Source organism: Chlamydotis macqueenii, chromosome 9, assembly GCF_036417535.1.
Source record: "Chlamydotis macqueenii isolate bChlMac1 chromosome 9, bChlMac1.mat, whole genome shotgun sequence".
Lineage (NCBI taxonomy): Eukaryota > Metazoa > Chordata > Aves > Otidiformes > Otididae > Chlamydotis > Chlamydotis macqueenii.
In genome coordinates this window covers 14,072,035-14,213,982 of record NC_141564.1, presented here as the reverse complement: position 1 = coordinate 14,213,982, position 141,948 = coordinate 14,072,035, and the positions used below count along the sequence as shown (strand labels likewise).

Genomic DNA, 141,948 nt, shown 5'->3' with positions numbered 1-141,948 from the left:
TAAAGACGAGGCATGCGGATCCCCCGCCTGCCCCTTGTGCTGCCTACCACCCCACGGGCACGGGGGAGAGGAGGCTCCCCCGCGGCGTGCCTGGCTGGCAGGGACAGGCATCCCTGCCAGAGCTGGCTGGAACGGGGAGGAGGGATGGAGAGGAGAACCACAGACAGAGAAACGTGGGTTAATCACAGAGCTGGTGAAAGGATGGGTGCTGCTGGGTGTCTGGTACTGGGGTTGGTACCACATGGCTGAGGGAAGGATGCCACGGCGTTTCATCGCTTGTTTGTCATTCACCAGGGCCTCCAACCTGTGGAAATGTCATTTTTGCCTCCCCAGGTACTTCTTTTCAAGTTAAAAATGAAGTCTCCCAGCAGTGTAAAAGGAAATGTTTGTTGTTGCTCCCCATTTAGCTTGGTGGAGACAGTAACAAGGATGGGAGACAAGTAACAAGTAATCAAGGGAGGGATGATCATGGCACCCTCACTTCCCAGGGAAAATAAAAGCTACTCCACTTCCCTGCCACCAGCATGGCCTGGGCACAGATACTTAAAAAAAAAAAAAAAAAAAAAGAAGAAAAGAAAGCCCCCTTTTCCGCTCTTCAAGGCAAGATCTCCTCGGCGAGCGCTGGCAAAGAAAGGCATCTTGTTCAGGGGCTCTGAAAGGCAAGATGAAAGGGGAAACCTACATTTTTTAGCCCAGCCTGTTTCTGACATGGGAAAATAGCGCAGACAAGAATAGATAGCTTGTTGGCTCATTTTTTCCTTGACAGATTATCTGTGTGAATGCACCGTATTAAGCCGGGAGTAAGACGCCAGAATCCCCCCGCCCTCCCTCTCCCCCTTCCCCAGCTACCTTGAGAGCAGCCAGGAGTGAGGAGCTGTGATTTGCGAGCATGCAGGGCGCTGGGGGTGCACAGGGCAGCCATCCATCACCAGCCACCTCTTTTTGCCACCTCTTCTGTGCTCAGAAGCCGTCTGCCCCCGCACTCAGGCTCCTGCATGCCCTAAAAATGCAACCATAACCGTGCCGAAAGCTTAGGTCAGGTTAGGAAGGGCTGTGCTGAGATTAACTTAGTGACGCTCCCCGCAAAACATGTCCCAGCAGCACAGGTGGGTGGTGGCGTCGGAGCGGGACATGCTGTCGTGATGGGATGGGAGAGGGTAATCGTGGCTGTCAGCAGACCACAGGGGCTCAGGCTGGTGCCAGGGCTGCTCCTGAGTGGCAGTTGGCTGTGTTTTGGCTCCAGCTGCTGCTGCCATTGTGATTCCCTCCCACAGTGGCTTTTGCTGTGCTTTCGGTAGCTCAGCAGCCATCATTTCTATCCCGGTGCCGCTCGGAGCGCGGGTCATTACCTGTGGCTGGCTGTGTGACCCACCAGCGCTGTCACCCGTGACGGCTGCTCTCCGCTGCCTGCTGCGGATCGCCAGGCACCAGGTTATTAAAACAAATGTGCAGGTGCCACACTTCAAGCTTGAGGGAGGCTCACGCCAGCCTCCTGCTGCCTGCGCCCTGGCTGGATCAGGTTTTCACACTGCAAAGAAAGGAAAAATGGCCCAAATGAGGGCTCTTTGGCTCCCGGGGGGAGGCTGGCACTGCTCCTGTGGGCAGCAGGGACGTGGCACCATCAGTCCCGCTGCACCCATCAGTAGGGTCACGCTCTTTGCTTCTGTTGAGAAATGAATCCCTGTCAGAGAGCAGAATTTGTGGCTGCATTGCCCAGCCCCGGGCACGTGCACCAAAAAGCTTCACTTAGGCCAAAATCAGCACGCTAGCTTAAAAAAATGCAACACAAAGCCCAATGCTGTTTGGATTGACTTTGTCCCCTTCTGAGCCATTTGGGTCCTGTAGCCTGGTTTTATCCCACAGTCAGAAGACAGAACTAGCGAAAGTGCTTAACTGACGACTTTCCCCTCCTCGCAGGGCTCCAGCAGGGTCTGCAAGCCACCACCCCCCAGCTGCGACAGGAACCGGGCACCGGCAGCACCAAAATGCAGCCACTGAGGCACGACGGGACAGTTAGGGAACCTGGCCAGACAGACCATGGGTCACCGGGAAGATCCCTCCTCCTCCAGCACCTAGGGTGCTCGCCGGGCTGAGCAAAGCCCATCCTGCGTCCCCCTGCGTCCGTCTGCATCCCACCACCCCCGCATCCCCCAGTAACGCGATGCTGAGCCCCGCCAGCTGTGTGCACGCGTGGGCGTGCGCGCGTGGGTCTGCCCGGGCGCGCTGCAAGGTGCTGCACCCTGCCCGGGAAGCGTGTGCGTGTGCGTGTACCGGGAGGCCTGTTTGCATATGAAAGTGGCCGTGTGCTCGGGAGAGCTGTATCATTTATTGTATGATCTTATCTGGCGCGTGCCTCAGCCGCCCTTTCCCACACTCTGCATGCTCCGCTGCCAAGGCCCCGGGCTTAGCCTGTCAGCATTACCCGGGCTCAGCAGGCAGGCAGTAATTCCCTGAATAAAGAAAACATTTTAAGGTTTGACAAGTCCAGCATTTGCATGTCTGTTTTCAGAGAAATAACCATCTCAGGGGATTAAGCCCTTTTTTTTTCCCATCCAGCCCAAAGTATGAAAACATTCTTGACATAGTTGCCTGAAAAAAGGATTTCTATAGAGTAAAATACCTTGCGTCCTGTGTGAGTCCAGTGATTTGCTTTGGGGGGGAAGGAAAAAAAAAAAGTAGAAAGGAAAAAAAGAAAGAAAAGAGCCGCTCCAGTCCAATAGGTTGTTGGTTTTAAAGTGGGCGAAATGCGCCAGCAAGGGCTGCGGATCCCAGGCGACGCACACACCGGGAAGGATTTGCATCCTTCCGTCACTGCCCACCTCTTTGTGCCGCGCCAGCAAAGCCTGTCGGCTGGGCTCCCCGTGGGGCTCGGCCGCGCTGGCTTACAGCATCGCTTCTGAGCTGAATGAATCCTCCCCGGCTCAGCAGCCCCGGAGAGGGAGGCAGCTGCCTGGGGAGGAGGGCTGGGGGCTCCGGGGGTGCTCCTGGGGGCTCCGAGGCTCAGCTTGCTTGAGATGTGCCCTGACACAGAGGTTTTGGCCACTCACTCCAAACACATCCCAGGGGAGCACTCACTTGCTGTACAGCTGAGCCGGGGGACGTGCTGCCGCAGGAAAGCACCCCAGCCCCGTGAGGACTGGCAGCAGGTTGTGGCAGAGGAGCGCAGCCAGGTTTAGGGTGTTAAACACTTATTTTATGTCCTTGGAATAAATCAGATTTACAAAGGGCTAGTGACCCTCTGACTCCAAGGAGGAGGTCGCACTTTGGCAAATTCAGGTTTCCCGGGATTTGGCCCTCAGGTGCACTACTGGGTGGAACTGGGAGAGACCAGCCTTTGCCCCAGTACCACCTGGCAGCTCCTGTGCTGGCAGCTGCCCTTGGAGCCTTCCAGCAAGAAGGTGCACGTGGGAATTACACAGGCATGCCGGCCCCGCTAACGACAAGCATCCTTCGCTCCTCTGGGCTGCGAGCTGCAGTGCTGCTCAGCGCACCCAGGGATGCTCCCAGCCGCGCCGGCCGCTGGCTCCCATCCCACCACGGCTGGCGGCGGAGCCTGGCGCGGCTGTTTGTAATTTGTCAGGGTGCTTTGCCTTCCTTCCCCTGGCCTCCCCCCGCCAGTACACTGGTTTTCTTCACAGCTAAATGAGGCTTTAAACCGGGGGATAATACAGCTTTAACACGGAGAGGCTTAAAAAGCAAAAGTGAATCATTTCTCAGTTCTCCTTCCCGTAATCTCTCCCGGTAACATTAATTATGAGTTTGCGCAGAGTGCCCCAAGGCAAGTGCTGCTTTCCCAGGACAATTAAAGTTACTTAATTATTAAAAACCGTGTGTGCTGTTCCTGTGCGTTCCCCAAAGCACCGTGAGGGAGGCGGGCCGCCTCGGCTCACACACTTTCTCAGAGCGGCGATTGAAGCGTCTGTGGGAAAGTCTGCTCCTTTGTAATTCCTCCAGCATAATCTCCGCAAATCCCACCCCCAGCCCACACCCCAAAGGGTGAGCGATGCCAGCGGCCGGGCCTCTGCCCCTGGCCCTCGCGTGCGGGACAGCGGCGGGGGCAGCAGCCAGGGTGGGTGGTGGGGTGCCAGGCACGGGTGCTGGCCAGGCTACCAGGATGTTGGGCATTTTGGGAGTCGGATGGTGGCGTGGAGCTGTGGAGGATGCTGAGCTCTCCTGATGGTGCTCCAGGTTCAGAGCAGGGCTGGCCAGCCTTATGGGGAGCAAATGGCTTTACACCAGAAAAAAAACAGCTCGCCAAAAGCCACGTGCCCAGCAGTTCACTTTGCTGGGACAGCCGAGCCCAGCTGCCCCACAGCCCCGCTCCGCTTGCAGCTGCACCAGGCTGTGCATCCAGCACCCACAGCCCAGGCGCCCGGGACAGCCCTAGCGTGGCGCAGAGGTAGATTCAGCTTCTTTTTCTTCCTGACTCAAGATATTTTTCAATCTGACAGAGAAAATCTTGGTCAATTCTTGCTCATAAAAGCCAGTGAGGGGCAAAGGCGCTGTGCAGCGGAGGAGGCAGTGGCAGGCAGGGGAGGATTTCTGCCCAGCACCTCAGAGCCAGAGCACATGGGAAGCAAAGCACTGGGCACAGCCCCTTGTCCAATTCTTTGCATCCCAAAAGGTGCCTCTGTGCGCTCAGCTTGGCCCTGTGGTCTTGTATTCTAGCTCCTTCACCCCTTTCCCAGCCTGAATATCCCCAGCTTACAGCGCACCATGAGTGTGAGAGATCTCCATGCAGTCGGCACATCAGGCTGAGCGAGAGCATCGGTGGGCACAGCTTTCCCCACCCCGTGTGCTTTTGGCTGCCGTGACAGCCCGTGGCAGAGGGTTTCACAGCTGAGCAGTGCCTGGCGAAGGCAAGGGCTTCCTGCTCTTTATTTTGGCCTTGTTCTCACCATGATTTCACTGTTTCCAGTTTGATGCCCGCTCTTCCTCCACCTGCCACTCTGGCTCCTGGGACCTCCATCATCTCTCCTTTGGCTTTTCCATGCTTATGTGACCTGGACATCTGATCTTTCCTCACCATGTGTCTGAACTCTACTCCCAAGCATCCTTAAGGCCTTTCTTCGTGCTCCTTCGTTCCCATTACCTCCTTTTTGAGAAAAAAGAGCTGCACATAATACTCAAGAGGAAGATCCGTTTCGTTGCTCACTCTTTCTGTCCTAACCACACAACACACTTGCTATCCTGACTTTCACCCAGCGTTGCTGAACAGAAGGCCAGCTTTTTGCATGGCTAGTTAGGGCTGCTTTTCTGCGGGTTGCTGCTTTGCCTGTATCAATACCAAATTTAATCTGCCAGTTTAACAGACTCTTTAATACTGTGAGCTCCTGCTTAGCAGTCAGCTTTACATTTGGTGAACCCAAGTCTTTTAACCAGTTGTTTTCTCCCTGCAAGGAGAATGTTCCTGAGGCAAAACCATTTTGGAAGTGCTGCTGGGCCATGACCGGCACGTGGCTCTGCTCCCCATGCTTGATGACCTGGCCTGTCTGCAAGTCATGGCTTCCTCCTGTAAGGTGGTGTTGACTCTTCTCCAAGCCCTATATCCACCCAGACTGTTAGAGAGGACTTCTCCCAGATTGCCCATGACATCCCCTGAGCCCCTCTGGCCCCAGCTTCCCCAGTCTCTGCCCCAGTCTGGCAGGAGGGGCCGGATACCGACCCTGGCTGGGCTGGCATCACCTCGTTGCAGACACGCAGCACTCCACAGCTCCTCACTTTGCTGGAAGATGTCTCTGGCAGCCCTTTGCTGTGAGACAGGTCCCCTAGCACAGCCCTCCAGGGTGGCTGCTGCAGCGGCACCGCCTGAGCATCCTCCCCAATCTCCAAACCACCCCTCAGTTTTTCTGCTGAGGCTTTGCCTTCCCTGGGTGCTCTGTTTGCACCTCCATCATCCCCAACCTGCGCTTTCTGGCTGGCTTCCTGCCCCTGGCACATAGGCAAACATGCTTATTTTCAGCTTTTAACACCTTTAGCAACTTTTAACACCTTCCACAAACTTGTTAATCACCTTTATTGTAACTTCACTTTTAACTGGCCAGGGTTTTGCTCCTTTCTGTTTCTCACAGGACAGCACCACATCCACTTTCGAAGGCTTTCTCCGCCGCTAAGGGCCTTGTCAGCTTCTCCCTACAGTCGCTGGGCTGCTTTCAGGCCCTTCCCGAGTCTCCGAGAGGGCTGGGGGCTGCACCAGCCCCAACTGCAGCTCAGAGTCGCATTGGCAGAACAGGGCAGCTGGCCCCGGGGGAGCTTTCCTCCCCCCCACACACACTCGGCTACCCCCTGACTTTTGCCCCGCGTACAGTACAGGCTCTTTCATCCCCCGCTACATGTTCAGGCGCTTCTTTCCTTCCTGTGACAAAGCTGAACCCGAAACAAAGATTTTTTCTGGCACTGCCGGCAGCTGGTTTGACTCCTTGAAGTAATCGCTGTAATTGACCCTTGCAGGCGTTGAGCGCCGAGGGAGCCAGGCTGTTCCTCAGGCTGACGGGGTGTGAAAAACATCAACTCTTTGGCTGGGCTGGCTCCAGGCCCCGTCAGGCTGTGCCGGGCTGCCGGCGAGCCCTGCAGCCGTCCTCACCCCGCGACCCCTACTCCCGGTTCAGTGAGGGGAGCTGGAAGGGTCCCTCAGGGGAGCAGAGCTGGAGGAACTTCATAAATAGCCTGCTTTCAGCCAAAAACCTGCCATGTTTGGGTCAGCAGCTTCCTGGACCCCCAGGACGTGGGGATGGACCTGGCTGAGCGCTGTGGCTCGGCACTACAGGCAGCACCACGGCATGGCTGGCATCACTGTGCACCATCCCTTCGACACAATCCACGTCCGGATCCAGGGTCGCTGCCGATCACCATCCAGGGTATGCAACCTGGAAGTGGCTTTTCCTTAGGCAAGGGACATCTTCAAGGCACAAAGCTGATGTCAGAGGTGAGAAGCGCAACCCATATCCCGGTGATAAACCCCGCAGGGCTGGCTGCTCCTCACCTCTGCCTCCCGCGCCTCCTCTGCGGGCTCATGGTGAGGAGCAAGCTTGTGCTTCTGCGCGAGCAGTGGTGAACGAGGCTGTGGAGATGCGGTGCAGGGGATGCCCGTCCCTCACCAGCCCACGCCAGCTCATCCCTCTCACGCGTAGTTCAGGCTCCAGCGAGCAATAAGGTTAGTTTCTGGCTGCTGCCGCTCCTGCCAGGAGCTGCTCCAGACTCTCGGTCCCAGTGATCATTTCAGCCTCATTTGTCTTCCCGGCAGTTTTGTCGTTCCCTTCTACAGTTTTTTTTCCTTTTACTCTGCTGCACGCATGTAGCAAGCTCATCCTCCCTCGTCCTACTGCCTGCCCTTGCAGGCAGCCCTGGGGGACCGCACAGCGGCTCCTGGCCCCATGCTGGCCTCCACATCTCACTTTCCCAGCTGGAGAAACACATTTTGCAAGCAAACACTCTCTTTTTGTGTCCAGGTCACAGGTGAAAGAAGACCAGAGCCATCAGTGTCCTCCCACAGCCCTGTACACTCTCTCCAAACAAAACTGGCTGCTGTCCCTCACTTCTGTCCCTCCTGTGCTGCAGCTCCTGGGTGAATTCTCATCCCTCCTTCTCAAAGAGCATCTTGTCACGGTGCAGCCAGCACTTCTGTGCATCACAGTGGGCAGCATTCAACTAGCAGGTCTAAAACAGTGTCTTAAAAAAGCAGCTCTCAGGTTAGCAGGATGGAACTCCCTAGTCCTGTCTGCCCTTAAGTCCCATTTTCCATTTACATCTCCTCTTTAACCACCTTCCTTGCAAAACGCATTGAACATGTAGCACATGAGTGAGATTAATTTAAAGGACTGGCACACTGTTGGCCGGGAGTTGATGGGATTGTGGCTTCCCTTCTCCCTCTGTCTCCCAGAGACAGAAGATTTGGGATTCCTGGCTGCTGCGTGGCTGTGGGAAGGCAGGGGGAGGACGGCTCTGGGTGGATCTGCCCTGGCTGTCCTGCGAGTGCGTCTCCTCCCAGGGCAGCACCAGTTAGCGGTGCCAGCTTGGGGACTTTCGTGCCTGTTTTCCCCTGCTGCAAGCAGCCTCTGCTCAAGGCCGTGAGTCTTGTGCAGGTGTCCAAGGCGGAGCTCATGGACCTCTGTGAACCTTTGCATGTCCCAGATTCCCATGTCGGCAGCAGCCAGCCGCGGTGCCGTGTTTGGTACTCAGCATCCAAAGGCAGACGTGTGCGCGCTTCGCCTGGCAGCCAGCCGCTGGGGAGAGGCTGTTGTGTGCCAAGGGTGCCAGGCCGGTCCCTGGCTGTGACCTCAGGACAGATCTGCTCTTCCCATCCTCCAGAGGCCGTTTGCTTTACGATCTGTGAACATCAGGAAGAAATGAAATAGCAATGGAGAATTCCCCTCAGTGACGCTTTGATGGTGAAAAATGTGCTGTTGGGTTGTCTGTTCCTCAGAATTCAGAAGAAAAAAAAAAAAAGACGAGGAAAAGAAGGAGGAAGGAAACAGAGAAACCATCTGCTTTTTTCAGAGGTTTCTCACCCACACACTCCACTGCCGCTGCTTGGAAAGGCCTTTTCTCCTCTCCCCTCCTCTCCTGTGCAATCAGATAGTCCCCAAACTTTCCCTGGATTAATTGAAACCAGAAGCTGCTGCCACTTCCAAGTGTTATGAGCACAGGGACCATGAGGAGCTCAGGTGTTTTGGAAAGGATGATGTCAGTGGGGTCTGCGATGACAGGCGCGATGACAGCCTGCAAGGCGATGCCACAGGAACTGCCGCAGGCAGGGGCTCAGCCCCTCCATGGGTACCACCGGCTCCGCTCCATCAGCCCCGCGCTGCCAGGTGCTGTGACCAGGGCCACCCCATGCCACCAGCCACCCCGTGGCAGCCACGGCAAGGCTGGACATGAGCTCAGGGGCTTTGCCTCATCCACTCTCTGTGCTCAACCCCATGCTGTTATTTTTAGGGCAAAAATAGCTAGATTTTTGTAAAGAAAAAAGCCCAGGGAGAAAAGAGGCTCTGGAGCCCTTCCTGGCAGGGGACAGCCAGTGATGGTGTGTGCCCGGCCTCCCTTCAAAGTGCGAGTGCTAATCTTGTTTCAATAAAACCAGCATCATGTCAGGGTAATCAGTAGATGTCAACACTTTAATGGCACTGGCAGAGCCCCAGCGAGGTCCAGCAGTTATCCTGGCTGCATCATATTCCCATGGGAAAGGTAGATAGCAAGCTCCCTCCTTCAGGTACACATCTGATGGCTGTCAGGTGCCGTGGGGCACGCTGAGCACTGTCGGCACATCCGCTGCAGCTCCATCTGGGTTATGGCTCTCTGCCGCCTGCAGTCATCCCTCCTGGGGATCCCGCCTGCCCGCCCCCGGATGGGACAAGATGGAACAGGACAGGACGGAAAGCCTCGCTCGCCAGCGGGCAGCATAAATCTCAGCTTCTCAGCCCTGTAAACCGCAGCAGCTTCAGCGCCAGGTTTATACGCTCGCATTTACAACAGGCAAGTTGACAGAGGATGCTGTGTACACAGATTGTGTAAACTGCTGTCAGGTGCTGCTCCGTGCCCCTCGCCAGGCGCCGGCGGGTGCCCGAGCCTCTCCGCAGGAACGGGAGGGGGCCGGGGGGGGGACCTGCCAGTGACACAGCTCACGGCGAGCCCGGCGTGCTCCCACGTACCCGTCCCCTCGGCCTCAAGGGCAGGCCTGGAGGAGAGCGAGCTGGGGGACATGTTGATTTAAGATGTGAGAAGGTCAAAAGTTTTCTCGACCGGAGTTGCTATCACAACGCCGAACACTTCATCCCCCTTTTTATCTGCCCCAGTATTTATTGTCCATGAGCAAATACTTGTGTTTTTATAAATTCCTTTAGAGTGAATCACCCTTCTCCTGTTTAAACCAGCAAAGACCACATCAAACAGTATCACTCCATCTAGAATTAATCATTAATTTGAAGTATTTGACAATATTTTGCCAGCATTATTTCTTCCTCTCCCCAATTAATAAAAGTTAAGCCTTAGTACCGGCACTTTTGCAGGATACTTGGTGCACAGCGGTGTCGCTGGAAGCTCACCGGCCACAAACCTGCCCTGGGCAGCGCAGGGACAGAGGTGCAGGTCCGGATCTGGGAATCCCAGAAAGGCTGGTCTGGTCTAGAGGATTGTAAAAGGAAATGGAGCCTTCCTCTGCCTGCTCTCATTGAGCCTCTGCAAGCACAGTTTCAAATCAGGCCAAGATCCGATCTCAGATGGATGCATGTGGCTTCTATTCACTTGAGTCAGAATCCAGCCTTTAAACGCCACATTTTGTACTTTGGTTTTGTTTTATGTCTCAGACACATGTTTTGCTAGGACACTGCATTTCATTTAAAAATTATTTTTGACACGGCCTTATGGTTCATGAATTCCTGCACGCCACGTCCTGCAACACACATCCCAGATCTGCTGGCCTCTTCTGAGGCACCGTGTCGGGGTGGTTGGGCTTCCCGCTCACAATCAAGCCATCAAACAGCCTTGATTTTTCCAGCGTCTTTGTGGCAGGGCATTTTCTCAACACTTTTCTGCCAATCTATTGCAGCCTTTGGAGGGTTTGCAATCTAGCTTGCTTGGATGCTTTGCTATTTAGAGAGCGTGGCTGGTTGCTTAAGTCATGTGGCATCGCTTCTTGCTTTCGAACAGATGGATAAAATGTATAAACACACAATGGCACATGATGAAGGCAGAATATAGCCTGCTGTCCACAAATAACACACCGGAGATGGAAAGATCAGGCATGGTAAGCTGTCCATGTCAACACCACACAGGCAAGCTGAATGAACTCCAGGTCTTTGGCATTTCATGAGCACATTTGTCTATTAATCTGGTACTTAAGGGAGTTAAATAGGGGCAGGCTTGGGACCTTTTGGCACAGTTTCCACATTGCAACACTCCACAAGGTCCCCTCCAACTTCCCTTGCTGAAACAAACTGTTCTCCAGGTGCCTACAGCAGACACGCTCTAAATCCACGGGTGCCTTCGGCTCCGAGGAGCAGGGACAAGCTTCTGAGCGTGCAGCAGAGGCAGCCTCTTCTAGCTCTTTCCTCATCCTCTGCTGCCTGTGGCATGCAGGACGCTCGTGTCACTGGGGACGGGGAATTCACCACCGTGTGCTGCTCAGGAGTGTGATGGAGATGGTGCCAGCCAAGGCATGAGCGTTATTTTCTTGCCCCTCTCCAGCAGCGGGATTGCAAAGGCTGGTTCGCCTATCGTAAAGCCAGGGTCACTGCTTGCCTCGGAGGAAATCACCTGCCAAACTCTCCCCAGATTCACACATAAGAACTCCATTTCATTGCGGGGCAGTAGCACAGAGCAGGACAAAGCGCTCCGTAACAATGGACTGGGCCACTGTAACATCCCTGCAGCGAGCGTCTCTGCCCGCTCTGGCTGCTGGCGTTTCTCCATCGGGTTTATCACTGTATCAGCCACGTGAATACACCTTTTTTATGGCATGAGCCTTTCAGTGGACTTTCTGAAAGACAATGATGTGCCTTTGAAGGTTTGGCTGATCTTGTTTCCTGTACGCTCCTGAGCCTTGTATACATTTGAATTTGACTTGTTAACTTTATAAGGATACTTCAGACTTGTATTGTACTGAAATTGGCTGGGATCTCAGTATCTCCCTTATTCCCACGTACTTTTTTCTTAGAAATGCTTTGTAGTCACGTTATTGCTGTTGGGAGGTTTGGCTTTAACAGCCTCCAATAAAGATATGAGCCTGCGAAAGGGCACCAGTAGCCCAAGATTGTTCAATGGGAGCAACCAAAGTGCAGGTGCCTGCTGTTTGCAGGGACTCTCATTTGGGGCAGCAGCAGCCGGCCCCGGCTCTGGCAGCCAGGGCTTCTCACGCCTCGCTGTTTGGGACCTGCTGGCCATGGGCACGAAGTCCCACAGCCTCCAAAGTCCCGCAGCTTCCTGCCTCCCCCCCCCCCCGTGCTCCCAGGCAGGCTGCACGCATTGCTAAGGAGGCTGATGAAAACACTGCCCTTCGCTGCAGGGGAGGAAGGACAAGGCCCTTGAAATCTCCCTTCAGGACATTTCATCGTTGGGATTACAAGTGAAAATAAATGTCATTTCATGCGCCATTCCAGATTACTTATCAAATACTGATCTGCCTCTCAATGCCTAGGCTACTGGAATCTGCGCAAATTAAATGTTGCACTTGCAAATGTATCTATTCATTATGCTTAGCAATTAACACACAATTTAAGTAATTGAGCTGTAAATTATCCCCTTGTTTATAAAATAACAGGATCCTCTGAGGGATAATATTTTCTATTACAGCAATTAGTAATACATCAATTCTTGACTAGCGTGTGAAGGATCTCCACCTTTTCTTCGCTCTTTTTAGCCCAGTACCAGGGCACGCACACAGCTCTGGACTGGCACATGTGCGGCCATGCGTAACCAAAGCAAATGGTGAATGCACGGGAGTTTTCAAAAAATCCCAGCCCTTGCTAATACATGTCAGTGGCCAAGGGGCTAATGGAGGGGCTTGGCTGCAAATCAGCAAGAGGAGGAAGGAAAGTAAGGGAGAAAACCACTGCATCGTAGCACACACCCTGCTCTTCTGTCAAAATGTGTTAACTGAGGATCCTAAATCACCACCTCCCATGTCAGGTCTGACCGCCCTGGGCAGAAAAATAAGCAAAAATCCACCGTCCCTGTGTCCCCCTGGCACACGGCCCCAGATCGCCTCACCTGCCGCCGCAGCTTAACCCTGGTGTAATTCAGGTGGCTCAGCGGGACTGCCGCAGGCAGGAGGCAGGGCAGGATGGGGCCCCCTGGAGAGGCGGCAAGGACGACGTTGAGGGTGCTCTGCCACGCTGCTCAGCGCTGTGCCCTGCTGCCCTGCCTCGAGTATGGAGACGTGCGTCTTCGTGAGGTCACTGATCCTAATGACATATGATCATCCTGATATTCTGGATATCATTAAAGGATTAATTTTAGCTCTGTTATCACCTTGAATAATGAATATTGATTTTGGGAATGCAGCATTCAAATTATGTATACATTAAAATATTAGTGAGATAGGCTAATTCTCTCCATAATGCCGCCAAGCTAAAACAAAACTGAAAACACAGGGGAGATCAGGCGCCAAGCGCAAATGATTCATCGTACCCTGGATTTATCAGCGTCCATCTCCTCACCACTTCAAGAAGGATGCTGGCTGTGCAAAGGCTCTATTCTGCAGTAGCAAAGCACTGTACCCTGAAATACCCTGTGTTTTCTTGAATAAATGGATATGGGAATAATGAAAATGGGAGGGCTAGCAAGCTGTGACCGATCCCATTTGTCAAGGGGAAATGCCTGGTGTCCCAAGGGCTCTGGGACCAGCTCAGACCAGGGGACTGACCCTCAGTGGGACTGACAGCCCCTGTGCTGGCCGTCCCACCCGCCTGCCCACACTGCCTGCAGCGTGAATCAGGGCTGCCTGTTGCAGCACCTCCCAAAGATCCCAAATATTTTCTTGCTGCATCGCCGTGGTTGCCAGGGTTTTGAGGATAACACATAGTTTACACACCGCTCTCCCCGCTGCCGATTCGTGGCACCAGGAATAAGAGATGGTGATCAGCTGATGAATTTAACAGAAAGCGCTGGAGCAGTGATCAGTCCAGGCTGCTTTCTTGGACTGATTAATGCCAAGGAGAAGGAATTGTGTTGGAAAATGTGATTGATCACTCTGCAGAGGAGCACAGACGCTGCGGTCAAGGGCTGGCCCCATGGGATTTATGAGCCTGCAGTCGGTGAAGGTTGAGTCTCGAGGGAGCCGTGTCCCGTGGCTCCCACCTGCCCTTGGCTGTGTGTGCCAGCAGGGCCAGGGGGAAGAGGGCAGAGGGGGCACAGAAGGGCTCTTGTGCCGAGACTTTGGGGGCACGCTGACGCACCCAGGCACAGTTTCCCTGTGCCGAGGACGGCTGGCGAGGCTCCCACTTCGCCACGCTCCCGCCTGCATCTTCCCGTCCCCCATCCACGCCGATCCAGCTGTGCACAGCTGGGCTGCAAACCGCACTGTTGGTCTGATCCAACTTAAAAGCCGTGTTCTGGAAAAGCCTGTGGGGCTTCCTGCAGCCACAGCATGCCAGGGATCACATAAGGCTCAGCACACGAGTGCCGCAGCAACGCGGCGGGGGGCTGGACTCAGTGGATGTGGAGCTGATGCACATCCACCTTTGCCTGGAAGCTCTCAAGAGGGTGCCTTCTGCTCAGTACTTGGAACAGGGACATTCTCAGTGCCAATGAGCCCTGTGTGCCTCCTCCAGCCCCACCAGTGCCAAAGTCACGGTATTTTCCTATATGTACCCAGACTCCATGGCTCGCAGGATCTCCCTGTGCTCTGCAAGCATGTAGGCAGCACAGCTCCAGCACAGACAGCAGCCTCAGGCAGCAACACAAGTGGGATCTTAATAAATAACTAACTCGGCTCTCGCTGCCAACACCTCCCACCACACAGGGAGAAGATGACAGCCGAGAGACGCTCCTTCTCCTCTCCAGAGCACAGCAGTGACTGCACATTTATTTCTGGTTCTCAGAGGGACGCAGGCTCAGCTGTATGCCACTCTGCCTGGAGCTGCTGCATCTTGCAAAACACTGGCTGTTGTGCTGGAGCGGGACTGCCCTGCCACGGCCACCAGACTGCAAGTTTGTGGTCAGTGAACTCTGGTCATGTCGCATGGCAAGAGCATCCCAAAGAGAAGGGTATAAGGCAGCTCCCAGCCTCCAACTGGCAGTGGCAGTGGTAGATACAGGTCCAAACTCTGCAAACAATTTGGGGATGTTCCCACTGCTTGTTCCCAGCTGCGGCGCCTTCCAGCACGCAGCCCTCGCTGCCAGGGGAGGACAAAGCTGGAGCTGGGGGCTCTGCAAGGGTGCAAAGGGGAAAACTGGGGCCGCACCATCTCGTGCCCATTAGCACATGCGGCCACTCCAGCCCAACTAGCAATCTCTGAAGTAACACCGTGGGTATCAGGGCAGGAAGGGAATTCCAATCCACATGGGTGGCATTTCACTGCTGCCAAAATGCCCTCCCCGCCAGCTCCCCGGCAGCCTTTCCCTGGTTCAGCAGGATAGGAGCCTGCCAAGAGGAATCAGCTTAGCAAAGGGATCCAGGTACCCTGGCTCTTTTCCCAGAGCCCTCCTCGGTGCAGAGCTGTGCTCCAGCCTGTGCTGGGATGGACAGGGAGATGAAAATGATTCTTCAATGCCTGTCCTTAGCGATGCCGGAGTTTCTCGGAGTGGTACTTTGCTACTCCAGCAAAACCTTGGCCGCTTCATCCCACAACTTCCTGCACCATTCTGGGGGATGCCTGCCTGGCCATGTGACCAACAGAAGGAAGGGTACCAATTCCTGGAGCCCACAGATGCTCCCCCAAAGCAGAGGGTGTTGCTGCAGAACGGCCAGAGCTCCCCGACACCCAGTCTGACTCACACAGCAAGGAGTAAAATAAAGAAACACTGCAGCCTCTCCTCTGCAGTGGCAGCCAGGGAACAGCTGAAAGAGCCCATCTCCTGCAAGGCACGTGCTGGCCGGCGGAGCAGCCACCACACGAGCCCCCGAGGCTCATCTGCCAGCGCCGGGATCCTGGGTCTCAGCAGACCCTTGGGAAATGGGTCCCCAGTGGCAAGGAGAGGGTAGGATCTGCTGCAAAACAGGGCTGCTGTCCCACCCAGTGAGCTGCCCCTGCGGTTGGGAGGGCTGGGCAGCGACGCTGCTGCGTGAAAGCTGTTCTGCTCTCTCCACCACAGGACCTGGTGTGTAGGGGAGTAACATCTATGGAAGCTTTGGTTTGTCTAGGGAGCTTTGTCAGGAAGTCCATTTGAAAGTGACCTTGTCCCAAAGATCTGGCAAACATTTATGGAGGGGAAATAAACCCTGAAACCTGCACCCAGAGCTCCTGAGATCACACCTCCCAGGGGAGCCGGTTGGGTATCGATTGCACAACAGCTTCTGGGCTTGGAACCACAAGTGGAGGCATGCATGCGGGACTGTCCAGAGGAGACAACTGCGCCGGGGACATGTCCCTGAGAGGCAGCACTTGTTTTCCAGCCTTCAGGGCGGTGATGACTTTGAGCTGCGGCCAGGCTAGGATTTCAGACGGTGACCCAAAGAGGAAAGGCTTGGTGTGCCATTCCTGGGCTCCAGCTTGTACCCCACCTCTTACAAGAAACTTGGTTTCTATTTTCTGTATTTCCTAGGATCCTGCAGGCTTTGGATATTAAGGCTTTTAGATCTCTAGAAGCACATTTTGCTCATCTTGGCTGCTTCCTAAATGACCGGAGAGCAAGCACAGCCAGCTCTGCCACCTCCTCACCTCCTGCGTGCTGCACCAGTGGCAGCATCCTATTTTATTCCACCTTCCCACTCCTGGGCCCGTGCCCAGGACTAGTCTAAATTTTCTTGCCAACACATTTTTCTTCCAAGATGTTCTGCCAGTCAGTAATGCCCTAATGCACTGTCTAAAGGTTCTTCCCAAATCTGTTTTGGACAATTCCCAATTTGTAACCCAAGATTACTGCCAGAGCAAAGAAAAAAAAAAACATTGCCAGAGGACTATGGGACAAGGGACATCCCAGTCCCTGGGGCAGCCCCTTATCTCGGGGCTTTATCTCCCCCTTGGCACCTCTTTCACAAGCAAAGGTAGGGCTAGAGAAGCTCCGGAGCTGTGCCAGGTCCCCCCAGCAGTTACAAACTCCTTCACCACTTCCTTCCAGCCTAAACTCAGCCTCTGCTGCTTCATTTCCAGAGACATCCTTCCATGTAAATCCTCCCCTTCCTCTCCTGATCCCCGGGGAATTCACACGCATACGTGCTTCCGCTTGGGGCTCGCAACCCTCGCACGTGTAAGGCATCTCACAGCAGCAGGCCAGCAGAGGAGGAGATGTGGAGTGGGGACACAAGTGTCACTGCCTCCCCGCCCGCGGATCCAGGCAGCCTCTGCAGAAGTGGATCCTTTCAGAGGCCCAGCGCCCCACAGCTTGGCTCCTTGCATGCCCCAAAAGCAAAACCTTCCCCTGGGGGCTCTGCGGCAGGCAGGGGCTGGGCTGCGGCAGGGTGGGAGCGCAGGCAAGGGGAGCTGCTGCCAGGCAGTTCCCAGGTCCCAGGCGTGGGCGAACGCTGGCAACCCCTAATGACAGCCTGTCCTGCCTGCGCTGCTCTCATCCCCCAGAGACGCAGACCTGTTGCCAGCAATTAGAGGTGGTCAGCAGCTCGCAGGCTACCATAAACACGGACGTAATTACAGCCTGTCCCGCTCCCGGCCGGGAGGGACCGGGCTGCCCAGCTCCCCATTTCCTGAGCCCCTTGCAAATTCCCGCAGGAGGGAGAACACCAGCTCAGTAACTGTGATAACTTTCTTTCCCTCCCCCTCCAAATACACCCAAATACCAGCACTAGAAAAAGTATCGCTCCACCAGAGAACTTTTTAAGCTCTCCAGATACGTATTGCAGTTTTCATACTAAGCAGTTGTCTCCCATTTCTCATAGAGTCGACTGAGAAAAGGCTTTTCAGCAGCGGCTTCCCCGGTGCAGCCTCGATCTTTTCCTCGCTCGAGTTTGTCCGAATGTCTGACTAATTGACGCTTACGTCAAATATTGCTCATCTGAAGTTAAATCTTACACGCTGAAGGCTGCTCTTTGTTTTTAAATCAAAAGGCTTGTGGCTCCATCAAGGAGCTGAAAGAAAGCCTGGATTTGTACTTTTCTGCAGTCTTAAACATGACACTCTCTCTTTTATTTATTTTCCTTTTTTTTTAAACTCTGAAGGCTCAGCAGGCAAGCCTCTGCAGAGACGAGGGCTTTGCACCGGTGAGATCTGCAAACATGTCTCTTCTTTCTTGAACTTTATTTTTCTCACGGTCTCTGAAAAGGCGAGATCAGGTGATACGTGTGGGATTGGCCCCGTACAGGTGCAGACCAGGTACTGGAGGAGGTGGAAAAACATTGCTCTGTATACTCAAAAAAAAAAAAAAAAAGGAAAGAAAAAGAAAGAAAAGAAGGAGAGACGGAGAGAAAGAGCGAGTGAGCACATTTTTGAATAGGCCAGGTCTAGTTCTTGGCAGGATGACTCAGGCTTAGCTGGCAGGCTATGGGAATACGAGTGTGAGAAAGTCAGTCAAGCGGAGGGAAAAAAAAGATTCAAGTCCTCAGGCAAAATACCTTTTTTTTTTTTTTTTTTTTTTTTTTTTTTTTCAACTAACTCCGCAAACTGTCCAAACCAGCTGGACGTAGCAGGCGAAGCGCGGCTGGGCCGGGGCCGAGGGACAGCCACCACCCTGCGGTTTCGCACTCGCCCGACCGTGTGAGCGCACGCACCGCCGCGTCTGCGGCCAGGCCACCGCCGAAGCGTGGCGCGCCGGGGAGCGTAACCCGCAACAGCGGCGTCCCTCAGCCTGCGTGCGCCAGCCCGCACCCCTGCCCTCCGCCCCACGCTCCTCTGGGGACCGGCCGGGCCTTGGCCCTGCCCGGCCTGGGTGACACCTGTGTGCGGGCAGGGGCCGGCCGCCCTGGCAAGGCCCAGGCGACGCTGAGGGCACGGCGGGAGGCCGCGCGTCACCGCAGCGGGGCCCAGGCCATCGCTGCCAGGCTCAGGTGGCCGAAGCGGGCGCCGCGCACGGTAGCTGGGCTCCGGCCGCCACAGCTGGGCCCGGGTCGCCGCGTCCCGGCCATCACCCCGGAGCGCCGCGGCCCCCCACGGCGCAGCCCGCCCCGGGGGCCGGCAGCCGGCGCCTCCCGAGGGGAGCGGGCGGGGCCGCGCCTGCCGCGGGCGCCAATTAACCCGGTAATTAGCGCTGCGCTCCCCGAGGGCCGCCTCCCCACCCGCCCCCCCCCCCGCAGCGGGCGGCGCCCAAGGGGTTAACCGCGGCCGGCCGGCCGCCCGCCCGCCCCGCGCCATTGGCCGGCGGCCGCCGCGCGGCCCCCAGCCAATGGGCGGGCGCCGTCCACGAGCGGGGCCGCGTGCGGGCGGCGCCCATTGGCTGGGCGCGAGTGTGGGAACGGCGGCGGGGGACGTTTCACACGAGCCGCGCGCGTGCGGCGCGCGCTATAAGTAGGGGCGGCCAAGGGCGCGCGGCACCCCGCGTCCCGCCGCCACCCGCCGGCCCGCAGCGCAGCGCCCCGCCCGCCCCCGGGTTCCCCCCCCCCCCACCCCTTCCCGCCCCCTTCCTGGCGCCGCCTCCTCCGCGGCGGCGGGCGCTGCCGGCCGCAGGATGCCGGCCGACCTGATGGAGAAGAGCAGCGCCTCGCCGGTGGCCGCCACCCCCGCCAGCGTAAACGCGACGCCCGACAAACCCAAGACGGCGGCGGAGCACCGGAAGGTAAGGGCGAGCGGGACGGGTGGCCGCCGGGCCGGGACCCCCGGGGACCGCCGCCGGGAGCTGACCGCCGCCTCTCTTGCAGTCCTCCAAGCCCATCATGGAGAAGCGGCGGCGGGCGCGCATCAACGAGAGCCTGGGGCAGCTGAAGACGCTCATCCTGGACGCGCTGAAGAAGGATGTAAGCGGGGGGGGGGCCGGGGCGGGGGGCGCAGGGGGGACGCCGCCGCCGGGCCGGTCTGAGCCCCACCTGTGCCCGCAGAGCTCACGGCACTCCAAGCTGGAGAAGGCTGATATTCTGGAGATGACCGTCAAGCACCTGCGGAGCCTCCAGCGAGCACAGATGACCGGTGAGTCCCAGGGGGGAGCTAGGGAGGGGAGGCCGGGGGCATCGTGCTCCCTGCTTGCATCCTCGGTAGTGAGGGTAACGGAGGCACCCGGCTCCGCGCCTGCATCTCCGGTGCTGGGGGGTGGTGGTGGGCACCGTGCTCGGTGCCTGTATCCCCGCTATTGGGGAGGGCTGTGGGGGGGACACTGTGCTCTCTGTCTGCATCCCCGGTGCTGGGGGGCTGTGATCCTGCCTTCAAGTCCCCTCTACCAGCAGAGTTGTGCTGCCCACCTGGATGTGTTTTGGGGAGGGGAAGGCAGAGGAGCCACCGGAGGGACTGTGCTCCCAACCTGGATCCTCAGTACTCAGGGGTGCAGGAGGACTCTTGGGGGTTGTGTGTTCCCCACCTGGGTCCCTCATGCCTGGGGGACTTGGTAGCAGAGGGGCTGTGCTCTTTGTCTGGATCCTCAGCACCTGGGAGCACAAAACTCCCTGCCTGGATTCCTGGCTCAGGAAGGATGCAACACCGGTGGGCTGCACACCTGCATCCCCTGTGGAGCCTGCTGACCACTGTGCAACTCTCTTCCCACAGCTGCGCTGAGCACAGACCCCACGGTGCTGGGCAAGTACCGCGCCGGCTTCAGCGAGTGCATGAACGAGGTGACGCGGTTCCTCTCCACCTGCGAAGGAGTCAACACCGAGGTGCGCACCCGGCTCCTGGGCCACCTGGCCAGCTGCATGACCCAGATCAATGCCATGAACTACCCTGCGCCCCCGCCACCACCCCCGCTGCCGCCAGCCGCAGCCTTTGGGCCACCCCTGGTGCCATCGGGCAGTGGCGCGGGGCCGCTCCCGGGCATGCCCTGCAAACCAGGCACTGACGCAGCCAAGGTGTACGGTGGCTTCCAGCTTCTGCCGGCTTCCGATGGGCAATTCGCCTTCCTCATCCCCAGCACCGCCTTTGCTCCCGGCGGTGCTGTGCTGCCCCTGTATGGCGGCCCACCCACGGCTGCTACCGCTGCCTCGCCGCCTGGCCCGCCACCCGGCACAGCCGACTCAGTCTGGAGACCCTGGTGAGGGTGGCGGGCACTGGACTGGACTGAACGCCGCACCCCGTGCTGCTGGCACGGCTGTACATAGGTTATATGTTCATATTGGATTGTGCCTTTGTACCATAGCACTCCCTTGACAATGTTTCGTGTTTTACACGAGATCTTTTTTCTCCCTTCCTTCCCCTTCCTTATGTGACACCAAAGATCGGGTTTTTTTTTTTTTTTGAATGCTCTTAAAATAAAAGTGTCTCTTCCATTTTGGAAGGCCTTTAGAGATAAGTTGGAGTGCTGGCATATGTGCATAGGAGGGAGCCCAGCTCCTGGCAGCCTGGGGATCGTGCTGCTCCAGGGCTGCCTTGTCCTGCTCTCTGGGCTGGAGCTGTCACTCAGATCCTCTGTCCCCTCTCCCTGCCCTGGGGCAGATGTAATTACTGCTTCCTTGGGAGCAGCTCAACTGATCAGACTTGTTAAAAAGAGCTTATGTTTGCAGAGCTGGTGAATGCACTGGGGGAGGCACCTCTGTTCTGTTCCTCCCTGCTTGGGCTGACAGAGTGGAGTAGCCCAGGTAAAGCGAGATGGATTCGGCATGGAGCCTGACCGCCTGGTTCCCGGTCTCGGCTGCCTGGGTGAGCCTCCTGCCCCAGACCTGGAGGGGCCTGCTCCCAGGCCGTGGTGTAAATCGCAAATGACTTCAGTCAGTTGATTTAGAGAGTGGTGCCTGCCAGCTTCTTGTGTTACAAAAACACTGGCTCTCTGCAGGACAAGCCTGACACGAGTGCTCCTGTCTCCTAGCTGACAGGCTGCAGCAGGCGCTGGGCACCACCTCCACCTGGACTTAAAAGCACAGAGCTGTTCCTGGCCCTGAGCACCAGCCAGGCTCTGCCTGATGATTAATGCTCTGCATGTGTTTTTGATAGAGTTGGGCATTTCCTCTGCTGTTATATGGAAAACATGTGTCTGGGGGAGTGATGTGGGGCTGTATGGACTATCTCCAACTGTGAGTGGCAACTGACCCCTTTGACTTGGTCATGCCTCATTTCCAGGCAAGATGCAAGCCCTAGATAGAGGTGAGTGGCAGTCTCGGATTACATCTTGCCTTGCCCTTCTTAACAAGTCCTGACTCAGAGCGGACAGCTTTAAACTGTGCCAGGATCCACTGGGGATTCCTTCCAAATCCTGCTGCAAAAGCTTGTTGGATTTTGTCTGGATCAGCCAGGTGTTTGACTGTATCCAGGTGCTGGGGAAATGAAAGCTGGGCAGAGTGCGAGACCAGACAGATCAAACCTGCTGGGGTTTGAATCCCTCCCCAGCTTCCCCCCGCCTTCTCTCTGTATACAAACACAGCTTCCTGATCTGAAAATACGGATTTTGGCATAGATTTTGGAGGGCGAGAGAGGGGGAATGTGTCCGGGATCACTCTGAGGTGAGGATGGGGCCAGGGACAGCTCTCTCCCAAAAGGGGCTGCAGGGGTTGATCTCTGTGGATTGCAGCAGAGCTTCCCCTCCTCTGTCTCCCAGCACCTCTCCTGGCCTGTCTGTTGCCACCCACACAGTGGCATCTTGCGGCCAGGTTTTCTGTGTTGGGCTTGAGAGTATTGGATTTGATGTCCCTAGGCAGGTGTGTAGCTGTATGGGCTGAGCCTCCCTTCCCTTCTACCGGCTATAGTGTCACCTTTCTGCGCTGGAGGTACGGAGGGCAGGACTGAGCCCACCTTGTGTTCAGAAGAGCACTCACAGGACCTGTCTGCCTGGGAATCGCATCAGACCAACTCCTGCTGCTGATGCAGACCAGTAATGTATCACCTGTAAGAGCCGTTCCAGCTTAGCAAAGTCTTACTTTTCTGCTGAAGGAGTTGGTTTGGAAAGTGCATTAAAAAAAAAAAAGGCTTTGCTGTAGGCTAATGGAGAACACACAGCAGATCCAGGAGCAAAAGACAAGATGAACCTATTTGCTAATGGAGTTTAAATAGCCTAGTATAGAGCAGATATGCCATGCTTGGACCAGTTTCTCCAAAGCTTTCCGTGTTTACTCTGTCCCACAGCCTGTTGACATGAGAGATCTGCTTGAGTTTGTGAGCTTTGAGGGGATCAGAGCAATTCCCAGGAGCTGTGCTCTTGATGCCAATTCACTGAGCCCGTAACAAATTGGGATGAAAAATGCGGGCTGTGGGTCTGCGGATAATTACATGCAGGAGTTGCCCTTCAGGTGCAGCAAGTGCCTTTAGGCTGGTGCTGTGGGATGAGCAGGCAGGGGTAAGGGGAGGGACAGGGCTGAGCTGTTGGATGGTGGCCTCTCGTTTGGCTGTGACGCTGTGCAGGACCGGTAGGAAAACAAGCTGGACTTGGTGCCGCCGGCTGGGATGCAGCTCCTGGCGAGCCCTGCCTGCCAGCAGAGAGGATCCCGGGGAGAGCTGGAGCCAGGTCTGTCCCTCTCAGATTATCGCTCTCGGGCTTGTAGGCAGTTTGCCACGATCTGGTGGGTGCGTTCGCAGCCCAGAGAGCGCTGAGCTGGAGGGAGCAGCGCTCCATCCCTGCCCGCTGTGCACCTGCACAGGGGTCTGTGGGCAGGGGGCTTTGTCTGCCTCCACCAGCATGCTGCTGTGCGCACACACACACACACCCCCCCCCACCCCCCCAGGATTTGGGTCCCTGCGGCTGCCTTCCATCGGCTGCTGCCACCATCCGGGAAACCTGTCATTAAAGTCAATTAACTTTTCCCACACTCCTCACAAGCGGTGCAGAAACCCCTCCTTGCTTCCTCCTTGGCTCTTAAGTGCTACCATATGGCACGGGCCCCCACACCCCCCCGTGCCTGCCCTGCCTTTGATTCCAGCCAGACAGCCGGAGCTTTATGATTTAAGCCGGGAGAGCCCTCGTACCAAGCCCTGGGCCGCTCTGCGGCCAAGGTGGTTTTTTTAGCAGGCAAGGCTGTTTTCTGGCAGGAAATGAATAGCTCCCAGATGAGCTCAGGAACCTGAGAGGTCGTGAGAAAGGAGCGAACCCCCGGCGCGGTGGCGGGCTGCCAGGCGGCGTGAGGAGCGCGGGAGGGAGCGAGCCGCTGCTGCCGGCACACGAGCCTGCTCCGGCCCCCACTGGCAGGCGATGAGGCCGAACGCCGGCCACACGCCACCCGTACGCCTCGGACGAGACCCAGCCCCGCAGCCCCCTGGCCGGCTGTCCCAAACCATCACTTTGGCTCGTGCCAGGGGCCCACTGCTGCTGGCCGACCTTGGGTTGGGATCCAGGCCTCTGACCCACGGGGAGCGTGGGGATGTCGAAAAGGCAGCCGGGCTGGGATTTGAGGGGAGTGAGGGGGGTTGTCTGGGGGTGCCAGGGCAAGAGTCCCTTGGGACTGGCACTGCGAACCTCCCTGGGGGCTGCCCGCCGCGGGTGTGTGAGCAGCTTGGGGATAGCTGCTGGCTGCAGGGATCAGGACACTCCAGCCCCACGCCTCCCACCCAGGGTGTGCAGACCCCCCAGCCCCACAGTGGGGCCGTATCCTTCCAAGACGCAGGGAGCGTGTGACTGGGATTTGTGCCAGTGCCTCCAGGCCAGCACCCACCTTTGCTCTGCCGCTGCCCCTGGGGCAGGGTGGGGAAGGGGACCGGTGATTTACGGGGGTGACATGTGTTTTACTTAAAACAAGTCAAACAAAAGCCGGGTTTGTTTTGCGGACCGCAGACTTCCTGGGGGGGTCAGCTCAGACAAACGACTCCGCTCCTGTTCATTAAACATCCGTGGCCGCCCGGGCCATCAGCCATCAGCTGGCGCTGCGGACAGCATTCCCGGCTCAGCCGGGACAAACTTCTCTCCATCCCAGCCTCTGCAGCAGGGATGATTTCTTGCATCCCTTGCCCCAGGAAAGCTGTCCCCCCAGCACAGCCATGCCAGAGCCGTGCCGCAGGGGTACCAGCTCCCGGTTAGGGTGCCTTGCAAACGTCTGAGGACAGTGATTTCATCCACGCAGGCTCTGGTTCGCTCTTCTCGTGCACAGCCACAACTCAGCCCTGGGCTGGCACCCGTGGGGGGCACTGGGAGCAGGCTGGGGGCACGCGTTCTGCTGGCACTGCAGCGAGGGTGGCACGGTGGCACCGGAGGGGTGCAGGGCTGGGGGGGACTGCCCCTGGGGTATTTGCTAAGGGAAGCAGAGGAGTGCCAGCGCAGGGCAGAGGTGCTGTTGCCAAAGGACAGCTGCAGAGGTAAGGCTACCTGTAATCTGTAATGATTAGGAAGCTGTTTCCAGCCAGAGTTTATTGCAAATAAAGGCAGCCCAGCACAATTGCTGGGACATTAACTCTTACCTGCCCAGCACCACAAGAGCCCTGGGCTTTGCCTTCAGGCTCGAGGAGAGCAAACACCCATGGCAGGGCATGGCAGAGCCTGCACCATGCCCTGCCATGGGTGTTTGGTCTCCTCGAGCCTGGCACAGGCTCTGCCATGCCCTCCCATGCTGGGGACACAGCCAGTGCCCTGCACGGGTGGGATGTGCTGCTCCAGCATGTGCTCCTGAATCCCCTGCCCCCGGCCCCCTTCGCCTGCCGCACGCAGGGAAGCAGCCGGAGCCTGGCCGCAGGGGCGAAGGCTCTGTACCCGAACTCCTGATGGGTTCAGCTGTACAAAAGCAGCATCCCACTTAATTAAAAGCAGATCTGCTCTAACAAGGCTGCCAGCATACCAGTGTGGCTGGGCTGGCTCTGCTAGAGCGGACACAGGGACTCAGCCTCACCGTGGGACTGGGACACGTGGTGGCCCAGGGGCTGGGAGCCAGGGCAGGGTCACCCTGCAACTCCCCACGAAGCCACATCGCCCTTCATGTCCTCCCACCCCCTCCCTGAGGAAACACAGCCTGTCTCTGATCCAGCCTGCTGCTGCTTAGCACCTCACCAAAAATCATCCCCAAAATTACCTCCAGAGTGGGGCCTCTGCTGGGTTCTTCCCCTCCGCCCCCCCAGCAGGGTCTCATGCCATCCCCAGGCTGTCGTCTCCCATCATGCCACCCAGCTGTGACAGCACCAGGTCCACCAGTGAACGAACATTTTTTTGGCTGCAGAGGAGGTCAGCGGGCTGCCAGCAGCAACTGGAGGCTGCGGCAGCTCTTCCCGCTGCAGAAGATGGGCTGCAGCTCTGCTCTCTGGAAACCATTTTGAGTTCTTGAAACCATAAAACAATCTGGCTGGTGTCTCTCCCTCTGACGTTGGAAATCTGGACAATGTTTGTACCAAGAGAGGGAGCAGGATGTAGAGACACAGGCGGAACCTCGCAGTTACGTATCTTGCCTGGCTCTCGCTCCCGCAGCCCTGCTGCAGCCCAGGCACAGATAAACCCTCATTTTTTTGGCAGCGCTGACACATGCAGGGCATCTGCCAAACAGGAGAGACAGTTCTGGGTCTGAGCCCACCGCAGCCCAGCAGCATCCTCACGGAGGCTGACAACTAGTATAACGCAGGACCAAAACAGGCTGATCCTGCTGGGCCTGGGGAACATTTGGTTTTGTTTGCAGCTCCAGCATCAGGCTGAGCCCCATCCCCGCCTCCGTCAGCAACAGGCTCAGCTCCAGACCTGGAAGACAACCTGCCTTTGTCCCAGCAGTGAAATGAATCCGGTTTATTGTTGGGGAGAGTAAATGGCCCATTGCACTCAGGAGTTTGACTGCAACGTGTAAATGCAGAGCAATACCGGAGCCCTTCCCAGCTACGGAGGAAAGACCAGGACATCCTTCAGGGCTACATTGTGATGGGCGCTGGAGAAGACGATGAGCCTGGAAGGGATGTGGGGAGCTTCAGGATGATGATGCATCAGGACAAACACTTCCACTAGGCAGCATTCCCAATTTAACCAGTCCCACGCCTGGTGAATGGACAGGTAAATTGGAGCCCTCATCCCCAGCTCTGCACCTCAGAGAGCTCCTGCTAGTCAGCAGCCACACAGGGGTCTCGCGGTGACGACACCGGTGGGCCTGACAGATGCTTCCTTCCTCCCTGCAGCCAAGCCTCGCTCCTTGCCGTGGGGCTGGCACTGGCTCCCGCAGCACAGAGCTCCGCGCTTCCCTTCCCACGGGACAGCTTGCTTTCAGCCATCCTTTGGCTTTCATTGTGCTCTGAAACAGAGGGGCTTGGCAGCTGGACAGCCTGGGCTGGTGTTTCTGAGCGGGCTCCAAGCAGCTGTTTGTGCTCGCAGGCGGTGCTGGCGCTGGCTGCCTTCCCCGCTGGGCTCAGCTGCGTGTGGACAGGCTGCAATCAGGGGCTGTGGGCAGATCCCTGCCTGTTTGGGTCACCTCTCCCCAGAGGTTTGTGAGCGGGTCTGGGCAAGCAGGGTCACATCTCCGCAAAGGGACAAGGAACTGGACCACCACGGCCACCACCTGCTGCTGGACAAACAGACGCGGGCAGCGGGATGGGAGCAGGCAAAGGGGCGAGGGGCACGGCTGTGAGCTGCATTGTGCTTGCTCAGCCGGCGTCACGGCGAGCACGAGGGTCACCAGGCACCTCTCAGGGAGTTCCTTCCACGCCCGGGCCCCCGCAGCAGACCTTGCACGGGGCAAGGGGTCCCTTATCACCCAGTGTTTGCCTGTCTGGAGGAGCACGCCGCAGACGGGGCTGGTTAACCATCACCCATGGGAAACAGGACAGGAAAAAGGTCTGACGGGACAGGCTGTCCGTGGCCCCTCGTTCTTCACGGGGAAGGCTCAGACCCCAACCGGCCCTAAGCGCTCACTCGCTGCTGTGGGCTGCTCTGGCGACGGCTCTGGTGTCAGCCACGTTTCACAGCTCAGAGTTGTCCCTCCTATGTTAAAGGCTGCTGAGACCCCCCCCTCCCAAAGTAAACAGGAGCCGGTTTATTGCTGGCTGGAGTCGTTTCCCCGGGGAGGTCAGGAGGGCTCTCCCTGGGGCTTGTGACAGCCTGCTGAGCTGTGCTGAGCCAAGGTGCTAGGAGAGCACCCTGCGCTGGGAAGAGCAGCGTTTAACCCCGGGGGTGCCTGCAGCTTGCTCTAAACCTTGGGACAAAGTCCTGTTTGTCTTCCCTTGCTCTTCAGGGTGCTGTGCGCTGGGTTCCCCTGCCCACTTGTTTATGGCACTGATGCAGAAAATTGCGATGGCTGTAATTGCCAGCAGTTTGCTGATTGTGTGCCTGCCGAGTTTGCCGGGCCAGAGACAAAAGCCCTAAATCCCCTTCCAAGGTTTGAAACCCTGTCATCCTGATGGGCAAGGAAGGGAGGGATTTACTTATGCTTTTGCTTAAAGAGTGCCTGGATGTAAAGTAAGACCGGTGCACCTCCAGGCAGGAGCAACGCCAGCATCCCTGGGGACTGCCCTGTAACACCGGCTTGCTGCCCTTGCGTGCCTCCCTGTGCCAGGGAGGCAGCTGGGCACCCCCACACCCCCTCCAGCCTTCGTGTGCGGGAAGCCGACCCCTGCGCAGGCTGCCGACTCTTCTTCTGGCACCGACCTCTCTGCAGCTCTGGCAAATTGGCAGAAAGCTTTCCCTGGGATCCGAGGCACGGACCCAGACTACGTGTGCCTGAGCCAACGGAGCATCCTGGGGGAGCTGCTCTGGCAGAGTCCCTGCCTCCAGCTGGATGCTGCCAGGAGTTTCTGCAGCCTTTTGAGAGGGGCGGGAACCCCACCCCACCTCTGAGACCCCGGTGGGAGCTCGACAGCAGCTGCAGCAGGGCTGAGCAGAACGATGCAAGATGTCTGTGGACGGCCAACTACCGGCAGCAGCGTGTGGGAGAGAATCTGCCTGCCACGGGGCTTGGCCTGCACGCGGGAAGGACCACACAGATGCTTCGCCATCCGGCCCTTCGCAGCCTTGCAGCTCCTGGAAAGAGCAGCACAGATTTTCCATTCATCTGCTCCTGGGCTGAGTCCATCCTCCAGGGCTGCTCCATCATCCCCAAAAACATAGAGTGGGGGGAAAGGCGGTGCATCCCCTGGCAGGGGGCTGGTGGATGTGCTGCTGGATGCAGGGGGGGGGATCAGGCATTGGTTTGGGGCCTCTGATGGGTCACTATGACCAAGGGAGCTTTGCACGGTATCCTGGGTAGGAGGAAGTGAGGATTTGGGCAGATGGAGCCCCCACGGGTTGCCTGGGGAGCAGGGTGGCAGCACTGCAGCGGGTGTCAGCGCAGCACAGTGTGACAAGCACAGGGACATCCCAACGCGTCATGCAGCTGAGCCTTGCGCTGTACGAGCTGGGGAGCACCAGCAGCTTGGCCACAGCCCTGCCGAGCCCGCGGGGAAGGACCCTGCATGCAGCTGCAGCTGAGCATGTTCGTGCAGAAAGGGTAAAACTTCAGATGCCGTGTGTTGTTTCAACCCCGCAGCCTCCTCAATAGTGAGCTGCCCTCTGGAGACCTCCCCTCCGGCCACAGAATGGAAGTAGCAGCCTCAGCATTTTGGCAGGAGCAGTGAGCTTTCTGCCTCTCAGCCCCGCTGAATAGCGGCAGAATTCATTACAGCCCCGTTTCACTTCTCCCTCCAATTATCCCCTCGGACAATGGGCCAGGGCTGGGGCGGAAGGTCCCTTTCAGGGGGTGCCGGTGGCAGGACACGCTGCTGGGGCTCAGCTGAGAGCCCCTTTGCTGGAGGGCAGTGACCTGAGTCCAGCAAATGCCACTTCTTGGCTCGGGCAGTGAGCGCGCAGCAGGGCGGCAAGGCCAGCGGCACCGGGGGACCGGGGGACGCTCCCTGCAGAGCGGGAAGCACTGGTTAAGGATGGCTAGCAGCCGTCTGGGAACCACCTGCAATATGGGCTGTTTTGGTCAAAAGTTAGACATCGGTAATTACTTTATTTAAGTGCCGGAGTGTCGTTTTATCTTTAAAAACACAGCAGTGATTCAGCACATCTGGCACTTCTCCCTGCGCAGTGACTGTGGAGCCAGCAAAGGCCACAGGTGCTACTCGCACCCTGGCTCTGACCTGAGGGACTGGGCTCCTGCAGATGACATCTTGCACCCAAGGACCCAGATGTCTTCCTTGCTGCACTGAGGCCACCCGGATCACCACTCTCCAGCCAGCCACCCGTAGCCCATGGGCTGCTAAGGTGGAGAAGCCGGCAGCGAACTGTGCCGGAGCCCATTGAGGGTCTCTGAGGGCTGGGCTTGGGGGTCGGAAGACGGATATGACACCCAGGTAAGGGCTGGTCTTCCCTGGTCCCTCTCCGACTGCTTGGAGAGTTCCCTCTTTTCCAGGGATGCTCTGCCCTGACCACGCTCATCTCTGCACAGCTCCCCAGAGCCTTGCTCCAGCCCGGAGGAGCAGAACCCACTGTAGCGACATATGAGGGGGGCTGATGCTTAGAGCAAACTTTGGCACGGGGAAGAGAAGAATGGGCAGGTGCTCAAAGTTCACTGGCCTTTTCAGGAGGATTTATACTTATGTGGGCAGGGAGAGCCTGGAAGTTTGTGCAGCCACCCCGGCAGTGAGATGGGCGCTGACGCTGCCTGAAAGATGCCGTTACCTCTTCGGCTTCTGCCACTGGCTTTGCAAGATGTAAGGGCTGCCTGCACCGGGGAGTGACTTTGCCCCAGCAGGTCCCATCCTGGCACGCTTGAGGCCCTTGCCATGTGCACGTTGCCAAGGCAGGCTGTGCCCCAAGCCGGAGATCCTGCAGAGAAACCCCGGGAGAGCCCGGCAGTGGCTGACGATGCTTCCGATGGAGGCAGACAGGACACTCAGCTTGCTTAGTTTATCAGGAAGAAGATCAAGGGGAGGCTTGATTACAGTCACAAGGACCTTGGTGCGTAAGTACCTTGGCAGGAATAACAAGCCAGGTACTTAAGAGCTCTTTAATCTAGCAGGGAAAAGTAAAACAGGGACCAATTGCTCCACATTTCCAGCAGTCCCGGTGATTAACTCCAGAAGGGGGGGCAGGAACCCAGGCTGCCTCCCCACCCCGATGGCTGCAGGGCTGCCTGGGGGCTCCCACCCCAGAATCACCTGGAGCAGCATATTTTACCTTCACAAAGGTACAAGAAACTTTTGGAGGTGACAGAGGGGCTGGAGCAGCATGGAGTGCCCCGTCAAATGCTTTGGCTACAGAGGGCACACCTCTTCCTCTGGTGACGTGGTCACCACTGCTCCTTGGGACAAAACTGGGTTCAGGTGGCATTGTCCAGGAGTGGTGGCTAGTGTGGCATGGGGCGGGTGGCTCTGGCCATAAATCTGCAAAATGGTGTTTATATTGAGGTTCCAGTCAAAAACTCTTTGTGCCAGAGGGATCTCCAGCTGCCGTGGTTCGAGCTCTGGAGCAGAGGGACAATTGATCCCCTCTCTGCAAGCTCACAAACCCAACCAAAAGCTCCTGAGGCCACCGGTGAGCTGGATCACCCAGCAGCCAGCAGCACCCAGGGCTGATCCTGGTAACGTGCCCCTGGGATCTCCCTCTGGACACAGCTAACAGGTACTGGGCAGCTGTACCTCCATCATGCCAAAAGCATGGCAAAGCAGAAGAAATCCTTGTTTTTACAGTTTTCTGGTTAAAAATCAACAGCCTGGCCAAGGCCCTGTTGCAAAGCATCAGGAGGAGCCCTGGCCCTGTGTGCCCGGCGTGCGGCCGGTGGGGCTAACAAAAGGCCAGCAGTGGGGCCAGCCCATGCTGGGAATGCCGTGGTGCCGCTGCTGAATAGCTCTTCTCGCACAGAGGAAGGCATGAAGAGGCGTAATCAAATAAGGGTATCAGCATGGTGCTCCTTGAACGACGCTCCCAGCGTGAGCCGGCAGCAGGGCCGGGCGGAGGTGACAGGTATCTTTATCCTGCCACGCAGGAGAGCTCCAATGTCCTGCTGGCAGGAATTTGTCTGCAAATTTTCCCCCATTGAAAGGAGCGAGGGAGCCGGCGAGGCACGGGCTGAGATGATCGCTTGATTAAGGCCAGGGCAGGCGAGGTGGAGAGATGGGGCAGCTCCCGGGGAGCCGTGCTCCCAGCCCTTAACCTCTCCTCGGGAGACCACAAATTATATCGGTTGATGTATCGGCCCCCTGGTATCCTACAAATAAGTCGCCTGGCTAAGTGCGTGTCAGACGTTCGCAGGAGGAATTGTTACCTTTTCATCACTTAATCATTTTCATCATCATCATTTAATTTATCTTGCAATAGAGTTTAACCCGGTGAGTCCCGGGGAAGGCAGGTAAAGAGGCTCACCAGCCCAGCTGGACCGTAAACACCGGCTGCAAAGGGAAACGAGAAACCCTCTGCCAGAAGGACATGAGTGTTCCCCACCCTGCTCCCATCCTGCTCCCCTGCCAGCCTGGGACGAGAAGGTGTGCGGAGCTGGGGTCCCTCTCCTCCGGGGACCGGGAGCAGCCGGAGGGAGGATGCTCCTGGGTGTACCAGGGCCAGCGAGGGGGGGCACGTCACACACTCCTCCTGGGTGCCAGAAGTGATTTACGCAGTGCACCCGAGAGCAGAGTCAATTAAGGTCACATTTCTGTGTTGCTAAACAACAGGCGGCTCTGGGTTCAGGCCCGCTGAAAGGAAAACAAAAGCCACCCCTTGAAACGGGGGCTTTGAGAGGGTTCAAAGGAGCAGGGAACAAAAGGCGGGCTTTGTGGGCTGCCCTCGCCCGCGCCTTCCCGGGCCCTTCCGCCACCAGAGACACCGTTAATGTGGCAAGGGGGAGTTTTTAATTGTCCGGCACAAACAATGCTGGCATATTTAGGCCGGCCTCATTACAGAGCCATCCGAAATGCTTGAGAAGCATTCCCACCGCTTAGCATAAATAGCAGAAACACTCTTTCACCAGTGGAGCAGGTCCCATCTGCTCCCAGCCTGTCCTCACCTTGACTTGCAATGGCGAGCCCGCGGGGTCAGCCTCTCCGCCCCGCTGCTCCCAAACCCCAGTGCGGGAACCTGCCTCCCTGCCCTCCGCTCGCCCTGCTGTAGGGTGCTCCCTGCATCCCACAGGACTGGAGGGCAGGAACCCCTGGGGATTTGCGGTGAGGGGTGCTCGACTGACTTTGCTGGTGTGGCAGCCATGGCCGGGGTTTGCTCTGCACGCCTCACTCCGGCGGCTCAGCCGTGGATGCTGGGGGTCTCAAGGGGCATCACGCAAGGCTCCTGATCAGATGAGGCAGTTGGCACGCAGCCCCGCTGGGTGCTGGCCGGTGCCACCAAGCCCAGCCATGCGCCTGGCGTTTCCCGGGCCAGCGGCGCTGGCAGGCTGCAGCCCGGCAGCCAAGGTGAGGGCAGAGCCGTGCCGAGTGGGGCAGCAAGGCTGCCAGCACCACGGTGTGGAGACAAGCCAGCCCCATTCTCCCTGGGCAGGGGGTCCCTTGGCAGGGCCAAGCTCCCGTCCGCGCACCAGGATGGCTAGGAGTAGCAAAGGCACTGTGGCCACCCACCCTGCACGTTCCACACGTTTTGGGCAGTGCAGGGACCCCTTTGCAGCCCGAGCGGCTTCTGTGCCCCTTGCCCTGCTTGGCTCCCTTGCTTTTCCCCAGCACTTGCAGCCCCCATCCCTGGAGCGAGCCATCCCAGCGGCCTCGAGCAGCCCGGCACAGGGCAGCCGGGGCAGTGAGCCTGTTTTCACCGCGTGGGTCCTGGCAAAAAGCCTCATCAGCCCACAGGGATCAAAGCATGCGGCGTTTCCCGACCGATACCTGATCCCAGAGCTGGAAGGGAGCCGGGAGGCTGCCGAGTGCCTCCTGCGCCGCTCCCACCGCCACGCAGTGCCGAGCGTGCCGAAGGCCCCGTGCTGCCGGGCTGTGTTTTACGGCACTGCTGCTTCTGCCAGCTCCCTCTCCTCCCCCTTCTTGGAGGCAACCAGCTCCCCACGCCCCACAGTTTATTAAAAATTCTGGGTACCTTGGAAGACACAACACAATAGTGTACTTGTTACAGCTGCCTTGTATTAATGGACTGCCCCTTTTGATTTTAGAGGGGAACTTTTGGCAGAAAACCAGCATCCAGAAGGGAAAATGGCTGTAAAAATCATCAAAAAGGAGTAAAAAAAAAAAAATTATATATATATATATATAAAAAAAGTCCCCGGCTTTAATCGGAAAGGCTTGAGGATGAATCTCGGTGATGCCCAGGAAGCTTTGCTAGAGGTGAAGTTCAGTTGCAAAGAGGGGAGCTGGGGCGGGCGCAGAGGTGCTGGCCGGGGCGGTGATGGGGCTGGGGTGGGAGAGAGACGCAGCAGCCAGGGGTTCAAAGGCCTCTGCAACGAGGAGCAGAATTGGAGGATTATTCACTTTCTATATTTTCACTCCTGCAGCACACATGGGAATCTAATTGGCCAGGATGAGAAATACAGCCAGACAGCTTACAAGTGGGCTCGAGAAGACAGAAAAATATTTGCAGCTGCAAGCCATTAAAGGCAAACCCAGCCTTGCTCTTACACTTTAATTACCCTGCTGTATGCTCTCCTCCGCGTACCAGAGCTAACGTCAGTTCAAAAACCTTTCTGATCTTAAAAGGCCAAGCGCAACGCCTGGCTGCACTGGGGTGGCGGTGCTCCGGCACAGCAGGGGCTGCACACCTTGCAGGGCTTCCCAGCACCGGCTTTCCCCCCGTTGCCCCAGTGCAGACCCCAACGCTGCTCCTGCAAGGCTGACGGCAACCCTGAGCACCTCTTGAAGGGGTTAGCTTGGCTTTTTATAGAGGGAGAGAACCCAGTCTTGTGGGGTTAGGGCTTCCTGTGCAGTCTGTGCTCTGCAGGTTCCGGCCAAGCTCATCCCAGCATCTCCCTGCAGTGGCAGCACGTGGCAAAGCCCTTTGCGGGGCAATGCCCAAGAGTGCATCCTCCCACCACCTCCCCGGCTGTCGCTGATGCTTCTTTCTTTCAGCTGAGCTGCTTATTCCCTAGGATCCAAAGGCACTTGGGAGGGAAATTTCTCCCTTCTTGGCACCTGGACCCACCCCAAATGCTGGAGGCAAAGGGCGGCAGAGGGACCCCCTCTCCTCATCTCCACCACAGCAGCCACACATTCAGGTCACTTCCCAGTGCTACGGGCACTTTCGGCTGCCCACGGCCCCCGCGCAGCCACCCCAGGGTGCTCGTGGCACAGCACTGCTTGTGGGGGGCTCTGGATTCGGTGAGGGGTGGCAGGGTGGCAGTCACAAGCCAGCCCACCGGGCCACCCCCGTGCTGCTCCCAGCTCCTTGACTGCTCATTTCCTTCTCTGCTCCTGCAGTGACACCAAAGATGTTATTGCAGGTGCCGGCCCCTGCACGGTTCACCCTGCTTCCCCTGAAACCTGAGGAGGACTGAACTCATTTTATGCCATTTTATTTCAATGCTCCGAGCGTTAACCTCGTGCCAGGCATTTTTAATCCAGCTATAAACGCTGGAGAGGAGAGGGTCTGTAACTTTGCTTAATGGGGCAATTTTTATCGATTATTTTGAAGCTCTGATGCAATCTCCTTCCAAATGCGTGAGTTGGGGAGAAAGAGGTTGTTTGAGTTTGGAGTCATTTTAAACTGAGTTTAAAGTTGCTCGGTGGCACTAAAGGGCGTTGCAGGACGTAGGCAAGGACTCCAAAAGATGGAGAAAGACCCTCAGGTGGAAGATCTTAAATTAATATTTGGTGTTTGCAGTGGTTTGAGACGTTAAACCCAGGTGTGTGCATGGGACAAGGCAAAGACCTGCCTGGAAGTGCTGTTGCTGGAACTGTGCACCAGGGTGTGGGCAGGGAGCTCTCTGGTCCCGAGTCCCCACAGTGCCGGTCCTGGGGGCTGGGAGAGCCACCCTGTCTCTGGGGGAGAGGCAAAGTCCAACAAGGAATTGCAGGGGCAGGTGGGCTCTGGAGCCTGGGGACAACTCTGCTGGAGCCAGCCTGCTGGGACCTAACATGGTGTCACCAGCTCTGTCCGGGGGCAGCTCCGGTGGACAGCGACAGTGAGGGGCGCAGTGCAGCAGAGCCTTGCAGGCGGGACGATGCAGCACTGCTGGCATCCCTAACGGCCCTCCATGCATGGGGTGCAGTGAGCGGGACTCAGCCTTTCTCTCTCCTGCCCCAAACCCTGCCAACCTGGCAGGAGCTGGCAGGGAGGGCAGAGAAGGTGCTGTGCCCCAGGATGGGGAAGAGGCGGCCGCGGTCCTGGCCAACAGCTGGGGAGGGCAAAGGGAAGGCTAAATAAGGATGCTGGCTGCTCCTGGCTGCCAGCCCAGCGCCACCTCTGCAAATCACCCAGCAGCAGAGGAAAATCAAACCCCAATGGGAAGGCGATGCCGGGGGCCAGGCTAAGTGCCAAAGGAGCTATATTAGCCCCTCCGTGGGGTGCAGGCCAGTGGGGACCTTTCTGGGCACCCTGTCCCCAGTAGGAATTTGCCATGAGCCGGTCTCACCCCTCGGAGGGGTGGAGATTCCCTGTGTCCCCCAGGAGGGGACTGGCCAGGGGACACATCTTGGGGTCGGGGAGCCAGGCAGCTGCCACGTGCCCAGGCCGGTGTCGGGGCTGCTCCCAGCTCTGCCCCACTCGGCTGCTCCCGGCCCCTGCCCAGCCCCGAGGGACAGCGCCGGGGGGAGCGGGGGCTCCAGATTGGAACCACATGGAAGCACATTTGCAATGAATTAGGCCGGGAGCCAGCAGCTCTTGCTTGGCCGGGTGTGCAGCCAATCTTTGGGGATTGTCAGCTCCTCCCAGGTTTCCACAGCGGATGTTCCCCGGCCAGAGCGCAGCTGGGCTCTGTGCGAAGCCGCCCAAGGCAGCCCAGAAGGAGACGAGCACACGCACGGGCAAGGACCCCTGCCCACACGCACAGCCCCACTGGGTCAAGCAGGCCCCCATGCTCCCAGCCTTGTCTGGGTATGGTTTTGGGCGGGTGAGGATGCCCCAGTGTGCCGGGGGAGAGGAGGTGGTGCACAGGAGGGGTTATTCAGCCAATTCCCAGCCTGGAAGACCTGGGGTGGGGGGGCAACTGCAGCGAGCATCATGTCTCCATGCCTGCCCTGGATCACCAACCCCGCGAGTTGCACCCAAAATTCAGCAGGTGGGGAGCCCCAGCTTAGGCACTGGTGTGAAATGAGATCTCGAGGGTACCTGAGAAAAGGGCTGACCTGAGAGGTGGGAGGAGAATCTCCACCTGGCAGTCCTATCGTGGAGCGAGAGGGTTAAACCAGTGGGACAGAAAGGCTCTGAGTGTGCATGTCAAAGAATGACACTAACAACTCCTGTGACAACCTGCCAGGAAAACTTTTCAGATCATAATTCGCATAGCGTTTGTATCAAGTTCCCTTCCTGTTTAAAAAGGCAATATGGAAACCGTGCAAGGGGTTATTTGCTGGTCAGGCCGATTTGCTGGTTATGCTCCCTGTCACACATGTCCCTTTAGGAAGTGATGCCACCGTGAGAGACATCATTTCTAAAAATAACACCGTCCCATGCATTAGTCTCCAGTGCCATTTGTTCTAATAATCCATTACCAAGTAAAGAATAATGGCTAATGATTAGCGGTGGGTGCATCTAAGCCCCTGGCAGAGCAGGGAATCGGGCTGCCTCCCCACATCTTCCTCGATGGCGTGTCCTACCAGCAGTGGAGGACAGAGAGAGGACGCTGTCTTCCTCTGCCCAGCCCAGCCGTTTCGGCCCTTGTAAACCCATCAGTAGTATTTCACCACTCGCGCCCCGTGTCTAAAGGACAAATCCCGGGGGCACCCAGAGCCCCTGCACAGCTGCAGAGCTGCAGCCCGGGGGCTTGGCTGGGTGCTTGGGGGCCCCAGCGGCACTGTGGCTCTTCGATAAGGCCACATATGTTGTAAAACGGCCTCTTGTTTTGCAAGTAAGGGATATTTATGAAACAACAGGCTGCCGTGTTAATCTCAGGCTGGCAAGCGAGCACGCCAGCAGCACGGCGGCCAGGCACAGCCTGCAAAAGCCTTTTGCTGCAGTCGGGGCAGGGAGGCACTTGGGGAGGTCCTGGAGATCAGCCCGTCTGCCAGTGGCTTTCACCTCCAGTGCTTTGCACAGCCCCTGCTCCCCGATGCCCGCGCCGCCTGTGCCCAGCTCCAGGGCGGAGGGGCCGGGGCAGCGGCTGCTTGTGAATGGGCAGCCCCAGTTGGGAGGGAGCTGGCCTGCGAGCCCCCTGTGTGCCCCTGCTGATGGCCCTGCAGCAACAGCGTCCCAAACACAACTCCCTCTTGGATTTTTATCACCAGCATAGCGCTGGCGAAGGAAAGGAGGCCACCGCCGGGGAACATCTGGGCTCCATTGCTCATTGTCTGGCAATTAATGTCAGTGCTGAAGACAGAAGGGACGTCAGATATTAAATAAACACGACCGCACTCTGCCGACCAAAACAGCCCCCCTGGGGAAAGGCGCACATGCACCCGCACACCCCCCCCGGCACGGCCCCGGCTGGGGCACAGGACGGGGCGGCGCGCCGCACACACGTGTGAGCACAGCCACACACGCTCGCGGGCTCCCACACGGCTTGGGTTTCACGTCAGCTAAGGCAGAGCAGGGGAAAAAAAAAAAACCAGAGCTCCTTTTCCTTTTTTGTTTTCCAGCAGGCAGATTACATCTGCAAGTGCAGAAACTGCCGAAAACTCTGCCCTGTGGACAGGGTGATGCAGGGAAGGTGGTCTCAGCACCCCGGGGTCCAGGCTGGCTGGTACCCCCACAGCCAAGGCTGCTGCTCGGAGTCTGGCCCCTGGGCTGGATGTGTGCCTCCGGCTACCAGCAGCCACACACAGATCCCCGTGGCTGCGTACGCTTCACACGTGGAGCCACGGGGGCTGTGCCCTGCCTTTATCCACACACCTGGCCCCTCCTGCCACCCCCATGGTGCCAGACTGGGCTCGCTTTCACGCTGCCACACAAATGCTGCTCTGACGCACGTGTAAGAGCCACACTGCGGCGCCAGGGCACGGCAGGGATCCATGCAGGTGTGCGGGATGCTCCTGACCTCTGCTCGCTGCTGCTGCTGCATCGATGGAGCAGTTTCCTGCATCCCAGCATCTTCCATCAAACCGGAGGCATTTCAGCAAGGATGCTCACCTCACGTGAGTGCTGGGGGAAGCTACACACACAGGCTGGTACATACCCAGGCTCAGCGTGGGTGGTCTCTCATCCCTGCTGGCCTTAAACCTGTGGGTCCTGTAAAGGGCAGCAAGGAGCGGGACAGGCAGTGAGCATGCCCTGCTCACACAGGAGGGGAGCCCTGCGCCAGCCAAGGGGTTTTCTGCTCCTGTGCACGGTGGGGACTCATTAGCTCGAGGCTGGCTCTGCCTACTTTATTCTCTGGAAACTTTTGTTCCCTTACAGAAACGTACTCTCTCTCTCCCTCGCCCTCAGCCCCTTTTAATATTAAGGTCAATAGGTTGACGATTAAGCAGGAAAAGGGCATGAAGAATCAACCAAATTAAATCTTGTGTGCAAACAGGTGGGTGTGAAATTTCAATCAATGACTGGTGTTAGCGGGGACCCCTGGGATCCCAATTTCCCAGGGGAAGGCTGGGCAGCCCCAGGGGGATTTGGGTACAAAAACTCCAGACATGGGAGAATAGAAAAAACGTCTTCTCAAAAACCAATATTGACAAGGTCCCTGTGTTTGCACCCCGGCTTTCCCCGGCAGCACAAAGGGAGATGATTATCCTGGGTCCGGCGGGGAGGGGACGACGGGAGCTCAAAGGTGAGTCGGGCCCCCCCTGGCCCCAGCTCCTCCGCTTAATCCCCCTCTCACCCGGGCTTTGAAGTCACCAGAGGTCGAATATGGGATGTAAATCACGTTAGCCGCAGTGTGTGATCACAACGCCGTGCGAGACAATGCCATGCTTCCCCCGGCGCCCGAGCATCCCGCCGAGCCGTGGCCGGCTATCAACAGCCCCGAGCTGCATCCGAAAGTGGGGACTGAGGGTGGGCTGTGGTGGGGGGCACCCATTGCAGGCGGGACACAACCTTGTGCTCTGCTGCAGAGCCGGGAGCGGGACCTGTAGCGGGCACTGGCGTCCAGCCGCCACGGGGATTCCGATAGCAGGAGGCTCATCCCTGGGATTAATTAGCAAAGGCTGCGGCTGCAGAGCAATGTAAAACACGAGGCATTTGCTGGGTACCGGGGCTGTCTCGCAGAGTTGCACATCTTGTAAGCATTAGCATCACGTAAGGGGAGCCTGCACAGAAGGATGTGGGGTTTATTGCGTTGTAAACTGCGTGGTTGCCGTTACACTAACGATGTTACTAGTGAAGAAATGTGCCTTTCGCACACAAGGCCCAGGAACCAGGTGTGCCAGGAGGAAGCATAGTGAGATTTGGAGGCTCTGCTGTCACTATTAGGAGAGAGAAACAAAGCAGGTGTGGGAGAAAGCAGGAGGAGGTACCAGGAAGATGCCTTTCAGCCCTTTGCATTTATCTGCCTCAGCCCTGGCTCACTGGTGCTCAGCCCCTCTGCTCCCCGACACGGAGCTGCACATCCTACCTTCTGCCAGGGAAGCTCAGACCCGGGATGTGAGGGGTTATAGAGAGACAGCAAATATCTGCTGGCTCCTCAGCTCTGTTTTGACGCCCTTTGTTCTGCCTTCCTCCAGCCCTTGCTTGCCTCTCGCACCTGGGAAGATGTGCGTCACGGAGTTTACTTCCCGGCACAGAACAAGGACACCACTGCCCGAGTGAGCAGCCCCAAGCATCGCTTCCCTGCCCTGCAGAAAAATCTCCTGGGTGTAGTTTTCCCTTAGTTGGGGAAGCAGCCTCCAAAAAAAGTTATGGCAGAGTCAAATAATTAACCCATTTCCTTTCTTCTCGCTACCAAAAACGCACCATTCTCTGCAGGCAGCAAGTTGGCTGGTTTAAGTCTTTTTTTCACCGTTTCACACCCAAACCATGGGAAACACAGGACCTGTCAAGCTCCTTACCTGGTGACGAGTGGCAGAGAGGACCTAGGAGAAGCTGGGGATCTGAACCACATGGCATCAATGCAACCACACGTACCTGCTAGTAGGAGCCAGGAGTGGGTACCAGCCCAGCTCACCCCGCCGGGCTCCTCTGCAGCCTACAGCTGGGTTTCTCCATCCCTACCCGATGCAGCAGCATCCGAGCACAGAACCCAGGCAGTCAGAAAATATGTACTCTCAAAGCTATTTTTCTTTCTTCTTAATTGGGAGACCAGATGATTTTTTTTTTTTTAACAAAAAATATTGCTATTGTGGAAAATATCTGCTCTCCACAGAAAATGCCTTGTGTTCGCTGTACACATTGTGGGCCATACCAGAAAACATCTGATGTGGTTCCAAAACCACCAGGGCATTTCTTTTCCTATTAGAGTGGAAATTTTCTTCAGGAAACAAGTTTTACCTAGTTTGCTGCAGCAGAAAGCAAGCAACCCTGTCCCCATGCTACCCCTTCATCTCTGGGAGGTGGCATCATAGGGTACCCTAGCACGACCAGGCACCCAAACTTGCAGCACAAAACCTGGGTTCAAACCAAAGCTTGACCCAAACTTTGACTCAAGCCCTGTGGGCCACCAAGCACCAACCACCAGCACACAACTGGGCTAGCCCAAGGGGAGCCATGGCTTCTTGCTGCAAGAGATACCATCTTGCCATGGTGCCATGCGAGAGCCAAGAGGAGCGCAGCCTCCCAGGTCATACTGGACAACCATGGCGATGCACTTTTCTGCCCCACCGTGTGAGCTGCCCAACACCGCAGCACTGCTTTTTGTCTCAAGTCAGAAGAAAGGTCTGAAAGGTAAATATACTGTGGAATAGCAATGTTTGACTGTTAGATCTGGAAAAGTGACCTGATTTTATCACCATATCTTCTGCCCATGTTGCTGATGTTTCACAGTGTGAAGTACCAATGGTGCCCAAGACAAACACCTAATATATTTAACATTAGCCATGGCTCTATAGCATCAACACTAATTAAAAGTTCAGAAAGTTAAATCAAAACCAAACACTACCATTTCAATTTAGCATTTTCCATTATTATTCTATATAAAAGAAAAAAAAAAGAGAGAAGAAACACACAAAAAACCTACAAATTTAACTCATGGCTTTAAATTCATCCGTGATTGGCACAGATGTTAAGATGGTGAGTACAGCCACTCTACCGATCAGTTTTCCTGCTGTTTCCGTAGCACAAGGTGGGAAGTGCCCGGGGATGGCTGTTACGGTCCCTTCACAAGGGCTGCAGCTGGGTCTGAGCCCGGCAGCCTGGGACTTAAACTCTGCCCAGCTCGGGAGGAGCTGCATCCTTCCTAGCTGGGGACCATGCCTCAATGCTGTTCCTCCCAGCAAAGCCTCTGGGGACAGTACAGAAAATTGCCGGTGCCTTCCCACCTGAAACACACCTTGTTTACTAACTGCTCCTCATCAAGTGCTTGTAGGGTCAAAACCATGGTGGCTCGCCTTGCATGCCGTAGGACCCAGGGGCTCGTTGGGCGAGGGCTGGCTCCCCTGGCAACGAGCCCAGTGAAGATGCTGCGGTGCTGCGCGGCGCAGCCAGCCAGGACACAGCCATATTCTGAATTTCTTTCTTTTTTTTTCATAAGCAGTCTTCTGAGAAAACATCTGCTGTGCCCCAAGCCCACACCGGAGCTGAAGATCAAAATAAAGGACTTTTGTCTTTTTATTAAGCATTTTAGCAAACGTGACTATTACATTCATATTATATTTCCCTGTTTTGTACAAACACGTTTAAGTCAGCAGTAAGAGGATTACGTTTATGGTGCACCAATCTCTGCTCAAATGGGCTGACTAAAGAAACTCTTGTTAAACAGTATTTTCTCTAATGCCTGTTGCTTTTCTTCCTTGCCTTAGTGCTCAGACATCTACCCAGGCTCCCTAAATCCACCCTCCTCATAAGCTTTCAGATCAAGACTCTTCCCCCCGCCACCCCCCTCCACACCCTTTAATACAGCTGAAGATGAACATTAGTGCTTGGTTCAACTGCACTGGAAAGGGAAAGGGCAGATTCATCAAAATCTTTATACCTCCATAGAAAAATGTAGCCTTTTGCCTTTCCTCGAGTGAATGCCTTTTCTAGAGGGTATTCATTAGGAGTTCGGTCTGGTTTTGCAGACAGCTCCACAGATGTTGACATTTTTTTTCTTCGCTGGGTTAAGACGCCTTCTATAGGCTTTCAGTCTTCATTTGTTACTTCTTTATTATCCAAGAGGGGTTTTTCTTTCTTTTTTTCTTTTTTTTCTTTTTTTTTTTTTTTCCCCTCCCTTTCTTCCCAAGGAGTTGACTCGGTTCTCTGAAGAGAGCAGTGGTAGTCAGGCTCATTATTATCTCGGGCCCTTTTTCATCGCCCCAGCAGGCTGGCCGAGGCCGCGGGGCCATTGTGGTGGAGCAGCAGGTAGCTGTGGCACGGCGGGGTCAGTGCTCCGGCCGGCACAGAGCCTTTGTGCGCCTGCCTCGTGCTGCTGGCTCCGTTTGTCCAGCGGTGGGAAAGGTCAGGAGCACGCCGCCGCTCCGTACCTGAGCTTTTGTCTCTGGCTGCTGCCGAGAGCTTCTGGGAATAATTTGTTGGAAAGCAATCGCCGGAGCTGGGCAGGAAGCAGAGTGAAGGGGTGGAGGTGTGCCGGCAGGGATGGAGGTGGTACCTGGTCCATCAGACATGCTGCATCTTGGCCAGAGCTGTTATGCGCTGCTCAGGAAGGCACGGGATTGCCATGGTCCTCCAGGCTCAATGCCATCGCCTTTACCCACCAAGTGGGTAAAGTTTCCCAAGGCAAACTTTGCAAGGGAGCAATTTGTCTCAATTTGGGGGCTTAAAGCATGATGCAGGCAGCACCCCTTACTGATGTCCCCATCTCCTAGACCAAATGCACCACACTTGGCCCAGCACCCATCACCCTTGTCTCCAGATGTACACTGGCCAAATACTCCATCTCAGTACCAGCAGGGGTCCAAATACCTCTATCCCAGCTCCCGATGAAAATTTGCTATCTAGAGATTTTTCCCCCCAAAAGATGGCTGGGACAGACAAGAGGACTGGCAAAGGCACTGTAATTCAACTGGTGCTTCAGGATGTGCCGTAACAGAACCCAAAGGTAAGGGTTCCAGCCTTTTCACAGCTGGGCTCGTACTGCCCCGCTGCTGCGGGCCATGCATTATGTTGGGGAAAGGAGTGCCCTCCTGCTTTTCCCGGGAGCCCTCCCGGCCCATTCCCACACTGTCCAGAGTCACCAGCCCCACAGCCAGCACCAGGCTCCCCAGCCACGCTCCCAGCGTGAGCCGGTGGCGGGGCCGGGCAGAGGTGACAGGTATCTTTTTCCCATCACGCAGGAGAGCTCCAACATCCAGCTGGCAGGAATTTGTCTGCAACTTTTCCCCCATTGAGAGGAGGGTGCTGAGGTGATCGCTTGATTACAGCCAGGGCAGGCGAGGTGGAGATGCAGAGCATCTCCTGGAGAGCCGTGCTCCCAGCCCTTAACCTCTCCTCCCAGCCTGATGATTTAATGCCGTAACGGGGCACATTGGCTCCAGCCGTGGGGCAGCGGGTAGGCGTTCACTGATCCCAGTTCCTGCTCATCGTCTAAATAGTGCCGGCTGTGGTGGGTATGGAAGGTGCCTGGCCAGCCAGCACAGCACCTTCCTACCTTCACAGCACCCTGGGGTTGTGCTGCTGCCAGCTGCCCATGTCGGGTGCCTGTGTGCTCCCCAGACACCCTCTCCAAGCCGAAGGAGGAGCGGGAGGGGAGCTTCTCCCCCCTCACCAGCTGCAGCCCTGTGTCCCAGCCTGGGACACTGAGCTCACCAGCTGGAGTCTGGGTGACAATATTGATGGGGACACTGAAAATCATCACATTCAGCCTGTACCAGTGTGCAAAAAGCTCCTGCCACTTTCCCTTTTTATCATGACTTTAGCAGGAGAGCTCCCATTAGCTTTACACATCATCCTTGGGGAAATAGCACTGATAGATGTGTTAGATCAGGCAGGTGGGTTTTCCTTTTATCACTTACGGCAGCGAAGCCTTCCACTGCCAAAAGCAAGAGGAGAACAAGCCAGATCTCACAGCCCTCTGGTGATCCACCCACGGCTGGATTTCACACCCCTTGCCCTGCATGGATGCCTGGTGACAGCCTGGCTGCAGGAGGCAGAGCAGGATGTGGCCCAGAACAGCACCGACTGGGAAGCGCTTTCCTTGGGGCTGGACTCCCCATTTCCCCCTGCACAGGGATCGATCCCTGCCCAGCACAGCATTTCACCCCAGCAAACTCCTGGAGCAAACGCAGGCTGAAGGCAGCTTTTCTATAAAAGCAGAGCCATGGCATGGCTCGCTGTGCCTGCCCCTTCTCACTGCAGTGTGCTTGCACCAACCGTTGTTCCCCCCGCGCGTGCCGCAAGCCTGGAGGTGCTGGCCAGCCGACACTCGCGTGCACCGACCGGCGTCGGGGATGCAAAGGAGCCCCGGGCACAGGATCCGCAGCAGCCGTTGTGTGAACGTTGCGAGTGCTGGGGTTTATCAACCAGCAGACCTGGGCTCTGAAGGGCTCTGTCTGGCGGGGCCGGAGGCGTGCCGCCCTGCCCAGAGCCACTTTTATACCATTGTGCCTTTTCAGCATTGCATTAAGGCAGCCAAAGAAGGGGGATTTTTAATGGTTCCAGGGGAACAAAGCGGGAACATTCGGTCCAACTTCATTACAGAATCATCTGAAACGCTTGAGGAACGTTTCCCACTAATTATCATAAATAGCCGAAAAAAATCTTTCCTTCCCAAAGCAGGTTCCAGCTGCCCCTCCGTGTTTTCTCACCTCCGCTTCCAATAGCCTGACCCTGCCCCTGCACAAAGGGGAGACCCCATCTCCGCTCCCTCCCGCGCTCAGGGGCTCTAAAGAAATACAAACAGGCAGCAGATTAACATCACTTGTTTGCACCTTAAACAAACAGGCGACTTCCACCCCTCCCGGCTGTCCCGCTGCCCAAGGGAGGATGTGCCGGCTGGTTTCCCTTGCCCTTGTTCTCCTGCCCTGCCCAAATCCTGCATAAAAGCATAGATAGCACACGGCGAGAAGCAGGCAGATCAAGGATGGGAACACCAGAGGTGCCAGTCCCTCGTGCTCCGTCCCCTGTGGCTGGGTGTCCTCTCGCTGCCCCAGCTGCCCAGGGGGAGGTCGAGCCCCTGCCCCGGCGGGACGTGGCTGCAGCCCTTTTGCAGGAGGGCTGGGAGATGCCGAGGCCAAAGCAGATTAATCAATGTCCCAGTTCAGCTCCTGCCCCGTGCCTCTCACAGAACTTGTCAGTAAGGAGAAGCCTGACATGGTTGGATGGGTGCTGCAAGCGGGCATGGGGAGGGATGCTGCGGGTGAAGCATGGGGAGAGAGAGACAAACTGACCAGAGGACACACAGAGGAGCGGTGCTAGGGTTCAAACCCCAGCATCGAGAGGGCACAGCAGCAGCACTGAGCAATGACCGCCAGCCCACAGCCAGCTCTGCTGCGTGCAATAGGGGAGGCGTGGGTGCTGGACGTGCCAGCCCACCGGTCCTTAGGCTGATCCCAGCAGCCCCAGCTGCCTCTGCCAGGCCACTGCCCCAGCTCAGATCCTCACCCTGCAGGTCTCCTGTCACCCATTCCACCTCTCCAGGCGGCACTGCCAGCACCTCCCTGCTCCTACGGGACCCAATGCCAAACCAGCCCCTTCTCACCCTGCCCGCAGCACACAGAGCAGCCAGCCCCCAGCTCCCCAACCCCACCGGGGCAGGCAGTCACCAGAGATGTGGGGGCTCAAACCACAGCAGCAGCTGGCGAGACGTCGCTCCTGGCACAGCTATGGCACGTGTCTGGGGCTGGCACACGAGGCGGGCGCCCGGGGAGGAAGCTGCGGCAGCGCGGCGGCGGCTGGGGCAGGTTCCCAGCAGCAAGCCAGCAGCGGGACTTGCCTGCCGGAGGCCCAGCTCTGCTCCCCGCCCGGGTTACTGTGCAATTTCCCCCCTGCAGGTGTTCATTGCCCCCCTTCCCACCAGCCACAAGAAAGGACTGTCGCTCATGAGCCCCCTTCCCGCCTGCGGGGTGCCCCAGGGCAGGAAGGGGACTGGAGGCAGGTGGCTGGGATGGGCCACTGCACCCACAGTGCGAGGGGGTTCCAGTGGGGCAGACATATAGAGGGGTTACAGATCGGTACCACAGCGTGAGTGACAGCGGGAACCACGTGGGGCAAGAAGGGAGCAGGCAGTAGCTGTGGGACTCCCAGGCCACGCTGGAGACCCTCAGTCCCAGTGCTGCTCAAGGACGTGCACACATGGTGTCCTGTCTGTGCTTCTAACTGGTTTTCACCTGAGGCTAACTACAAGGACATCAGGCAGTCATGGCAACTGGGAAGAGCTTTACAGTGTCACAAGCACCCTGGAGGTACCGCTCAGGGATGTTCACCTTTTTTTTCCCAATGCAAGAACCAAGGGCATCCCAAGCAAGGAGCGGCGAGCAGGGGAGAGCTGCCTCATTCGACGTGTGGGCAATCCTGGGCACTTCTCACCACAGGGTGCTGTGGATGCTAAAATCTTACCTGAGTTCAGAGAAACCAGAGAAATTCACAGATTAAAAAAATCATCTAGTGCTACTCAGTGCAATAACTGTCCTGCAAAGGGCTGCCCGGGGCGCCCACAGCAGAGCAGGGAGGTTGTGCACCCTGGCCATGTACCCCACCACTGAGAGGAAGGCTTCTGCTCACCATCGCAGTAAGGTGCAGCCCTGAACCAGCAAACCTGGCTGCTGGTCTCCTCGGTGCAGATCCTCCATGCCCTGCCCCACACGCTCTCTGGCTGCTCTTGCTCAGCGATCAGGAAACCCGAGCGTGTTCTCCCACAGACTGCCTAGGCACATCACCCTCAGGACACCCCACATCCCACCCTCCCCTTCCCTCCTGGGGGACACCAGAGCAAGAGGGGGCAAACAGGGACAGCTGCTAGTTCCTCCCAGTCCAGCACCAGCATAGCCCTCCAGGGATCAGTCCCGGGACGGTGGAGGGAGCCAGCTCCTGTCTGCAAACCAGCTGCACCAGCCCGGCCCCAGGAACATGGGCGGCTGTGTTTTCATTGCAAATTAGAAATCAATCATAGCAGGAAATTCCCATGCTGAGAACACCCTGGCTGTTATTATTTTACAGCACTCAAAGGTGTTCTGGGCACTTAGAAAGACGCAGCCCTTTCAGGGCATTATGGGGCAAATTAGTTTTCAAGGTGGCTGTAGGAATGTTGGTCATTCTGTTTCCGGAGAGGGATGGGCACAGGTGGAGGCTGAGGGGCGTTGTGCTGCTTTTGGATACACCACCGCTCTGCGAAGCGGGAATCGGCATGCTCCGGAGTGAACACCTCTAACCTGACTCCAGCTTTATTAATAATAAGTAATTAATATGAAAGCGGACGTGCCTTGTGTCTCTGAAGACCTTTTAAGATGTGATTATGTTGTGTTAATCTCACCCCGAAGTACTTCCCTGTTTAGACTGCGCCGGGCCATTAAATATCTGAAAAGCCAGCAGAGACCCCCTCCTTGCTGCCCCGGGAAGTGCTCGGGGTCTGTTCCCCGGCAGCCAGGCCCCGCTTTCAAACCCTCTAAATCAAGTATTAAGTTGAGCCCATCTGGACTGCCAGGAAAAACACTCCCTCCCCTCATCTGGGTCTCATTACCCACCGTGCCAGCCCCGGTCCCGGAGCCGCTCGCTCCATGTCGCCCAGATGTTCTGCCCCGCGCTCGCCTCCTGTATTTCACAGCCGTCAGCAAGACTTCAAGGAGCAGCCGAAGGGCCTGTGACACTGCACAGGCTCTTAGCAAAGACAAGATCCTAGTCCCTAATGCCCAGCCACAGGCACACGCCCTAACACCAAGCCCCTGTCCCCCTCTCTTGGTCTCACACCACGCAGGGAAGCTGGGGCGCTCAGGGCTCCCTGGCCAGGAGGTTTCTGAGCTTCTTCTCCATGGCTCTTTGCCCAGCCCATGTCCATCCTCTCAATTTTCAGGGGTTCTCTTCTCTGAGAGCCCCCAAAGCCAGGCAGCCCCTATGCCCCGCATGTGGGGAAGGGCAGGAGAGGACAGAGCAAAGGTGAGGAGTTGAACACAGACACCTGCAACTCTGTAGTGACTGGGGTGATTAAATTTGGGAGCAGCTCACCTGGCACAGGGCAAAGTCAGTGCTGAACCTAGAGCAAAATAATGTACCTAAAGACCCAAAGCAAGGAACAGCCCCTGTGTTCATCAGCTCAAAAATCTTCTAGGCTAAAGCTTTCCAGTGAAAGCTTCATGACTTCCAGAAAACCTGCAAAATCAGTTACTTTTGTTCAGGTTTGGCGCTTTCCTGGCCCTGGCAGCAGCCCAGGACTGCGGAGGTGAAGGTGCACATCAAACCTGCATTTACAAGGAAAGTTATCCCCTTCCTCCCGAGCTTCCGAAGAGCCGGTGCCCAGTCTGCCGTCGGGGCTCGGCGTCAGGTGAGGTTAGGGTGTGAGAACCACGCGGCCAGCCATGCTCACACGTTACTCGTCCAGAGAGACCAGGGCAGGCAGCATCACAATCAGTTTTCGGAGGCAGGAGATTTAAGCGGGGGAAGGAAAGCGTGTCTGGTGTCTCACTCTGCTGCTGCTGCAGGAGGGTGTGCAGCCCTGGTCATACACCGGTCCCTGACAGCCGACACTGACTGGGGACCTCACACTCAAATCTTGACCCCACGCTCCAGCAAGCGACAGGAATCCCCCCAGCAGGCCACGGCGAGAAAAACCCTGGGATGCAGATAATCCTCTCGCCAGCCCTTCAGTGCGTGGCAGAGAGGCAGGGGAGGCTTTAATATCACGAGGAGGAAAAAGTGAAAGAGAGGGGAAGAGGTCAGAGTGTTATGATGGACATATGGACACCAACGCATCCCGTAACGCCATGTGGAGAAGGAGCCAAGGCATGGGGTGAGAAGCCTTGGGAAGTCCTATCCAAAGGACAACTCACACTCTTCCAGGGATGGGGAGGAGATGCAGGCAGGACCCCCGACCAGACCCCGCACACAAGAGCGGGCTGTGCCCGAGGTCCAGCGCGGTCCCCAGCTGTCCGGGTGCGAGGTGTCCAGGGCCACCGGTCGCCCTCTCTGCTGCGGGTGGCTCCGGGCAGGCGGTGGCAGCCACTCCCTGTGTCGGGATGCCATCTAGTGTCGCTCGGCAGAAGGGTCCGTCAGGCAGCGACACCGCGCACAAGTTCCCCAGGTTCACAGCATCTCCTGGGGACAGCTGGGAGGCACCCCAAAACAGCATGGGTGCTGGGACACCCACCCCGGGGGGCTGCACCCTACCGATGCTGGTCTGCACCCCATGACAAACGCACCGTGTGGCCAGCGCGGCTCCAGACCCCCGAGGAGGATGACGGCCATCGTCCAGGTCACGCAGGGGCAGCAAAGGTCAAAATGGTGGCTATGCCTGCTCGGGGGACCCTGGGACAGCCAAGGTTTGGAGGCTCAGCAGCCTCACTGGTGGCACAGCGTGGCCCCAGTGGTGGGTGGCTTGGCGAAGGAGAAGGGCGAGCATCCCCCAGAGCAGCGTGCAGCCCACCTGCAGCACCAGCGCGGCCAGGCCCAGGGCAAGGGACACCTGGCAGTGCCGCGGGCTGGACCGCAGGGTGAGGCCCCAGGCTCGACGGCCGCTGGAGGCCAGGGGTGGAGAGGCCGGGCAGGGGCTCGTGTGGTCTTGCAGCAAGGGAATGCAAGGCGTCGGCAGTGGGATGGTGCCTGCAGGGGTGGGAACAGATTGGGGGGCAGTGGGAGCGGGCTGGGTGCCAACTGTGGACAAACCCCGTGCAGTAGCACAGTTCTGCTCCCCACCTGGCTCAGGACCACGGTGAGACAGAGAGTGTGAGGCCAGCAAGACCGTGCCCAGCGCAGCAGCCCTGTGGGGTGGCCAGAATACTGTGGCGTGGGCTGAGACAAGGTAGATACTGGGTGTCCCCCATGAAACAGGGTCTGGACTCTCCATGGGTACCAGAAAATCAGGAGGCACTTGTCTGGTGGTGGCTGCCAGCATGCTGGTTGGCACTGGTGTGGTGGCAGAAGCTAGAGTGGACAGTGCAGGCTCTGGGCTGGTGGCACCAGGAGGCTGTAGGCTTATGACAGCTGGAGTTGCACACAGGCTGAAGGCCTCAGGTGGCACAGTTGGCGATGGTGCATTAATGGAGGTCTTGGGCAGCACAGTTGGTGATGGAATAGTGATGGAGGCCTTGGGCAGCACAGTTGATGATAGGATGGTGATGGAGGCCTTTGGCAGCACAGTTGATGATTGGGTGGTGATGGAGGCCTCAGGTGGCACAATTGATGATGGGGTGATGATGGAAGTCTTGCACAGCACAGTCATGGATGATGTGTTGATGAAGGCCTCTGGCAACACTGTTGATGACAAGGTGGTGATGGAGGTCTTTGGCAGCACAGTTGGTGATGGAGTGGTGATGGAGGCCTTGGGCAGCACAGATGGTGATGGGGTGGTGATGGAGGTCTCAGGCAGCATCGTTGATGATGATGTGTTGATGAAAGCCTCAGGAAGCACAGTTGATGATGGGATGGTGATGGAGGCCTTTGGCAGCACAGTTGGTGATGGAGTGGTGATGGAGGTCTCAGATGACACAACTGGTGATGGGGCGGTGATGGAGGCCCTAGGCAGCACAGTTGGTGATAGGGTGGTGATGGAGATCTTCGATGGCATGGCTGGTGATGGAGCAGTGACAAAGGCCTCTGTTGGCATGGCTGGTGACAAGTCAGAGGTAGCCACAGGCGGCAGCATGGTTGGCAATGCCATGATGGGAAAGGCTGCCAATGGCAGCGTGGTCGGTGCTGCAGTGGGCAAGGCTCCAGGTGACAGCAAGGTTGACATTCCTTCTGATGATGTGGAGGTGAATAGCAGAGATGGAGTAAAAGAAGTTGAAAGAGCTGGGCAAATCAAATGGTTGTCCCTCAGTGATGTCACTACTTGCCCTGCCAGGTGGGATGGACTCTTGCATGACACCTGGAGGGACAATGTAACTTTCTCACTGTTAGCCAGAATCCAGCTGTGCAAGTAGCAGAGGTTGCAGTCACATCTCCATGGGTTCTCACTCAGATACACTGAGCTCAGCTTCTTCAGGGGATCCAGGAGCCCTCGGGGGACACTCTCCAGCCAATTCTTCCGAAGGTTGAGGGTTTTCAGATTTGGGAGAGAAACAAAGACCTCATTGTCCAGAGCAGAAAGCTGGTTTGTGTCTAGCTGGAGGTTTGAGAGCTTGCTGAGCCCAGTGAAGGCTCCTCTTGGCAGGGCTGTTAGCTGATTGTGAGACAAGATGAGTTTGCTGAGAGATGTGAGGTTGACAAAGATGCCATCTGGAAGTGTGGCCAAACTGTTCCTGCTTAGGTCCAGCTCTCGCAGGTGTGGCATGGTGTCAAAAAGATAGCAGGGGAGCTCCGTAATGCGGTTTGAATCCAGAGTCAGCAGCTTCAATTTGTTTAAACCAAAAAAGCCCTGGAGTGGGAGAGCCCTGATGAGGTTGTTGTCCAAGAGGAGTTTCTCCAGGTGAGGCAGTCTCCTCAGGAGCATGGATGGCAGCGCCCTGAGCCTGTTCCTCTGGAGGCTGAGCTCCAGCAGCCCCGGCTGACCATCTAGCAGCCCCTCCGGGAGGTCCTGCAGCTCATTCTCATACAGCCGGAGGACTTGCAGACGGGGGAGTTTGCTAAAGGCATCCCCAGGAAGAGCCGTGATCCTGTTTCTAGACAGGTCCAAAAAAGTTAGATTGATGAGAGAATGAAAACCACCTTCTGGTAGAGAAGGGATTGCATTGATATGCAGGGAGAGCTCTCCCAAATTCTCCAGCCCATCAAACAGGCCTTTGGGGATGTGTCTGAGGTGACTGTCTCTCAACTCCAGCCTCTGCAAGCTTGGGAGGTTTTGGAAAGTACCCACAGCTAGTTCTTCTAATGAGGCACCAGAGATCTCCAAGTCCCTCAGCTTCTCCAAACTATCAAAGGCTCCAGGTTCAATCGTCTTGATCTTGTTGCCAATAAACAAAATCTTGATCAGGTTGGGCATGTACCTGAAGGCACCTTTCCTTATAGCAGTGATGCTGGTTTGCATGAAGATCATCTCTGAAATGAAGGGTTTTGCAATCTTTGGGATCTCTTTGATGTCATTTTTTGTCCCTCTGTAGACCTCTTGGTAGTCTTTGGGCATTTCATATGTATCTTCACCCAGGATTTGATCTTGGCATTTGTGGGGATGGAAGGAGAAGAAGAAAAGGAAAAGGAGATGCTGGTACATTGTCCTGAAAAAAAGGTTTCAAAAATCAGTTATGAAGAACAAAAAAATCTCTGTCCACAGCTCATGAACTGTGACACCACACTTTGTTCAGCTCTCAGGACTCTTCTATTTGTGTATCATGACTCATTTCGTGAGAAAGAGAGAGACTCTACAAGCCAACATGGGCTGCATTTACAAGAGTTCACTGCCGTTAGTACCAAGGGATGGAGAGGAAGGGAGAGCGAGCCAGCTCTGGCTTGGCACTGGGAGACGCTCCAGGAAGGGCAAGGGCTGGACGGTCTGTTCTCTGCCCCTCTTTGTCCCACATTTGGGCTGTGGGTTTGGCATCTGTCTGGGTGAAGAAGGCAAAGTGCTGCTGCCCATTAGCACTGCTCCAGTGGGCCCAGTTACTCAGCAGGGGAACAGCCCATTCATGCAACAACAGAAGCAATCAGCCCTGCGCTTGCTAATGAGGGATCAGCGAGGGTCCCAGGAGCCAGCCAAGACCAGAGGACCTTGTTTATTCAGAATTTCCGCCCTGTGCTGGATGGACTTGCTATTTCATTGCTGCTTCTTTCCGTTCAGGAGGGTTATTAAAAACAGTGCTCCTAAGCTTCTCGTTTTTGGGATTCTGGCTGATCGCATCATGTTTTGGCCTTGGTTATGCAGCTTTGTCAGATAGAAACAGTTGACTTAGGAGCAGCAGCCAAGCTTTAGGGTGAGGCTCGTTAAAAAACTCTGAGATGTCCACACATTAACTGTTTAATACCTCACATTTAGGGCTGTGACCTGCAGTTAGGAGGAGAAGTCACTGACAAACACCCACCAGCAGCCACGGCTTCCACCGAGTTGTTTGGAAACACCCACCTAACACATTAGCTGGGGTTTAACGGCCGTGAGCACTGTACCAGGACAGTAGTTTCCAGGTTGTGATTCACAGCCCAGGGTGGAGCAAAGGAAAGTGCTGCAGGTTGCTTCTCGGGTGTCCGTCAAAGCTGAGCATGCAAAAAAACTTATGCTGGGAGGGTGAATTTGCTATGAAAAGTTATTTTCTGAACAATGTTGAGAGGTCAGCAAATACAGGAGGCTGAAAGCCACCAGGTTTGAAGAGAAACCAATGGGAGGTGAGGTATGTGCCAGCCGCCCCATGGGAGTCCGCAGAGCAGATGCCGCTGCTGATCCCTGCCCATCATCTCCCCAGGGACACCCAGGTGCAGGAGCCAGGGTGTGAGTGCAAAAGTGCCCGCTGTAGGCACAGCACAGTGGGTTAGACACCCAGCTGGGAACGGCTGGACTGAGCGCATGGGGGTGAATGTAAACAGTTTTGAACTGCAAAGCTTTTTTAAACCCTCCCTCACCCCATCTGACTGTGGTGGACCTTGGTGTGGCCCCCTGCTTGTCCCACCCCCCAGAAGTGCAGGGACACAGAGGCGCAGCCCCAGATCAGGGCGCCGCAGCCTCTCGTGCTCCTTGCTGCAAGGAAACGATCAACAGCTCCCCAGAGCCATCCCTCCCAGCACATTTTAAGGAGTAAAAAAAGCGTTTTGCATCACTTACTTGGCTGAGGGCTGGTGAATGAGTCCAGCTGCCGGAGCGAGCCGCACCACAGGAGGAACAAGGCCACCAGACCAGGGTCCCATCACCTGGCCAGGTCTTTATCCATAGCCCAGGCGCAGGGCTTGGTTTTGCGTGAGGTCAGGGCACAGGTCTGTGCGGGGAGATAAGGGACAACTGGGGAGCGGGCAGCGGAGCTGTGCCCCCAGCGTGGGAGGCCTCTGCAGAAACCCCTTGGAGAGGACGCAGGCATGTACTCCCCAGGCGTTATCTGCTGGCACCACTTGACTAGTCACATCCAGGGAAATCTGAAGATCTTCAGGCCAGCCTGTTTTGCAGCCAATGGTCTGTGCAGTCCCATATCTCCACCAGCGTAACCCACCAACTCCACAGGCACCACCCCCACCAACACACCAGAAAGGAGTTTTCCTATATAAAGCTTTTCCTATTAAAAATATACAGTTGTTTCCTTCTTCAGGAATTGGCTTATGTAGCTAAAGGTGCTGCTCTGAAGCCATTTGTTTAAGCTTATAACAGGGACGACATCTGTGGCCAGATAGACACACTGACACCTGGGCTCAAGGCTCGGTCACGTAGCCCCACACCTCGCTGGCCGTAGGGCTGGGGCATTGTGCTCCCCTCCGCTCTAGCACAAAGCCAAAGACCCTCCCGTGGTGACACCCAGGGCTCATGGCCAGTGTGTGGGGTGTCTGGTGGGAAGAGACACCTTACTTGATGAAAAGACTTAAAACGACAAGGCATGCCTTTCTTCCCATTGGATAGTTGCACTAATTCCATTTAAACACTTCTTCAGTTTTCACCTGCTGTTAGTAAGGCTCAGCTTGTGCTTGCTGGGCTTCATTATACCTTTCCTGGCAAATTTAACAACACTCAAACTACTGCTTGTTTTCAACAGCCTTACCCCTTCCCAGCATCCCAGTCCCTGCTTGGTGCCAGGCTGCCGCAAAGGCTGCAGGGTGGCAGGAGCTGGGGTGCACGAGGGGACAGAGTGCGCAGCAGGAGTGACACCAGCCTCCTCGGGCTGTGGAGTGGCAGCTGTGCTAGGGTTTGGGGAGCTGCAGCCAGCCCCAGCACCCCTGGTCCGGGCTTGGAAGCCGCCACAGCAGGTGGTCCTGGGATGCGGCTGCGGCACAGTGGCAGTCCCCTGTGCCAGAGAGGTGGCAGGCTGGCTGTGCAGGACCACGCCTGGGGGTGCAGCATTGCTCACCTGCCTCCTGGGAGCATGGGGACAACAGGTCAGGGCATGGCCGGGATTCGCAGCCCCAAGTGAGGACCCCTGCTCCCCTGTCACTGCGGGGGGAAGGCTGGCTCAGGAAGGGTGGCCAGGTGCAGGCAGGGCTCTCCCAGCCCACGAACACACACACGAGTGCATGCAAGCACACACATATACATGCACCGACGCACACATGTGTGCATGCACACCTCCTTGCTCTCTTAGGGGAGCACCCACCTTACCTGCCATGCCCTGCAGCGGGCAGAGGCGACCACGCCAGAGAGCAGCACCTACTCACTGCACCCATGGGAGACACCACGCACAGCCCCAGCCCAGCCCTGTCCAGTTGGACCACAGCGACCTTCGCTTCCCCAAATACACGGGCAGAGACAGCGGAAAGTGTTTCCTCTCTCCACCATGAGAACTGACTGCACAGAAATAATATCTACATTTTAATGATATTTGAAATACACAGGAAATGCACAGCTGGGAGAATAAATACCACCAGGCCAGCTCTTGTGGAGAGCTCGGTGACAGCTGGTGACCATGGCAAGGGTAGCAGAACAAAACAAGATGCTGCTTCCCGGGCTCACTCGGAGGTGGCCAAAGCAGAGCAGGAGCAGGCACCTGCCTGAGCCCTAGGGTGCAGCGGGGAAACCTGGCGATGTGGCCTCATTCCCGCTCTGCGCCGCGATGAGCACGCTGACCTGCAGCGTGCCACAGGGGGAGTGCAGCACCCAGGCGCCCCGGTACGCCGGCCCCGGCCCTGCTGCCTGCCTGGGAGGAGGAGGAGGGAGGCGAAGGCTGAGCCGCTGGCAGCTCGTGGCATCGCAGGCCACGCTTAGGGTGCCCTCGAGGTTGCTGTAGGTGCACTGCCCTGGAGCATCCCCCCCTGGCTCCCTGTCCCAGCCCTCCTCTGGAGGGACGCAGGGTGCTCCCGGGCACTCCAGCTGCCCCAGGGAGACCTTCAGCAGGGACTGTCCCCGGAGCACAGCCGGGCTGGCGCAGGAGGCTCGTTCATGGGTGAGGGGCTCGGCGTAGACCTGCAGCCAGCCCAGAAGGTAGGCAAGGCGGCAGTCGCAGGCCCAGGGGTTGTTGTCCAGCCCCACATGTGCCAGCATCTCGTTGGCATCGAAAAGCCCCGGGGGCAGGTGGGCCAGGCGGTTGTGATCCAGCGCCAGGGCGGTGAGGAGGGGCAGCCCGGCCAGCAGCTCGGCCGGCAGGCTGGAGAGGTTGTTGTGGCTCAGCTGCAGCGTCGCCAGCCCCACCAGCCCCTGGAAAACCCCGGCAGGGAGGTGGATCATGGCGTTGTGCGAGAGCGCCAGGGTCTGCAGCGCCGAGAGGTTGGCAAAGAGCTCTCGGGGCAGCGTCTTCAGCTGGTTGCGGGCCAGTGAGAGGTGGAGGAGGTGAGGGGTGCCAACGAAGAGGGTGGCAGGCAGGGCGGCCAGGCAGTTGCCCTCCAGACTGAGGACGGTGAGGTTGGGGAGACTGGCGAAGATGTCAGGGGCCAGGCTGCCCAGGGCGTTGTGCTGCAGCTGCAGCCGCTGCAGCCCCTGCAGCGCAGCGAAGGTGCCGACCGGCAGCTCCTCCAGCCGGTTACCGTCCAGGTGGAGCTCGGCCAGCTGGCCCAGTGCCCTGAAAGCACCGAGGGGCACCCGCGCCAGCAGGTTGTCACTGAGCTTGAGGAGGCGGAGGGCGGTAAGAGGGGCCAGCAGCCCCGCCGGCAGCTCGGCCAGGGCATTCTGCGAGAGGTCCAGGATCTGGAGGCGCCGGAGCGGGCGGAAGATGCCCGCGGGCAGCACCTCGATCTTGTTCCCTGGCAAACGCAGGTCCTGCAGGTGGCAGGTGGAGGCGAAGAGCCCCGGCTGCAGGGAGCGGATGGCATTGGCACCCAGGGAGAGCTTGCTGAGGCTGGGCAGCCCTGCCAGCATCCCCGGGCTGACCACTGGCAAGGGGTTGCCCGACACCTCCAGCTCAGCAAGGCTGGGCAGCCCCCGAAAGGCACCGGCCTCCAGCTCCTGGATGTCGTTGTTGAGGAAGACCAGCTTGGTGAGGGTGGTGCTGGAGCCCAGGGCCCCGCTGCGAATGCTGCTCAGGGCTGTCTCCACAAAGAAGAGCTGGGTGGCATCCCCTGGCAGGCCGGCCGGGATCTCTCGCATCCTCTCATCCGAGCAGAAGACTTTGGAGGTGTCGTAGCACTGGCAGGAGGGGGGGCAAGGGAGGGGCAGCCCCCTCACCAGCAGGGATCCCAGCCCCAGCAGCACGTAGACCACTAGCTTGCACTGGAGGAGGAGCAGAGCCTCATCCACTGCCTCGGCAGGGCAGAAATCTGCACCCGGAAACGGGTGCTGCTGGGGAAGCGGCTTTTGCAGCCAGAAATGGTGAGGGGAACAAGCCCTGGGGCACTGACAGCATGGGCAGCTGCCCTGGCCATAAAGCATCCCTCCAGCCCCAGGCTCCCACACTACCCTAGTGCTCCCCTTGCAGGAACGGGGCGCACTTCCCTCCCAAATCTGTCCCTACCTGCCCCGTGTGGTGGGTCAGGGCTCTTCCCCTGCACCCCAGCCCCGGTCCAGCCTGCCCTGTGGTGCCACCCTCGCCAGCAGTCCCCATGTCCTGCAGAGCAGCGGCGGGAGTGGGAGCTGCAGGGTCCCGTGGGGGCCTCAGGGGAACCCACAGCCTCATGAGATATCTCGGCGGGCACAGACCCGGCTGCTGGGGCAGGGGAATGTGTGAAGCACAGGGATGTGCTGCACGCACCGGGTGACGGGGACAAGGCTGCAGGGCTGCTCTGCGCTCAGTGACAAAAGGACCGGGCTCACCGGTTGTATTTCTAACTCCTTTCACTGCAAGCAATCAGAGCAGCATCAAACCTGCCCAAGGGATATTTGCCTCGACCAAATGCTTGTTCCCAGCCCACGGGAGACACTTTTAACCACCTGAGCAAAGCAGTGGCCTCCAGATCTCTGCCGGTCCCACCCTACTCAGGACATATGCCAGTGCTGCTGGGTGGTGGGGGATGCTGCCTGCCCCATGGCGATGCCCATCTTGCGGACACCCTGCGTACGTGGGGGTATCCTGGACTTAGATCAGCACTCGAGAGCGGCGCTGGGCTTGGCCTTTCCTTCCTCCCATCTCACTTGTTTTCACGCTGACCCAACAGCAACTCCCACCTGTCCCAGGCCCCCCCAAACCACCCAAGCAGTGCGGCTGCCACTTACCGAGCATGACATCGTGGGGACCACCAAGCCTGTGGCAGGTTTGCAGGGACGCCGCTCGTCAAGATGGGACGATATTTTCTGGAACGGATGGGAAGCTGGCCGACCAGCCGTTCCTGCCGGGGCGGAGCTGCCCCTCACTGCTTATCGGCAACAACAACTCATGTCCTTGGAGAGCTTCGAAAAATAACTTGACCCCAGAGAGACTGGAGGAGAGGCCGGAGATAGCCACCAGCAACTATCCTAGCAGGGAAGTGGGGTCCTCGCCCCGGATGTCCACTGGCCTGGGGATGGTGGCAGGGCACTCCTGTCATGAGTGACACTGGTCCCACACTGAGGTTAGCAGTGTTTGCTTGCAGCAGCCCCCTGAAAGTCCCCCCTGGACTTTACTAAATCTCAGTGGAGAATGCAGCTAGCAAATGTCCTTTATGTGAGGGAGGGAACAAGGCGCAGCTTAGCAAGGCAAAGCAATGCCATGGGGAGAGGACCACCCTGGGACCATTGTGTTGAGGTGCACCAGGTGCTTTGCAGTCTGGGACATGCACCCAGCCAGTGGTGTGTTGGCCAGAGGAACCCGTGGACCAGCTGGACTCCCTGGGAGCTTGCAAGCTGCCCGGAGGAGCAGCATACACCACTTCAAGGGCTGCCCTGCAAGGGCCTGTGTTGGAACAGTCTAGTGTGGCAGCAGCCTTGGAGGCACCCCCAAGGGCAAGAGGAGGGATACGTACGTACAGTCAGCTGGACCGACGGAGCAGACGGTGACGCACAAAGAAACTCAGTTGACATAAGCCAGTGGCAACCAGCTCCGGAGGGAGCCAAGTGAGCTCCTCACCACCTTGGGGTGGAACTGGGGAAACCCTCAGGGCTCTGTCCCAGGGAGAAGGACTGAGCAGAAGGCCGTTGACATCTCTGTTGACAAGCTTGCCAAAGTCTCAGGTCACTCTCCAGGAGCCATCCTGCTGCTGTTGGACAGCCAGCACAGGTGTTGTGACCACAGCCAACTAACCCTCTCCCAGCCCCATCAGCCTGAACGGGCTTTTCCTCAACATGAAAAAAAATCTCTCTCTTAGCAGTGGAAATTAAGCGCAGCTCCTGTCCCTGCTGAGTCATTCACCAGCTGTACATCACAGAGGAGCAGACACAGTTTTTGTCACTGGGAGTGAACAACTGCACTTTAATGGAGAGGTCACAGAGCAGCACCCAACAGCCCCGCGGCACAGTTCCACGTCTCCTGACGCTGTTCAGGTCCCAGCCCGGAGGAGCATCCTGTCATGTGCATGAGCACGGGGCTGCTTGTGCCAACACTGGCTCACGGGGTGACATGAGCAGCCAGCACCATAGGGTACCTGCTAAGTGTGAACCTCGTCCCATGGCAGCGATCCCCAGGCAGCCTAGCGCTGCTGCACCACGTGTAGAGTTGAGCTGGCCTCTTCCGTGGCTGTGCCACGGCTGGAGGAGGCACGGTGGCCACTGGACACAGGTGCTGCTGGGGGACAGTGTGGCCCCTGCCTGCGATTTGCAGAGCAGCCAGCACTTGCTGACCCCCGCCCCTCGGTGCGCACCTCCAGCATCCCCGCTGCCTGAGGGCTGCGAGCAGGCGGCAGGACCGGGCAGACACAGCGGGACACTTGGCGTGGGAAGAAGAAGAGGAGAGGATGTGCCTCACCTCACCTCTGTAATTCCCTCGCAGCAGAGCTGGTGCAAGCTCCCCATCACCCAGCTGGCTGGGGGCATGGCCGCAGGAGGGTTCGCAGCAGCGTGCGGCGAGGGCTCAGGGGACCCGCTGCTGTGCCCACCTGCCGGCATGCGGCCCAGCGGCTCTCCTGGCAGGAGATGCACAAGCGTGAGGGGAGCAGGAGGCTGGGCGAGGAACGGTGCTGGCTGTGCGCTGCCTGCAGACAGGGAGGGCAGCTTGGACGCGGCTGAGTCACCCAGGGTGTGCCATCCCGGCAGTGCCAGGCCCGGGCAGCCCAGCCCTGCGGGGACACCCGCCCGGACGCAGGCGAGCTACGAAGCGGCACAAGGACACAAAGCTCTGCTTGGGGCGAAGGCACTCGCTCAGCTCCTGGCCTTGGGAGATAGGGCAGGGGCTGGAGGCATGGCGTTAGAGGGAAGAGGAGCTGGGGGTGGTCAGCAGGCAGTGCAAGTGCAGCGCTGGAGGGGCCAATGTGAGGTGAAAGGTGGGGAAGTCCCGTTGTTCGGGCTAAGCACCATCATGGCCAGGCTGTGGCTCCCTGCTTGAGGGGTCCCTCTCAGCACCCCACACCCAGCTGCTGCCCCCAAGCAGGGAACAAGCACAGAGACTGCGCTGGAGGCAGGAGGGACTGGGGACAGGGAACAGCCGAGGAGGGTCACCCGGGGGGATGCTCTGCTGTAGAGCAAGGGCAGGGCAAAGCAGGGCAGGGGCATCCACAGCACATGGGGCGATGCCAGCCTGTCCAGATCAGCAGGGGCAGCTGACACAGAGCTGCCATTGTGTCCCTCGGCCCCGTGAGGAAGGGATGCCCTGCCAGCACCGCTCCCCCCAGGGTCTGCTGGGTGCTCAGGCTTCGTTAGGTGCCTTCATCCTCGTGAGCACCACGTGGCTCTTCTTCCTACAGCCGTAGACCACCAGCGCCACGAGAGCGGCGAGCAGGGCCACGCACAGCAGCACAATGACTGCCACCACCACCCCGCTCTGCATGCGCGTCAGACCCCACTGCCCCCTCTCTTCCTCTTCCTCCTCCTCCTCCTCGCGGGGGGAGACCGGCAGCCCCACAGGGGGCTCCGTCCAGGCACCCTCTGGCAATGCCACCTCAGAGGGGTGGTCAGGGAGAAGGGTGCTGGGATGGGGGGAGGCGGTTGTAGGCTGGAGGACAAGGAGCTGGTCCCGTGGCAGCTCGGCGATGGGGGTGCCCCGCAGAGCAGGGGGTTGGGAGCAGAGGGGGGGTGTCTCGCCCACCTTGTGGGGGTTGTCCTCCAGCCAGCCCCGCAGGGGCAGGATGCCCTCATCGCAATGCCAGGAGTTGTTGTGCAGCTTCACCTCCCGCAGGGTGGCCAATGGGGAGAAGATGCCGGCGGGCAGGTACTCCAGGGCATTGGAGTGCAGCTGCAGGTTCCGCAGCCCCGGGGTGGCCCCAAAGAGGCCCCGCGGCAGCGCCCGCAGCTGGTTGTGGTGCAGGGAGAGGTTCTGCAGCTTGGGCAGCCCCTCCAGCGCCCGGGTGTCCAGGCGGCGCAGGGCGTTGGAGTGCAGCGACAGCTCCAGCAGCTCCCCCAGGCCCCGAAAAGCCCCCGGCGCCACTGAGCGCAGCTTGTTCTTGCTGAGGACCAGGAGCTGCAGCTGAGTGAGGTTGCTGAAGACGGCAGCAGGGAGGGTGGAAAGCTCGTTCTCGTAGAGCCACAGCTCCCGCAGGTCGGGCATGGGCCCGAAGGCAGCTGGGGAGATGTCCCGCAGGCGGTTTACGTGTAGCGTGATCTTGGCAAGGGCATTCAGGGGCAAGAAGATGCCGCTCGGCAGGGCAGTGAGGAGGTTGTTGGACAGGTAGAGCTTCTGCAGGTTCCCGTTGTGCACGAAGAGCTCCGGGGACAGCGTCTCCAGCTGGTTCTGGTGTAGCCCCAGCTCCTGCAGCTCTGGCAGCCCGTCAAAGGCGCCTGCCGGGATCTGCCGCAGCCGGTTCTCATAGAGCCGCAGTACCTGCAGCCGTGCCAGCCGCTCGAATGCCCGAGGCGGCAGGCGGTCGATGTTGTTCCTGGCCAGGTTGAGCTTGGTGAGGCTGGTGAGCGGGTCGAACACTCCCTCCCGCAGCTCCTGCAGGTTGTTCCCGTGCAGCTGCAGCTCCTTGAGGTTGCTCAGGTGGGCAAAGTGGGAAGGCTCCACCTGGAGGATCTGGTTACTGGAGAGAAGCAGCGACTCCAGCTTGTCCAGCGGTTCGAAGACCTGCACAGGGAGCTCCTGCAGCTTGTTGCTGGCCAGGCTGAGGTAGCGCAGGTCAGGCAGGTGCTGGAAGGCCCCAGGGCTGATGCGCGACAGGTTGTTCTTCTCTATGCGCAGCCCGAGCAGCAGGGAGGCGTTGCTGAAGGACGCGTCGCCCAGCTCGGTAATGCGCGTGTTGATGATCTGGAGGGTCATGGTGTTTGCGGGGATGGGGCTGGGGACGGCGGTGATGCCAGCACCGGAGCATTCCACCTGGGCGGTGCGGACGCACTGGCACTGCTCTGGGCACTGGCCACTGGCCAGCTGGACGCCCACCAGCAGCAGGAGCAGCCACTGCCACCAGCCTCCCCGCTCCATTGGGCCTGCAGCAAAAACAAAAGAGGGGGGCTCAGCCCCTGCGATTTCCCAGTCCCCAGGGCCGCTGCTGGGGATGGGCACTGCTTTCTCCCTGGAAAGGGCCACCGAGTCCGTGGTCACGCTCCTGCCCCCAGCATGGCAGCAAGGCAGAGGAGGGCAGGCGAGGAAGGCTGGGGGCAGGCAGGGCTGGGCGCAGCCCATGCGGGAGCACGGAGAGGGACAGAGCCGGGGCTGTGGCGCCTGGCTGCCATACCACAGCTATTAGTGGCATCTCTGGCGTCCCCCTCGCTCTGTTCCTCCAGCAGCCAGGAGCGTGGTGGTTTCCTGTTTTGCAGTGAGCATGGCGAGCTGCTACCAGCAGCACCAACCTCCCAGCACCACTGAACAGCCGAGACCCTCACCAGAGCTGGCCTACGGCACCCCAACCAAGCGGGTTCTGGGGATGCTGGGTGGGGTAGGAAGAAAGGTGCCTCCTCCCAGTACCCTCCTGACTCTGCCCAGCAGCAAGGGCTCTGAGCTCCTGTCACAGAGCCAAGACCAACGCTGGCACCCACTGCCTGGGCATGCTTTAGCTCCAATCTTGCAGAAGCCCAGGCCAGCTGGGTCCTCTGCCAGCTCCCCAGCCCAGGCTGGGTACTGGCGTGGCCCCATCTGCACCCCATCCCCAGCAGAAGGTCTCAGCTCTGGTTGATTTTGGCCATGAGAGCGGGGTGTCCAGTGCAGGTACCCATGTGCAGGCTGGTCCCGGGGCAGTGCCCAGGGGAGACCTGGAACCCAAGGGGGAGCAAGGGCTTTGCAGCAAGGTCCTCCAGCACTCCACATGCACAGCCACCACAGATGCCCTCTCCTCCCTCCTCTGACCTGGGAGCTTTCCCCTTTCTGTCGATCAAAGCAGCAGCCTGATGCCAGGCTGGCACGGAGCAGCCCTCCGCTAACAGCTTTAAGTGGCACAAGGGAGAGAGAAAACCCACAACTCCCCCTGTCCCCAAGCATGGCTCAGCCAGACAAGCGAGTCGGGGGTCTGGGCACGATGCCCGGGCTGGCACAGCACCCCGGGGTGCTGGGGCACAGCCCCTGCCCTCCGCCTCGGCTCCTGCCGGGGAACACGCATGCTCTCCGGAGGGGAGGGAGGAACCCCCCACAAGCCAGCGGAGTTTATGTTTCCCATATGGAAACAATCTGCATCCAAGAACAGCTTTGTTTATAGCGAGCCATTTATAAACTTCCCCAAACACACTGCACATCAAAAGCCCTGCTCATGTCGCTCCCTGGTAAGGCAGCTCAGACAGCATCCAAGCTGGAGTGTCTTTCAGGAAAGGCAGCTGAAAACAATTTATCTCCTCTTTTCTTCTAGGGACAAAAAGCTTAGAGACAGTGGGGCTGAATATTCCCTGCTGCTCCCTCAGCATCCTACTGCTCCTAACCTCAGCACCCCCCCAAATGTTACTTTGCCCCCCACAATTTCCTCTGTTGGTTATTATTTAAGATACCTTGCCTGTGTAAATTATTTCAGCTCCCACAATGCCTAAGTGGTCTCACTTTGTTGGAAAACCCTTGCAAGACAAACATCTCCATCAAATCAAAAGATGCTGAACGCACAGATCCCACCACCACCCCCCGGAGCTGCCCCAGGAGTGCCCCGGGCCCGTGCCCACGCTCGCAGAGACGGCAGTGGAGAGGAGACTTACCCGAGTGTCCTGCAGCCGCGAGCGCCGAGTGAGCACAGCTCCGTGCTGGCAAGAGAGCCGAGTGTGGTTCATGCTTCCCCTCCCAATATATAACCCGTCCAAATCAATGAATCAGCACAGGGGCAGCGGCGGGGTTAGGGAAAGTGCTGGAGCAGAGCTGCTTCCAGCTCCAATTTCCTCGGCAAACACAGCAACCGTCTCAAGGATGGAGTTTTGGGTTTCCCTCTCCTGAACCCCAGAGCTCTCATTTGAAGACAAGCAGCTGGTCCCGCGAACGCACTGCCCATGTCAGCCAGCACCCAGGAACCAGCTCAGCCCTGGGAGACCCCCTCATCCCACCCTGGGACACAGCTGGGTGCTCTGACCCCTGAGGGCAGGTGAGGCAAAGCCAGGCCCTCAGGCACGAGCCCACCCTTCGCCAGCATGCATTTGGACCAGGATTGATCCACAGCACCACCTCAGCACATGCACAGCAGCTGCCTCCCCAGCTACAGCCCCCACAAGGGTCAGGACCTCTGGCCGTGCCCCCAGCCCAGGGCTGGCAGTGCAGGCAGCCCCCCACCACGCTGACCCCGTCTGGGGTTGCAGCTCTCCTTCACGTCCCCTGCCGAGAGACGCAAACCAAGCACTCATTCCAGGGCTTCCCCATCTCCCAGGGGCTGCGGTGCAGCCCGTGTGCAGCGTTTCATCCTCCACAGCCCTGGCACATGGAGCCCAGCACCCAGGGGCATTTGGGAAGAAGGGCACAAGCCCATCCTGTCCACTTGTTCAGTGGCACCCGCTGCCACGCCTCCCCTGCCCCCTCCAGCCCACTCAGGTGCATGGGGGTGCCCTTGGTCCCCACCACCCAGCCTAGGTCCCCCTCCTTTCCCACCTCTCCTGGGCAGCTCTGGTCCAGCAGCTGCCGGGAACGGATACTCGGGAGGAAGCAGCCACGGAGAGCCAGCATGCGTGGCCCCTTTGGACTTCCCGGAGCCAGAGCAGCCCCGTGCTAACCACGGGGCAGCTGGAATTTCCCTGGCCACATCTAATCCCGTCTCAGCCCACCCATGTTTCCGCCAGCCGCAGCAGCCCCTGCTCAGGTCCCAGCCAGCGGTAACGAGCTGCTTGAGACGGGAACAGCACGGAGCTGCTGTCGGAGAGGGGGCAGGAAGGCTGCCTCCATCCCCATGCCCCAGTGTGCCGTGCTGTGAGGGGTGGGAGTGCACAGGGCAGAGCAGGGGATGGGGACCCTGTTCAAAGTGGAGATGGGGCCAGGATAAACAACAAACTGCAGGGATGGAGAGGGAACTGCCAGCCGGACTCGGAGGATGCAGCAGGGATCGTGGGAAGAGGGTAGGGAGGCAACCACCACCGATGTCAGATGGCGTGGGGGCCCAGCTGCTGTGGGACACGCTGGATGGCCACAGACCCCTCCCCAGCCAGCGAGCGAGCACCGAGCCTGGGACTGTCCGCTGGCCATGCTCCCTGCCTGCTCCTGGGGCAAAGCCCAGGGATTCGGGCATGGAAAAGGGGCATTTTGAAAACACCACCCACGAGTGCTTTAGCTCCCACTCTGTTGACATAGCAGATTTTCCCAGCGCCATGGTTCCCAAAATAACCTCCCTGCTTCCTTGACAGCGGTGCAGCTGGGGTCAGGCAGTGGGCTTGGGAGCCGCCTGCTCGCTGCAGCCCTGGCACGGGAGCAGGGCTCTCGTGGCCTTATTGCACCCTTATCACCGGCTCTGTCTGCCCGCCGCCAGCATCAGCACCGCTGGGCTCCTGCCTGCTCTGACTCATCCCAGAAGCACACAGCTTTTCAGCGAGGCAACACAGAAATCAAACCCCAGCACTTCCGAAAAACCGCCACCCCAAGCCCAGTCTGACAGAAGAATGTGGGACTCAGCTCCTTCCAAGCAGCGCTGCCCCAAAGGGGATGGCGATGCAGCGGTGGGTACCCTGAAACACCCTGTGCCCAGGAAGGGGGTGATCAGGTTATGGCCCCTACGGCCACGCAGAGCACCCAAAGTTTCAGAGCAGCCCAGGTAACAGCCCTGCCAAAAACCCAGCTGCCTCTACCCAGGCCTCAGGAATCTGGCTCCGGCTCTTGGCGGGGAAGGACGAGTGTTTTCAAGACATCCCTAAAAATAAAGCGAGGCTGAGTAACAGCACAAGCCCGTCCACCGCACCCGCAGCGGAGAGCGAGCTGCTGCTGGACGTGAGCGCACGGGAGCTTGCTGCAGGCTACATGCGAAGGAGAGGAGCAGAGGGTGTGAGAGCCTGGGCCAGCAGCACGGACACAGTCCGCACATCTGGAGGGGAGAGGCAGGTCCCTGAGAACACTCGTGGATGTTACCGAGGGTGAGATAAGCGCTTTGCAGAGGGGAGGCTGCTCCGCATAGCTGGGAGCTCACATAGCGCTGGATGGAGCCGAGCAAGCCTCATGCCCTGGGAAAGCCTCTGGGTCCAGCAGTGTTCTGGGGACCTTCCCACCTCCAGCTGCACCAGCCAAAGAAAGGCTGAACCCCCCCAGACCAAGCTTGGGACAGCATGGAGTCACTGTCATGTCCCTACTCCTCTAAGGGAACGATGGAGCCCAAGAGGCAACCATGTGCACCCATGAGACAGGGCTGGTCACAGCTGGGCTGGGGGGTGGCTCCTTCCCCCAGAGCCCCCAGCCCTCCTCAGCAACTGCTGCTGCACAAAAAGTTGTCTTCCAATTCCTCAACCAGTGGCCAAACGCCACTGTGCAGGGAAAAGCAAGAGCACATGCTTGGATGGAGGTGGGTGCTGCCCCAGTGCCCGAGAGCCCCAGCGCTTTCTGGGGGCATTTCTCCACGTGCTGCTGAGCACACAGGAGGGATGGAGGTCCTGTGGCCAGTGCTTCCAGATAGAGCTGCCCCTTGCGCTTTGACATTACCCTGCCTGCGGCTCCCAGAGGCCAGCAGGGCTGGGAGCAGGCAGCCCTCAGCCACGCTCTCCGAGCCACTTGCACTTAACCCAGTCTGGGCTCCCAGCCCCGTCAGGGCTCCCCTCTGCCCGGTGACCTCTTGCACAAGCCCTGGTGCTCCCCCACGCCAAGCTCAGCCCTGAAACCCCACGAGCCGGGGAGGTCCTGGGAACCTTGGAACAACAGCGTCACCCGTTTTTGGGGAGGTCGGCCTCGCTCCCGGACAGCGGGACAGTCCCGCGTCCATCCGTGCTGGCAGGCCTCCAAACGCATCCCCACGGCCGGGGCGGCGGGCGCAGCAAAGCCGAGCGGCTCTGAATCACCAAGGGACTCGAGAGTGCTCGGAAAAATTCATGTAATCGCTAAAATTAGCAGCTTGTAGGCTTGGCCGGGGAACGCATTGCTCATCTGCCAAACAGCTGAGCACGCTCGCCCACGCCGCGGGGCTGCACAGCCCAGCAGCCCCGGCTCCCTCCCCGGCCCCGCTCCTCGCACACCTCCAGCTCCTGTCTGAATTCACACGCCTGGGAGAGGTGGGATGGCCCCAGGCCCCGCCACTCCCCACCACACAGGGCAGGGACCCCTCCTCTTCTTTTGCACTGCTGCAAGCTGCCCACCAGGTTGTGAGAAGCCCCCACGGTGGCCCCCATGCTCACAGAGAGCAGCTGGCCCAGGGCACGGGGCCAAACTCTGCTCTGCTGCAGCGGAGGCGGAGAGTGGAAGGCTGGGCTAGGGGCCAGGGGAGGGGGTCCCCTCCGTGCTCCAGCGTGATGGGGGGGACACATCTGGGGCCCGAGCTGTGCCGCAGGACACGTAGGCTGCAGCTGAAGGGTGAAGGAAGACACATTAAGTCATTTGGGGACTGGTACTGGATTGCCCCCTACTCATCAGAGAGGCACCAGCAGCCCCTTCCCCAACACACACCCCTCCCTTGGAGGAGCCCAAACGAGAGAGCCCCTCCATAGGGCCAGCAATCCAGCCCCCATGGTGTTTTTGGCTCCCTGCTTGAGGTATGCAGGGCCAGGGCTGCCTTGCTGCTCATGGCTACAGGATGCCCCAAGGGATGGGGACATGTCCTGCCTTCCCCAGGGAAGCATGTGTGCAGGGTGGGAGCTTTGGGAAGGAGCAGCAGCCCTGGTCCCTCCAGGATGGGGAGCAGGGATGGCCATCAGGCTAGCTTCCATCCAAGCACCAGCACAAGACCCACCAGAACTCTCCCAGAGCTGAAGGAAAACACTATTTAGGATCTCGAGCACCAGCGGGGCTCGCCTGGCCAGCAGGACCGTCTCCTCCAGGCTTGGCCCTGGCCCCAGAGATAGCAGCAGCATGCAGGGCTTGGCACGGGCTCAGGGCAGCGCTAGGCTGGAAGGAATGTGGGGCTTGCAGCCAAGTCCGCCTGGAGAGATAATCCGAAGCGGAAAGAGCTTGTCCGATGGGCGCTGTGAGAGGGGGGAAGGGACCAGCTGGAGCAGGAGGCGATGGCAGGGTCTGTCCCTGCTCATGCACTGAGAGGTGTTTGCTGCACCAGCTTCCCCCTTCTCCATCTCCATAAAGCCATCCCTGGCATGAGGGAGTGCCCCAGGGACCCCTTCCCCACACCCCAATGGGGAAGGGGCCCATGTCTCCCCAGTCAGCAGAGGAGAGCACAGCAGGCTGCAGAGCTGCTGCTAGCCATCGCTGGCTCCTTGCCCTGGGCTTTTTTTCATTTAGAGACGCAGAAAGGCTCAGCTGGAAGCCTGGCACTCTGGGGAGAAACACAACAGTCCTGCAGCAGCAATTGCACAAGACGGGCCGAGCCACGGAGCCCGGTGGCAGGATGCCCCCGGGTGCTGCTGGAGCAGCAGCCCCCTACCTCACAGTGAAGCAATACTCACCCACCACGGCCCAGGCAAGAGCCTTTGCCAGGCCTTATCCACCCATAAACACGCAAAGGGAAGGGGATGTGAACCCAGACTCCCGCTAGGAAAATGGAGACATAGCACCTCCATGGCTTGCCCATCTCTGGATGGACCAGGGGCAAAGCAGGAGCTTTAGGCCTCCTGATCACTTTGAGAGTCTGTAAACACTCACAATCCCAGCCTTGTCCCGTGGGTACGTGCTTTGGCTGTGTCTCTTCCCAGATTTTTTGTCATCTCTAGGAAATGCCGTGCTCTGATATCATGGCTGCTGAATCAGCTTCCCCAGGCGAGATGTGCTGGTCGGAGGCCTGGAGGAGACACAGCCAACATTCTGTAACGTCAGGCTGAGGATCCCAGAACTTTTGCCTCGCAGCCAGCGGTCACACACGCTCTTGAACCACAGAGCGCTGCTGAGTGGCTTCTCTGACGACATCTGCCATCACCTGGCTTCTGTTTGCCACCAGGAGAGGGACGATCTGAGGTGCAGGCTCCAATCCTGCTGCTACGTGCTGGAGAGCCAAGTTGCATTTAGTAGGTGCCTACCTGAGCTCACTCCCCTCTGCAAGCAGTGAGAAGAGCTCTCCAGCAGTGGCTGGCCGCACGTGGCAGAGGTGAGACAGAAAGGGTAGACACCAGGGACACGAACGCAGCACACAGGTGCTGGTGGCTTGGAGGGGTCCTGCAGCAGCCAGGAAATAGGCAGAGAGCTGCCGGCACTTACAGCAGCAGTGGATTCCCTCCTCACCACCACGCTCTTCAAGGACTCTGTGCATTCAGGTCCTGAACAAGCAAAGGAGAATGGCACCTGCAGTGGCATCAGGCTGGAAACGTGCCGCGTGCTCCCATGGCCCTGCGCTGCTCCAGGATTTCCTAAAGCAGAGAGCAGGAGCAACTGCCACAGAAACAAGCATTTGAGGGAACGGAGTGAGTTACGGAGGACCCTTGGCTAGGCTGCCTTGATGACGTACCCCAGGCGCTCCCAACTAGGATGCAGTCCCAGAGGCTGCTCCTGGATTCAGAGGTCTGGTTAACATGCAGGGCTGTTAACTGTGACCCTACGCTCTGTACAGGAGCCAAGGGTGTGGAGCCGATCCTCTCAGCCAGAGCTTGGATGTGCTTTGCATCCACCCATTCCCCAGCAGCAGGGACCCCCTGGACCAGGGATCAGATACCTCCAAGCTTTTCCAGCCCACCATCCCCTCCCCACAGAGGCGTGGAGGCGTGGGCTGCAGGGACTGGGAAAAACCTCGCCAATACACTGGCGAAGGCAAGCCATCGGTGCCTTGAGACAGCAACAAGGCAATGCTGCCCAGAGAGCAGGTCCGAGGTGCAGCTGCACTTTTCCCCAGGAGCCCTCCCCGCTGCCTCCCTGCCTGCCACAGCTGCTGTCGTGCTGACCTGGAAGGCCATTCTCTTCTCCAGGCAAAACAGAGATGGGATATGAATAAGTATATCCTTGGATTTCCCAGGCCAGGGAGTTTCGCAGGAAGGGCTCAGCTCTGTTGGGCAACAAGCAATGAATCAGAGGCAGCTCAAAACAAGCCACCTCAGAGGAAGAGTTAGTAAAACACTTCAGGCCCTTATTGCTCCAGCCTTTTGTTGTCTGCTGACTTCACTTCCCCGTCTGGCTCAAGCGCAGGGAAAGCCCGATGACAGCATGTAAAGACGAATCATCCTCCCCCGAGCACTTGGCTGCACGCAGCCGTGTGCCAAAGCCCCCACGTGCCAGAGCTCAGCAACTGCGGAACGGGAGCCAAAGGAGCAGCCCGGAGACCCAGCTGGCCCCACTGCAGGGCTGGGGTGGCCAAAGGAGGGTTCAGAAAGATGGCAGCTCCTGCTAACCCGCTGCTCTTCCAGAGGTCAGACATCAGGGTGCTGTATGCTCACACTGCAATCAAAACTCTCACTTTTTTTTAGAAATCAATCTGCATCCAAGCGCCTGTAGCCATGAGCACACTTCTTCAGTGCCTCACTGAGGCAAACCATAACCAGCACGGCGTGTAAAACAGTTCCCTCATTAGTCCAGATTATACTTATCTCCTGCCTGCTGCGAGCAGATGCTTGCGTGGCACCGGTACGGTGGCGCTGGAGCTGGAACAACACTAAGTGGTCATTACAGCTGCCCGACCAAGGACCTAAATTTGTAACAACTGCCTCCTTTTAAGCACTAGCATGTAACAACCCAGAACCACTACCAAGAAAGCTTCATGTTGGCTTTGTGATTCTCTTAAATACATTACAATTAGTATTCTGGAGCTTGTTTATGAATCTAGTCCCAGTTTGCTTCACACCAGCTGCAGCGACTCACATTTCTCCTCCTTCAAGGATGGCTCTTCCTACCATTTAGCCAGGCTTGCTGAATTTTGTTAAACCTCACCAGCAAGGTGATGGTTATTCAACGCTACAGAAGCACATTGCCTCTTTCCACGGCCTAGAATGGGAATTGAAGTCTAGCAGCAGAGCACCCTGAACAAAGCCGTCCATAGTTTGTTCGCGTTGCCTAGAGGAGCACACACAGGGAACAAGCCCCAAACCTGCAGCAAATGCAAGCTCTCTTCAGCTCAGGCCTGCAAAGTGCCACTTCAAGGCCCCAGGAAAGACCTCAATAGCAATAAAGTCAGTAAGGCTACAAAAGGACTCCTAGAGATCAGGGTCTCTTGCCCAAGGAGCCAGGGAACCACATCCAGAGTATCTTTAATCCAGCCCTGGCTTTTGAGCACAATGTTAGAGCTTTTAAGAACAAGCTAAGCCACATAATTAAGATAAAAGCTAATAGTTAAATCCAAAGTACATGCAGTCTGACAGCTACCAGTTTACTTACAAGCTAAGATACTCCGATCATTCAAAATATTAAAAAACATTTCCGTATGAAGACCAAAACCCACGCTGTTGCCTCATGGTTGTTTTTGCATATCAATGCTTGAAAGGGCTGGAAGTCAGGGTGTGACACTATGAAATAAGAAAAGGTAAAAAGTACGGAGACTGAATACGACTGAACATGCTACTCGCCTATGTTCCCCAGTCAGCTTCAAAAAAGGTGGTGACAGTGACACTTCAGAGCCCTCACGTCAGGAAGACTCCCTGCCACAAACTTCGCTGTTTTGCTAGCCAAGCCCAGGAGAGACCATCCCCCTCTCTCCCTGCTCAGTCAAGACCAGTTCTCAAACCAACTCCTCTGGAGCCAAGCCTCACTCCTGGGCATCTGCCTGGCACTCCGGTTTCAAGACCCAAATGCATCATGCAGCGAGCAACACCTTGCTCTTCAGACCACTGGTCAAAGTTTAAGGACAAAACTGTTTACTTAAAATTCAGATTTCTAGTAATGTTACAGACTTGCCAAACAACAAAGAAACAACAAAATACATCAAGATTATACTTCCCAGCCCAGCAACTTACTTATCATCCTCTGGTTAAGCTAGAGGAAAGCACTGTTAGCTTTGAATGGTCCCCTTCATCCTGCCATGTCCTGGAAAGGGGTTGAGGACAGAAAGCAAAAACTAAGGCACTTGCGCCATATCATTCTGCCCCCATCTCCATTTTTAAAAGGTCTTTTCCACCATCTCCTCCCAAAAAAACACTATTTATTTTCTCAATAGGGAGACAAAACACTGCAGGCAGTACCTGGAGTACCACAGGCCACGTTCCCATGTAGACTTCCCTGCGTTGACACCACTTCTGTCTGAGCAGCGTGAGCGCGACAGCAGGCGGTGGCATCGGGCAGGGACAGGGCTGCAGTCCAAGGCAGGAAATCAGTAGCACATGCATAGAGGTGACCACAGATTTTTTTTTGAGCTCTCCCTCTGGGTGTTCACGCACCAAGTGCTGTAGCAACGTACAGTGATTACAATAACTTCTGGCAAACACTGTAAGGTACATAAAAGTGCATTTTCATTATGCTGTAAAAACAAGGTCTTTATGGTTCTTGCTTTGAATGTCTATAATCCATACCCGAATCAAGCGTGAACTGCCCAGATGCTCAAAATGCATCCAAAACAGCGCTTCTAATCTTCTTTTTGACTGGTATTCTCTATATTCTTAAAAATTTTATCAGAACTACAGGCTGAGCAGGAATATTTCTGGAATGCAAGAGCTGCCTGGTTTTACCCATCACATACAGACTGAGCACAATGGTTACCGTCTGGAGTGCTAAAATCAAACTGTGAAGGCACAAGAATAGCTGACAATAAGCAATTCTGGTACTAAAATAGGGCTTAGCACTCCTGCGGGTTGGCAGCTCATCCCACCAGGCAAGAGTAGTTAAGTCTGCTCCTCTGACACTGTTGGTTCCTACTGTGACACTGGGGGAAGCTTGGGTTGGAACGTCTGAGAAATGAAACCTCGGCCGTTCAACATCTCGAACATGTGAGTAGGTGAAACCTGGAGCTGCAAGAGGAATCGATGTGGGTGTGCTGGTATCCATGTCGGACACTGCTGTTACAGTAGTCTCCCAAGATGGTGTCAAGTGCTCCATCACAAGAGAAGTTGAAGCCTGGGAATAAGTTGAGCTGAACATCTGGTATATAATGGCTGTGGCTGGCAGGCACTTCAGGTGCTCATCTGTCAGAGCCACAAGAGAAATATTCTGCAGTGCCAGCGGGCTGTCACACACTAGAGATGGCACATTTTGAACTATCTCCATGCTCTTTTGGAGCCACTCTTGGAAGCCAAGAATTTCACAATCACATTTCCAAGGGTTGTCATCAAGGAAGACTTCTCGCAGCTCAGGTAAAGCAGTAAAGAAGTCTCCAGGAAGAGACTGCAGCTTAGTACTATTGAGGTAAACCTTCTGAAGGTGCTTGAGGTTGTGAAAGAGGTTTCTAGGAAGAGCCTCAAGTCTCAAATTGAAAAGGGAAATGTTTTGCAGTTTCTGAAGGCTCTGGAAGATGCCCTCTGGCAGACTGGAAATATTATTTGTATGCAGAGAAAGGCCCCGCAGTTCACTCAGACCACTGAATGCATTCTCAGGAAGAACACTAAGCTCTGGATTAAAACTCAACACAAGAAGCTTTAAATTTGTCAAGTTACTGAACACAAAATCTGGTATTGTTGAGAGCTTTGTGTGATACAGCCACAGGCTACCAAGATGCCTCATTTCTCCAAACAATACTTCTGGAAGAGACTTCAGCGGGTTCCTGTACAAGGTCAATTTAGACAGGTCATGCAAGTGCAGAAAGAGCCCAGGAGGCAAAACCTCAAGCTTGTTTCTGGAGAGCGTTAGGCTTTTCAGTTTATGAAGACAATGAAATGCATCAGGGGCGATGGACTGGATGTTATTAGAATGCAGGAAGAGATCCAGCAGCTCCTTCAGGCTATCAAACATACCAGACTCTATTGAAGTGAGTCTGTTAAAATACAGCATCAGCTTCTCAAGCCTGGTTAATGCACTAAATATCTTTCTGGGCAGTGCTGCCAAATAATTTCTTGACAAGTTCAGTACTTTGAGTTTGGCAAGTTTCTTCAGCACGCCACTAGGAAGTGCTGTTAGTTGGTTCTTGTTCAAGAAAAGCTCCTCCAAAGCAGCTAGTTTGTCAAACAGATTTTCTTCGATGGATTTCAACTTGTTATTTTCAATGATCAGCTGCTGAAGCTCTACCATGTCATCAAACACTTCTGAGGGAAGCTCGACCAGCTTATTATCTAGCAGCTTGAGGGCTTTCAGCCTTATCAAGCCTTTAAAAGCCGTTGGAGAAATCAAAGAGATGTTGTTTGAAGATAAGATGAGATGCTGCAGTTCCACCATCCTAGAAAAAACATCCTGCAAGTATGTCACATTAGTGTCCGTTATGTGAATTGCTGTCATGTTGCAGGGCAGATTTAAGGATTCCAGGTCTTTTATGTGGGGACCAGAGCAATGAATTGCACTTTTGGAAGAGCAGTTGCATTTCTTAGGACAAATAGATGCATCCAGCTGGAAGAAAAGCTTGATCACCACTGACAAACGAAACACCAACATCCTTGTTGAAACACCAGAAACATTAGCTGTTACAAGAGATAAGAGAGAGTCAGGATTTGACCACAAGTAGTTAATAACTCAGCAGTTAACAAAGTTGTGTGAATATATCATAAAACCTGCAAACGTGTGCAAAATTTCTCTTGGCTTGAAAGCAAACTTCAAAATCTCTACTACTGATAACTGCAAATATTTCTAAGGTGCTCTGCTTACACTGAGAAGTACAGTCAAAGCTCTTTCGTAAATCAAGTATTCTTTGTTTATATCTGTACTAGTCAACTATAATATCACATACAAAAATCACGGTGAAACTCTAAGTAGTCATAAGACATGAATTTATTTGTACAGAAAAGCATTACGCTAAATTACACACAGGAAGTCTTTTTAAAAAATTATCAAAAGGTCCCACACCCACAATATTTTTTTATTGAGAGTTACCTGAGGTTTAAAAATAAAGTTTAGCCTGCAAAAATAGATAATGAAGGTTAAAAGTGTGTCCTATATTTCAAGTAGCCAAAAGCAAAACAGCACATAGTTCTGTTAAAATATCTCTCAGTATTTGTAAGGGATCACTTCTTGGAACAGCCCAAGAACACACAAGAAGCAAGTGGCTATTTTTGACGTAGCCTGAAATAACACACACGAGCTCATGCAGGACAGGACAGTAGTGAGCCTCTGATAACAACCGAGCCTCATTTCAAGGGCTTAACACAATACTAAGTTATCAGTGGTAGTAAAAACACAATGAAATGAGAGGAAAGAACTGCCATGAAATTAGCTAGAAAGCTAGCAATAAAGGTAGATCTGCATGAAACACAGCACCAAGTTGGAAAGTCCTATGGATTTCCAAAAAAAAAAAAAAAAAAAAAAAAAAAAAAAAAAGGAACAGGAAAGCAACCATTGTAGCTATCACAATAATATTTAAAAGATCAAGTCAAACAGAAATCCACAGTTTAGAAACACGTCCTTAGTGAAATCAACAAGTCCAAGTGTACCAGAAACCTGGAAGTGAAGCCCCTGGCTGATACGTAGGAGAAGCAGCAGCTGAGACTGCTGGAATAGCTGGGCAAGTTCTGCAGACCTAACTGGAACAGCTGACGCTGTGTCAGTCCTCAGCACCCAGGACAACGGGGGAGAGGAGGGCTCCAATCCAACACACCCGTTTCCAGAGGCAAGGATGAAGCTCTCCCATACCAAGCCCACAGACAGACATGGGTACTAACCCTGTCACTTAAAAAGGAGTAAAGCAGGTGGGATAGAGCTTCTCACATGCCTGAACTGCTGACATGAACATATTACCATGGATCAAAAACAACTGCTGCATCAAAAAAAAAAAAAAAAGCAAAAGGGAGTACTCAAAAATATGTGTTAATTTCAGAGTACTGAAGACCGGCAAAATCTGCATCTCTTCCTTTAGAAGGGAAGGACATGGCACATAGTGGTATCAGCTACCAGCAACATGGTGCTGCAAAGCACTCCCACTGGGCTTTCTACAACTCTTTGAAGGAGACCATAAGTCATCAAAAACAGGCTTTGAGAATTCACCCTTCCAAAGGACTTTTCCATGTCAAACAAGGATCTTTCAGAGGATCTCACCCTCCTGGTAATCCCCGCTACTCCAAAACCAACCATCTCACATAAACCAGTGACGCCTTCACCTCAAGAGAGGAACTCTAAGCCAGCCTGGCCCTGATCTGACCTACTCCCCCTTCAGCACGCTGATGAGCACATCCACACACACTCAGAGCAAGCACCTCAGCCTACAGCCCAAAGCACACAGAGCAGGCAGCCGGTGAGCTGCTTCTGGGTGGTACATGAACACAACCCACCATGCACGGCAAAAAACACACCAAGAAATTTCTGTTTCAAGCCCTGACTGGCATCTCAACCTGCACCAACTCAACCCAAGACCACAGCAGAGCCACAGGATTCAGCAAGACGAGAGAAGTAAGGATCTAGAGAATCAAATGGGGAAAAAAGGCCAACACTAAACTGTCATGCTACACACGGCAAATGCAGGTCCCTCAGAGGGCACGGCTGCAGGCCAGAGTCTGTAAATTAAGAAACTGGCTAACGCTAGAATGTAGACTGGGGATGTCTGTTTTCCAGGTCTCATAACGAAAGGCTAGAGTATTCAACAAGACAAGGTTAGTCTCACACTAGGAAGGTTCTTCACACTCAGAAGTTCTAGAAGATGTACATTTTCACAAACAATAAAATGGTAGATTTTCTTTTTTTTTTTGCAAGAGATTAAGGCCACAAGTATATGACTGACACAGCAACTGGATAGATAATCCTATGGATCTCAAACATCTAGAGTTGCTAATGGTATTTTTTTTTTAAGAAATACTTAAACTTCCATAACTGAAGATGTTCATACAGTGAGATCCATGTAAGGGTCATAACTATACATTCCCATGCATTTAAAGTTCCTCAAACCCTCACATGAAATAGCTGCCACTCCAGAAAGGACACCAGTCTGGCTGGTCATTTACCATGTTCTGGTCCACAGTCCTTCCCTTTCTACCACCCTCTTAATGTTTCTCAGACTACAAAAAGTATTCATGTATTGCTTCTCGCATCTATCGGTACATTAAAAATCACAAATCAGTTTTGAACTTAGTTTCATAGCATATCAAGCACATGTATCATTCATTATGGTGCTTCACTTTTTCACTTTCTTGTAAGTTTCTCAGCTCATATGAGCATGAAAAAGGAATTTTGAACCATACCTTAGTAACCTATCTGCTTTTTAGAGGAACTTACTAGGAGCACAGCAGACAATCAGGCTTCACCATGATTCAGCACTTTATATGGGAAGTAAAACAGCAAAACGCATCCTCTAGATAACACTTTCACCCATATTTGCGTAACTGCTGTGAAAGGCCAAAGAGTATTTTAAGCTTCAGAGTAGACTTTGCTACATTTAGTGTAAACAACCAGCTTCCACAGGTTGTATGCAACTCCAAAAGCAGAATTTGAGAACACTCACAGAACAGGAGAAAGTTTGAAGTCACACATGCAGCAGCACAAAGAACACTTGTAGCTTCTTCGACAGTGATATTGAAGTATGTGCTTCAGCCAACCCAGTGCAAATCTGGCTAGAGTCAGAAATCTGTATTTCAACATGAATTATGATCAGAAAAAAAAAAATCAAATTTATTAGATAGTTTCACTGCATTCTGCTACATAGGTAGCACTGGACACCTCTACTTTAAACAACCACGTGACTGATATGTACCTTCACAAGGCTGCGCTCACTTTTAGTTTCTTGTAGGATTGGAGTCAAAGCAATTTGAGTAAGGAATGAAGCGTTGGACTAGATGACCTTTGAAGGTCCCTTCCAACCCTAACCATTCTATGATTCTATGATTCTATGAAGTTTTCTACTTAACGCTTTGGCTAAGCAATCCAGGGTTGATCCATTTGGCTTCTGTTTTTCTTCCAAGTCTTCTGTAGTCATGGGCCAACAAAATTTAAAGCCTGAAAGATTCTGAAGAGAGAAAAGCTTTAAGTTTACAAAACACTAGCATGAAATTAGAAGATTAAGGTTTTGTAATAAAATAACCAGGTATTTCAAATTATCTTGTCTTCAATTTTAAAATAACATGCTCTGTCAATGAATGTTTAAACAGAAGGTGGGACACAGGATGGAAAAAGATGTCTCCATTGCTGTGTGATTTTTCTGAAGATGACTGTGACAAGAGCGCCAGCTCACAACCAGGAACATTTGCCCAAGACTCTTTTCAAGATAATGCCTCCCACGCATTAAAGAACAGAACAAACATCTGGATAACAGAAAGTGGAAAGGAGTCGCTACGACATGTACAAGGTTTGGCTTTAAAATGTCTTTCATAAGCCACCAGGTGACAGTATGCTCAATATTATCCCACTGCGGAGCAGCAGTGCTACCGTATGCACTAATAACAGACAACACTGCTCCTTCTCTAGCCCAGGCTTCAAAAATACGTAGGCACCGAACAAGCTACCCATTACATCACTGGGAGTTAGTCTGGGTTCTTCAACAAGCTTTGGATCGAATTGTGTAAAGAATAATCACAGACAATTTCAAGAAACTAATGAAAAGAGTTAAAATATCTGTTCATTTTAATTTTATTTTCAAAGAGCTTCAGTCACAAAAATGATTTACAAGTCTATTTACAGTTCTATTGTACAGTTATTTATGTATGCCTCTTGACAACAGGGTACCATTCTAGAGCAGCAATACATATTTTAAATACAAAGATGCAGTATCATTTCAGATTTAAAAATAAAAAGGAAGCTGAGCGTCTAGAGAGCACTGTAATGATGAACCTTTTAATCTGTGCTAGGCTGGAGGAGTTCATGACAAACTGAGTAGTTTCTGGTTCACATAACTATCAAACAAGCTGCAGTTTGTTGAAAATAGCCTTAAAAACCTGAAGCTTTACTGTATAAAATTAACATATTCAATACTCTAAAAATTGTCAAAAACCCACAGCTTTCCCTTAGACATACAAAAACCTAAGTTTACAATTCAGAATTTCATGGGAGAAATCCTACAGAACCTTAGCTCTCTCATTTTGTGATGACCAACGTAAGCATTAAAAATTTGCAGCATAAAAAGGACTCCACATCTGTTTATTATTATACTGTATAAACATATACAGTACAGGATTATTCACCCCATTTGGGATGACTGTTTAGCACAACCTTCATGAAGAAAGAAAAAAATAAATAGAATTAAAAATCTAACAATTTTAAAAAGTGCAACAGTAAGTTTTCAATTTAAAGTTATGATGAATATGGACAGTCAGTTCTGTGGGTTTTTTAGCCGCTTCTACTCAAGCATTATTCGCAGCATTTTCTTTACAGTAGATTTAGTTCTATAGTACATGAAACTAGAGTTACTTCTAATTAAATCTGAGGGGAAGAGAAAAAACCAGACCTTTAAAAATAACCCTGAGGGATATACAATCTAATGATCTTGCAATTTACTTCTTGAAAGTAACATTATTTAACAATTGCTTTTCTGGGTAGACCAGTCCTTTAAGTATGTGCATAAATAATATTTAAAAATCAGTAATATTTACAAATCCTAATACATCAAAGTAAAATACATACAGATTAAAGTCTGCATACACAAATAATTTAATAATAAATCAAACTCCTCAATGTAAGGCCAAGATATACAGCAGGAAGAAAATGTCTACCAAGTATCTAGTGGAGATCACTAAATTGGTCTGTTCACCTGATTTAGACTTCCAAGATGAACATTAGAGGAGATTCTTTTCACTACAAACTGAATTTCATCTTACTTCAAAGCAGAAACTGAATATACTAGTGCAGATCTAGTTTGCTGCATTTCTGAAAACCAGAAAAACTAAACTGCTCAAAATGAGAAAAATTATAGGTGGCCAAACTCAGCTCTTGGGCAGGAAGGCATAAATCTCAATAATTGCAGAAGATGCAAAAGCTTATTTTGTGGCTGAACTTGCAACAACAAGAAGGATTCTCAGAAAAGCTGATTTATTATTCTTGACTAAGTGTCAGAAGCAAATAGGTCAGAGCTCAAGCATGCAACCTCAAGAACATTTACTAACTCTGAACGCATACCTTGAGGAAATCAGCTCCTGTTTCACAAATATTCCAGTTTAATAGACTCATGACCCATTAGTCACTCAATCAAGTAGAGACACTTGGCAACTTCAATTTTCGTAAGAGTTCCCTAAAATGTTCTCCCAAGACAACCCCACCTTAATAAGCTGTTTCCTCCTCACTTTCTAGGTAAGTCTAATAAACTAGATTAAGATGGAAAGACTAGCTTCAGAAACCAAACAAGCCGAAAGAAATCATCAGTTTAGAGAAAGTATTAAGCAAAAGCATATAAAAGGGAAAGACACAAATATTTTCTTTCACTTCTGATAGAACAATCGAGCTAAAATGGTCAATGAAATGGAAAGCAAAATCGTATTTGTTTAAGGATAAGTCACAGCTCCCAGGTCCAAGATGCATAGCTTCACAACATTTTTCAACTAAAACATTATTTTCCTTTAAATGTGAATACTACTTACGCAGCTAAGAATTATTCTTCATCAATTATTCCACGCTACAAAGATTTCGTAAAATCAACATTGACAGGAATTAGCCAACTGACTCAAGTTCATGATTAATAAATTTATCCAAGTCCACAATTGCAGACTCCTTGAAAGCTACCAGCATTGTTCAATGTTTACAACCCTAAGAAGCCAGGATAAGACTTTTACATTGCTCTGCTGAATGAATGTTAAGAAAACCACTTCCCCACTTCCTCCTGCTCCATTCCCCAAAAACAAACAAACAAACAAAATCAGGAAAAGAGTTGACAGCTGGACAGGAGGAAAGTATACCCTGTGCATACTAGTTATGAGAAGCAAGTGCTAATCATTTAAACCCCCAAGTTATAGGAAAAAAGTTTTCCAAACCATTTAGCACCACTTAAATTCCCCATCGGCACAGTATGTTCCACACTGCAGAGACCATAACCTGAGCAGTGGGGGACACTGCCCATTCTGCTTTACAGAACAGCACAAAGCAATTAGGCCTGCCCTGAAAAATTCTCCTTATTCAAACAATGCTGGAATGGAATTGTCTCCACAGGAATTTTAAAACACTCCTTCAAATTCCACCATCAGAACATACACAATTCAAACTAATCCCAGTGGCCTCCTTCCACAATTATTCTAAAGGACTCAAGTTGCTTCTCTAAAGGATCTCTACAGAATCGTGACCTCTGGATTAGAGATCCCCTCCCAAAGCTTGGAGGTGTCTGAATCAGTCAGTTGCATCTGGTCAAAACAGACAGATCAAGAGCTGGTATTTTTATCATCTTCCAAAAGACACTGAAGATGACTTTTTGAAAGTTTGGCAACCTGAAGATGGTTTGGAGATAACTAATGTGTAGTTTGAAAAAAAGTTTTAAGCTTTGCACATGAAGATGACGCCTGCCTCTACATCTTTTTGCAGACCTGTTTTTCTACTGATCTTGTGTTTTGACACCGCCTAATGGCAAAACGATGTATTGCTACCCCAAGTGCTTAAGCAGCATTATTCATGATGCAAGCTTGTCTTTTTTTTTTTAATAAATAAAATACACATAAGCCTTATAGTTCTGCAGCATGACAGATTTTAGCTCATCTATTTTCTCTTGATTTTGTTTCATACAGCTACATTAGTGCTTAAGACACTGGCAGGCTTTTCGAAATGCGTGTGTTCTTAACATGCACAAATCACAAGCACGGGCATGTGAAAATATTCCTTTCTCTCACCCCCATTTCCCTTGCAGCAGTAACTCCAGCCTTACTACTTCAAGGTATACAAGAAAATTATCTTAAGATACACAAACAAAATATGGTCCACAAAGGGATACTCTAACCCTTCTGCTGGAAAAAGCAAGGTCTGTGGAGAAACGCATGGCTAAATGTAATAAAACATGAGACAGAAGAAAGTGTTAAGATTCTCCGTCCTTCCTTCTCCACAAACTTTAGAGTGTAGCCAAATGTCTCCTCCTCTGGAGGCCACCTAAGCCCTTCCTTGGGGTCAGCTAGAAAAGAAGCTAAGAACCCACTTGAAAGCAATGTGCTTTCTCCTTAAGGACAGAGCATATTGCGTCTATAGCATTCCCAGTTCCTGCTCTGATAGACTAAAGAATTAAAACTTAAAATCCAAACTTTTCACCTGGAAACACTCGTTACTAGTAGGGACAAACTCAGAGGTACACACATAAAACTTTAGAACCGTTCCGAGGCACAAAGCTTTTCAGCAGTGAATATCAGGGAGGGAAAAAAAAAAAAAAAGAAAAAAAAGAAAAAAAGAAAAAAGCACGAGAATGTTATTATGTGCCTCTAGTACTACCGTGAAAGCATTACATCATAGGGTTTACACAAACACATGCCCTGGTAAGCAGGTTAGAACAATGATTAAGATACTCCAGGCAAATAAAGTGAACCTGTTTTAACTGCCCTGCAGTTTAAACCTTCAAATACATCTCATTTATTAATAATGAAATTTGAAAGAAGGTGGAAGGACACACAATCAGTTTTGTTCTGCCTAAGGTAACCTACATTTTTAAAATGTATAGCCATAAGATGCCTGGCTCTGAACTTTGTATTCAGAGAGACAAAACAGTTGGAAATATCTGCATTACAATTTGACATTTAGTATACTGCAATTTCAAATAAAGCCTTAAAATTACATTCTTCTGAATGCTACTGAAGACACACGCCACCAAGATCCAACTGCTATGTTACAGTGATGATTTGATATGAACCATTTTCTTGGGATGGTACTTTTGCTTCTGTTGTTGTTCTGGGTTTTGGTGGCCATTCTGGATCAACCAGCAGTTCCTGAGCTAAGTGCATATACTTGGCTTTTGGTGTCTTCGCTCTACAACGGAACAGGGAAGAAAGGAAACAGACTCCACAGCAATCCACAGCCTCCTGTAGAAGTGAACAGATTTGAAAATTGGATTACCATAAGAAAAAATTGAATGTAACTAACAACACAGTAAACCACTAGAAGAAAAACTACTACTTGAGTTTCTAATTTACTATGTCATTGTCACATTGGACCGAGAAAGCGTAGTACAGAAACTCTCCTGTTGTGTCATCTCTTCTACACTATGGTAGCAATGCCACTTAAAAAACATCACGAAAACCCAAGTATTCTGCATTATTGTAACACCTAAGGTCATCAACACCTTCTATGCATATTTTGTAACAGTTTCAAGAAACACAGGTATAAGGTACCATTAAATGATGTTACTATTGAAGAATAAAAAGCCTGGTCAAATTCCCAGAGTCTCAAAGCACTTTTAAAGCAATGAATTGTTTACTGAAGGCAGCCAGCCAGCCACAAGTGGCAGAATTTAACTTGTTAATACTGTGAAACCTAAGTCCTACGGGTACTAACAGTTATTAAAACAGACACAAATGATTGAACTTAAGTCTTCCTTCCCATTTTTCTTCTGCTAGTCCTAAATGCACATAGCTTAACTAGCTGGAGAAGAGAAACACCATTCCTCATTCTCAAGACTGGATTCCTCTCATGTCTCCGAGACTACCTGTAGTCAGCCAGGCTGACATTTTAACAGAGATATATTCTATATGGCTTTCTTCATTCTCTGAATTTCTATCAATTAGTGAACTGAACCAAACACGAGCCTTAAACACAACTTCTATTCTTCAGTGAACACAAAGCAATTTTTTTCTTGAACTGCCTCAAAAGCACAAATGTAAATCTGAAGTGAATACATTTAATAAAATTTAGTGCTGAGAAATAAACCATCATAATTCTAACAAGAAAAAAATGTACAACAACAAAAGTAATAAGTCAACAGGCTTTAAAAAAAAAAAAAAGAAAAGAAAAAAAAGCTAGTTTTTTTATGGGGATTCACGTAGATTCTCTTCATGTATTAATGACAGAGAGGCAGGCCAGACCAAGATTCATGGTCACCTGAAAATCACAAGCTAAATTTTTGAGTCTCCTAAACCATCTGAAGAAGTAATAACATCATATTTTCATTTACCATTTTATTTCATTTATACATACCACAAGTTACTGCTCTCACAGACAATGTTCTAAAACACTAAACCAAATTAATTTAATACAGAACTAGATTAGACCCAGCATCAGCAATTCTGCTTCCAAGCAAATCAAGACGTTCCCAGTCCTAGCATGCTAACTTGTGACAATGCAAATAAAATTTGCTAATGTGCAAACCAAAAATAAAGTGAGAAAAGTCTTAAAAGCAATCCTCTGGGTTTGCTTCACAGTTCTTGGATACAGAGCTAAATTTTTTAAGCGTCAACAAGGAGAAAAACATAAAACCAGAAGCTTTTCCTTTTAGTGAATTCAAGTTACAGAAATCTAATTTAAACAGTCTTAAGCTTAAGAGAAGGCAACAGACACTTATAGATCATTAAAAAGACAGAACTGAATTAATCAACATGCACTCAAATGATGACAGCAAAATACTAGTCTCCAACCTGAGGCGGCTGGGGTATGGTGAGGCGATACTCTCCTTGTTTGTCTCGATTGAACACAACCTTCCAAAGGATCATATCAAGGAGGACATTCTGTGAGACATTGCAGTGAGTGGGAAGAATTAAAGAAACTAATGATCATTTGTTGTTAGTGTGCATATTACAAATAAAACCTGAAATAGTGTGTTAGGCATAACTAATTCAGTGCCAGGCAAAACAGAGTTTACGTTATTTGTCTGTACTTAAGTGAGAAACATTTTTGTTCTTAAAGTGTTCACATGAGATTGAAGAATATGAACATGTACTTTAAGCTACAGCATCAATGACCAAAACTGCATAGTCTGATACAGGTAAAAAATTATAAATATATATTCTTAATGTGTTTCAATACTCTGAAAAAAAAAAAAAACAACAAACTAACAAAAAAAAAACCAAACAAAAAAACCTGTGAAGCACCACAGACATGAGTGCTTACAGCAGTTTCCTTTCACACCATCTTTAATGTTGTAGTGTACTTCACCCTGGAGCTACACTTTTTTCATAGTTTGTTTTAAACCAGTGACATTCCCAGAAAACCTTCAATGGGGTGGCAAAGCTGAGCTACTGGCAGGAAGTCTGAAGGAACTCTGTAGGAGCCATTCCCGATTTTGGAAAAGAGGGCAGAAGTTGAACAGTACGTTCAGTACATCCGGCTGTTCTCCTATGGCTGTGTGGGTGGACTTGAGAGCCTTGAACAAGCAGAGCAACACAGGTGTGAACCTGTGTCTTCAATGGCCTTCAGCCTACAACTCTGATCTTTGGACAGGTTCCATTTCTAACATCTGAGTAACATCTGCCATTGAGAAGGGGGAGCTGATTAGTCAGACTTTTATAATAGATTTTACAATGCTTAGGATTTTATAATATACGAGAATTGTACAGTGCTTTTATAAAGCATTTGCCAACAAATCTTCAGCTTGTTAGATGTTCATTTTTTAAGCTAGTCTGGTTTAAGTATGTCTATATCAGACACTGGGGTAAAGAGGAACATCTGCTAGGATCTGCCTTTGTTGTGCAGTATTTTCTATCATCTGGCAGAAAGAATATGCGTGCTTTGTGAATCTAGTCTGGCACCCACATGGAAGGAGCAAAAGCTCTACACAGCACTTCAGAAAGCATGTTTGGGACAGCTACATTCAGAAATCATTCCTGTTGGAGAAGCAATTGAGAAACTGCATGAGTATAGTGTGACACAAGTGTCAATGTGGCAAGTGTGACAAAAGACAGATCAAATCCCTCGTGAATCTCATCATTTTGAGACACTCAAAGAGGAAATTACTGAGGAATTAGTCTCAGCAGAACAAACTATAGGTGTTATACCTACGGAGGATCTTGTTAAAAGAAATAAGGAGATGTCACCAGCATCTTTTCCAACCTACTCAGAACATGACCTGTGGTACTCAGTAACTCTGTAGTGAAAAGTGCAGTGAGCAGAAAATCCAGCCAAGTACACCAGAACAGATGGGCAGTGAGCTATACCGGGAGCGAAGGAATGAAATAGCCTGTGATTTCTACATAACGCATTGGAGCCAAGGAGATGGCCCCATATAAAAATGCTTCAGAAAGCCTAGAGTAATACTGCTGGAATTGGACAAATACCGTTCAAAAGGTGGGACAAAAGCAGGCTGAAGTTATGGAAGGTTAAGTGTGTATGGTAAAACAAGGTTTGGGATATGATGATCACTAGACAATGCTTCTGTTGGACACCTGCTGTGCAATAAAACAATTTATATCTAAACAAAGCATTCAACCAATAGTGAAAGTGGAAGAAATATATTTTAAGTGAAAGCAGAATGTCCCAAACAATTAATGTCAAGATGATGAAATTCTAGAATTACTTCTATTCCACTATATTCCAGATAAATATGAAAGTCTGGTTAAAAGGAACGTGACAAGTCATCCTACCAGTTTTGGTAATGGCAATTAAAGTGACTAAAGTGTTGAAAGATGCTAACTCAAACCTGCATGGATAAAAGAGCAGGGGGAGGTTTGAAATACTAAGCGAAATGCAAATGCTATACAGTAATTATACTGCTTAGGTTATGCTTACTAGAAACTCAGACATTTACAGATTGCTGTGGCAACCAACAAGGCCCAGGAGTGGAACCTTATGAAGGTTTAAGTCAGAGGAGAACAATTTGTCCTCGAGAGGCACATGCTGCTACGTGGACTGACACACTGTACAGACTTTCTACTAGAGCCCTCATGCTTCCAGAACAGAAAAATCACCAGATTGTATAAAAGTTAGAAAGATCACCTGAAGAACAAAGTAATTTTTCAGCAGAAGGTAAGTTTATGTCTCTCATTAACGTTTATCATTTGACTGAAAACTGTAACCACCATCACCAGTTTACACTTCATGTGTCAACACAAAGCTCAATTCCAATGAATAAACTTAGTGCTCCTAAGAAGCTGATTTCCCAGAGGTGGCAATAAAAACCTCAAAATTGACTAGAAAAAGTAAACAGGAAAAGTATTTCTATCTATCTAGGAGGTTTGTTTTAAATTTATCAGAAGACAAGAAAGCCACGACTCTGCAGCATCAGAATAACTATTTTGTTTCAGTAGCAAAGACAACAATAAACAGAAAATTTAACTTTTAACAAATAAAAAAGGAGGCAAAAAAAAGAAAACTATTAAGACTTTAGTAGTACAAAAAAATGAAAGCATTAAAGAGCATAAAGGAAAACATCACAAGCACTGTTAGAGTAAACACAAGACAATGTAAGAAAGGCACAGGATCTTTAGGAAAGGATAAACTTGTTAACAACAAGACAAAGGCCAAAAAAAAATTAGTGTCTACTGTCATGTTTTGGAAAAGACAAGTTATCACCTATCACGTGAAAACACTGAAAAACTTGTTCCAACAGGCAGCAACATAACAGCGTATATTGGAAGTTCTACTTGGAACAACACTTTGAACACAAAGCCTTGATCATTTTGATTAAAGTATCTAAAAAGCCTTTGGTTGATTTTATTTTCACTAAGTCGCAAATAAAAGAGAAAAAAAACTAGTCAACTGGAAAGAATATTAATGCCGTAGTAATTTTCAATGTCCAAAATGGTGTGATCCAAGCCAACATTATGCTGGTTACCTTGATAGCAATCCCTCACACAGTAATGGAAATACTGACTAGAAGATGCAGCAAGTGTTATACAGTAAAAACAGATAATTGCAGCGTGCAAGCACTAGATAATGTTGAAAGGCTTCTTCATCTTGCAGAAAAAAACCAAACAACTAATGACTGCAACCAAAACCGAAATGTATTCAGGCTGGAAATAAGGCATCAATTTAACAGGGAGAAGAACTAACCACAGGAATAAGTGACTGGCTTTGAATCCAGATGCCTTCTGGAAGATGTATCTGTCAAACTGATTCTTGGAAACAACATGGGGTACCTGGATGAAAGGTAGCACATGTTTCTGCCCACATTAACTCTGGAATTACAGCAGAAGAGCTCAATATCCAGAGTGACTGACTTTGCACAGGCTCAGGGCTGCAAAAATCAGACCTGCATGAACATTTCTACTTCTGGACTTGGATCAGATTAGATGAACAAGTTCTATAGATCTGTATTATTCTGAACAATAAGCTATGTGTATGACCCAGTTGAATGAAGATGGGTTCCCGTAAGGGTTTTATATAGTTCCTATGTTACGCTATTCTGAACCGAATTAACACAGCAAATAAATATGGAGAGTATTGTCCTATGAAATAGTTGAAATATTATAAGTCTTTCAACTTCCCTCCCCTTTTTTTAAATAATAAATAAGGTTTTAAAATTATGCTTTTAACACAGAAAATCTAGTCTACAAGAACATTTTTAGGAATACAAACTTAAAAAGAAAACAGCTGGCCACTTACAGTGGCATGCTGTCAAGAGAGCTTCTCAACAAGAGAGAAACTTGTACCCTGAAAAAACCCCACTTAACAGATAAGCATTTTTTCCACTTTCATTTCTTACCTCGGTCAGCACAGATGCAACTGCATTGACAATAACAATGATGAGAATTCTTAGGCGCCATTCATACGGCACACAGACAAGCTGCGAGAAGAAGTTGCCAGAGGTTAGCAACACACATATGAAGTAAACACACATTCAAAACAAGCTCAGTTTAAAATTCTCCCTTCCCCCCACCAGAGGTGCGAAGTTAAAGCTCTACAGGGGTCAAGCTTGCCTAAAAGGCAACCAGTTACCCCAGGAAGTACAGACACCTGCGTATCTGCTGAATCTTACCTCAAGAAATGTGTCAATAGGTTCAACAGGATGCAACATGATGAAAAATACGAAGACATAAAGAACTATCACAGATATAACAAACAGAACTGTAAAAGAAGAAAAAATATTTTAATCAGCTCATCTCACACTCAGAGCTTTAGGCAGTTTTTCCACATATCATGGGTGCATTACTCCCTGGAAATAACCTCTTTTCTCCCTCTAAACCCTTTCCAGGAAGATTTTGGCAATACAAGTTGTGCTGACAGCCATAAAGAGACAGAAGGCCAGACAAAATTTCTCACTGGCTCATGTGGAGCTAAAACATATAAACTTCTACAAACAAAGCAAACTGTTAACACAAATTTCTCCACACAGTTTAATACTTCCCTGTTTCTATCTCTGATTATCAGAGCATAATTGTACCATGTTCTCCCAGCAGAGAGAACTTCCGTTGTGCTGAAGAGGCAGAACAGAATGGTAATCAGGACATGGATGAATAAGCGCACAGTCACTTGGACTTTCACTTGGAAGTGTATATAGTAACAAAGGACTTACAATTTTTGTAGCACGGTTGCCTAAAGGGCTTTCCTTTAGAAAAGACAATTGCCACTATGAGGTACTGAAAACTGGATATAAAAAATAAAGTTGTGTTCTCATAATTTTTAATGTTATGTTCATCATGAAGAGTCTCATTCCCATAGTGTGCAGAGCTGGTGTTCATAGCATCCAACACATTACATGCACTGCAACAGAAAAAACCCATTGAACTCAGGTTAAGGAGAAGACACAAACATGGTCTTATTAACAAAAGTAACGTCAGAATAAATTGCTACAGTAGTAAAAAGGTTTATCCTTAAAAACAGATTACAGGTATTAAGAAGTAACTCAAAACTGCTATAGGAAGGCAGCAATTTTTATGAATTCTGAGCTTTGAGTTCTTTTATGCTTCCAGCTTTTAAGTCCACTACATGAACTGTTTAGAAACAGAAGCAGATACACTTTGAAGACAGGGATTGCAACCTAAAAAAAAAAAAAAAAAAAAAAGCACACTAAAACACTTACTCATTTTCACAAATATGAATTTGATTTATTGGAACTCTAACAGGAAAACAAAGATTTATAATACAGAAGAGTTAAAATTGGTCTGAAACATTAATTTAAAATTTTGATCTCAACTATCCCAAAGCTGAGGAATCTTCAGACCCTACAGTGTGCCTCTGGCCTAGTTTTGCATTTCAGCCACTGGGTAACTCCTACTTATCAGTGTGCTTTTCACCAAAAAATCAGCAGACAAAAAGCTGTAAATACAGAAGCTGTATTTACAAAGTCCCCAAAGGGGGTCAATAAAGAAGAGAGCAACTATTGCCTACAGCTTTCCAGTCATCAGCGTATCCCGCATGGAGCCACTGAAACACTTACTCAGATTCCGCTGTCCAAGGCTCATACCAGGACTGCTGTTTGACCCAAAAAAACCCGAAGATTTGGAAAGCAAAGCAGATGGTGATCTGAGACAAAACGGAACACAGAAGTGGACCTGAGATAAGACCTGATGGAGGCCTTTGCGCAACAAGCTCCTTCCAAGCAGGGTTCAGACTCACTGCAAAGAAAGAAAAATAAATTACACGTTACAGCATTATGGTTTTCCAGAGTTACCCTGTTTACATTCTGTGGAGTTAGAATGGTTTACTCATGACATCACTTTAAAAATTAGTCCAGAATTGCAAGCATAAAACCACCTTGAAAAGATTATAACACACTAGAATAATGCCACAGTGCCTTCTACAGGCTGGTTACTCCCAGCAGCACAGGATAGCAGGGGACAACAATAGAAGCCATGAGACTTAAGGAATTAGCAGTGTCTGGCCAAATTCCCTTTGTCTGGCACAAGGACTTACAGCTCATCTCCTCAGTTTTGGTCTGCCGTTGCTTCAAAGAATCAGTTTCTATTAAACTTGAAAATGGAATTCTACTGTTAACCAATAACTGAGTGCTAGGTTCCTATGTGGAATCAAACCCTTCACTAGATAATAGTTTTAGAGTGTAGACTTTGTGGCCAGAAGTTCAACTAAAAACATAAGATATCAAAACATTTCAGAAGATTATATTGGAACAACTCCTGTTTTAATTCCAAAAACAGTTTCTTCATGTCAGTAGAGATCTATGACTTCCTGTATGTGGCTGAACTACGACAGTTCACAGTACTGTGAAGAACTACTTTTCTAAGATCAAGCCCACAACCCACTTTTTGTATGAGGACATTTCATAAACTTCAGATTAATCTAATGCAGTATACACTGGTTTGTATTTTTTAATGCAAATACTGTAGAAGTTGTAGCATCTTAATTGTATGTCACCGTGCTTACTCCAGAGAACATGTAATTAAAAGAAAATCTGACCAAGCAAAAACTGCTTCCTAGAAGCCAGGAGGGGTAATTCAGCACAATACTTACTTGTGAAGACAACTACCAAGATGATTGCCAAATCAATGAAGAGAAACTGGAAATCTCCCAGATTGCTCAGGATCTAGACAGAAATCACAACTGAAACATCAGTAATTTCTTCACACAAGAAACATCTTACAGTGACACTCCTGTGGCATTATTTCTTTAAATTTCACTCTATAAACATTACAGACAGTCTCTTGTCAAACTGTCTTCTTTTATCTGCAGGAGTCATGAGTACTCTACAATTCACAGATCAATTCCTGAAGTATCAAGGTATGAAACAATTTCAGTTTCAAGATGCATAAGCTATTTGTAATTTGTTTATAATCAAACTTGTATTACCAAATCTTACAAACCAATGAAATAAAAGCTTAGGCCCACAGTTCTCTAAACACCATAACCTTACTATGTTGTCAAAATTTCCACCTTAAAGGTCCTTTAATACTTTGCATGTTTAACTTACTCAGAATACAAATTAAAATACAGGATTTCTACCACATGCCACATTGTGAATCCAATCATATTGACAGGATAATCCACTTTTCTTTTTCCCCTCCCCTTTACTCAATATTTGCAAGCTGTTGTCTTTCAATCCTTACATAAAAGTAGTGCATTGCATTTTAGATAAAGTTAGGCTATTTTAAAATGCTGATAGGTTTTAAATAATGTAAAATAGTAACTTTTTTCAATTTATATGCTTATTTAGACTTCCCATTGTGGAGACTTTCTATTCATAGCATTAGCTATTGTCTTTTTAAAATAGATACTACCACATTTTTCAAACAGTTAATATAAGAGACAAAATATCCTAACAATGCTTCTAGTTCAAAGATAGTTTTTAGAACACAGGTGTTGTGTACTCAAAGAGACTTGCAACAATTTATATTAAATAATCTCTGAATTACATTGACTATGCTTAAGCACTTAGGGAATACTTACAGAATATAGCAGAGTAACACTGATGTACTGGATAATGCTGTACAATGCCATGAACTTAAATACACAGAAGGAAGTTATTAAAGCAGCACGGCCTTCCCTGTCAGAACAAAAGCAATCATGTAACTAGAAAGCTTTCTGTGCAAGCAGTTAAATTCTGCTGAGCAAAACATTAGCTGCAATTAAACACATCAGCAAATCCTTTAGAGGGACACTAGGCTGAAGACATACAGAGAAAAAGAGGTCCAAATGGCAGACTTTCAAGTACATCGAAGTTACGAGCATGCCTTCTGAACTGAGGCACCACCTTACTTCAGCATTCTTTGGACATTACGTGGTTTTCCAACGGAGGTTTTAAAATGAAGGTCTGCTTGCAAAAGCATCTACAAAGCACTAGTTTACTACATGGATTGTGTGAACACGCAGTCAGCCACAAAGCTGCTGACTTCAGAAATGTTTCTGATTACACATTGCTTCACTAGTTCCACAAAGACTTAATTAGATTCTCCTCTGGCTGACCTTTATCCAGAATTATTATCTAAACTTCTAATTCTAGAATAAAAAAAATTGGTCAAATCCTACTTAGAAAATTTGTTTTCTACTTTGTATGGTGCAGAGCAGTTATCTGAAGAATTTTACTGCTTATAATTACACACAGCCTTTATGGAAACTAGCATACTCACTGAGATAGCAAATTAAACATTAATGTGTAGGAGCTCGCTCACACTCTAAAAAACTAACTTTATATGGACAAAAGGGTTTATAACAAAATACTAAATCATGCTATGACAAGGCTTTGCTCAGAGTACCTTCAGTAAAGAAACTGAACTACTAAAAATGTATGACTTGTTCTGTAACTCAAAGCGGCCTCCAACAGCACAAAACATGTACCAACACAGGGTATGCAAAATGAGTGACACTGACACATAAGTTCACAGTAAGTGGCATTACCTGATCAGCTTTGGCACGCAGGAAATACTAGGTGTCCTGGAAGTGAACGGTGACGCCACAGAAGCCTCAAGTTCAGACAAAGATATACCACCATGTGCCCTCTTTAGCGCCTGCCAGGTAACATTGAAAGAGAGGATATTTTGAAACTTGCTTTCAGGTGTAAAATTTAACTGAACAGTTCTCTATGGAAAACAAAAATATACTTACGCCACAGTCATTTGCTCCATCTCCACACATGCCCACATAGTAACTACAAAAACCAAACAGATGTCAGGATTCTCAGCCATTCCCTAATCATAGTCCATTTAGCTTATTTAATTAAATACTTCTATATTATTTGACTTATCCTGGGTTTACATAATAAAGAGTTATCATTAACGCTGAAAGCAGTTACTGTTCCCATTATAGATATAAGGAAGTAGACAGAAAAGTAACATGACTTCGCCAGGTCAATCCAACCAAAAATGGCGATCAGCTCTCTATCACTCCAAGGTGGTCTGAAGCGTCTTTGCTCTAGGCAGAGACTTTTGCAGTATTTTGTATAGCTGCACGGCCTGACACCAACAGACAACATATTGACCATATGTGAACTGAAGTCATCCCATTATTACTTCTTTAATACACAGAAGACATTGGATGGATTTGTTTATTAAGCCAAGCAATCAGATTTATAAAATGTTAGTCAGTTTAACTTTCACAACTAGCCAGCAGATGGTACTACTCTCACTCCTGCTCAGCTAACAGGCTAGGTTACCAACTCAAGGAAGTTGCATTAGCCCAGTCTTTTTCATTTGGCAAAACAGCTAGCAACATATACAATTTGTTCTTCTATCACACCAAACACTATCAACCCTCCTGTTTTCTATGCTTAAGCAAATACTTACTCTACATTTTGTAAAGCTTCCACCAGCTGAGTTTTCTGATCAGGTGCCATGCGAGCAAACACAGTGCCATGTAACACAAGCTGGAAGAAAGAAGATTTCTTAATGCCCGCAGGACAAAGTCTGTTCATCATCAAAAGTGCCCATACTCAAGTAAAACGCTCACCTTGGGTACCAGGTCCTGAAAATGCTCCAAAATCACTGCAAATGACTTTCCATTCATTGCAAAATGATATTTGGTCATCTGGAGATCCTCAAGGCTTTCATGGACCAATTTAACTGGAATATCCTATCACAAGTAGTTTAATACTCTAGCTGTAGTGTATCGACACAGACACCTTGTAATTTCAAGCTAATACTCAGACAGGTATTCCAAGAGATCCCACATTAGAGGAGGTTTCTAAGAATGCTACTTGAAAGAAAACCTCATACAATGAAAACACTTATTTAGTAACAAGAAAACATGGTTTAATATTTCAACTACAAGCAGCTAGAGCAATCTTAACAGACTGAAATGTGGAAAAAAGTCTGCTGCACAACTAAAATGTCAAATGTCGTATCACAGCTGAAAAACTAGCTCCCTCAGCTGTTTTACAGCTTTGGTATTTTAAGATCTGAAAGTTAACTAGCACATCAATTTTGATTTGACACTTAATAGCAGATTTGCTACTTAACTGAATAAGATAAAAAGAAAGAAACTAACCAGTAAAACTAACTGCTGACACACTAAGGGGCATAACAATGCTCATATTACCTCTGAGTTTATGGCTGGTGATGAACTAGTGCATTTTGCAAGGGTATCTGCATAATGCCAGTTGATCCTGGCAGCCTGGCCATCCTTTGGAGGTAGTGCTTCAGCAATAATAACCTTATCCTGAGGTAGAATCATTCCACAGTCTCTGGCCACTGAGATAGCGGTTAACATGTTATCCCCTGTTAAACAATTGCATTTAAAAAGGCTTCAGTTAGAAAAGGATCAGTATAATACACTGATATTCCACATACAAGAAAAGCTAACAAAGGCAGTTTTAAACAGGAGGACAATTGCCTATTGTACCAGCGACAACCTTAGGGTAAACCAAGTCTACAGACAAAATTTAAAGCCTAACCTGTTAAAACTCTCCCCTGCACTAGCATCACTAGAAACTTTGTATGCTTCTTTCAGCTGTAAAAATCTCTTATTGACCAAATCTTAGTATATATTGGAAATCAGGCAGAAAACACATGGCCATTTAAAATACAGTCACAGACCATGCCAACACTGAGTTGCATTGCCAGCTTATCAAAACATTATTCCAAAGTTGCAATACCTACGATTTAAAAAGCAAACACATGTATTGCATAGAAAATACTGAGCACAGATCCCTAACCCACTTATGGGAACATAAGAAGTTATTCTTACAAAAAAAAAAAAAAATCCAGTACAAAGTGACTTATAATATAATCCAAAATGGTAGGGACCCTCAGGAGGTCATCTAGTCCAACCTCCTGCTCCAAGCATAAGATCATAGGTCTTCCAAATCAGACTAGGTGAAAGTCCTGGTCTAAGGTTTTTCATCCTTCTATTCAGTATAAAGTAACTTGTGGATGGAGCTAGGGAGAGGACATTACGAAGTAGAATTAATCCCCATACTGGTTTCTGATCTCTGACTTGCCAAAGCAACTTTCACCCAAAAAGAAACATTGGTGTCTGAATATTCTCACAATAGTTTATAAACTTCTCTCTTGATACAGTGTAATCTCAGCCTATTGACACTAAAATTTTACTTCATACACTATAATTAAAGTAAGATTAAAAGAGGTGGATTTTTATCTTTTGAGTATGAATATTTACATGCTAACCTGTAACCATGACTGTGCGAATGTTGGCTTTATGCAAATCTTCAAGTACAGCAGGGGTTTCTTGCTTTAGCTTGTTTTGCATTATAATTAACCCCATAAAATCCATGTTGTTTTCAATAGCATCTCTGTAGGAAAGGAGGCAAGGAAGAGAACGTTTGAAGAATAATTACAATTATTAGATGTAGCTTAAAGAGTTTGATTTTCTGTTCAAAGTAAAGGGAAATATTTATTTTTAACCATTAAAAGAATTTGCTTTATAAAAAGTGACCTGAGAGACACCATCACTCATTTATACTTATTTCCCCTGTTTTAGTTGAAAATCAGTATGAGAAAGTTGTTTCCTCTCAAGCATACTTTTTAGTTTCTTCCATGATAACTCTCTTGAGAATATCATTTCTTCCAGAAAAAGGTTATGGCTAGAAAAAAATGCTCTGAAGTTAACTGCATTCACAGTTAAATTTTAAGATTTGTTTAGAATGCACATCTCAAGTTTCCAAATTAGCTGAATCTTAACATACAAGCTACCAAATTATGTTACCAAGACTGGTAAGACAAATAGACATTAGTTAATTAAGTAAAGCAACTAATGAACTTTGTTTTACATGAAAGTCAGTGTATTTATAGGTCTTGGGTATTTTACTGCTACTGTGGATTTTCATGCCTGGAATTGGAAAATCTTTTCTTTGTTTTGTACTGTTGTGCAAAAAGTTCATCCTGTACACAGAGCCGATATAAAGGAACAGAGTTAAAGCTGGCATTTTCATAGTTATGCTACACTTTCAAACACTACGGAAAAGACATCGTTATCCTCAAAACTAGGACCTGTTGAAAAGTAGTTAACAGGAAATAACACTCTTTGAACAAAGAGGCCTTTCTACCTTCCAAACCTTTCTGACAAGCTTTTCAATGAGAAAATGGAGATGTTGCCTATAGCACATGAAGAAACTAAATCAAACATGTACAGGGGGGTTTGCACTATATGCCATTACCTTTAAGAGACACAGATAATAGAAGTATGTGCAAGTGACAAAGAAATCGGATGAGGGTTTTCTGCCGCATTAGCATAAATTAAACAATTTTAAAATACTACTACAGTTCATTTCAAGCTTAAAGATCGAAATTCACATTACTGCAGAAAAAACTTTCTCATCTTAAATTTCTATGTATAGTCCAGGGTACAAATAAAGAATGCACAAAACTACATATGTCAAGACAGAAGAAAGCTAAAGAGCAGTAGTAATTTATTTTAACTAAAATAAGTATTACATATTTAAACCACAGCATGCAGATTTTAAAGCCGGTTACTTATTAGAAAAGTGAAGTCACTCTTACCTATTAATAGTCTGGACTTTGTGCCATGTAAGCTTAGACTCCAGTTTTCTGTGAGCAAGAGCAATAACTCGGAAGCCCTGCTTAGTGTATTCTTCCAGGACACACTCAAAGTCAGCAGGAACTTTAAAGAGGTCAAGTTTAGAGTTATTAAAATTATTCACATTGCAGCTGAGCTACACAAGAAAGAAAAATAGTTTATTCCTTTACCTGTTTCCTGCTTACACAAGCTGGCAATCACTTCAGGGGCACCTTTCATGTAAGCATCCATTCTCTTCTCCCCGAGAACTCTTGCTACTACACACATACGTTGCAAAACTGAAGAAAATGGAAACTGGCGCACAATTCCAATTTCATAAGTGGTCTGTGTTATACAGAAAGGAAGGAAGAAAAGGGTTACATCTACGCACATTCTGAAAAAGAGGTACATGCTTAATTGAAAAAGCATACTTACCGAAAGCTCAAACAATTCCTAGAAAAGAATAAAAAAAAAACAAAACAAAACAAATTCATTTACTGGAAATATTATTTTTTAAGTATTTTTTCAGCTACAAACTGTAACAATATAAATCAGTAAATGAATCTACACAATATTCTCAATATAAAGTCCCATTATATCTGTAATGCATCTCATAAAAGCTGAGCATGAATATACTGCATCTGTGTAGTATCCTTTACTTTAAGTGAGACATGGTAGAACTTTAGAACTTGATTTCTTGATTGGAATTCAGAAGATCTTTCACAGTCCAACCTGTGTCCATTTAGCCTACGTAAATTATTAAAGTGCTACAGTATTTCAGCATGAGGCCATGATTACTAAGGATATCCCCCAAAAATATGTACTAAGTTTCAAGAATGTTCATGTATCAACTACTGCACAGTAATTACTGCTGTGCACACACACTGAGTTCGGAACAAAAAACAACAAAAAAAAAACAAAAAAAAAAACCGCTTCTATCCAATGTAGAATAACATTCGTACAGGGAGCCAACCTGCTATATCCTTCCACTAGCCTGCTCTGTGATAATCTGAGTACACAGTCACATGCTTAAATTTCCTCTCCTGTTCAAAAGATACTTCAAAATGTACAGAGAAGAAAATTTTAAATCTGCCAAGTACCTTTCATTTTTAACTAGGCACTTAATTAAAACATATATTGCTAAGGTACAATGGTGGTGAGAATTCTGTACCATGCAGTGACCTTAACTGAAACTGCAAGGCGAGCACACCTAAGCACTTCATTAGCATAATGAGAATTCGCTAATTCTACTAATATTAAAATATGTAGGCTCAAAAAACATTACAGCACTTTATAGCCAGTTCATACAGGTAATAACGCTGGCAATCGGTTTGCTCACCTTGACAGTGACATACACCGAACCACTACAGTTTAAAGATGTCTTCTCTACCTTTGCCATCAAAAAAACACATAGTTCTAAACCTGTTTGAATGGTATCAGCCAGAACCACAGCACACAGTAAAATGTATTTGTTTAACATGAAGAATTACTTTAACTCAAAGAATTGCTTTGAATTTTCATACCATTTCTTGATCTGCTGCTTGTTTGGATTCTGGGAAAAGTTGCTTCGAAGGTCGAACCACTGTTGGCATGATTCGATTATGAAGGGCTGTTTCCTCTTCAGTAGCTTCTTCTAAAATCTGTATTAAAAATAATAAACTAATTTATACATTCATTAACTTTGATTTTCTCACAATGTAATTTTCAGAAAAAAACACAAAACAGCCTTGAAAGTCAGCTCGAGGTACAACAATCTTTCTAAACAACACTTCCTGTGAGAATTAAATGTCTTAACTTAGCAGTAAACTTAAGATCCACTTAGCTACTTCACACGTTTATTGTATGCACTGAAACTTTGCCACACACATCAGAAAACAGTAAATCAGCTCTTCAGATTCTTCCAGTTCGATGAGTTGTTGCACAGAATACATTTTAGGAAACATTTTCATATTTAGACTTCCTTTGACACACAGGCATTTTCAAAAGCCCACCAACTTACAGTTACAGCTTGAAATAGTATATAACGGCTTACATTGTATATAACAGTGCAGGAAATTTCAAATTATTGATCTTAAAAATGTTGCCTCTCTTGAAAAAAGTAGACACTTACCCATCCTATTGCTTCAAACATCTTCAAATCAAGCGGATCCCCAGAAAGTACCCCTTCAATTTTTGTAAGTGAATGACAAGTTGCCATGCAAGCAACAAACTCCGACTTCAGCAAGCTCTCACTGCAAGCCCTCTCTTCCGGCAAAAGGAAACTAAAACAATGAAGTTACAATATACTTAGCACTATAATTATTTATTATGAGCCAATTCAAAACGTTTGTTTAGATTAACAGAGGAAAATTGACTGGACAAGTCTCTTCACTTGTACTTTCACACATCATAGAAAACAGATTAAGACTCTGCTGGAATCTTCAGACACAGTCACAACTTCTGTCTTCTTGAAAAACTCTGTTAATTCACTGTCTAATTTGATTCTTCATACAGAAGCCTCTTATCACTTTATACTTATAAACTCAGTTACCTAAGCTAATTCATTTTAGCAGCCCAAGAAGTCATCACTTAGGAGGACAGGATTAAGGAAACGCTATACTTTAACCGCATTTCTGCGGTATGAACCTAACAAAGTCTCAGACTTTAACAAATTAAATACTACCTCAGTCCTGTAAGAGAGTTATAACTTTCATTTATACCTAAACCATATTTTCAGTTGCATTCTTACAGCTCATTACAGAAATGCAAACATATATGAGCTCTATTAAAATTACTATTCTATTCTGCTGAAGCTGCTAAAGCACAACTAAGGATCATATCTGCTGTCAGCTCTAAGCCTATCCTTACCGAGCATTTTCCACACGTTGAATTCCCCAAAGATCCAAGCCATCCTCAGTAAGTGTGCCAGTCTGCAAAGTAAACCACAGGGCATGGCAAGAAGAAAAAGCCTTCAGAAAGAAGTTATCTTCAGGTAAAGCAATAATTAACAGCTAATTAGCCATATTACACCTGAATATTACATTTGATTTTGTTTTCACTTAAAAATAAAGATTTCGGGACAGAAATACAGTATCTCCCTTGCTTTTTCCTAGTAAATAAGTTCCAACTCTGTTAAATAAGTTTAAAAAAAACCCAAACATTCAAAGCTATCATGTCCTTCCTTGGAGACATGACAAATGAAATAGACCCTTAAAATCCAAAGATGATATTTCAACATCTCTATATTCAGGGGTTGGTGGGCAACAGAAAATATGTACTAAACCCTTAGTACTATTTTCTTACAAACTTAAAGCAGTAAGTAACTGTAATATACTTACAAGATAAATAATAAATTTAGTATGGGTATGTAAGATTTTAGATAAAAATCTAAGGACAAAAAAAAAAATTTTATCTAAGAATTAGCTAAAAGCAAAGGATTCTGGCTAGTGGCATTACTGTCTTTCACTCATGTTTTTGTTAAGGAATAATAAGACAATATGCTGATTTGGCTGTTCATTGAAATAAATGAAAATGATAAACAAGTCTGACCTCAGACTTCAATTTCCCAGAAGCCAGTGTACCACATAAAACTCTTAACAGTCCCCATCTCTCACATTTCTAAGGTGTCAGTAGTAAGTTAGGACTTGGGAGTCTTGAGATAAGAAAGCAGCTCTGTATAATAACTTCTTAGAGCAGACTAAATTAAGTGAGTTAACAGGTGACAAACAGTGAATATCTGGAAGCTATCAGGACAAAAATGATCCACCTTATACAAAAGTAATGAATTTTCTTGCTAGTTGCTAGTCTATACAAATTCCAGTTTATAATCCAATGCCTCTCCAAGTGGCAACATAGTTTCAAAATTCACCTAACCTTATCAAAACACACAAGATTCAGCTGTCCACATATATTTATCCTTTGCGGGCTGATGCAGAAGATGCCAATTTTTTTCAGCCTTCTTTGTGCATAAACAATGCCAGCAGTCATGGCAGCAGGGAGCGCTGGAGGCACTGTGATAGTGATAATGTCAAGAGACTCGATGATGATGGTATGAGCTGGAACCTGCAATAAAGGTCAGGGTTAATGAAGAAGAACTCACTATTTAAAAATTCACTGTCCCACTAAAGCATTACATCACCATTACCAAGAGCAAAATCTACACATTGCTTTCCCCAGTACAGCATGTTCTGGATTGCCCATAAACCTAGCACAATCTTCTCCCATCATCAGCAATCATGATAATCCAGTCCTAAATTATCTACTGCTCGTAACTTCAAGATTTCACTTTTCCCCCTGCAAACAGATTACTTTAAACCAGTGATTGAATAACGTAATTTTTTTTGAGAGAAAAAAGTTACAAGGTTATCAGGTTACCAGTTATCAATTTCTTGGTAAGGATTTTTTGCCTGCAGGATGATTTACATGTGCTGTACCCTATTTCTTCCACCCAGATATCAGATGCTAATCTTACACATAATAAAGATAAAAGCCTAGCAACTGGGTTAGTAGAAATTGAGGTACACTCAAATTTCACTGTAATAAATTCAAATTCTGCTTCTCTGTTGAATTTTGTTCTCGGTAAGTCGGTCTTTCTAGTTCCATTGATGCAAAACAGAGCAAAGAAATTTCCACTTAAAATCCAATTGTTTCTCATAATCTGAAGTATGTTGGAAATTATGATCAATCCTTTACTAAAATAAGGCAGTTTTGGACAATGAATGAAAACATACCTCATTTAAGATGCTATTAACAATTGTGTAAAGAAACCCAATGCCTGCCACCACTACCAGAGACAGGAGAAACAAATAGGCATCTCTGTAGAGTTTAAAATCAGTTGGCTTTGGATATAGTATGGAACGAACAAGCTGCCCTTTAGCAGTACTAAAGCCTAGAAATAAAAAAAAGAGTAAGTTATTAAAAGGATAAACAAGAGCAAAGCTATTAAAATTATTAAAAACCTCAACTAAACCCTTAAGCTACTCATTTCATTAAGACTGTTTCTCAATATACAGTAACAGATGTTTTGCAATATGGTAATTAAGGTGCTCCAAAAATGTACGTGCACACCATCCTAAGTTCTTCTCTCCTAGGGCAAGGACATGCAGCTGATGCAAATGAACCCCTCTTCTACGGCCGCAACACACCCTCTGATGGTTTGGCCTGGAGGGGTTTGTTGTACTGGATTTTTTCCCTCACAGTGCAGAGCTAGTAGGTATATTTATTGGTTGTCTAATTGTGCCAGTCCTTGCAAAAAGAAAATGAAGTTATTCACAGAGTCCAACTTCAAGTACTTAAGTAATGTGTCTCTAAGCTCCCTTGACAGCCAGAAAGAAAGATTTAGAAAAAGAGCCTGCAGTGCATGGAGTCGTCTTTTGGAGAAACCCACCTCTTGACTGCACTTCGACACCTGAGCTAGGAGGCTGGACTTCTAAGGGTCTTTAGAGATAGACAACCAACAGACAGCCCGAGATCCTCCTCGCACCTTTGCCTCAACATGTGAAGAGGCAACACCAGTGCTCAGTTGTGTGTGCCCAAAACATTTTGTATCTGCTTAGACTTCAAAGTCTATTACTATAAACTCAAAAACAATGCCAGGTCTGCTGGCATTAGTGACAGCTCCTTGACAGCTTCTCAGTCTGCAAGCCCTCCCAGCAAAGGCTAAGCCCTCCATGCTGATATTTGGCATACAAGATTCTACCAGAACAAAGCAGCTATTGCATCAGTCTTAAAGAGGATGAGTTCATCACAAGAGGAACAAGGCATGAAGCCTCCAGGCTTTGAATTTGCTACCGCAGAATAAAAATCATGGGCTTGTTCAGAGAAGTTCAGCATGTCAGTATGTACTTGAGTATTTAGACACGAATGCTCTGTAATTCCACAAAACACTCTTGATTTTTTTTTTAATGGTTTTGCAGAAGGTTCTGTCACACCAGAGTAAAACAATAAATGAAAACCTCATGTGGTGTCTTGAGAACACACTGAACATAGAGATAGCTTCAGCGAACATTTCTGTCCCCTAAAAAAATTACCAGTTTTGAATTTGTTACCATTACAGTAGGAGCCACAATGACACAGATACTATCACATCCATGAACTGAGTTTCAGGAGAAAAAAAATGAATACGTTTAGTTAATTGGTATTTTATGTCTATTTCAGCTGCAAAATCAAACATTTCATGTTAAAGGCTTACTCTGAAGAGTACTGTGAGTACAGTCTCAGCAGATCAATCTTATATCCTAATTTATGACAAGATTAAGACCATACATCTTTGCACAGAACCACATGGAGTTCTGCTCTCCTAGAATTCTTTCAAGGACTAAATTTTCTAGTATCTTAAATTTTGTGCCATCTCCCTTCTTCAGATAAAGGAAATTTTACTTGTATCTCACTATGTAAGAATTACTTTAGTTCTTACTATTGGACATCTTAGGAGCGAGAAGCTACAAGTGCTGTGACATCTATCCACTTCTGTGGAGTGGGAAATTCCCTACTTGCCTAAAAGCCATCCCTGTAAACCAAGAGAACAGAAACAATTTTATATCCCTTTGCTCCTCTCCCCATATATAGTCAAAGCAGGAAAAGTGTACTTGTCCATATGTAAAATCTGAACAAGGTCCACACAGCTAAAGTCATCCTATTTCCAACATAGGAACTAACTCTGACCTGTCATGAACAAAGAGTAGACTGAAAAAAAAAAAATTATTTCAGATATCCAGGCAGTAAGATTCACTGCCTTGGAAGCAATTACAATTCTCCTTGCAAGAGTTCCAGATCATGGTTTCAGACTTAAAAAAAAAAAAAAAAAAAAAAGCATTATCCTTCCTGCAGAGTAAAAGAAATAAGCCTTCAGTAGTTTGTTTCTGTTGCTGTCTTGGACCAGCTATCTGTACTACACATCAGGCCAGGCACATAACATTTCTTATTTAAGAAACAATAGAAGTTGAGATAGATATTAATAAAGGGCAGATGTGTTCAAGGGAAGGAAATATTTCCTTTGAAAAAAAAGACTAATAAAAGCCTACAGAAATACATTAATGAATTCAGTTAAAAAATCAGAGCATTTACTGCTAAAACAGACTAACAGAAGGCGAAGACACCAGAGAAAGAGGAGGCTAATTAGAATCAGGTCACTTGTTGGAAAACTTGCTTTAAGTAGTATTCTAGTCTAGTAAAATTTTATTCTATGTAATTCTATTGTAGCTTGGATTTTAGCTTACATTCATCTATTTTGGGGTGGTTTTCTTAAGATCTTTATAAAGTAGAATCCTGTAACTACTTTAGTCTGTGCGATGTTTTTTAATAGAACACCTGTAATATCTAAAACCAAACCTTTAACATATTAGTTTGAATAAGCACTTCTGTAGAAAGGGCTAGATCAAACACATTTTTTAAGCAAGTGCTAAGAGCTTTGAGAAAACTATGGGCAACAGACATTGCAAGTGACTCCACTGAAATAAGTCACTCCCCATTACGCACTCAATGCGATGGTATGTCAGACCTGTTCAGGGACGCATGTGTAGTTCAACCAAGACACCATAAAAGACATCTAAAGGTGAAAATGAATTCAGGTAAGTTTTAAAATGTATTCAGATAAGTTTTAAATTGATGCTAAAGACTGGTTCACTGTCTTGCTTGCCAACTGATACTCTCCAGGCCATTATCTAATTCTATTATTGTTATAAGACATCTCTCAAATTATTTGGGGCATACTTATCTATCCAAGCTTAGCAACATTCAACTCCAAAGTATCAGTTAGCATATACCTACAAAAGAAAGCAGTATGTTAACAAGTGATAAACTTAACAGTTGATACCTGTTCTCACTACTAGAGCTTTGACCAATTCTCCAGTATAAAAACGGGTTTGAATGACATTGGTTCCACAGAACAAAGTATGCCGTTTATGCACTTCTGGACTGTATATTTCATCTCCCACCGCTTTTGGATATTCTGAAGGATTTGGTAGATTAATCTTTGTGACAGGAACACTTTCACCTTAAATGCAAAAAGAGTCTCTAAGCAAGATCAAATAAGAATAGACATTTTTTCCTTCACAACTTCAGGTAGAACAATATAATCTCACTTCACCAGCACAGAAGCAGACTTACGGAAGAATTCATCTTCCTTTCAGCACATTATTAGGTGGTCTCTCACCTATTAGCCTCAGCTCACCAGATTCCTTACCCAAATCCTATTTAACTCTATTTGTTATTCACCTACACAGCTTTTGTGCCTCTTCAAATCAGATGGGTGTAAAACACAGTTCATTGAAAGAAAACAGGACAAGCTTCCTTCACCTGCTGCAAGGCATCACCTCATCTTTACTTTGAAAAACTAGAAGCTGCAGAAAATTATTCTCAGCTTCTCTGTGACTGAGTATACTCAAGCTAAGGTTGCAGTCAATTTTTATCAGTTGCTAGCAGTAGAAAGAGACTACTATTCAAAGAACTGAACACAATAAAACACAAACTCTGAACTACAATTTCCTAAACACTGCCAGTTTGGACAGATTATCCTAGGAATAGCAAAAGTGCATTCTATTCACTGAAGCTGTCCTTCAAATATATAAGGTTCCTGGTTTCAGAGTATGCAGGCACAACTTGAGATAATGACTTCTGGTTTTAAATACAGCAGAACATTCTACACACTACCTTCATGCTTGGAAGCAGCTAAAAAGTTTGGGCAAAAATTTTCTGAAGAAACATACTGCAGAACTCAATCTGCATGGAGAACATTAGGTCAAGAGGCAGGCAGATAAACTATCAAGAAAAGAAGCTTTTCAACAAGAAACCATCACTCATTTTCAGAGTTGCCAGGCAGTACGAGGTAGCTGTTGCAGATAAGCAGAACACAAGTATGATTCTAAGTACATAAATATTTAGGAGCAGATGTAATTGCAAGAACATACAAATTTCAAGTAAAATAGATATATCCACTTCTGCTACAGCATACTACAAGTTAAGCATGCACACAGCTGGAACACAAAACTGTATTAAGTTGACTTTACCTGTTAACATACTTTCATTTACAATGCAAGTACCACTGAGAAGTACTGCATCACAGGGCATGATTGTCCCATTAGAGGGAATCAACATGATATCTCCAGGCACAAGGTCGGTGGAAAGGATTTCTTCTATTTCTGAGTATTAAAACACAAACAAGTTTACCTGAAAATAGCCACCATCTACAAAACCTGATAAAGATCTTCACAGCCAAGATCCAGTTGGTGACAATTAAAGATTATACTCCATTTTATTAATGACATTATGAAAAGTTTTTTAAAAGATACATAATAAGCCACCAAAACCCAATTCCATCACAGATTAAACTCTAGAGCACATGGATACAGTTCATCACAACAAATTAAAGAAATTAAGCTTGTGCAAAAGATATTAACAACTAACTAAAGTGTAACTTCAGTATAAAGATAAGTCTAACACAAATGCATGTCTTACAAAGTAATACCACACTTCAGCCATCTTCAACTACCATGGTATCCAAATGAGCTGAAGACCAGAAATCAATTTGCAGCTCCTGCTGGGTAATAAATTGTAACAGAAACCCAACACATGCACGTCTTTAATCAAGAAATAAATTACAATGACAATTACATATGTGAAGTGGTAGATAATGAGAAACAGGAATAGGACAAGCACCTAACCTAGAACAAACCTGATATTTGCTAAAAATGCCATCTAGAAGGATAATCTGGAATAGATTATTATCCTATTTCAATTCTACTTTGCAACTTCTCCTTTTCCCATGCAATTCTGCTAAGAAATTTAAGCATTGCAAGCTGATCAAAGAAAGCACAGATGCACAACAACTTTACACTCACGCTTAACAAGCAATTTCATCTCAACCTTCCAAACTGCCTGTGAAATTTACCTTGGTTTCCTCTGCAGACAGAAACCCTGACAATGCTGTGAGCTGCTACCATGTCATGTAACATAACATATTGCTGCAAGGGAAAAAAAAAAACCAGCTCATTATTTAAAAGCAAAGCTAGTCTTCTTCTAAATGTACATTCTATCTCCACAAGTAGAAGTGATGAGATTCTTTATTAATATTCTTTTACAATAAAATGTTGCTCAGAACATTGTATTGAATATAGTTTAGGAAACTTATGGGCAAATAAAGTTTGAGTGTATCAACCTATACAGGTTCCTACTTTTAACAACATTCTGGAAGCAAATATACAGTGCCACAAAAAATGTTGTAAGAACATTTGGTCATTAATATACGTAAGTAAAAACTGCAGTAGTTGTTTGAACTCAGATTAAGGTAAGAGGGGTTTTTTGTCTCTGGTATGAACTCAGAGAATGCAATTTAAGGATAATTACTACTGTGATTTCCATCAGCTACAGCTAAGCCTACAGAGAAAAATGCATCACCAATTTAACAATCCACTTGTCTGGCTGGTTCTCAATTCCATTGGACTTTTTCAAACAGAAGGAAAGAATGCAAGAAGGAATCACTACCGCCAATACAACTTGGTACATAAACTTGTGTCCGGATTTTATTCAAGTGAGGCAGTGTTTCTGTTATCTGAGGTCAATGTACTGATTCAACAGCACAGAAAGTCAGCATAGAAGGCTCTTGAAGAGAACTGTAAATCCAAACTCTTTCAGCTCAAACAATATTCTACCTGCATGCCTCTGAAAAATTTTTAAAAGATTTGTAGGCAACTTCACACCAAAATAAACCAACCAGTAAAAAGCTAAAAAGACACATCTGTTTTCTTTGAACTTACCTTTCTAATGGTGTAGAGTGAGCTAACAATGGATATTACAGACATGATCATAATTGCTAATGCATAGTAGTGATATTCATCAGTGATCCACAATATCACACTGAACAACTGAAAAATGTAAAAAGGGTTGAGAACCTAGAAGAGTGACAGAACATTAAAGTTACACCAAAAGGTCACATGCATTTTCCATCAGAAGAGAGTCAGAATCATCATCCTCCTCCATAGAGGAGATAAACCTTTCAGTTCTTTAGATATGATTTTTGTCTATTTGCCAGAACGCTCCCTCTTTTTCACTACTTCCTAAACCCCTTAAAAGCACACTTCTCACTAAAATAATATATGAATACATACTTTTAGGACTGCATGCATTTTCCCCTCTAAGCAAAATGACAGGAACATCTGATGCATCTTAAGTTAACAACTCTTAAATTAATTAAATGTTACTATCAATTTCTTATTAATAAATGCACCGACAGCTCAAGTTCTTACTCCACTAGTTCAGGTTGGACAGTTTCTTTGTTGAAAAGTTTTATCCTGTATTACTACAGAACATGGATAACAAATCAATTATTCAGATCCACGTATACAAGGATAATGGAACAAACCCAACAAAAATACATGGAAAAATACATTTGATTTGAAGTGTATGTTGTAATGTATAATCCCTGGGCTGAAAATGAAGATACAAATCAGCCACTATATGTTTGAAATAAACAACAAAAAAAAATAAATAATGTGCACATCCTCTCAAAGAATTCTGACAAATTTTCTAACATCCTTGCTAAGGCACCAGGTTGTGAACTCTGAAGAGCTTACAGCTAATGTCTCTTAAGCTTGGAGAGCTCAAAAATAAAGGTCCATATAATTTTGCTTTACAATGCTGGGCTGTAGGGGAAGGTTTCTGTTTTACATTATTATTTGAAGACCACTCCAACAGTCATTGTACTTAAAGTAACTTTTAATGACATATTTTTTCTTTTGATTTGTTAAAGAAAAGATCTTACCTCCTTAATAAGAAGCTTAAAAATGGAAGGCACTTTCACAGCAATTTCATTTACTCCATAGAATGCTTTTCTGCATTAAAAATAAAAATATCAAAAGACAGTTAAAATTTTTATTAGAAATCTTACTCACTTCAAAATAATTCCATTAATATGAGAAAGTATAAAATATAAAATACTTAATCTGTGGCGCCTTTTATTTATCATATTGTTTCAAAAGGTGTTTATCAGAAATCATTTATCCAGCGATACATTCCTATACGAAGATAACTGTTTTATACTTCAATTTAAACTGTAGCTTAATTTTTAGGTTTTTTTTCATAACAAGATTTTCCTGCAAATGCATATAGGTCCAATGGTATTAAACATGTCATTCTGAAAGCAAATATGGGGTTCTCATTAACGCAAGCTCAAACAAGTGTTAACTCTTACACTGCAGTAAAGACACTATCTTCGTGCTTCTGTACCTTTGTTTTATTCCTAGCATGAAGAAAGGCAAAGTATGGCCAAGAGCAAGAAATTAACCTGTGATAAGATCTGACACTGACATGTAAAAGCCCTTAAAGGATATTCTTAAGGAAACAGCTTTTCTTGTAGAAAAAGCCACCAATTGTCAGAAAATAGACTGAAGAGCAAGCAAATGCTTCCACATTTTAAATTCTAAGAAGGTCTCAAAAACACACACAAAAAAAAACCCAAAAAACACCAGCCAGGAATGCAACAGAACCCAAACTATTCTAGTTCAGGTAATGGTATCAATAAATTAAAACACCAATAATTCAGTATATATCTGCATTTTTACAATATACATTCCAGCTTGCTGTTCGCACTTGAGAATCAAGATATCACTGTGCTATATACCACAAAGCTACATTTTAAAGGTTTTTCCTAGACGAAGTTCTTTTCCAGAACAGTTGCTCAAAGAGGTGCTGGGTGCCTCATCCCTGGAAACATTCCAGGCCAGGTTGGACGGGACTCTGAGCAACCTGATCTGGCTGGAGATGTCCCTGCTCCTTGCAGTGGCCTGAACTAGATGGCCTGTAAAGGTCCCTTCCAACCCAAACTACTCTACAATTCTATGATTCTAACTATGCACTTAAGTATGCTTGACAAGCATGCTTGCATAGTTAGTCTAAAACAGCATGTTAAAAATTAGTATTTTTTTCCCCCAGTTATTTCTTGCCAACAAGAATGAAAAGAAAAAACATAGAATGCCTTTAGCCCCAACCAACCAGACACAGATCCATGCAAGCTATGGGACACACCTGTGATACTAACTAAGCTTTTAAAATGAAAGCCAAAGTCCTAGGAAGTTTCAGCCTGATCTTCCAAAAATAATAAGTTAGTTACAGTTTAGGTCAGGTTTGCTGCTTTCTGGCATCCAGTATTACTTATTAGCCATTGAGTACACTATCCTCTCTTACAATGACCAGTAGCCAAGGATGGGAAAGAAAACAAGAAGCAGAGTGATTTCCAGTGGTGTCCCTTTGAGCCTTCAACAATCTGCAGCTTGAGACAAATGTGAATCTTTCCAGCTAAAAAGCCTTTGATGGACTTTTCCTCTGCAAATCAGTCCATTTGGCTCTGAACTCATACATGCCTTTAAACAATGACAGTGTTACGGTAACATTTCTGTCACTTAAAAGTGAGTTATGTGGAAAATAACTACTTTGTTTTACATCAACCTCCAAATTTCACTGTATACCTGCCAACATGATTGAAAACATAACTGCTTGCTGTTCTTTTTCTACACTCATTTTATTTCAAAATGCTAAGTAGTAAACACAATTTCAGAAATACATTCTACTATTATTTTAAGCAATAGTTCCAATTCCCATGGTCAGTGTAGTATGAGAAGAGTAATTTAACACAGTATCAGAGACTAGTTCCTACTCAATGTATAGTTAAGAAATACTAGAATGTCATACATCTGACAGTCATCTTCAAAGGAAGTGTAAGAGCCTGTCTGTAAAAACTAATCACTCAATTGTCTTCTAGTTCTGTTAATACTTTGAATACAGGTAACAGAATGAAAACTATTCTTCCCTCAAATATTGTAACATTACCTGTAATCATGCATTCCCTGCGTCAGTCCTGTGCTGTGTTCGTTATGAATTGAAGAACAGAATGTAGATTCATCTAGACCTCTACGTGAAGGAAAAAGTCAGTTCGTTATTTAAGAAACCTGATATTTAAAATGAAGTATTCAGTAACTCGAAAGAGTTAGATCTTTGCCAAGAATTACACTGTATTAAAAAAGAACAAGGTCGATGGATTAACGTTTTTCTAGTTATTTTTGTCACAATTGCAGATACCAAAGAAATGTTAAAAGCAGTTCTTGTTGACACACATCTCACTCTGTAGGACAGTGGTATCCATTTCTATCAAAATGGAGATACACTTAAAAAATGAAGGAACATACTAACAAAACTAGTATTCGAAGGCCTCTAGAAAATAAGCAAGTTTTATAAAACATTATACGAATCAATATGGATTAATATTTCTTCAAATTATCTTCATTTGCCTCTAAGATGTAATGGAAGCATTTTGGATACCATTATTATCAATTTATCAAATAAATCTATAGTGAAACTATTTTACATCATTTTGCTATCAAAATTTTATCCATGACTAGGTAAAGTACAGTCTACATTTCAAGTACTTCCTTATCACTGGAAGACTCATCTTCACAGGACTTTTCTACATGTTGTGAAAGCAAATGCTGTCATTTAGAAGATCTGCAGATAAGAAAGCACACCTGAAACATCACTGTGTTTATAGCTATGAGATCACTTCAGCTATCAAACTCAGTAAGTCAGACATCATGTCCAATATCCAGGCATTTTCTACAGACATATTTCCAAAAGGCTTTCACAGATGACATGACAAAACCAGCACTATTCAACACAAGTATTTTGTATATTGGATAATATATTATCTACTAAAAATGATTCAGAGTTCTCCCAGTAAAGAAAAAACTCTAATGTCTAAATACAGTAAGAATTATTTCTATTTTTTTAGACCACAGGGAAAGTGTTAAACATCCTCACTATTGCAAAGGCTGGGATCACGTTTCTGCCAACTTCTCATAAAAGAACAGGACGTGAAAAGGTTAATGTGTAAATCTGGCCACAGGATTTCCAGGTTTCCCTAAAATTTTTGAAGTTCAAGGATTTTAAAATTACAATTTTTAGATGAATAAATATACAATTCTCTGTTAATAACTGTGCCTTTCCTCCAATTCTATCCCAAATGATTCAGTTTTTCCTCTCCTGCACAAAAAGGAACGTAACAGTGGGTTTAAGAAGGGCCTCTAAAACAAGTGCTTTATACGTGAATACGCATACATATGTCTGTAACGTCCATGTAAACACAAAGCTCCTAGCAGGATGTTATCTGCTGTTTACAGTACTGTTACAGTACTGAATTCCCACAGCATTTTAAATAAAATCCCTGTCTGCACACAGTTTATTACATAAAGCACTTATCTCGCTCCAGTTCGGTTGACACTAGCTAAAACCAAACAGACATACAGGGCCAAAGTTGCATCCTCTTTGGCTATGTGACCAAGTCTGATTCAGTTTAAGAACAATTACACTTGCATTTCCTGTGTTTAAAAAGTGATCTGATGTTACATTATTAAAAAAGAACAGTGATATGAAACTCAAGCTCTGATAACAGAATTAGTTGCCCGAGAAATCTTAATTTGCTTCCCTTCTGTATCGTGCTAAGTCTTTAATTATGCGATCAAACTGCTCTGTCTCTGGATGCTTGCACAATTGACAACACTGAGTAAATTTATCTTCCTGATACAGTGTTGTGCTTAGATCACAACACAATTCTGTTGCTTGCCTTATGGATTTTATTACAAAGCCCTCAGTCTCATATCCTGCCCCTTTAAAAATATTAACGTGATTCCATACCATGCTATTACGTAATACCCATTTATGGTTTTTTACATAAGAAACCAAAGAGCATATTAAGAACAAGTATCTCAGTGAAGGACAAATGCTTAAGACTTCTTTTCAGAATATTTATCGCTAACAAGTTCAGCTATTATTCCCCAGGTGGTATCAGTACTTCGCTACCTTATCATACCTAATTCACTTTAGAGAAAAGTTACACCAAACTCTCACTCTTATTTGACCTTGTGCAAAAGTCACTTAGTGCTCTGTCAGTATCAGGCATGTCTCAGATCCAGCTGTTTCTCCTCTTTATTATTAAATTGCCAAACACCGGAGTCCAGCTCAGCTACAGTACCTAACTAAGCAAGTGGTCAGGCTCAATCGTTGCCAGTACATCAAACAAATTAAAGTTTGGCATATTAGCAAGAATGTGATTGGATAAATGCTCAAATAACTTTACAGACATATCTGAGATTTTTCCAGGGCTTATAAATTGGCTGAGTTATCACAAGAACATCAAAAGGCACAGTCAAACAACCAACAAATGCCAAGTTTCAAGTCACTGCTTTAATGCTAAGAACATTTTTTTCTAAACACAGTGTCATATGTTTTTTTTCCCGTACCTGTTCTTAGTATAAAGGCATAGTTTTGAGGTTTTTTAAATCTCATTGTGGGAAATATTCCCTTTGAACAGTTTAAATTAGCAACACTATAGGCATGAAAACAGGACCCTGTAATGCAAAATGACAAATGACACTACCTACACCGCTGTAATTCATGGGAGGTTTAACATACAAAATGCATACAAAGCTTTTAATTATTTATACACGAACTGACACATTTCCACCCTCCCAGAGGAGGAGTACCCAGTTTTATAACTGCTCGTATTATGACTATTTCTTTACTTTGTTGTCATTGCTGATAACTTTCCATACTATTTGCATATACTTTTTTAAAAAAATAAAATAAAAAATAATAAAAAAAACCAAGACAAAAACATAAGTATGTTCCTTCTTACAGAAATTTTGGCTATTTTTCTTTCCTTCACTTACTGGTCATGAGTTTTTTCCTATACATAGTGCTTGGACTTTTCTATATAATAGTTCAAGGCAGTGAACATTGATTTAAGTTAAAAAGACATTGTATTTCTGATTTGAATTTCTTATTTTAACAAGCAGTTGTCAAAACCAGAGAAGTCTATGCTCATTTAACTTGTTAGCATTATGAGAAGCCCTTATCAGTAGCATCAGAAAAAAAGACCTAAGGTCATGCAACAGCGCTGCTGAATAAAAGAAAACACAGTGCATCCCATTCAGTGAGCACAGCTAGTACTGCTCACTAAAAGATGTTTTCTATCAATGCAAGAGACCTTTTTTTGACACTAAAGAGTAAGAAAAAAGGGAACAAATTCAGCCCAACCAGACTAAAATGTAGCAGCACAGACTTATACAAATGTGAGCAACAAGGTTTTTGGTGAATTCCCCTCTTCCTATATACTCCTTTTGGGTCTAGCTCAGGAGCAATGCAAAAGATAAGCTATCCCATAAGAAGGAAAGTTTTGAAAAGTTTACAGAAGGAGAACTACTGTCTATAAACAGGTGTTCTGATTCTCAAATAACACTCCAAGAACAGACAAAAAGCCTGCAGAGGCATGTAGCCTGTCACCCTATACGAATCATGTTCAATAGAGGTAGACTAAACAAATATCTTTTTTCCAAAGTCACACTGAGTTAAAGTCTCCCTGCACTCACTATGGTTCAAAGACTCAATGAGCTAAAACAGCTGGTCAGAATAAGATACCAGCTTTCACCATGTTCTTAGGCATGCTATTGTATTTTTTTAAAATGCAGTTTGAAGCACAACACAAAAACAGAAAGTATTCTTACCGTACAACATCAAAACTCTGAACTGAATCATTCCAGAAATACTTCACGCTGTGATGTGTGAAATAACGAATCTGCAAGGGCAGACATAGATATTAAACTAGGACCACTTAACGTCTCTCTTCTGACCGACTTTACTCTGAACAGTGAATTTAGAAAATCTTCACTGAAACACGAACAGTTTGTGTTCAAAAATAATCTTTCAAGCATTCCACAATTTCCAGTAACAGACTATTGAGGAAAAGATTTGTGCTCCACCCAAAGAATGAGTTAGCCTTTTAGACAAAAGAAGTAGCTCACGTGTACTGTATTGTACGTGTTTGCTCTACTTGAGATACTTTCAAAATTAGCAAGCATAGTATTTCAGGTTTACTTACAGGCAAATATTTTTTCAAATAATTTTTATTTTCTTCTGCAGTAGATTCACAGAAATGAACAGCATGGCCATTTGAAACCTTGTGTACAAGAGCGTTAGGATTCTGTAAAGGATTGGCTCCCAAAGATGGCATAATGCGAACCTTTGCACAAAACCACATCTTGAATTCATCCTTAAAAAGAGGGGGGGAAAAATGAGCTGGTTGAAACAGCAATTAAACAGCATTTTACTACAACAGCTGTAGCAAAATTTGTCAACAATAGATGGAAAATTAGCAGAGCCCATATATCACTACAGAAGATTTTGTGAAACTAATATTAGCTACCTTAAGAATACATTTTCTTTCCACAATTCTAAAAGCATATTTTTCTGCACTGAAAGATTTATTTGCTTTTAAGCAATGAGTCTCAGTACTTGAATTTTGACATCTGCAGCTGTCATAGTTCAATTTAATGTAGTTGTTCTATACTAGGAGGAAATATAGGGTTCCAATGCATTTAGCTGCACCCACACTACAAATTCAAATAACTGAGAACTTAATACAATATCATAAACAGGGACTGTACACAGCAAGTGTGGAGGAATAAAATCACTTGAAATCAAGCCACACTTGGATCCACAGTTACACCTTAATTCCACAAATGTATCTTTGCTGAACAAGTGAGAGAAAAATCTGAAAACCATGTTACTAGGTTGTATGAACAAGGTATCCACTCTGTAATTTGTGATGCCAATAGCATTCATATATTTGATTCTTAAAATCCAAAAGCAAAGACTTTCTTTTTCCTCTGTCCTCTGTAAACAGTTGTCAGTTTTTCCATGTGGGCAGCAAAGTTATCTACAGTACCAAGGAGCACAGTTCTGGTCTGCTGTAAAACAAAATCATGGCTACACTGCAGGCAAGGATTTGTATATTCTAGCAAGCAGCAAGAGGGATGTGAAACAACTGCAAACTTGCAAAAGCACATCCTCCTGTAGACTTACAGTTGTTCTCAGCAGAACCACTTCACAGTCTTTAAGCGTAGTCCTTTTGCACGTTGCTTTCACACGCCACTGAGGCATCCAGTAGAGGAGGAGGAGAAGAAAGCCACCAGAACAGATCACTCCTACAGTAACTAGCACCAACTTCCAACGACATAGATCATAACCATAGATCTCCTGCATGGAAACAAAGAAACAAACAACAAACAATGACCCTCTTAATTACTCTGGCTCAGGAAGCCAACATTAAGTTTTCATAAAGTGCAGTATTTAAAGTGAATCAGATTCCAAAGTAATTTTCTCCTTTTTCTTTTCTGGTTGAAGGACAGATTAAAAAAACTTAATATATGACACGGAGGCAACAAAAAAGAATTTCCTTGGTCATAAATAGAAAGATCAGTAAAAGCCTTATAAAGGCAGAACATCCACACTGTTTAAAACACTTCATTGTAGCACCTGTCTCCTCTCCGCACTGCTCCGAAAGGACCAAGGTTGCAACACAACCTGCCTTAACTCTCAGCGAACAAGCATGACACAGTACAAGCCACCTAAGCACTGAAGAGCAAAAGCATACTTGGTTTTGTCAAATGCTGATTTTACCATATTAGCATTTTGTTAGCTAGCATACACAGTTTTGAATGCCAAGTTTTAGGTGCTAGCTGTAGTTCATACTTTTCAAACAAGTCTGTATATGTATTTGTCAAATACTACTTTTTAGTAGAGAAATTGACTTATTTTGCACGCCATTTAACAGCAAACACTACTGTGAAACATTAGAAACAGCAAGACATATTGTCAAAGGCTCTGTAACATGCATCAGCTAGAAAAAAAATCCCCTCTCCCATTAAAAAAAAAAAAAAAAAAAACACCAAAAATATTAAGTGTGCCTTGGTCAAAGGCAAATACCAACTTAACCTGATGACAGCCAGGAACAGAAAGTGATTCAGTGACTTACTAGATTTGTGTTTCTGAGTTTCACATTACATCATTAGGTTATGTTTCCTGCTGTAAACGGGCAATGAAGTTTCCCATTCTCACTCCCATTGTTCACATAGACACCAACTTTTTGCAATTTTTTGTTGTACTTTTCATTAAACAGTATTAGAAATTGTTGAAACTCCTTTCCTAAGAAACGTTTTTTTGACAAGTTTGTTCTGCGGCCTTCTCAGCTGGCAAAAGGCAGAGAAAAAAAACATTCTGCTCTTCTGGGGCAAAAAAAAAAAAAAAAGTATTTCCTCTGAAAAGCACTTGTTTCACTGATCAGACCATAAGCATCTCGGTTTCATTTTTTGTTGTAAGGTGTATTTGCCTACTCTCTGTATTAGAACTGGTCTGGTGAAGAGCAGCTTTTCCTAGCAGTGTGCATAAAGATGGAACAAGGAATTCAATTCACAGGAATCTACCATTTTTTCAAAACAAAAACCCCTAACGGTTTCTGCTGTCTCTAGAATGGGCTAGAAATTTAAAGATCAGCTGTCACTATTTTACTGTCAAAGCTAACTGCTGCATCTTCCAGGTCAAACAATAAGAGATATTATTGGTCCAGTAGGAAGCAAAGTTTATGTGCTACCAAATACTTATAGAACTGCCTGCCACGCTTTAGAGAGTGGGTCTTAGCTGCATAATGCAGAGTACAGTCAGATTATGGAACATTAATCTGTTTTAAATTACAAGAAAAAAGTGTCAGGATTTGAGAGGGTGGTGGGGGGAACCAAACCACACAACCCACTTTGCTTCCATTTTCCTTTAAAAAAAGGATGCTGTTAAGTACCAAAATCTGTTATTAACTGGACTACCGACCTCAACGTACCCAACCCAGCAGCTTGGCAAAGGCTTTCAACAAAAACATTCCCTATCCCTAGGCTAGATTTCTTAATACCAAAAAAGATTATCAAGGATAACCTTATAAAATTGCTAAGCTGATTTAAACTGAGACAGTTCACTTCCTGATATAGTATGTCTCATTCAGAGAGAAAACCAGAAAAGGTGTTTCTTTCACTGTACAAAAATAGAGCAACAGAATGAATTACCATCTCATCCTCCTCTGCTTTATTGACAAATTTCTTTTCTTCTTTCTCCATGTTTAGTATGATATGAAACTTCTCAACTTGAGATATGGAAGACCTTTAACAACAAAAGAATTAAAAATTGAAGCAATATTACTGATTTTATACATAAGTATTAAATTGTTTCGAGTTATTTTCTGTAAGGGTATACAAAAAATACACTCACAGCATATTAATAAAGATCTCAAATTTGCACTGTTACTAGTCTCAAGTTGTAATGACTCAAGGAGCTGTAGTAAAGCTTTCAGATTTAACAGTGGATGAATACAAGTGAAATATTGCAGAAACAGCAGGCTTTGAAGTAGGGAACAGAGTCTGTACCCACTTAACTTGGTTACACTGCACATGCAGCAAGCAGGTTTTGGTACATTCTACAAGATTCACGATGGAAACGTAAATTAAAACCGTATCAAAAGTTTACAAGTAGGTCAAGATTACACATTTCTATCATTCTATACTGTAATAGCTCCAATCAGATGCTTTAAGAAGTCAGGCTCTCCTCCACGAGGAAAGGTACTCCCGAGATGTGCATTTCTCATCTGAACAGAAAAATAAGTATGTGCTAAAAAAAGTTTAGGCACCAGTTTAATATTTCTAAATCAAGACATGCTTCATGGTCAGTTAGTCTTTTCCCTTCTTTAAAATTGTTTTATCATTCAATTTGTACCAACGGGTTCGTTTCTTATCGCAAATCTCTTAGAGCTGCAGATCTTGAGCGGTGCGTTGAGAATAGATTACGACCACAAGTTTCACGAACAGGGAAAGGCATAATAAAATACGAAGCTGTCTACGAGATGCACATAGCTCACACAGATCCTTACTCCAATAGCAAAGAACTACGAACAATGCTACAACATACTACAAGGCTTATCAGAAGTTTCAACATCATATAAACAAATAATATCAAAGACAGTAAGTCAACAAGCTAATTTTTTTTAAATTAGAACTGCACCTAACCTTCAGTTGGGCATCCCTCTACATGTTAATTGTATACAATTTATAATTAATGCACGCATATCGTATTTCCACAGGACCAGCCAGTGCTCACCTGCCAAGGCATGAATTAACTACCATTCTCTGCACTGACGTTGTACAGCCTTTGTTTTTATTTACTGCACATACATAAATCTCTCTGAAGACAGCACTTACTACCACAGCACACAAGCAGTCTTCAAGTGTTAAGGATTCACTGTCATACAACAAGTAGGTATTGTAATTTTTCAGACAGAAGGCTGTTACAAAAAAAAAAAAAAAAAAAAACAAAGCAAAACTACAAACACAACAACAACAAAAAACCACCAAAAAACCAAACACAAGGTGAAAGCCAACCACTTAACTTCACCTCAGCTGTCCATTGAAGACTAGGATGCCACTACTCAAAATACTTCTTATTAGGAAACATTATGATACAAGCACACCCATTACCAAGTTCTTTGCTGTTATTAATTCTCCAACACTTTCACAAATCAAATTACCAGACTCCAAGTCAGAGCCTCTCAAAGCCAGCCCCTGGGTCCATGCACTTACATCCAGCAGTAATGCCAGCTTCAAAAGGCTTCCTCCCAACTCCTAGATTTATCAACATCACATCCTGGCACGATTTCTGCAAGCTACCACCTCCTTTCCTATTAAGCCAACAAGTGAAGCAAGAACCTACAGAAAAGGTGTATTTTTGGTGCTCAAATCTGGGTCTCCTCAGAAATCTACTCTCACTGCTGAACAAGGTCCTAGAGGAACAAACACACACTCGAAGCAAAGAACTGCATCACAACACAGGGCCCAGTCACAGGTGAAAAACAACTCAGCACTTCATAAATTCAGTGCTTGATACAGTTTGTATTTTGTTCTGTATGGAAGGAAGCTAATTTGATAACAACCATCTCCTTTGACAGAAACACCAGCTCACACACTCTTTGCTTTGTTAAGCTGAAAATTTTCTCTTACCATCCAATACTGAACTATGAACATCTTTCTTACTGAAGACTTAGTTTGGAAATTAAGCCAAAAGATGTGCATCACTGATACTTCCTGAGCTGTTACACAAGTAAAACACTGCTACTTTTCCTCATGGAACAGTTTTTATCCTAAGATATACATATGAAACCAGTTAAAATCTATCCTAAACCTACACAAGATTGCCAAGAAAGCTCCTGAGAACAATCCTTGAATTAATAACTTCATATAACTTTATGTGCACCATACAAATCACATTTTTAATGAAGAACTCATGCAGTCAGAACAAGTTTAGTGTATTTACAGAATTATACTTCTAATAGAGTTCACAGCTCCATGAAAGAATTGAGATTTATCATACCTGAACTAGTCTGCTCTTAAAAAAACATGCATTCCCTGCTGAGTGCACTGCAACATCAAAAACAGTGCTTGCAGGCAAAACTCCAATCTTGATGAACACATCTAACAACAACCATACTCCACACAGGAAGGCACCAGGTGGCAAAACAAATGCAAACAGCTTCGAGATCAGTAAATCTCAACTGAGATCTCCTTACGGTCAATGCACCAGAATAGGCACCTTACAGGACACCGTGGCAGCATGAGAGAGAAGTGCAATTGCTTTACTTTAGGGCTGTTCCACAGCTAGGAAGGAGCATCAAGTTGCTGGCCTAAAGCAGCACGAAGGGAAATCTCAGCACTGAGAGCACCAACAATAATTCCTGTGATTCAATGAGTTCTTTGAACAGCTGGGTACAATCACACAGGGAATACATGAGGAGTATCAGAAGGCTACTTCTGACTTACACCATCAGACTCATCTACCGAACAACCTTCAACACACACATTCTCAATATTTCACATACTGCCTGTAATTTTCCATATTAAACTCAAATTCTAATCTCTATACTTCAAAAACATTAGAGATCTTTTCTTAGTTGATGGGTCATGAAAATCATTACTATTCAGCAACTGAGAACAGCGCTCTTTCTCCACTCTTACCCCTTTTGGCACATTATCAGCCCAAGCTCATCATCAAGAGCTCAAATGCATAACTGCTTTAGGTTTGCTTCGCACTGCCCTGCTGAAAGTCGAGGCTGAACACCACCACAGGCTCCACAACGCTGCTCTCTCTGGAGGTGACTTCAGGCTGCTCGGTCAGACTGAAGAAAAGTAGCAGCATCTCAGCAATTCAGAAGAGACTTTAGCAGTCTGAATTTGATCTTTACTGCCTTCCTTCTACAATATGGTGGGAAATTAAACATTTCAATACTTTAAACATTTAAATATTCAAATATAAGCCTTGGTCTTTTCAGACTACAAGGGAGTACGACATTTTACTACTACTCGAACTGAAGTGAGGTTGAAATCCACTCACAAGAAGCAATGTGGACTCAGGAATATTCAAATATAAAGTGATTCTGATGCAAGGGCTGCCTCTCAGGCTCTCTCCAGAACAAGTTCCTTGAAGTGAATAGCTAGAGAAATCCTTTCCCCCTCTAACAAACTGAAAATAGCAACCAAAAAGCACTATTTATTCCTTTTGAAAAAAGGGGCCAAAAACAATGGAAACGGTGAAAGTTACTGTCACTCCACTTACATAATTTTTCGTAACTGAGATACTATTGTATAGCTAAGTATATTCTAGAGTCAGAAAAGTAGGAAATATCAAAAAGGTCTGCAAAAGAAATGCTGTTTGCCACTGAGACTAAGAGAATTAAATCACTTGCAACATTTTAGAACAATGTAAGCATATATTTCACAAATGGCAAGTGATCAGCTGAACAATGTTTGACCTGTAAGTACTTCTAAAAGTATACATTTCATCACAAGCTTAAACAGTATGTTTGCAACTTTTAAAAAAGTGTATCAAAATTAAGTTAAACTGCATTTGCTATTTGCCTCTGTCCTGAAGAGTACGTAGCTGTGAGCAGAACAGCACCTGCAGTTTGAAATGTAAGTCGACATTATTTTGGAGCTAAAGTAGATCAGAAATTGCATCACAGGAGAAATTACAGCAGTGTACAGACCTTAAAACTACACGCATCCCCCACAGTGAAGAAAATGTTGCACCTTTTCTGAATCACTACACCAATATTTATTTGTTGATCTATCCTGACCAAACAACCAGGATACCAAGCAGTTCTACCAAAATATCCACAGGCAATAAACATTTGTAGCAACAGTATAAAAGGTGCAAGTGAACTCATGGCATATTTATTACAGAAAATATTGTAAAAGAACCACAGTAAGTTTCAATCAGTATGCCTGAAGAGTTCTGTGAGTCACGCTTTTGAAGGACTACTAGCTTATCCGAAGTCAGTTTTCTAATAGTCGGCATAATTAAACTACTTCAGTGCAAATTTTACCCTTCAATTTTGATTTAGGGAGGTGGGAAGCAAAGAGATCTTCCCTCTGTTCTCCTACACATATGCCCTAGGACCATAATCCTTAAAAAGTAACTCTGCTTTAGCATACAGACATTGTTGTCATCAGTTTATTATTCTAGCTTTGCAGTTAAACTGGAAAGTTTCACAATTTCAAGAGAAAAATTCCAAGGTCTGAAACAACTACAGCTACAAAAGAAACTTTTGAGATCTCCTGCAGTCACTGAGTAATTTAAATACCAAGTTTCTCAGATGAAAATATAACTTTGACAGCTCAAGTCTTTAGTAAAATCCATGTATGGATATGCACAAAAAATTATCAAATGTCAAGCTGTTACACATGCTTATGCTCTGTCATCATTTGTCTGCTTAAAATACACAAGTAAATAAACTTACAAACTTCTATCTTAAACATTCCCTATTTTATTCTTTTCAGGTATTTGTAGAAATCCTGAGATAACTACAAGAGTTTCTCTTACCACAAGCAGTCCAGCAGCTCTCCTCTGCACTTGCTTTTGTTAACGCCAGCCAGTGAGGCAGTTCTTAATAACGGAGACCCTATCTACAAGGGAAGTCCTGACAAATGAACTATTTTGTCTAAAATCTAAAAAAAGTCTCCAAGGGCTTTTCAAACTGTTATCAAAAGATTAACACATCAAAGAAAATTTGGCACTGCTTGGAATGCCTTTTTTTTTTTTTCCCCTTTCTCTTCCCTCCAGTGTGGCTGAACAATTGCAAGACCGTGGCCGGGCTGGCGCGGACGCCGCGCTTCCAGGCATCAGCCGCCTGGTCCAGCTCCTTCTATTCTAACCACAAAACGCCTCACCAGGAACCTGCAGTTTCAGGTCTGTGCACGAGTCCTGATATTATCTGTCCAGCTAAAAACATACGTGCTTCTGACCAAACCCTGCCTTGTACTTACAGTGTTGTGAGTGAAGACAACAACATTCATTTCGAGGAGCTAACCGATGATAAAGGTGACAGGTAAGAAACACAGATATTTCTCACTCTCAGCAATTTACAGTTTATCACATACTCCAAGTTAGTCAGCCTTTAGCTAAGACAGATAGCTTGCTCACTACCTGAACATTACAGAAATAAGTTACTTTTCTGTACAGGACAAGGATCAAACAGCACTGCTTTGGTAAGAAAACAGAGGGCAAATGAAGAGATCCAGCAAAGCAGACAGGAAAAGTGAGACACATGCATGAAAGAGGCCAAATTTCAAAATCACCTATATGCAGACATTAATCAAGTCAATTTTTCCTCAGCTCCCTACATAATCACTGTCATTAAATAAACCAAGCATCGTAAATTTCTACAGGAAGAGAATTAAGACCAGAAAAACAATTGGCCTGTCCAGAAAAAGATCACAATACAGACCAAAACTTAATCACATTCCTGAAATCTGATCTAGTGTCTTACTAAGTGACCAGTCTGGCTCTCCTGGGTCCAAAAGGATCCATTATGGTATCTTTACGGGCTACTGACAGACTTTTCAAGTCCTTTTCAATAACTTACTTACCACAAATATATCCTCCATTAAGAAACACTTCACAGCTCTGCAGTTGAAAATTAAGTTTCTAAATAGCTTGATGTCATTAAAGTCTTTCAGATTTCTGAATTAACAAAATATCTTGAACAGCCACTCTTAACTGCAGATAGAGCCTGTTGCATAGCAGACACATTCTCTTCACTCTTATCCTGACTAGCTGTCAAAACACAGAAAAACCCTGTTTTGTTTTGAAACTAGGAAGTAAAACATTATTTCAGTCACTCTGAAATTAAACATTTCTGCACTTTAGAGCCATACTTCCAACTCTTTACAAGGAGAAGGAATCACTCTAGCAAGGTAATAGGCCTTAGAAAGGCAACGTTTACCACCAGGGCTTACACCCACACACTGAGAGCGGCTACCCGAGTCCCTTTTTTCCACGCGTTACGGTAAAGGTTTTTGGCATTCGTGAATGGATCTACAGGAGGTAAGCCATTGCTTTACATACACAAAACACCAACTAATGCTCAACCTCTGCCACCTTGGCAGTTACAAAATTAAAAATCAAAGAAGTATTTGAACTGGAAGTGAAATAACAGGCCAGGAAGAAATATGAATGTACCTTCTGAGAACACATTCAGTTTCAAAATACATTCAATTTCTTAGGAAAGATCAAAATGCAGCCTGGGCTATAGCTGACCACTAGCAGCAGAAGAAGATGGCAGTTAATTTTACAAAGGAATTGACAGAGGAAAAGCGCATGCTTTTGCCCTTCCACGGAAGCCAGTTTTCCACATCACCCTACATGGGCTGTGTATCAGATGCTGCACGGGAGCACCTGGCACATCCAAAGAGATGGTGCTTTGGAAAACAGTTCTGCACTCATATCTCAGGCTGAATGCCAAAAGTCGGTCAGAATACTGAAGTGTTTTTCAAAATTTGAACATTATAAAATACATCCATATGCATGATAAAAAGTACCTCTTATCCAGCTTCTAGCAGTAAAAAAAAAAAAAAAAAAAACAATGAAAATGCTTCTTCAAAATTATTCCAATAAGATTAAGAAAAATATGTTCTTGACCCAAGATCTCCTTTGTCATCCTCCCAATGGGACCTCCTGGTCTACACAACACTTGGCAGCACTGGTCATGCAAAGCTGCACTCAACACATTGCTTTCAATGCGTGTGTAACATTTAATCTGATGTCAGGTCTGCCAGGAGCCAAGGAAAGAAGTTCTAGGTACAGCTTAACAGATCACATTCTAGAAAAAGCACTTTTAAAAGGAGCTATAAAAATAGAAGGAAAAGTCTTATCAGCTATTGCTACTTGAGCCTGCAGCTCCTGCCCATGCCAGCTGCCAAAGAGTTCCACATACAATACCTGAAAAGCTGAATCTAAAACACTGACTTCACTTAAAATGTGCTGTACCAATAAATAAATGGACAAGGACACAAGGCTAAGATGATGTAAGGATCAGGAAAAAAAAAAAAAAAAAAAAAAGATAAAAAAAGATTTAGGAGCACATTCTTCTCAAACTGTATCACACAATACACTGCACACTTTCAAAATCAATAACCAAAAAAAAGCAAACTTGAACAGAACATTTCAAGCTTTCAAGAGCTGCAATGAAAGCTTCAGCCTACAGTGTCTTCGACATAAGTCCCTTATTTACTTTCCAGTCCTTCTCCTTTACATAAGAGGTCCTATGCTTCTATGTAGATAAGGTACTATTTCCTAAAATTTCTCCACTGACTGCTTTTGAAAAGACTGGCAGAACTTGCAGCCACTGAAAACAGAAAAAGGCCATTTTTCAACAGACTTGCAATCACAAATGTTGATTTCAAAGGCTGTAAGAACGCCCTGCTAAAACCCATATTATACCATCTTGTCTCCAAAGTCTGTTATCAGGATTCAGCCATCCCTCACTCATTACCCTGGGTATCTGCTCAAAGGAAATGGTTTCCAAAGTTCCTTTTTATAGATTCTCACAGTCTTCAAGGAACTCTCCAGCACTGGTGTGCCTGTACCAGGCATTTTTGCACCTCTAATGAGCACCGATGTTGCCCCATCAACGGTGACAACTTCCACTTAGTACCCAGGACCATAGCCATTGTTTGTTGCAGACGGGATTACGCTACACCCTGGACTGGGAGAGATCCATACATCTGAGCTGCACCACAGCACTAGAGGCTTCTCACACCACCTGGCAAGCGTGACACCGTGCGCGACATCCTGTCTTTGCCTGCCCCCAAAACGTAAAAGCTACGCCACCCAAAGAACACTTCAAACTGAAACAGATCACTTTATATCTGAGACATTACTTAACCAGAAGTCTGAGGATATCACATTTTTGTGACCTTAAAAAACAAAGGTCATCACACTTTACTTCAGCATGCAGTATGGTGAGCTTACGTATAATTTAAATCTATTTGTAAAGCTTTCAGTGTTATTGTAACGTATCAATATTTTTACAAGTTTGCAGTCCACATTACAAACGCAAAAGATGCTCTCCTTGAGAGACATCTTTAACCTGATAAATGCACCTTACATGAACGGAAGGCGATGCAATTAACAGTCCTCCAGTAGCTTGAGGCTGAACCCTTAAATACAAAGTTATCCACAAAATGTACCACAAATGCTTGGGTAAGACATACAAGCTAAAAGAACTACAGAAGATCAGAAATCCTCCAGCTATATTTTGAAAGGAGTTAAGGTTATAATTTGTACTACAAACAAAGCTTAACACTTTAGTCAACTAACCATGCTCTAACAATAAGAATGACATAATAGTTTAATGAATACATGGAAATTTTACAAGTACACGAGCTAAATTTTAACAAAGCCCTCCACTCAATACCTATTTTATCACTTCCCATCTTGGGCTTTCTGTTATAATACTAGCTTTTGTTTCTGTGTTTAGGCTTAAGAAAGACCATTGTATCCAACAATCACCAAACCAAAATTGTATTTACATTTGTAGAGCGTATTCTTTGTAAAGTATACTTTTTGCAGGCTGCAATAGCAATTGCAGTGTTCATAGCAGAATACAGGCTACACTAAGGAAAGATAATTCTACATCTAACAATAAACTCAGTATCACAATTCATCATGATAACAAAGTACTGTAGCCAATATTATACTCAAAACTTACTTTCTAACTGGTCTTCAGATCATTATTTTCAGACCACTTAAAAATTCATTATTAATATAACAGCACATGCACAAGTTGAAGATATGTTAGAAGATAATTCAGGAAAGTAGTTGGTGATATCAAGGACAACTTCACCACCTAATCTTCCCAGCATCTCATTTATCTTACTTCAAGCAGCAGCTATTTACATCAATCAAAGTTTTCAACCAATAAATCAAGCATCAAAAGTCAAAATTGCCCAAAGCTTGTTCCTACTCCCAGGCAGACGGAAATACAGTCTTTGCTTGTTTCCTTTTCAGATTTCTGGATCTCCTATCGGGCTGCCATGAGGGAAAGACGACCTGTCCCACAGTCAGGGAATCCAATAAAGCATACATTTATTTCAGATGCTTATTGTTTCTTTCCTCTCTTGGAAGAGTATACCAGGGTTAGAATTCACAGACTTTGACAACAGAGACAATGAAATGTTTTATTTATTCTTGGAAGAGAAAGTTAAACTGTTTCAAATACCTTGGGTAAGGCATGGCGCCATTATACCCAGCATGACTTTTCAACAGCTGAGTACTGAAGCTGTTTCCAAAAAGACAGCTCCTTTCTCGCATGCGGTTTGAACTTTCCTTAGTCCTTCTGTTTCATTAAATAACCAAGACTATTATGGTTAGATAATGGAGATGGCAAAGATGCCCCATCCCAGCACCAAGAGAACCACAAGTATTCTAGCAGAGAATTGGGAGTCTGAAGACCCAGATTCAGCAACAATGGGTCCTTTCACGGAAGCATTTCCCCTCAGGGGTTGTGCCAAGAGCCCAACCTTTCCTGTGTGGCTGCCGCCTTATTGTGCGATGTAGAGTATCTGCTTCCTGGGATATATTTGCTTTTGTAGTATGGATGCTCAGCAAAAGGAGGCAATGACTTTTTTTCCTCTTCCTCTAAATTCTTGGAAAATATTTTTGAGGTTAATATAAGAACACTGGAATCAAATTTCTATTTGCCTGCAAGGAGATCATCAAGCACAACCAGACTAATCACAAGAGATGAACTCTCCTCTAAAGTTTAGACCTTTAACTCTTGTTTCTTCAGAAGCACATATAGTTAGTATACAGCTATGACTACAGCATAGCTTAAGAACCAGTCATACTCATCATAAGCAAGCAAGCAATCTGCTTTAGCATCCGTCTTTTCTTTCCCATCGTTAAGTATGGCTTAGTACCTTCCATTGCTTTCAGACCAGCATTCTGAGACAAAGCAGCAGTATTTCTTCACACTTTCCTGAAGCTGCGATGTGAAACTTAAAGATTCTTAAAGTTCAACTATGTGATGGCTAAATGCACACACAGAGAGTATCTTCCAGATTAACAGAAACAGCTTCAAATTGTACTAAATTGTACTCATTTCTAAACATTTATCCTGTATGAAGACCGACCAATGTATGTAAATAGGTTAAACTTCAGCACCTAAATCTGGCTTCCCTGATGTTTACTTAAAGTACAAGTCATAATAAATTGATACAAAGCCTTAAGTATGTGGCACAATCACTTTACTTAGACCAGAGACACTTCAAGGTAAGAGCTCTTCTTGTGTGCAACCAACCCACCAATCAATAGAAACACTATGCAAGACAAATTGCTAAGATTCTAAATATCACATAACAGCACTAAAAATTAAAGTTAAGAGGTTGTATTAAAGAATTTAACATAATTTAAGATGTCAAGCAGGACAATTTATTTGCCTTGTTCGAATTCTAATAACTGAAATAAGTAACAGAAAAACATGCCAAACAAGTTCCATTCAGAGATTAGACTGCTGAAGACAACAATTTTCTTATGAACAGGAATTTATACAACCTGACAGCTTAGCTCCTGAAAATGATTAATTTACTCTCAGAACTGCCATATGAGGTAAGGCAAGAAAACCAAGGGGGAAAGTTCCGCTCTCTATGCCCATGAACAGAAGTTTGACAAAGGCAAGAAGAGAACAGACGTACAGGACTGTAACATTTAACTCAATGTCTCCATGCCTGTAATGAAAACTTTGGCCCACATCCATCTAGCTACTACTTCCCAGTCATTCAGAACAGTCCTACAAACCCAGAAGAGCTTTAGTGATTTAGTAAACAGTCGTTCCTCAGAGAAGGACATCTACAATTCATGAAATTAAATGAACTCACAGCAGCCTACTACAACACATTTCATCATTGTCTTAAACAGCTCAGTTCAAATGATACTTTGCAGCGCTTGTGTACCTCTTGCGATCACTTCCACAGCATCGGCAGTGGGAAACTTCTTCTGTATAACGCAAACAGACTCTGCAAAAATCTGACACGTGATCTCCCTTCAACTGCAGCAATCTTCTCAGTACTGATGACAGTCAGTGACAGTCTTCAGACTTGCTTCTTCCAGTAAGCATTAGGTTTTGACTATCACTCTATTTATAGTTAACTTTTATTCTGCACACTTACCTAAAAGGAGAAATCCTCCTTTAACATAGCATGTCTAGAGCAATATTTACAACGGCATTTGAACTACCATTTTTAGAACCTTTTTTCTTTCCTAGCTTATAAACTTTTTATGACAGTACTAAGAGATGTAACTGTATTGATATTCTCTGCCGTAAAGAGGATAGTTAGCTTTCTTAAAATCAAGACTGCAATGTTGTAAGTAAGTACATTAAATGTATCAAGGAGTACTCTTTCCTCAAGTGTTGACCTCACTAACTGAAATACCACTGACTAAACAAATATTCAGAAGTAGCCACTTCTCCGATACCTCTGGTCCAGATGCTCTGCTCAGATTTCCCCATCAGCCTTGTTTTTTCTTAAATGTTAAGTGAAAACAGAGGTCAGTTTTCTAAAGCACCATTAAGGACTGCCATCATCCTCCACAGACATGAAACGCGTAAGTCTGTCCCCTCTGAATGAAAGTAACTGAAGAATAGAAAGCCTAGCTGAAGGCTAATAGAGCTACAAAATAACAGCCTCCTAAAAGGTCAGATCAAATGTGCACCTAGCCCAGCATCCTGAAGACATCACAGGGAGAGTCAGATAATGATACTTCCCAGTAGACTCTCTCCAATACCAGTGACTTGCAGTTCAAGAGCTTTGTGAGCTAAATACAGTATCATCTTATTTAATACTAACTGGATTATTCTTAATTTTTAAAATATTTTCAGGTACATTTTAAGCTTGCCAACATCCTGCAGGGAAGGATTTTTTTTTCCTTATTTTTATCTTCCATCTACTAGCTTCAGCTGAAGCCTCCTACTTCTTGTATTTGAAGGAGCAGAGAAGTCATGCCTTATTTACTTCCTCCCTGCCACGTGTGATTCTTTCATAAACTGTTTTATTTCCCATCCTTCAGTCCTCTCTTCTCCATGCAGAAACGACTAACTGCTTCCCTTACAGACGTCACTCCATACTTCTGACCATCCTTGTTAGCATCTTTCACAGTTCTGCTACGTACCTTTCTCACAATGTCTCATCCCCCCAGAAGAATTTGTACATGGCCAATAACACATTAATGCCACAAATAAGTTAGAAAATAGTACACTAGACAAATAACTAATTAAGATTAGTTAAAAAACATTTTTCAAGAGCAGAAGTGTCTGTTTTCTCTCAGACACACTAAGTCTTTACAGGCAAGTGGAAGAGAAGTCACACATTCCTAGAAGCATCTGCTGGTTACACTAAGTGCTGATGTTAGAAAAAAATCATCTACGGAATATAAGCATTAAATACCGTTACATATATTACAAAAAAAAAAAAAATATATTCCACATAGATTTGTTTCCAGGCACCTGGCCCTAAGTGGCCATGGTTCAGCAAGGGGGTGGACCAGATGACCTCCAGAGATCCCTTCAAACCCCAACCATCCTGTGAGTCTGCGAGTCCACTTACCATACCCAGTACGTTTTCATAAAAGAACATTCAAACAACGGTAGCTCACCAGATGAAGAGATTCATGACAAACATTTTAATGATTGGGAAAGGTCCAACTTAAATGCTGTTATAACTCACTGTATGAATATGCACTTTGGTTTCTCCTTGGTCACAGCCCTCAGGAAAAGAAATTCACTAGCAACTGTTTTAACCTAATGAAAGCAAACAATCAAAAAGGTTCTGAAAAGGATTGAAGCTCTGAACACTACTCTATGTCTATGGAACATTAAGAAAGGAATCAGACACAAGTTATTGTATTCTTACTACCTATAACATCAACTTGAAAGATATCAAGCCCATTTTCATAGCTCTACCCAATAGACACGCTACCACACTTTCAAAACTAAGAAATATTAACCTAGCTAAAATCAAAATTAGCATCCAAGGAAGGAGGATGTTCCCTGATGAAGAAAAGCACAGATATAAAACACACACTTTGGGAATCTAGCAAAGATAAGATGGGAGGATATAGTGAAACACTGAGCAGATGATCCACCACAAAATACTGCCACATGAACTTAGCAAACTGCCTAGGTACAGCTCAATGTCCACAAAATAAAAAATTACAGTCTCCAAGGAAAATGAGCTTTAGAAAAGGTGAACTACTACAGTTTAGCAATAAGTCCATAGAAAGCATTTTCTCAGGGTGCATACCGAAATATTCTCAACTTGTTACAGCTTCTTCTGTTGACAGTAGCTAATCAACCAGCACAGTTACCATCTGACGATAGTCTATGTATGTTCTCCTACCAATGTTACATATAACAAGTGTTGCCTGACTTCAGCTGGACAGACAATTACTGCATTTAACATACTATTGCTTCCCACACATTTATGTCACCGGAGGATAACAGGAAGCACAAGACACTGAGATACTCTACGTGTTCCACATGCAAGATGCAGACTACCCAAATTCAAATTACTTTGCACTGAAACCTGAGCAAAACACTCCTATGATCCATTCTACCAATGGAGTTACGTGGACCAGCAATCTCCAGCAAAGAAACAGCAGCAATTTAATGCACCAGATAACCACGGCTGAAATGACTACAGGTTAAGACCTGGTATTACAAACGCTACTACTATACCAGTACCAGCTTGAGCCACAAAAATCCTTCATAACGCATGCTCAGAATGTAATTACACCAACAGCCTTGCTACTGACAAAAGCTGTCTTTCTGGGGAAGGGATGTTGCTGGACAAAGAAAAGGATGGCATGGGGAAGAATGCTATGAGGATACCTACATTTGTATGCTACAGCGTAAGAACTCCATCAAGCTGACAAGACAGTAACTTATTTTTCGTTGTGCTCTCCTCCTACAAAAGGCATACAATTTATATGGTGAAATATTACACGCACTCCTACGTTTTTACCTCTTTATTACTATAGCAAAGCTATTTCTGGAATAGGTGGAAAAGACATGGTCATAAGAAAATTCAATTTATATTTCAAGCAAAAAAAAAAATTGTAGATGAACTAACAAAACTTAGGAAGTCAGGAGCCCCAGTACACTTTGAAACAGAGACTGCACAATAGGGGTTTTACAAGTGCTTCTGTTCACTTAGACACATTACATCTACCGCTGCTCCAGACACATGCCCCTCACCATAGGCTGACCTCACCCAAGCACTAGATAACTGTCACAGCAGTACATTTGTACAGAACAAATGGGCAGAAGCTGTGTTTCATCCATACACGGTTGGCACTTCAAGCCTGACTGTCCAAACTGGAGTCAAAACCATTACTCCTTCTCACACCACAGGTCTTCAATACATTCAGTACATTGCCTCCAGCAATAAAGCATGGCTGTGATGCAGAAAAGTGATGTGAATACCCTCTCTTGAAACACTACTTAACTTTTTTGTGGTCCTCGCCAAATGGACCAACTTGAAGACAGAGTTAATCCAAAGAATGCACTCTGCAAGACTGCACATTTGACAGCCCTTTTATGTTCCTGTTTGAATTACCAGTAGGTCTGAAAAGAACTTTTTGCTGGCTTGTCAGATCTGGAGTACTGCTACAGTGACAGAAGCATCAGTTTTAGACAGCAGCATCCTCAGCCAAAGACTGCTCAAGCCAATGGAACAACCCTTTGAATTCCCTGGGCTTTGGCTTTAAGACTCCTCCACTCCCCTAAGACAAAAACAGTTCCTCTGTTTGAGAAACAGACGTTAAGAAAAACTATCCTTCTGCTCAGAGGAAAACATTCTCTAGCAACTCAACAGTAATAGGACTTTTCAGGAAATTCACCTGTACCCAAAGAGTTATACAGTTCAATAAATACTATTATGGGGTGAAGGTAAAGTCAGGCAGGTAACGCAATGTAACTGCCAACAGATCGTACAATCACCACATTGGAGGCCAACTCGTATCTACGTCACTGAACTTTCAGCTCCTGCTATCTGCTGCCGCACTAAATGTATCCTCCAGAAGATAAGCTCTTGCTATTGTTGACGTTAAACACTGTGGCAGATGTAAAGGCCAAAGTTCACAAAGGTAACTGTACTTTCTTTCATTCATTGAGACATAGGAAAGCAAAATGCATAGGATTAATTTAAATGTTTGCACACATTCCAGTTACCTTCAACCACTGAAATAGAATGAACAGCTGGATCCTTTGTTTTGTTATGCAGTCTACTGCACACAGTCAAAAGCAATTATGAGAGTGCATGAAAATAATGATACATAAAATAACATGGTTATACTCGCAGTTGGACCTTCCACTTTAAAATTTGTCTGTCCTCACTTACGTCGCCTGTACTCGTGGATATACTGAAGTATGTGTCCTTCTAAAAGACCTTCAAAGCCAAAGGTGGACCTTTCTAAGTATGGATCAGAAGCATCAGGATTACCACTTGAGTCTAAAGCAGTAATCTGAAGCTACTAAAATGACTGAAAATTCCTCAGTGCTCTGCTACACTGAAGTTCCACACACACATCCTGCAGTATCTCCCTACAGAGGTTTAGAACATCCCCACAGCAGAAGAAAACTTGCTCCTTTTGCAAGAGGCAGCAACCCAGAGGAGAGAATAACATCCAGACCACCACATGTTTCCAAACCGATAAAAGCACCACCGTCTAGTCATTTGAATCTGTGCAAAGCCTAAACTCACGTGATATGACCAAGTCATGGACAAAAGAAATTCCCATCAATTTCCCCCTCCTTGGCTCAAACTTGATACAAACTAAAATTAGAATCATATAAAATGGGATGAAAGGGACATCAAAAGAAAGTTTAATCTATTCCCTAACCTAAACCAACTATACCAGGCTTTCTCAATATGCAACTTGTTCTTAACGGCCACCAATAAAAGACTTCTAAAAGTACCATTGCCACTGTGAGAAAGTCAAAAGCTTCATTGGAGCTTTCCTTGCTGAAACTTAATCCCATTTCAACCCACCCATCATGGTCATTGAAAATAGCATTTCCTTCTTACAAATCTTTTAAATACTTGACATAACTTGCATTCCCCTTAACCTCCTTGTCTCTTGCCAAAATAATTCGGATTTTCTTCCATGTTTATGAAGTTGTTTCCTCGAACTCTGATCCGTTGCATTTTTCTCCTCTGAACTCCTTCCAAGCGATCCAAATTCTTCTCAAATTTTGGCACCCAAAAGAGGTGCTGTCTGCACATCGAGAGAATACTAACTGCAAATAAAGCCAACGGAATTAAACTTTACATCTCACAGACAATACTCCCGTTTAAACGTTCCAGTAAGATATTTGCCTTTTCTGCAAACGGCATGACACTGACTCATGTTCAACTTGTGATCCAGTACACCCCCAGGTCCTTTTTCTAGTACCTAAGCAGTTCTTCCTCATCCTGCATTTGCATAGCTGATAATTCCTGCCTAAATGCAGTACTCTGCATTTGTCCCTATTGAATGTCATCCTGTTTTTCAGGTCATTTTGAACTCTCATCATGTCCTTCAACACATAGTCCCTGATAATTTAATAAGCACATTTAATTAGCTAGTTGACCAATGCTTTCATTAAACACAACCATGTCCATGACAGAACCCTCCAACATAACCTCTCATTTCAACGCTGAATCATTACTGTTCCCCAAAGAGGATCATTTACTCAATTTTGTACATTTCCTAGACTACTTTCCCCAGATCATGTCTCCATTTACTTATGAGGCCATTAAAATGTGGGAAATCTTATTAAATAAATCAGTCAATCAGGAGACAAGACCTCCACTGCTTCTGCCATAGCCACAAAGCCTTCTGCTCTGCAGTAACAAGGTTATTAGACTTCGGACACAGTCAGTTTTCCCACAAATCAGCTCACGCTGTTATTCTTCTTGTAGTTATGTTCCAAGCACTTGAAATGGAATGTTTGCTTATTAATCTCAACTGATGGAAAAAAAATGAGATAAAGCGAACTGTCAGACTTCAACTCGTCTTCCTCAGCTCTCCTCCATTTTAAGTCTCTTTAGACTCATCCTTTGCCAATCTTCTAGTACTTCTGAGTATTTCTAGATAATAATTCGGCATTTTTCAGCTGATTTGAGAATTGCACAGTGAAGCTTATCAGGGCCAGCTGATGCAGGAACATCTAGTGGAAGTACACTCTCACCACAAGTATTACTAAGATTAAGCACCTGCATGACACTGTTAGAGAAGACAAGCAAAATAGGCACCAAACACTTTAAATGTTCTGCACCTTCTGTAGATATATACATTCTCCACTGAATCAAGAGAGAGATTTCCCAGTCTTCCTCCTGCTATTAATGTACTTCTACAGGACCTTGCTAGCTTTTATGCCTCTTGCTAGTTGCAATTCCATTTGTGCTTTGGCCTTTCCAATATCTGTTTCTACCACTCTTTTATACATGTTCTTCATAATGTGATTTACTCTCACACTATACATATTTTTTTTTCTTGCACCCAAAGCTCATAATATAAATTAGTCTTACTCCTTTATTTCTCAAAAGTCTTCCCATTTTGCTGTTCTTTCTCCTATCCTTTATAGGGATCACAAGCTCTGATTTCATAGCCATTGCCATTTATCATCTTTCATTCTGACATCCTCAAGCTAGAATAAAACCTAAACGAGTTGCCATTTTTGTTGCTTTCTGTACATTCTAAACCGAAAATGTCACCACCACATAACTTTGACAAAGGTCAAAAAAAGAGAGTTTGTTTTTTTTATTTTGAAGGATGGTCTTTTGGTCTTAAACACCACATAAAATCTCAATTCAACTAAAAAAGTAACGGACTTGCTACCACTTCCAGTACCTGGTCCTCTTCCAAAAAGATGGTTTAAGATGAGCAACACAATGCCACAATTCTAATTAACCAGAACCACAAAACAGGGTTAAATTCTTTCAAATGAAAAATACACAATGAAAAAATGAAAATACAGACTGAATGCAAAATGCACCTAATTCTGGTAGGACTGATAGGATTACCACTTGAGAGCAAGCAGCTACACTCCACGGCCACAGAGACCTCTTCCCCATCTGTGCACAGCGCTCCATACGATGATGGTGCTGAAGTTACATATTTTAGAAAAGAAACAGCAAGATGCAGCACTCAGATCTGTGTGTAGACCTCATCCATAACTCCTGAACAGTAACTGTGAATCACCCATCCTTTTTTATTTAAGTCTGCCTTTCAGCTACCAAAGGTTAAAGTTCATAGTCTTATTTCAATCAGGAAAAAAAGGTGTCAGCCCTGAAGCTATAATACAACTACAGTTTACTACAAACTGAACTTTTGTTCTCTGCTAAGAGGATTAGTTTTCATTCATAAAAAATGTCACTTCCTTTGTTAAATATTTTTAGCTCATTGTGTAACAGTGAAAGTGAAACACTTTAGCGTTACTGTTATTTAAAATATTTTTTTAATTGTCTAATTGGGAAATTAGGATTTGTTTTGTACAAACTCTCCCATGCTAAACATAACCAGATCCAAGCACTAGTCAGAATGTTGGGGTTTTTTTGCCATTGAAAGAACACAAAACCTACTAATTTGCACAATACAGTGCCTACAGACCCAAAGCAGGTTTGGCCACACTAGATGCCACTGCTGCGGAGACCGGTAATCCGTGCCCAAAAAAAGCATACACAGTCAGGTCTCCAATGCGAGTTATTAAGCCATTCAAAAGGTGAGTCTAAACACACGCTGCAGAAGCATACATTTTTACATCACGCTCATATTGTTCAGGCATTGAGCAAATGAAATCTAAGGAAGTCCTTCTTTCTAATTTCCAAAACTCAAGAGTTTTAGAAGAATTAACTAAAGGACTTTGTTTCACAAGGTATTAAAGGAATAAAACCTCTTCCCTCCATGCCAGCTACCATGAGGTTCATACCAGACAGACATTTATTAAGGAGAGTGTTAGAATAGTTCTCCCTGGCCTGCTGTTAAAGATGCTTAAGCGTACCACGCAACTCAGACATTTTTCACACCAGAAATAAAAATTCCTACAACAGACCTTGGACAAGCTAAGTCAAAGTAATCCACTGTTGGTACTCTACAGAAATAAAGGGAATAGATCTGAATGTTTCCAGGAAAAAAAAAGAAACAAGGGTGCAATAGCTGAGATGCTTGACAAAAACCTGGCCTTTCCATGTCAGTTCCCAGTTCTAGCACAGACTTCCTCTATCACCTGGGCAGCCCTCTTGGACCTGGCTTTAATAATAAAAAGGTATTTTACTCCCACTGAATAAATTGAATTTGTCTCCATACCACTGAAAAATCTGTGTCTTTTTGACTGTTTTATACTCCACACAGAAGACAGCGAGCATACCACCTCCTCGAGGCAAATGAGAAAAACTAATCTGAGGGCTCCATGTCAATACGACTTTCTAAAATTTCTTTTTAAAAATAGCTTATTAGGGCCACAGCAAAACAGCTTGTCTGATGCACCATGCCGGTCACATGGTACGCTAGCAGAAGAGGGCTGAATCACAAAGTTTCTCAATCATATTCAGCCACCACGATGCAACTTCCTTCCCTGCTAGGCAGCCCCAACGCTCCCTTGCCAGGCATTGCACGCCTCTGACCAGACAGCTAGGACCTCTCGTCCCTCTCTCTTCAGGTTAGGGGTAAATCAGTGCCTATCCAAGTCATCAAGCCCTCCCTAGAGGAGAAAGGAACAGACACTTAATTCTACAAGATAACTAACAAAAAAATTAAGGAGTGAGAGCATAATGAGCTCCAAGTCCAGAGAGCACGACTGGAAGACACCAAGCAGAGCACCTAGAACAGCACCACTGCTCCTGGAAGGTATTCAGGAAGGTGGCAGCTGCTGTCCAGAGGCTCCACTAGAGACAGCGTCTGCAGAATTGCTCAGATCCCTTCCACTGCTTCTCCTCCTTGTGGCATGGGCAGTCAGCTTTGGCCAAAACCAAAGTTAACATTAAGATCTCTCTTACCCATCTCTGAAACTGAGTACTCTGAGGCACATCAGTTTTTCCTAGCTGACCTAGGCACTCGCACTGGAACGCTCCATGCTACCAGAAGCCAGTGCTCTTCCTCACGGGTGACTACACCAGCAATACACAACACTTTTATTTCGCCAAGCCATCTTAACGGTACCCTTCTTAGAAGTCAGGAGAGTTGAGTCGGTATCAATGAATTTCCAAGTCAGTAATAAAGTTCAAAGTTTACACAGTACATCTTCTTTAAACTAAACTTCATAAAATTGTATTTGTAATTACAAGAAAATAAGAAGCAGCAGCTTACAAAACTGACAGCTCTTGCTGTCACACCACATACCAAGACAAACATTTCCTCAGTGACACGCAGTCAAGATCTACTGTTGTCATCCATGACACTGCTACACGGACATTAAGTTTATGAAGGCCTGACTAAAACCACGGAGTATACTATGGAGTGTATATAAAGAGTGTATTTCAATAATACCAAAAAAAGCTGTTTCTCCACAGGTTCAAGAAAATCCAAATTCTACAGGAGATAATAGTGTTGTGCAAACGTCACTTTTACTTTAAAAAAAAGGTAAAATTAGCAACTCTTTCAGATACGATGGAACTGATGGCAGAAAAATATAACTAACCTGTCTGAAGAGCCAGTGTGTGGACAAATCTCATACATACAATGGCTGAGTCACCTACAATAAAAAAAAAATACAGTCAGAGGAATGAATAGGCTCAATGAAACTTAATCTTAATTGCCCTAGCTAATAAAATATCGTACAGTTCTAGTGAGTGAATATAGCAAAGAAAAGACGTTAAGGATTCTAAAACTGGAACAAAGTTCTCAGCAAGCTCAGATGAAGAGGAAGCAGTCAGTTGGTGTGGCCAGACAACTATCAGCACTCATGTCAGAACAGTTCAGAGTTAACCATCTCCCACCGCTGGAGGCTACGTTATCTCAGCTAAGGAAGACAACAGCTTCTCGAGTGACTCCAAAAGCCTCCTCCAGCCACAGCACCTGCAGCGATACACAGGTCCTGGTGGGCAAGCCGAGCACTACTGGTAGCAGCAACCTTTCCGAGCCAGTACAGCAGATACTCAAGTTCTTCCTCTTTACCTTACGTATCAGTGCATTTTTAAAAGTGCCTCGCCAATTCCGTTTCAACTCAGTGTTTAATTCACCTAGGAGGTGTTTATGCCTGAACAAGCATAACCAGGGCCCCTCTTTAGGACGAAGCAGTGGTTGTCAGAGGTGCTGGCAGCGCGAGATCACCACTTCCACAGCTCGGCTGACAGAAAAGCACTCTGTAACCTTTGCCAACAGCAGTACAGCGCATGGACGCGTTGGCTGGAAAAGGGACAAGACGCACAGAGTCCTCGTCTTGTACTGCGCTGGGAAAGCTTCTCTTTGGAACGTGACCACCGTGGCTTCCCACCGACCCCGCCGCTACGCACCACACCGACGTGTGCCCAAGCAGCTTTCCGCACCGGTGTCTGGTGACCAGAACCGGCGGCCAGAACCGACAGCCGGCCAGAGCAGGCGGCCAGAACCGACAGCCGGCCAGAGCAGGCGGAAGAAGCGCAATCGGACTCTGTCCGAGCAGCTGAAGGTGCTACCGAGAGCCCAGGGCAGCCCCGGGGCCCGACCGGGCAACGGGAGCGGCGGGGGAACCACCGGGCCGCTGGAAGGGGCCACACGCGTCCGGAGACCGGCGGCCAGGAGACCCCGGGCCGCCGCACGCCCGCCCCTTCCCCGTGCGGCGGGGGCTGCTCCGGCCGCGGGACCCGCTGGCAGCGGCGCGGGGCGAGCCGCCTCGCACGGCATCGGCCCCGCCACGACCTCCGCGCCAGAGCCGGGCCCGCCCCGCGGGCGCTGCTGCGGGCAGAGGACACCCCGGCGCGACCGCAGGGCGAGAGGGCCCGGGCCCGGGGCGGCGGGGGCTGCCGGGCGCCGCGGAAGGCCCAGCCCGGCCCGGCCCGGCCCGTGGACCCTCCCGCACCTGCCGGGCTGGGCCCGCCGCCCCGCGGCCCCACTCACCGGCGGCGCCCTCAGCTGAGCCCCATGCCGGCGGGGCGGGCGCGGGACCGGAGCGGGACCGGCTCTCCCCCGCCCCACCCCGCCCGCCCGGCGGCGCCCCCGCGGCTGCCTCGTGCGGCGCGACCGGAACCGCCTCCAACCGGCTCCACGCGCCCGCGGCGCTGGGCGGGAGCAGGGAGGGGCGCGGAAGTGACGTCACCGTGACTCGGAAGACCGGTGTGCCGCGCCGTTTCGGGGTTGGGCGGGGCGGGTGGAGGGGGCGGGGCTTCGCCGAGGGGGCGGGGTTTGGGCAGGGCCGGGGAGAGGCGCAGGTGGGGTGGGGCCGGGTGTGGGGGGCTCTGGGGCGGGGCCTTGGGCGGGGCTGGGGCTCCCCGGGGACCCCCACGTGTGGGGCTGCGCCGGGGGTCTCAGCTGGGGGGGGGCTGCAGGGCCTTGCTGTGGGCTGGGAGTGGGGGCTCGC

At 48.3% G+C, this 141,948-nt stretch overlaps 6 protein-coding genes across 8 annotated transcripts; 1 reads left to right on the top strand and 5 right to left on the bottom strand.

Annotated features, from left to right (window-relative positions):
• Positions 1 to 19,147: 19,147 nt before the first annotated feature.
• HES1 (hes family bHLH transcription factor 1) lies at positions 19,148 to 20,970 on the top strand. Its single transcript, XM_086754574.1, has 4 exons — positions 19,148 to 19,314; positions 19,397 to 19,492; positions 19,574 to 19,661; positions 20,232 to 20,970. Exons 1-4 carry the CDS (start codon positions 19,207 to 19,209, stop codon positions 20,714 to 20,716), a joined length of 777 nt encoding a protein of 258 aa, XP_086610700.1. The 5' UTR covers positions 19,148 to 19,206; the 3' UTR covers positions 20,717 to 20,970.
• A 28,321-nt stretch (positions 20,971 to 49,291) lies between these two features.
• On the bottom strand, positions 49,292 to 58,906 carry LOC147599691 (uncharacterized). Its single transcript, XM_086754282.1, has 3 exons — positions 58,805 to 58,906; positions 54,353 to 54,503; positions 49,292 to 52,820 (listed from the first exon to the last, which is right to left on the bottom strand). The coding sequence occupies exons 2-3, from the start codon at positions 54,433 to 54,435 to the stop codon at positions 49,958 to 49,960; spliced, it is 2,946 nt and encodes a 981-aa protein (XP_086610408.1). The 5' UTR covers positions 54,436 to 54,503; positions 58,805 to 58,906; the 3' UTR covers positions 49,292 to 49,957.
• On the bottom strand, positions 56,023 to 58,916 carry LOC147599690 (uncharacterized). The gene is made up of 2 exons (XM_086754284.1): positions 58,805 to 58,916; positions 56,023 to 57,865 (listed from the first exon to the last, which is right to left on the bottom strand). The coding sequence occupies exons 1-2, from the start codon at positions 58,814 to 58,816 to the stop codon at positions 56,222 to 56,224; spliced, it is 1,656 nt and encodes a 551-aa protein (XP_086610410.1). The 5' UTR covers positions 58,817 to 58,916; the 3' UTR covers positions 56,023 to 56,221.
• A 1,039-nt stretch (positions 58,917 to 59,955) lies between these two features.
• LRRC15 (leucine rich repeat containing 15) lies at positions 59,956 to 64,844 on the bottom strand. The gene is made up of 2 exons (XM_086754283.1): positions 64,760 to 64,844; positions 59,956 to 63,076 (listed from the first exon to the last, which is right to left on the bottom strand). The coding sequence occupies exon 2, from the start codon at positions 63,069 to 63,071 to the stop codon at positions 61,344 to 61,346; it is 1,728 nt and encodes a 575-aa protein (XP_086610409.1). The 5' UTR covers positions 63,072 to 63,076; positions 64,760 to 64,844; the 3' UTR covers positions 59,956 to 61,343.
• A 7,964-nt stretch (positions 64,845 to 72,808) lies between these two features.
• Positions 72,809 to 81,726, bottom strand: GP5 (glycoprotein V platelet). Its single transcript, XM_086754332.1, has 2 exons — positions 81,590 to 81,726; positions 72,809 to 75,565 (listed from the first exon to the last, which is right to left on the bottom strand). The coding sequence occupies exon 2, from the start codon at positions 75,537 to 75,539 to the stop codon at positions 73,614 to 73,616; it is 1,926 nt and encodes a 641-aa protein (XP_086610458.1). The 5' UTR covers positions 75,540 to 75,565; positions 81,590 to 81,726; the 3' UTR covers positions 72,809 to 73,613.
• ATP13A3 (ATPase 13A3) lies at positions 79,634 to 141,592 on the bottom strand. 3 transcript variants are annotated; one of them, XM_086754329.1, is made up of 34 exons: positions 141,489 to 141,592; positions 140,092 to 140,145; positions 119,105 to 119,198; positions 117,078 to 117,251; positions 116,095 to 116,265; positions 115,721 to 115,791; positions 111,996 to 112,076; positions 109,933 to 110,002; positions 108,929 to 109,063; positions 108,064 to 108,136; positions 107,183 to 107,314; positions 105,991 to 106,170; positions 102,908 to 103,065; positions 102,051 to 102,239; positions 101,046 to 101,107; positions 100,309 to 100,459; positions 99,722 to 99,838; positions 98,634 to 98,651; positions 98,390 to 98,543; positions 98,183 to 98,303; positions 96,851 to 96,975; positions 95,763 to 95,941; positions 95,175 to 95,297; positions 95,012 to 95,091; positions 94,335 to 94,377; positions 94,128 to 94,237; positions 93,180 to 93,276; positions 92,247 to 92,319; positions 91,216 to 91,393; positions 90,352 to 90,539; positions 89,815 to 89,903; positions 89,542 to 89,622; positions 85,541 to 85,630; positions 79,634 to 83,992 (listed from the first exon to the last, which is right to left on the bottom strand). In XM_086754329.1, the coding sequence occupies exons 2-34, from the start codon at positions 140,127 to 140,129 to the stop codon at positions 83,795 to 83,797; spliced, it is 3,843 nt and encodes a 1,280-aa protein (XP_086610455.1). In that variant the 5' UTR covers positions 140,130 to 140,145; positions 141,489 to 141,592; the 3' UTR covers positions 79,634 to 83,794. The 3 variants fall into 3 exon arrangements, with proteins under 3 accessions (XP_086610455.1, XP_086610457.1, XP_086610456.1); XM_086754331.1 differs by lacking the exon at positions 85,541 to 85,630; XM_086754330.1 differs by lacking the exon at positions 98,634 to 98,651.
• Between the last annotated feature and the right edge of the window lie 356 nt (positions 141,593 to 141,948).

Bases quoted from the DNA above. Each gene is read 5' to 3' on its own strand.
- GP5 (XM_086754332.1), bottom strand. From the start codon at position 75,539: ATGTTGGTGTTTCGTTTGTCAGTGGTGATCAAGCTTTTCTTCCAGCTG.
- LOC147599691 (XM_086754282.1), bottom strand. From the start codon at position 54,435: ATGGGACCCTGGTCTGGTGGCCTTGTTCCTCCTGTGGTGCGGCTCGCT. The intron at 52,821-54,352 runs GTAAGTGATGCA...CCTTTTTTTCAG, and splicing joins ATTCACCAGCCCTCAGCCAA to GACAATGTACCAGCATCTCC.
- HES1 (XM_086754574.1), top strand. From the start codon at position 19,207: ATGCCGGCCGACCTGATGGAGAAGAGCAGCGCCTCGCCGGTGGCCGCC. The intron at 19,315-19,396 runs GTAAGGGCGAGC...CCTCTCTTGCAG, and splicing joins CGGCGGCGGAGCACCGGAAG to TCCTCCAAGCCCATCATGGA. The intron at 19,662-20,231 runs GTGAGTCCCAGG...CTCTTCCCACAG, and splicing joins CCAGCGAGCACAGATGACCG to CTGCGCTGAGCACAGACCCC.
- LRRC15 (XM_086754283.1), bottom strand. From the start codon at position 63,071: ATGGAGCGGGGAGGCTGGTGGCAGTGGCTGCTCCTGCTGCTGGTGGGC.
- ATP13A3 (XM_086754329.1), bottom strand. From the start codon at position 140,129: ATGTATGAGATTTGTCCACACACTGGCTCTTCAGACAG. The intron at 93,277-94,127 runs GTAATGCCACTT...TTGTTCTGACAG, and splicing joins TGCGTGCCAAAGCTGATCAG to GGAAGGCCGTGCTGCTTTAA. The intron at 91,394-92,246 runs GTAAGTATTGTG...CTTTCTTTGCAG, and splicing joins CTTGGTAGTTGTCTTCACAA to TGAGTCTGAACCCTGCTTGG.